This window comes from Martes martes, assembly GCF_963455335.1.
Source record: "Martes martes genome assembly, chromosome: 3".
Classification (NCBI taxonomy): domain Eukaryota; kingdom Metazoa; phylum Chordata; class Mammalia; order Carnivora; family Mustelidae; genus Martes; species Martes martes.
In genome coordinates, this window is record NC_137890.1 from 5,437,400 (window position 1) to 5,581,578 (window position 144,179).

The following is a 144,179-nucleotide window of genomic DNA, read 5'->3' on the forward strand; positions in this document are numbered from 1 at the left end:
TAATAGATCTGTCCTCCTATTCCTTTATTTTCCTATTGCTGTTGTCACTATCTTGGTGCTCAGTTTATAATTTTTTGTAAGGCAAATGCTTACTACTCTTTTTTAAAGGATTTCCTGGTAACTCACAACCATACGATATTCTCTACAAAATTTTAAATTATTTAGCTAGTTCCAACACATCCCTAAGAGAACTTCGGGCTCTGATGGGAACTGCGCCAATTCTGTGATTTAACTGGGAGAGAACGGGCATCATTTTGATACTGACTTGTCCTCCAAACACGTGGCACGCATTTTTCATTTACTCAGGTCTTGCTTCCGCCTTTCAGCAAAGGTTGAGGGATTTCACCGCGAGGAGCTTGTAACTTGTTAATGTTTATTCCAAGTACTTCATATTCTTGGTGGCCATCGTGGATAAAGTCTTTTTTTACTACTTCATTTTTAATAGGCTGTTACTTGATCGAAAGGGGAATTGCCAAGTTTCTTCGTCCCTCTCGAGTTAGGCCTCTCACTGCACCGCTTTAAAACGGAGGCGCCGAGTTTCCAGGCTTCCTGTCCTCTCTGGCTAGCAGGGTCTCCTCCCCCTCCGGGGCCCGGCAGGCCGGTGCGCCTCGCAGGAACCGGGAGTCCCCGGCGAGGACTGGGCGGTCTCCCCGGGGATGTGCCCCGCGCGGCACCACGGACACGCAGCCCCGCGGCACCTGCCAGTGGCGCGACCCCGGCCACGCACTTCTTCCCCCGCGGGACCTCCGCGTCCCCACCCCTAAAACGAGAATGGAGCACGGTCAATAACCGCCGAGCCTTTAGGGCAAGCCCGGGCCCGCGGAGCCCCGGCCGCCGGAGCGTCGGCCTCCCCTCCTCCGCGCCGACGTCATCTCTGTGAGCCCCACGACCGCGGCCCGGGCACGCTTGTCTTCACGGCGCCCACGAGGAAGCCGAGCGCACCGAAGCCAGGCAGCCGCTCAGGGTCGCTCTGACACAATCTGGGGCTACTGAGACACATCCAGCTCCTAGAAAATAACGCAGTCAGTCAGCTTCCGCTGAAGCACGACTTCGTTCCCACCAAAACGTGACGGGCTCATTCTCACGGCGTCGGCATCTCACCGGAAAGCAGAAGTGCTCCAAAACTAAGGTGCGGGACTCCCGCGCCCGACCGCCCGGCTGGCGAGGGCTGGCGGAAGGAGCCGAGTGCGCTCGGAAGCGCTCGCTTGGCCTTCGGCGACCATCGTCAGGGGGCGGGGCTCGCGTAGCGGCGCGTTCCGCGCGGGGCATTGTGGGAAGGGCGGCCGGTGCTGCCGCGGCTGCCATCTTTGCAACTCCTGGCGTTGCGGCCTTGTCGTTGGAGGCGGCCTTCGTGGCGGCCGTCGACCTAAGCGAGCGATATAAAGTGAGCTGGCTGACAGCTTTCCTTCCCCCGGTCTCGACAGCACGGCCAGCCGGGGTCCGGAGGCGGAAGCGAGGGCAGTGGGACGCGTGCGGGGCCCGAGGCCAGCGGTTAGTCACAGCGTCGCCCGGAAGGATGGGCCGGTCTCGGAGCCGGAGCTCGTCCCGCTCCAAACACACGAAGAGCAGCAAACACAACAAGAAGCGGAGCCGCTCGCGGTCGCGGTCCCGGGACAAGGAGCGCGTGCGGAAGCGCTCCAAATCCCGGGAGAGTAAACGAAACCGGCGGCGGGAGTCGCGGTCCCGCTCGCGCTCCACCAACACGGCCGTGTCCCGGCGCGAGCGGGACCGGGAGCGCGCCTCGTCCCCGCCCGACCGCATCGACATCTTTGGGCGCACGGTGAGCAAGCGCAGCAGCCTGGACGAAAAGCAGAAGCGGGAGGAGGAGGAGAAGAAAGCGGAGTTCGAGCGGCAGCGAAAAATGTGAGCGCCCGCGGGGGGAGGGGCGGGGAGGCCGGGGGGGCGGGAGCTGGCGGCGCCGGCTGGCTGGGCCGGCGGGGTCGAGGGGTCGTAGGAACCCGCCCGGGAGGGTGCAGCCCGGCCGAGTGGAAAGCCGGGGGCAGCTCAGACCCACGAGTCGGCTGGCAAGGAAAACAGTGGGGCTGGCGCAGGAAAGGCTTGGAGCGGGGAACGCGATTTTGGCGCGAGAGAGGAGCCGAGTGCCGGAAGTAGGGGGTGGAGCTGAGAGTTCGGTGGGAGAGCGGCCCGGGCCAGTGAGGGCGAGGGATGCGCGAGCCTGAAGCAAGACGCGCGTGCGGAGCGGCTGCGGGCCCGCTGGTGGAGAGCCGAAAGGAGTGAACCCTCGGGAAGCAGATCGCCGCTGGCCCGAGCTCTCTTGTACCGAAGCTTCAGTTTGGGACGGGGCTTCCTCGGGAATAAGACACTAGGTGGTCCCGCAGGACACCCCCAAATGCCTTTTCTGTTAGTGCATTCCTTTTGTTAAAGATGGTCGCGGTTGCGTTTCTTTTTTTTTCGAACCTGCTCGGTTTTTGTTATTTTGTGAGCCGTAAAAACAATGCACACCCTTGAAACATACGTACGATGAGTTTTGACGCTTGAATTCACCTGCTTAACCACCATCCCAATCAAAACTCACTCCCTTCTTTATACTTCTTATTTATATTGCTTTATAATTCTTTGTGGCAAACTTAAGTGCAATCCTGCTGTTCGTTTTCCTTTTTAGTATACTTTTGTTTAAAAGGCACTTGAGTATTTGCTTTTACTTTCACATTGCTCACATATAGAACCTAATTTAGGGAAAATCAGCGTCACGGTAAGGTTCCCAGCTTGAAATACTGTTTGGGTAAAAGTGTTTTTGAAAGAGTCATCTCTCAGGTATTTTTAGATCCAAGAGTAGGTGCAGATAATTCCAAACTGATCTTTTGGTTTTAAAATGTGGGGTTTTGTTTTGGTTTAAGACCATGGTCCTGTGATTCTCTAGGTATTCATTTCCCAAAGTTAGTTTGCAGATTCTCTCTCTTTAACCAACCGTCTTCCTCAGTTCTTGAATTCATGTGTAGAAAGTGCACATGAGGCAGGAAACTTAACTGAATTTAGATCTTCCTGGGACGGATACATGTGTACTGAATTGTCTAGGGATTTAAAAAAATTTTTTTAAGATTTTATTTATTTATTTGACAGGGATCACAAGTAGAGAGGCAGGCAGAGAAAGAGGAGGAAGCAGGTTCCCTGCTAAGCAGAGAGTCTGATGTGGGGCTGGATCCCAGGACCCTGGGATAATGACCTGAGCCGAAGGCAGAGGCTTTAACCCACTGAGCCACCCAGGCGCCCCTAGGGATTTTAAATTTTTATGTGTTTGGGTTTGTTTTATGTAAATTTTCCAGCAGAGTGTTTCTTTCTTTCTTTCCTTTTTAAATTTTATTTATTTATTTGTCAGAAAGAGAGAGAGAAAGCACACAGGCAGGTAGAGAGGCTGGCAGAGGTGGAGAGAGAGGCAGGCTCCCCGCAGAGCAAGGCGCCCGATTCGGGACTCGATCCTAGGACCCCGGGATCATGACTTGATCCGAAGGCAGCGGCTTAACCCACTGAGCCACCCATGGGTCCCCAGCAGAGTGTTTCTGAGAAGCAAAGTTAAGAGGCATAGGACTGGAGCACTAACAATATTACAGAGGAAGCAGTACCAGGAGAGTTATTTTGCTGCATACCTTTATTTTCTCTTTATGTAGAACTGTTGACATATGTATCTGTATATGAAAACCAAATACAAGTAATTGTTTCACAACCTTGATTATATAGAATCCAGGTTTTTTGGTCTGGAACAAGATCCTTCGCTGTAAAAATGCAGCTCTCAGATGTCAGCAGATGAACATTTGAAAGATTACTGAAGACATCTCTGAGATAATTTTTCCATTTGAAAACAGATGTCCAAAGAGAAATGATTTGCCATTCACTAGAAAGCTAAGACTGGGAAAAATGAAAGAAACCTGGTATGCAAAGAATAATTAGAAGTGTTTAGCAAGCTACACATGAATAGTAGAGACAAAATACAAGGATTACATGAGAAAATTGGGCAGCTGTATAGTTCCAAGTTGACAGAAGCAACAAACTGCCATTAGCATTTATGAACGGAGGAGGGGGCAGAGCTAGCAGACATCTATACACCGAATTCCTCTGTGCCATGCAGTAGGTACTCCTTAAATTTGGTGTGATGTCTTGGAAATAACAGAGGGAACAATGGAAAGACCTAGGTTTTGGAGCCATGAAAATGGGCATAAGTAGTTGTAGGTCTACAAGTCTCTGAGATTAGCTCATTATTCAGCTAATAATTTATTGAGCATTTAATAAGTGCCAGATACTATCCTAGGTGTTGTTAATACAAAGATAATCGATCCCTGTCCAACAAGCTTTAAAGACTTAGAAGTAGCTACATTATAATACAGTGTGGTAAATTCATTGATCATCATGTGATCATAAAAAGAAAGATGGTGGATAGGTAGGCACCTTCTAAGGAATGTGGGTGGTAGATAAAGAGAAAATAAGAGACTGTCAGGCAAGGCACAGGAAGGTTCCTGTGGACCAAAGTGGAGTCCCCTCCATCGGTGGCAGAGTAAAGGAAGGGAGAGAGCGGAATGGCCCTAAAGAGAGGTTAAACAGTGAACATTGAGTGGAACAAGAAGGTGTGTAAGTACTAAAATCATGGAGTGACTGGGGAGGTACATAGTGGCTGGGAATTAGGAGAAGTGTCTTGTGTGCCTTATTAAGGAGCTTGGATTTCATCCTAGAAACATGAAAAGTTTTCAGGAGGTGAACAGAGTGGGCTTCCCCCCCCCCAAAACTGCACGAAATGCTGTAGGATCGATAACTAGATGCAGTAGAGCCACATAGGTGTAGTGAGGTGGTGGTTATTGGAATGGAAAAGAGGGACAGATTTAAGAAACATTTAGTGCAGATAAAACTCGATTGGAGCATAAGGGAAATAAAACATGAATGTTGGCTCTCATGTTTGTATTGTGGCTGTTGCACCTCAGCTACCAAATGTTTAAGTAACTGTTTGTTGTGGCAGACGGTTAAAATGTCAGAAATCCGGTGGATGGAAGACAAGAAAGAATCAAGGGGAGCTTCCATTTGTCACTTCCACTGTAGGCACTTACATTTGGATATGGTGAAGTTATCTCAGGTTGATATGGGAGACTGAGGCCTGCGAGAAATGTTGGGGAGGAGATAAAATGACCCAGGAAGAGCATGGAGGCAGAAGAGCAGCTGGTTCACAGGACTGAAAGACCCTTAGGGAATGTTTGTTGGAGGAAGACAAGTGCATCGTGGAAGCAGAGAAGGGATGTCAGGAGAATGCATGGTGTCCGAGTACTTGAAGCAATGCAGTGTGAGATGAGAGACCGCGAGACAGCAAAATTAGATTACTCTGTTGGGCTTAACCAATTAGAAAGTTTGTGGTAATACTGCAAACCAAATTGCTTTGCTCTTTATAGTCGTGAGGCCTTGAATAAATCATCTGTGAACTTGATTTCTTTTTCCCGAAATGGAGATACAGGTCTTGCTTATTATGAAGATCAGAAAAATAGTGCAGTTGCAGTATCTAGACATACTTGGCGTGCAGTGGATATCAGTAAATAATGTTGGGTCATATAATTTATGTACATGCAACCAAATTGAGCCTGGTAAATTTAGGATGTTATCTTATGAGTTACATTAATACTGTGAAAGGTAGACCTTAAGCATTAAACCTTTTTTTTTTTTCTCATTTTTGAATAGCTGATTCACGTGTTTCAAAATTGAGTTCAAAAGTTCTACCTCTCTTCTGTGTACCAGCCATTTCTTATGTAATCTTTTGAGATGCTTTATGAATGTTGTATTTACTGTGCATGTTGAAAAACATGGGTAGCTGTAAATGACTTGGAGCAAATCAGTAAATGTTAATGGTATAATAATTTACTGTAGCCTGTGATAATCTATGTTTGATTATGCTTAATGTTCAACTGCATGACAGATAAAGAGCCTTCTAAATTAAAGTATCTAAACTGAACTGGGATCTATACGAGTGATTCTCAGAATACTTGAAGAGCTCATCTTGAGAGCAAAGAGCAGCTTTTATGCGTAAATTCAGTATGTGGAACTGTGCGTTTCGGGGAAGTTAGGGCTTTAAGACAAAGTATTAGGGCATAAGATCTAGTTGATGTTGATAAAAATTTTTTATGAATTTTTTAAATAACCAGTTTGGTAGTTACATCTTTCTGTATGCTCTTGCCTTTCACTTTTGTCCTGGAGAAACAGTGTAGGGTAGTGTGGTGCCTAAGATGATTAGCTTTTAGAGTCCACCTAGGTTGGGAGTCATCTCAGCAAAATGCTGTGAGCTGGAGCCCAGCTAATAAATTGTTCTATGCCTGAGGAACCATCAGAGATGTAATCAATGATATGGTGTATAAAGCTGTTGGCACAGTATTTGGTACCATGTCAATACCAGATTACTGCTGTTTGCTGATGTTATGGAGCACTTCCTAGAAGTAAGCTCCTAGGGTTGAGTTTGTGTTGAAAAATATTTCTGTGTATATTATATTTAAAATAATAATATGGCCAGTTGCTGTATACAAAGTCATACTCCTTACTATATTGCCTGGCCCTTGCTGTTTTAATAGTTGACATTTTAAATTGATTGTGACTGGTGTGTTTAAATTTCTGAAAGCATGGAGAAAATGGGGGCCTGATGTTTTATATACTAGTTCCATCAAAAACAGAAGCTTCATCAGTGGCACAAATTCTTAGGGAATATATTCAGCAGAGGAGCCTGAGGAAAAGATTAGGGACCCTAACCATCAAGAAAAGTGACAGTTCCTATGGGGAAAGTTTGCAGGAGTGGATAGACAATGACATTAAATGATACTCTTTTATGAAGTGCTCATGACCAAGTGTTTTTTTTCCAAGAAAGTTTCAGTATCTCTTATGAGAGTTAGTCTCATAGCTACTTTATCATTGATTATGATAATAAATTTTTCATCAGTAAAGACAGGCTCATTTTTAATTCAGTTGTACATTTTTTTTAAAGATTTTATTTATTTATTTGACAGAGATCACAAGTAGGCAGAGAGGCAGGCAGAGAGAGAGGGGGAAGCAGGCTTCCTGCTGAGCAGAGAGCCCGACCTGGGGCTCAGTCACAGGACCCTGGGATCATGACCTGAGCTGAAGGCAGAGGCTTTAACCCACTGAGCCACCCAGGTGTCCCTGTACATGTTTTTTTGTTTTTGTTTTTGTTTTTTTACTTAAGTGAGGGGAGAGGATAATTGAAGCAATACTTTTCAGGGCAGAAACTGAAAAATTCCTGTACAGATTTTTTTTCTGATTACTGAAATAGTAATTTTAACTGTACTGAGAATAACAGCAACAACAGAAAATCCCATACTTGGTAAACTTGCAGGGGAGCAGTTCTGCTGTGGTGCCCTGACCTTGCCTGTCTCCACATGGAACCCAGCAGAAAGGCTTAATTACAGTCATGGTGGTATGTCCTGTGGTTCCTCTAGGAACAAAGGGAGATAAGCAGCCTTGTGAGAAACTCCACTAGGCCATTTCTCATCCTCCCAGTTTCATTCGAGGTTGGGACTTTCCACTTGCCCTCCCCTCAGGCTATAAAACTACTGTGCTGTCCTTAGATTGACTCCTTAGCAGCAGAGCTCCCCACTGCCTGTGCCTCTGTTGCGGTCATCTGGCCCCTCGGGTTTGGTGTCCATGAGTGGGACCAGAGAGAGAGCTCACACCCTACTCATCTGGCTTTTGCAGTAAGTAATAAACTGAATTAATTTATTTAGGCTTATTTTTTCCTTACTCACCAACTCTGGAAATGTGGCCCCATTAGCCATTGTGCTACTGCTGTTACCTAGGGACTGCTTGAAAAAACCCTGAATATGTATCAGGTGTCTTCCATCTTTACCAAATTCCCAAGTTGTTTGGCAACTTTTCTGATGATAAGCTAACCTAAAGCCTTCTCCCATTCTTCGCTCTCCTTTTACTTTATATTGAAAGTTTTAGTTGAAACTGTTTTACATTGTCCTTAAGAGTTGAATTGTACCATTTTGACATTTTAAAATAAAATTTCTTCTTAGACTTCTTTACATTTACTAATACCATAAGAACCAACTAGCAAAAAAAGTATGTTTATGGGAGTGCTATATACATCTAAAACTTTGTATTATGTAAACTTACCGATATATGCAAAAGTAGAGAGAATATTATAACCCCATTGTACCCATCATTCCTGTTCAGCAGTTATCAGGTTTACTTATTTCGGCTCATATTTCTCTCTTTGGATGAAGGAGAGAAGCAGAATCTTTATATTTGAAATGTAGTTTAATTTCTTCTGAAATCACTGCCTATTTTCCTTTAGATATTTCTGGCATTTTAGTGTTGGGAGTAGCTAGCTTTCTCTTTTATTGAGCTGCTATAGATAAAGGCTCCTTGAAACTACCTTTAACTGTATTTTTTTAGAAGTTCAAAAGGAAAAGGAGCATAGTTACATAGTAGTAGGCTTTCGTATCTTTTTAGATAAAAATCACCAGTAATTTAGTGTTGGGAGGAAATATTTAAAAAACAAGCAACAGAGTCTTCAGAATGGGTATTGCATATATCTAGAACTTAAAATTGTGTTCTTTCAAGTAGTACTATCTCCTTGACAGAAAAACAGATTATAAATGCAGGAACTGAAATGAATCAGAATGTTAGAGATATACTGGTATTAGTACAGTATCACTGAGAATAAGTTAACAGAAATTGAGAATGAAAGCACTTGAGTCAAATTGGCATCAACCCCCCAAAATAGAGTTTAGTTGAAGTGGATTTGGGTGTTTAAAGGTCACTTAGACGCTATAAAGTCTTTACTAAACATGTAAATTGAATGACTGGCTCATACATATTTATGAGTCATCAAAAGATACAAAGGTTACAGTTTGTATTTAATTTTGTGGGTTGTGAGAAAGTTGAAGCATTACTAATAACAGATTGCCTTCTTGGGATTTAGATATACTTCCAGAGCCTCTGAATTTATTAATTTAACACAAATTATTGTCTCAACTAGTGCAGTTTAATAGAAAATACAATGTGAGCTACATCTGTAACTAAAAAATTTCCAGTAGCCACATTAAAAAGAAACCAGTGAAATTAATTTTAATATATTCTGTTTTTAAGATGTTATTTTAACATGTAACCAAATAAAAATAACTATTAGATTTCTTATACATTTTCTTCATCCTGATCTTCAGTTCAGACTAGGCACATGTGACCAAGAAGCTATCGTATTGGCTATCAGTGGTATAAAATGTGTATGGTTTACACTGTAGTACCTTGGTAAATGTCAGTATTTTCAGTGCAGAATTTCGTTTTGAGTAATTAAGTTGTTTTTATAATCTCTAAGTGTGATTAAAATAATTAAAACAGTATCATGCTTCATTGAACTTTTTATTAGAACTGGCAATATATTTTCATCCACTTTCCCATCTCTTGAAGAGCTTTTAATTGAAAATCAATTAACCAAAGAAAGAAAAGGTACAGTAAAAGGTGTTAGGTTCAGAACCTGAATTAAGTTGGTCTGTATTTTCAGTAAAAGTTACACTACATTGCCTTAGCAGTCTGAATCTTTTTCGTTCTGTATTTATTTTGATTTTGCTAGTGGGAATGGGGGAGAGGAGTGAACTTTGTCTGAATTGCTTGCTACATAATACTTTCTTTGATTTCTGTAGCTCAACCCTTAGACTGAGTGCATTGGCAAATGAGCAAGTCTGTACACTTCACAACAGCTTGTCTTTTCATTATGAAGTTGATACCCAAAAAGTAGATTTCTTGTTTCAGATTTACTGTAAGTTCCTAAATTAAAACTAATGAACTAAGCTCCTTTTGTATACATACCAGTCATTTTGTACTTAGAAAGTGATAGAAAACAGAAATACTTCATATTTATTTGAATTTCTGTATCCCTTAATTTTGGTATCTCATATTTCCTTGAATGTTGCATAAAATGAATTATAAAATTATAAAGTTAGGCTGTGTGTTTGACAGATTTAGATCTTGTTTTGTTTTGTTAGGTTTACTTATATTATCTAAGTCATTGTTTTCTCCTTTGTTTGCTAGTCGGCAGCAGGAAATAGAAGAAAAACTCATCGAGGAAGAAACAGCACGAAGAGTGGAAGAATTAGTGGCAAAAAGGGTAGAGGAAGAATTGGAGAAAAGGAAGGATGAAATTGAGCGAGAAGTTCTCCGAAGGGTGGAGGAAGCCAAGCGCATCATGGAAAAGCAGTTGCTCGAAGAACTCGAGCGACAGAGACAAGCTGAGCTTGCAGCCCAAAAAGCCAGAGAGGTAACGCTCGGTCGTTTGGAAAGTAGAGACAGTCCATGGCAAAACTTTCAGTGTTGGGTGTGCCTCCTGCTCAGTCCAGAAAGAGATGGAATACAGACTAATTCCTTTCTCATCTAAACTTAACATTGCTGCGAAAGTTAATTTTTTAGCCTTATTCAGAAGTGCTGACTGATATTTAAAAGTTATTTTCATAAAACGTATTCAAGGATACTTTTTGATTTAATGGAACTGGCTTACATATTTGAGAAGTGTTTGAAACTTTTGCCATGGCTGCAGGACTTACATTCTTTTTTGGGAGGGTGGAGGGAGACAGGGAGCGGTAAAGGGAAAGGGTAAAACCCACCTGTGGGTGTGTGTTCTTCTTCTCTGTGTATCGTTCTTACTGCCCAGACTGCGAGAGGCTGTTTGCCTTCAGTCAGATTACAGAGAGCAGGGCCTGACATTGAGTGACAGCACCTGCTTTTGGTACATAGGTTTCCTTGCTCTTCTTTTTGTCCTTTTATCCCTCACCCCCTACCCCAAATCCTGCTTCAACACAGTGGACTAATTCTAGCACTCTGATCATAAGGCCCTCCATTTTCCTAATGTGTTTCAAAGAATCTTTTTAGGAAAAATGTCCAGATTATTCATCCACTTTTTTAGTATCTACTAACAACTCCTTTTTTTCTCTAGAGAGTTATGAAGGAACAGGTTGTCCTTGTCTGGAGTCAAGCTAAACACATGATTTGTTTTATCAGCAGCTGGAGCAGAAGTTGAAAATGTCTTTCTGTGAGACAGTAATTTGCTACTGAAGCTTTATGGCTTATTTGCACTGATTACTCCAGGTTCCTAAAACTTGTTGAAAGTCACTGAAACACTTAAGGCAAATTACTTCACGGCCCTGAGTGTCCCTTGACGTAGTTTGCATAATGAATATGAATTCCATTGGTGTATGCCATAGAAAATCCTGTAGTTACATTTCCTTGAACTTAAATGTTTGACTCAAAATACGTGTCTCATATCATTGTTAATCTTGGCCTTATTGTGGACAAGCTGGCATCATATTAAACCTCTCTTATTTTCCAGTAAGCTTAGCGTTTCAAATGCATTTTCCCTTGTGCTGTCTTTAAGTAGATACATGTGTCTGTATTTGGTAGCTATCACAGACTGTGCAATTGAATGTATGAAATTTTATTTATATCAGTGCTTTTGATAATGAAGATAATTTTGGAGTAATGGTGCTGTCTTGTAGCGAGTTATTAATCATAGGAAGATTTTTTTCTCTTCATTTGCTTTTTGTTTCATATTAACAATTTTTTTTTACACGGACACAACCCTCTGACAGTCTTTCCAAATATTAAAATCATTTGAATATGTATGCTGTGATCTGAACACTGCCCAAACCATCAAGCAATCTTCATATAGTTTGCATTATAAAATCTCATTAAATTCTCCAATAAAAAATAAATTACAGAATTTTATTTCCGGACCATGCACCCCCTGGATTCCTGAATTTCAGTTCAGACTGTAGATGACAAGATAAGCTGCCTTTAGAAATTGTCAACATCTGAATGTTAAGTCCATTTTCCCCATGGAAGAGCCCTTAGTTCCATGAAGTATGGATTACCATTTGTATTTTTCACTAACAGTAAATGTATTTTTCTTATTAATTGTTTGCCTTAGGAATGATGAATTACATTTTTTGTTCCTTCTTACCATAAACATCTGCATTCCTCAGCTCAGCCTTCCTTGTATGTTGTTTCTTTATAAATGGTTGAGCTGCTGATGCAGGTATTGCCAAGCTAACAGTACAAATCATTTTAAAGAGGAAGCTGGCGCGTATGGCAGCCGAGGAGCACACTCTGCAGGACACTGGACAAGACAGTAAATATTCAACTTTTAATGCTGATTAAAGGAGTATAGGTAAAGAATACGTAGGTATACATAATTGGTGAGACAAATATTCACTTTATTTATATTTTATATATTATTTTTTTAATTTGGTAAATACTATCCAGTTTTGTAGTTGTCCTTGTTGATTTGTGTGATATTAAAGTATTAGTAGTAATTGCCAGGAAACTGTCATTAGGGAGGGTTTAGTCGGTTGCTGTTTGGACTGGGAGGGATGATTTAAATTTCGTGCTAGCAACAAATTTTAGTGGCTGCACAGTTTATCATTTGTCAGACAGAAGGTAGCTATATAGCTACCCTCTAAGTCAGATCAAAAAAGTTCAGAGGAAGATTAGTAAATATTTATCAGTAAAAATAAACATTTTGTTTTTCTAACATCTTAACATGTCCTCCCCTTTAGGAGGAAGAACGTGCAAAACGTGAGGAGCTAGAGCGAATACTGGAAGAGAATAATCGAAAAATTGCAGAAGCACAAGCCAAACTGGTATGTATGAAGCATACATGAAAAGTATTTTATATTTGCTTTATTTTTTCAGATTTTATGGGATGATTTTGTGCTCTATGACCGACATATTTCTTGGAGTTTTCAGGGCCCTTTTCAGGGATTTGAGGCAAGAGCAGGAATGGTTGACTAGATTTTAGTAAGTGTCTTCCAGAGGAATCTTATGGGCTATCCAGAAATTCTACATATATGGAGAAAATTCTAAAGTTTGCAGTGGTTTAAGACCGGTTTTCTGGGAGATTTGGACTAACCCCACTCCAAAGGTTTTCTTTTACATTTACGCCTAAACAGTAACAACAAAGGTTTTGGAAGTATTTAAACTAAAATGCAGCATTTCACTTCACATTAGCTACCCTGTTTACTAGGTAAAGTAGGTAGCATATGCTTGGTAGTAAGTGTATCAGACTAATAAGCTCTTTTCCTATTCCAAGTTAAAATTTAGCAAGGAATATGGAGACTGAAGTAATTATAATCTGAGAATATAAAAGGTGATTCAGAGCAATTTAAACATTTTAATAAAGAAGCCAATATAAGAATATTGAGGTAGTTTTTTAAAAAATAGAAAAAGAACTAATCTGTTTTTTCCTTTTAGTTCTGTTTTTTAATGCTTTCTGAGTTTTTGGTTTGTTTCTTTGTTTTTAGCACAGGCTAGCATTTAAAGTGGAGTGAAAAAGTAGAACAAAAATTTTGATGTCATAGGGTTTTCCATTTAAGAGTATATACTTTGAAGCAGTCTCTGTATGATAAAATAAGCTAGAATTAAAGGACTATGGATATAAGGAAGCCAAAAAACAAAAGGAGAATAGGCTTTGGAAGGAAAAACTTTCTTTTCCCCTTGAAGGTAGCATATAGGAATTCTGTTTCATGGTAAGAATATGTCAGAGATGGAAGGAATTTACTTAGGGTGAATAGGGGATGAGTGCTATTTAGTGCCCAGGACTAGAGACATGGCCCAGGAGGTAGTCTTGGTTCTAGACATCTTACAGAAGTTTTATCTAGTTAGAAGTGTGTTGAGACTAATACAGTTGTAAGAAGACATTTGCTGCCAAGTCATACTGTTGACTTGGGGGGGAAAGCAAGTTGTAAGCACCAAGTGAATGATTTAGAAAAAAGAAATTCTAGTGACTGTTCATAAAGGCACAGAAAAAGATCTGAGTTGGGCTAAGTAACTAATTGACAGTAAATCCCAAGGAGAGTAGGAGTGAAGGAGGAGGACCATAAGTAATGTGTCCTATAGTTGATACGGTAACTTTTTACATAAACTTAAATCTACGGGGCAATTAATTCTAAAGCATGAGGTTTTAAAAGATAGCATACCCCAGAGAAAAGCCAGTACTGGAAATACCCAAAGCAACTTAGCATGATGACACTACGGATTCTTAGCTAATACTGCTGTCCTGGCTGTTACAAAGGCTGGCATGAAAATACCTCTTAAGGTAGAAAATACCTCTTAAGGTAGAAAAAGCCCTGTGAATGATGATGCACTATGAATGGATGAGGAGTAATTATAAGATATATCACTACATGATCATCAGTTAGTATGTGATAATACCTTTTTTAGTAATTCTGTATGAGAAGAAAATCTCAGTGTAGGTAGGAAGGAAGATGGAAAGTAGGAACCTTAATTTGAGTTTGGAAGGTTGAACTTTGAAAGGTAAATACAGAGTGGTTTTTAAGGTACGGATATTTCCAGAAAGGAGGAACAGTATAGTTGGTATTTAACATGGTGAATCAGAATTGCCAAGCAGGTGGAATAGAATTCCTCTTAGAATGTGATAAAAAATTCGTTAGCATGGTGAGTTCAGTTTTTGGGTCTCCTGGAATGCCAGTGACCTACAGAGCAGAGCTCCTCAACTTGTTAGGTCCTGCCAAGATCCCTTCTGATCCTGGACTGACTGTCTGGTGCTTAGGGGAACTTGATTGGGCTCTTTTATTCCTTTTGGCAGCTTTCTTTGTTTACTGACATGGACCTTAAAAATATGACTTCTGTGTATCATTACTGGGAAAAGATTAGCAAGCTTACTCTAGAGCAGTGCTTCTTCACAAGTGGTAGTAATTGGCCAATTTTTGTTCTTGTCTTTTAATCCTAATTTGTTTCAGACCTCTACTTTGCGAAATATAATTAAGATGAGTTACTAGAAAAATGAGGTCAAGTGGCTATAAAAGCTTCTAAAACACTTACTTCTGGCTTCTACATATCTTGTTATAGATCCATTACAGTTTGCAGACTGTTGCTGATTCATGAGCCATACTTATAGACTAGCAGTGTTCTAGAATATTTGAGTTTGATAGAATAGGTTATATAGTGACATTATTTTGACTGCATGTTATCAGTAGACTTTAGTGAAGAGATGTCTTGGAGAAACGAAGTTTGAATTTGTGAATATTTGGTAAGGATTTGGACAGAACTCATTTATTTCCTATATTTAATAAAGTTGAAGTTTAAGAAATTATTGTCCACATTGGAGAAAATTAATTTTTACTTGGTTCTGTTGGCAGTGAGTCATAGGCTTGCAGGGAAAGTGGAGCATCCTTTGTGTTGGAAAAGACGAGGAAATGTTGCTGCATAAAGATGCCAGGCACATATGGAGATTTCTTTAATTTTTGTTCATTCCTTATCCTCTCGATTTTGAGCAAGTTCATTTTTATCTTTTTACATATTTATTAGGAAATATTACATGGACTATATTGAATGTCCCATTAGATGAGTAGATATTTAAGAAAGGAAGGAGAGTATGCTAGTGTTGTAGATAGCATGGGACTTGTCCTGGTTATGTCAGTACTGGTCCTTTATCTTGTTGCGCCAGCAGTTCTGTTTGCTTTATGACATCATAAATTTGCTAGAAATGTGGACCGCTTCATTGTATGATGAGAAGAATGTGATGCATTCTTTCTTCTAGAGGGCAAGGGAGGAAGAGGCAGTAGCCAAGCTTAACTATTCACATAATCTATATTGAGAAGTTACTATGTCTAAAAAGCAATTTTGAAATAAAAATGGACAATACCTTAAGTTCTCTTGAAGTATTTAATGTATTAATGGTGGAGACAGGGACAATCCCAAGAAAAGTTTAAAATAATAAAGTATTTGGTAGTGGGATGTGTGGTAATTGGCGTAATTGCCCCGGGGTGGCCTGGGAACCATCCTGGAAAAAACACCCATGAGCCCAGCCTCAGTGGCCAGTGAGGAATTGAATTTACAGTGGGGGCAGGAGTGTGAGGAAATGAAGCCTGGCAGAGGCCTTTTCAGGATTTTGTAGAATTAAAGGCGAGAGTGTGTGGGCTCTCTGAGGATGGTGGGCTAGGCACAGTAATAGCTATGGTAGTAAACCAGCTTTCTATGTAGTAAGAAGTTTGTGGGATAAATAATGGTAGACGCTGTCTGAAAGCAGATTAAAGACAGGTCGGAAGAGATAGTACCCTGGGGGAGATTTCTTAAACATCATAACCATGAAAGAATAATGCAACAATTTCTTACAAGTCAGTAAAGAAGCCTGACTCCCTAATAGAAAAAGTGAAAGATATACATGAGAATTTATACAAGTAGAATGAAGAGTGCTATAATCAATTCTTGAAAATATATCCCAGTATCCCAGCTTCTGTAGGAAAACTAAGAAGGGACTCCCCTCCCCACACACACACACATCCTTTCTTTTTTCTGTAGTAGTAAATACCAATAGAAAAGACTTTTTTTTCCCTCATTAGCACCAAATGTTGGCAAGAATAAGGTATAAAGAGACCTTTTATGTGGTGATGGAGGGAGTGTATAATGGCCCATAATCATTTTAGAAAATAGCATTGGATCAGTAAATATCAGTAACCTTAAATCTGTTTCTGAGAATTTATCTTGTGAAAACTGCATCAGATACAAATAAGGTAATACAGAAAAAAATTCTCACCATGTTATTTAGAATAGTGAAAATTTTGCAGGTTTTTAGGTGAAGTATATAACCTGTGCTTACAGTTGGTTTTTCTGTAGTCTTAAAGTATTTGGTAATACAGGGCAAATAGCTAAAAACAAAACTTATGTATACATTATCTTGCTAATTTGAAAAGTATACTTGCACAGTTTAGTAGATGGAAAAATATGCCAAAATGCTAAGTATAGTTATCTCTAATTTGGAGACTTATATGTAACTGTATACTTTTCTCCAGTTCCTATATTTTATACAACCAACATACATCACTTTCATGATCACATAAAAAAAATTATGAAAGAAAGTAAATATAAACCACTCTTTGATGGACTTATAAGTAGGTCCTTGTGACAAATGTTCACATTGATTGCAGTAATGACTGTAATAAGGACTGCATTGGCTTAGCCACGTGGGCTCTCTTGTATGTGAAATTTTTTTTTTTTTAACTTTATTTATTTGAGAAAGAGCATGAGTGGGGAGGAGATAGAGAAGCAGGATCCTTGTGAGCAGGGATCCCAGTGTAGGACTGAATCTCAGGACCCTGGGATCATGACCTAAGCTGAAGGCTGACGTTTAACCTACTGAGCCACCCAGGTGCCCCCCGTATGTAAAATTTGTATGAGGTGCTCCAGACCAAGGGTAGTTTTTGTGCACATTCCAAATTGTTTGTCAGGATGCTTGATTTTATTGGTTCAGTAGGAGGCAAAAGAATATTACTCAACAGACACGTTTTAGTCATAACATCAAACAAGAATTAATTCACATGTGGTTTGGCTTGACAGGATTTGGCCTTTTGGCAGATTGGTTTCTAGTTCTGGCTTAGTATTGGCAGTACACAACTCTCTTCAAATATTTGAAAGGCTCTTGTTAATACAATGGAGAATTTTAACTTTTTAAAGAAATGTTAAAAATGTTTAAAGAAATGTTAAAAATTTTTTTGCTCCTCTTTTCCGTACAGATTTTTTGTGATGTGTCTGGGAAAAGCCCAGGTATTATTCTGAAATGTGTAAGAATCTTACCCAGAAAGGGAAACAAACTAATAAAAGTGATAGGAGTTGCTTGGAATTAAATGTCATTTCAGGAGGCTTTATCAGTAGAAAAATGGCCCTCAGATTATTAACTGGTGAAGGAAGATGGTAGTAAAATGGAACCTGGTTAATTTGCATGTAAATACTTGAACTATAATAAGAGACTGACAATTTCTAATACAATTATAAAAATTATTACATTATGCTGATATGGTAAAATTAATTTTAACTGGGAAACTTTTGATTTTTTTTTTTTTTAAGATTTATTTATTTATTTGAGGGAGAGAGAGAGTGTGAGTGCACAGGCTGGAAGGACAGAGGGAGAGAGAATCCCAACCAGACTCCATGTTGAGCACAGAGCCTAATGGGGCTCAATTTCATGACCCTGAGAGCATGACTTGAGCTGAAACCAAGAGTTGGACACTTAACTGACTGAGCTACCCACATGCCCTCGAAGTTTTAAAATATATGCAAATCATAAGTCTACAGTGTATTTTTGCTCCTTAATAATGAAAGTAGTTTTCTCCTTACCCACTTGCCAAATAGGGGATTTACCATGTTCATCATTCCTTTGAGAAATGAAAAAATAGGACCATGTGTGGAAGTTGATTATATGTGAAATGTGTTCCACAAATTTAAGGGAGATCTCACTTTGCAATTTAGAAATTTCTTTGGAAAATACCCCCCCACCAACAAAAAAAACCTATGTATTATATGTCCTGATCCCTGAAATCTGTGAATGTTACCTAATGTGGCCCCAAAAAAGGGTCTTTGCAGTTACGATTAAGTTAAAGATCATGAGTTAATCCCACATTATCCACCATGCTCTAAGTGCCGTTGCATGTATCGTTACAAGAAGAAGGCAGTAGGAGATTTTTTTACCACGCAGTGCATACAAAGGAGAAGGCTAAAGACAGAGCAGAGAGAGATTTGAAGATTCTGGCCTTGAGGATTGGAGTGATGTGGTCAGAAGACAAGGAATCCAGGCAGCAACCAGGAGCTGGAAGAAGCAAGCGGCAGACTTTCCCCTCAAGCCTCCTGAGAGAGCATAGCCCTGTTGACACTTCAGTTTTTGGACCAGTGAGACAGATTTTGAATTTCTGGCCTCCAGAATAATTTTATATTGTTTTGAGCTATATAGTTTGTGGGAGTTCGTTGCCTAAAAATCTGGAAGTGGTTTCGAAGTTGGACAGAGGTTGGAAGAGTTCTGAGGCATATGATAGAAAATACCTAGACTGCTTTAAAAAAAGACTGTTGGTAGGGGCACCTGGGTGGCTCAGTGGGTTAAGGCCTCTGCCTTCAGCTCGGGTCATGATTCCAGGGTCCTGGGATCGAGCCCCGCATCGGGCTCTCTGCTCGGCGGGGAGCCTGCTTCCTCCTCTCTCTCTGCCTGCCTCTCTGCCTACTTGTAATCTCTGTCTGTCAAATAAATAAATAAAATCTTTAAAAAAAAAAAAAGACTGTTGGTAGAAATACGGGCTTCAAAGGTGCTTCTGGTAAGGGCTTAGACAACAAATGAAGATGTTACTGGAAGCTAGAAGGAAAAGGAGGTCCTTCTAGTGGTAGAAAACCCAGGTGAACTGTGCCCTACAGCTGTGTGGAAGGTGGAGCTTGTAAGGGTTGAACTTGGATATTTAACTGAAGGTATTTCTAAGTAAATATATATATACTTACATATATACTCTAAGTATACTCTCTAAGTAAAGTGTTGCATACAGCCTGCTTTCCTCTGGTAGTTTATAGTAAAATTCAAGGAGATAAATAGATAAATACAAATAGATAAATAGATAAATAAACTGATAACTAAAAAGGAATGAGCACTTGATGTTTGGAGGAAATTTCAGCCTATCTAGATTCCAAAAGATGCTAAAGTTGGTTATTACTGTTAGAAAAACTCTGGAAAGAAGACCAAGATTATGACTGGACAACCATTTGCAAGGGCTGAAGAGATTATGCATGTGACTCATAGGTTTCCTCAGCCACTTTAGCAAATGCCAGGAGTAAATGAGATTTTATCCAGGAAAGATCTGTTGAGGAGCCTCTTGTCTAATGGCCTGCCAGATGTGGGAGACCCACAATGTTTTCAAGGTTGCTGTATCAGCAGAAACACTGCCAACTTGGACTGAGAAGGACAGAGGAGGACACAATGATGAAAAGACTCTTAAGACTCCCAGTAGACTTCCATATAGGAAGAGTGACATGAGCACAGAACAGAGAGATGTGAAGATGCTGGTCTTGAAGATTGGAGCAATACATGTGCAGGCCAGGAAGTCCTGGCAGCCATCAGAAGTTCGAAGAGGCAAGGAGCACATTCCCTCCGAGAACCTGCAGAAGGAAGGTGGCCCTGTCAACACCCTGAGTTTGTTCCAGTAATAATGATTTGGGACTTATTTGCCTCTGGAATAAATTTCTGTTCTCTTAAGGTATCCAGTTTGTGCAGCTTTGTTACAGTGGCTACAGGAAACTAATATAATCGGAAAGAGAATGGGCCTTTGTTACTACAGTGAGCATATAGAAGTTAAGAGCACAGTATTTAGGATAGTTAATATTGATGTATTTACACATTGTAAGAAACAGGCAAATATGGCATGGCATCAAATGTAAATGTCAATCAGATATTTTAATTTGGGCACCTGGGTGGCTCAGTGGGTTAAACCTCTGCCTTCCGCTCATGTCATGATCTCAGGGTCCTGGGATCGAGCCCCACAAGGGGCTCTTTGCTCAGCAGGGAGCCTGCTTCCCCCCCTTCTCTCTGCTTGCCTCTCTGCCTACTTGCGATCTCTGACTGTCAAATAAATAAAATCTTTTTTAAAAAAATAAGTATTTTAATTTGAGGGTGGTGGCTCAGTCGGTTAAGCCTCTGTCTCTAACTCAGATCATGATTCTGGGTTCATGGAACCGAACCCTGCGTCAGGCTTCCTTGCTCAGTGGGGAGTCTGCTTTTCCCTGTACCCCTACTGCTCCCCCTGCTTGTGTGCCTGTGCTCTCTCTTTCTTTCTCTCCTCAAATAAATAAAATCTTTTGAAAAATATTTTAATTTGAAGTGAAATGGGGGAGTTATGGAAGGATGTGTAGTCAGTGAGAGGCACGTTTCCAGTTGATAAGATAAAAAGCTCATTTAAGGTTACCTTAATGTATTTTGGGCAACAATTTTTTTAAAACTTCTGGACGTGAATGTATTGGCATCGTATAGGGTGGCTTGAAGGACAGTGTCAACCAGAAACCCACTGAAAAACCCATCAGAAGATGGGGCTTGGATTGGTAAGGTGGCTGTAGGAACTAAAGAGAGAATGAACTTGGTGAGTGATACAGTGAGAGGAGGAGGAAGGAGGAAGTGGAGGAAAAAGGAAGGGAAGAAAATCTGGCATAGGAACCAGAGAAGATGTCATCTTGCTGACAGCCAAGTGTCAGCAAGCACTTTAGAAACTTCCACAAAAGGGAAAGAACGACCAAGACAAACAGAAGAACTGACTTGAAAGAGAATTGGGGGTATAGAAGATTAAAAGAGCCACATCTGGATGAGATCATTTTTTGTGAAATTTTAGGACATGATAAAATCCTGAAGGTTTGAGATTGCTCTTTTGGCAGTTTTCCAGAGCAGTCTCTCCAGACCTCTGGAGGACAGGGCTGCTTGTACCGAGGATCCCAGGTCAGTCTCAGTTGTCCGTTCCTTGTCCGTTCCTTCTTGAAGCCGTTGTCTCCACTTCAGGTAATACTGAATCTCAGGAGATGTTATACTGGGTTGAAGTTCCAAAAATATATTTAAGATTGTAAATATATTTAATAACTGGGCAATTAAATTGAGAAGGAAAGGGGCTAGGTAGAGTGGCTGGTGTTAGGAATTCTCTTTAGATGGTAGCTAATATCTTATAATGACAGTATATACTGTAAGAGTTAACTGTCAGAATAACCAAGTCGCCATGAGCAGGGATTGCCTTTTTTAATCCTTTTGTGTGTTACCTTTTTTAACCTTGTATATTAATAACTTTAAAACATTTTACTGATCCGTAGTTTGCTAAGGGTCAGAATTAATTATGTCAAATTTCTTTTTAATATTTTTTCATTGCTTACCTGAAGTGGGATATACATTACACTTGTTATAGAGGGGAGGATGAATCAAAGAATTATAAATGGCAGAGTGGAATAGGATATGTGTCTGGGAAGGTTAAAATGTAGAAATCCACTACCATTTCTGTGTAGTGGCAGGATTTCCTAATTGTAATACTTTTCATTCTTTCCTATCGTTTTTGTAATCGCTTCTGATAACAAATACTTCCCTCTTTGTATTTTTAAAACTTTATAAAATTTCATATGTATTTTGAATAGAGGTTAGATTTCCGCATCCTTATTTACTGAGAGAAACTGCTGCTGAGGATCACCTTGATGCATAGTATTCTAGAACGTGTGAGAAGGAGAAGGCTTAGGAAAGAGTAATTTTTTTAAAGATTTAATTTATTTTTTTGAGAGACAGATGGTGAGAGAGAGAACACAAGTGGGGAGGAAAGGGAGAAGCAGGCTCCTCGCTGAGCAGGGACCCTAATGCAGGGCTTAGTGCCAGGACCCTGGAATCATTACCCCTTAGTCAAAGGCAAACAGACACTTAACCAACTGAGACACCCAGGTGCCCCAGAAATGAGTAATTTTAATAAAGGCACTGGACCCTCTGGGTAAAGGGGGAGTGGGGCAAAAGGTACTGGGAGAGTAAATAGATCCTTCTACTAGAATGATATATTTTGCTCTCATATATTTCATCTCAACAGTCACTCTTTGGAATGAGGTGCAAGGTTGAAAGCCACCGTTGTGAGGGTTCTGGACTTAATGGCAGAGGAAGGCCTACCCTAATTTCATGGCTCTAGTATGGTGGATGTTAGCTTTTTCTTGGGCCTCCGTGATGTCCATTATGAAATCCTTGTAGCAGAGTTTAGTATTGTTTGTCTGTATGAATGCACATACACATTAACCCCCCCATTGGAATAGTGCTTTCTTTTGCATACATTTGAAACAACAGAAGGCTAGAGAAGGAGTAGTGGATATTCTGACAAGTGGAGTCATCAGGAAAGAAATGGCATGTCAGGTTGCAGAGGGAGGCTAGGGTTTAGAAAAATACTTAGCAGAGAAGGTGTAGGTTCAGACCTCACAGATGGATTTTCATCATTTGAGAAGCACTATATTAAAATAGGCTTTGGGTTTTGCTTAGGTAGTCTGTCTTTGCTGTGGTGTAATTGAATAGCATTTATGCTTCGTTTAAAGCTATAATGGAACAAAATACAAATATTTATACATAAAGACAGGATATTCACCTGCTTTCTTCATTTTTAAAAATCATTTCATTATCAGGTACTTAAAATAGGCACTATATGCTTAACACTAAAGGAGAACCAGAGAAATTGTGGCACCCCCCCCCACACTTTTATCTCCTATATTTGTAGACCTCAATGAAATTGAAACTTCCTTTTTCTTTACCCAACCTAAAGTTAATTTCAGTGTAGAACTAGTATTTCCTATCTATTAAGGAAATGACTTTGCTTTAAAAATCTTGTTTGTTTTTAATTTAGGTAATGGGATCACATCATTCAAATTTATTTTTCAGAAAAATAAATGGTTATATCTTTCCCCCATCCACCTACTTTTCATTACCATGTCTAAAGGGTATATTCAGTTATGTTTTTTGTCTTTTTTTTTTAGAGTTTAAAATGCATATTTTGGCAGATATAAATACATGTATTTTTATTCTCCCCTTTTTGTAGAGAAATAGTATACTATATATAGACTGTTTGGGACTTTGTTTTTCTTAACAGTGTAACTTGGGGATTTTTCCATTTCAGTATGTAGTGATTCCTATTTTTTGTTGTGTTTGTTTTAACTACACAGTATTCTATTGTATAGATTTTCCATAGTTTAAAAGTCCCATGTTGGGGAATATTTGGGTGTTTCCAGTCTTTTGCAAGCTACGTCGCTTTAAAAAAACGTTGTTCAATTTCGCATGTATGCAAGTGTTATTTATAGGATCTATTCCGGGAAATTCATTTGCTGGGTAAAAGCATTATGGAGATAGAGCTTTGGTAAGTAGTGCCGATGTACTCTTCATGAGATAGCATTATGTATCTTTGGAATTTGTCAGTATGATAGGGTGAAACATACTGTGTAATTTTAGATTTCTCTTAAGGGTTAGGTTGTGATGTTCAAATCCTTCTCAAGGTTCTAACCTGCTTTTCTAAGGGCTGAGTTAGAAGAGTAGGGAAGAGTGAATCTCAGTGTTAATATTCATAAGGGTTTCCCAGGCACATGGACACACAGTTAAGATTCTTTACCTTGATTTAATTGTACTTGCCAAACTTTTACCCAGATGTTTGATGATTTGTTACAAGTGGATAAAGGAATTGGCATATGAATTCCTAAAGATGATCAAAGGCAGTTAATTCTTTTCTCTTGTAATTATCAGTGGAAGTCTAAGCACCAGAGTGGTGGTTTGAAGTGGGTGTACAGGTAAGGCTTCGGTAGGTGGGAGGAACGGCATGAGCAGAGGAGAGGCGGAAGCAAGATAGAAACGAAGCATCATTTGAGAAAGAACAGTGTATATACAGTGAGAGCAGGATTATAGAAAGTCTTAAATAGTCTGCTCATTTGGGAAGTTAGGCCATTTTCTGCACGTGGTGGGAGTCACTGGAAGCTTGAGGGCTGTAGGAACAAAACGGCGTTCCGAAACGGGGAGACTGGTAGCATATTCTGTAGGGTGGATGAGGAGACTGGGAACAAAGAAATCCCGTGAAGTCTCTGAAGGAGGTGGGGCCCCCGCGCTGGTGCGGTGGCCGTGCATATGGGGCTCCAGGTGAGACGTCGCAGTGGAAAAGAGAGCATGAAGGAAGTAATAACCGACTGGTTGGCTGTTTGCTTGTGTCAGGGAGGAGGGAGGAGACAGCTACAGAATATGGGTGGCGGTAGGGAAGGTCATAGAAAGGGCTAATTTAGTCTATGGTTAGGTTTGGGGAATCTGAATCTTGGACATGTTGAACTTTGAAGGTTCCCAGAGGTCTCCCTGGTGTGTGTCCAGTAGCTACACCTACTAGCCAGCTGTAGCTTAGGGACAAGATCTGAGAGATGGAAGATCTATTTCACCTGTCTGTTGGGTTTTCCATCTTGCCTGCTGACCACATTGCCAGTTTTTTAAAACTTGATCTTTATATTTGACCTTTACTTAATTACAGTGGATTTGCCTTACTGTCTGTCTACCTTTTTGTCTACATCCCCACCATCTTAAAGTAAAACAAACCTATTTGTGTTACGTTGGTATTTAAAAGTCAGGTTTTTGTTTTGTTTTTAAACATTTTGTGTTGCATACCATAGTCCGTCACCTTTCCTGTCCTCTGCCATAAAGCCTGTAATGCAGTCACATTGAATGTTACTATTTCTGAACAAAAAGCCTATCAGTGGAGACAAACACAAGTGAACAGGTAGAGAGCCTTAATGTTTTGAATCACCAATGTTTCATATTAACGTGGGAGGGGAGAAAACTTTTGAAAGACCTAAGTTCAAATGAACAGAAGAATAAATAAAGAGGTCATTAGCATTGTAGTTCTGACCCTCTAGAAAATAATTTTAGTGGAGATGGAAGCAGTGACTTTAAAATCTGACTTTGGGAATAGGAAAGCATTCAGAGGATGCAGTGAATGTTTTTTAAATTGAAGGTGATTTTCCTGAGGTTTAAAACCCCAGATTAGAGCAGGTTTTCTCAACCTTAGGCCTATGAACATTTAGGGTTAGATAATTCCTTGTTGTGGGTGGGGGGTGACTTGTGCATTGCCAGATATTTAATAGCATGCCTGTCCTCTGCCCACTAGATACCAGGAGCCACCCCGCCACCCCCCTCACACATACCCCCCCATTCCGTTTGTGACAGCCAGAATCACCAGCACATGTTGCCTAATGTTCCTTGAGATGGGAGGGGTAAAACGGCACCCGGGTGAGAAGTAAGGCTGTGGGTGTGGGGTTTGGCGGGGGCAGCAGGAGGGAGAAGAAGAATTGCCTGAACTTTTTTTTTTTTTTTTTTTTGGTGAAGACGGGAAATGTGTATACAATACAGCACAGGAGGAGAGTTGGTTGCGGAAGACTAAAGGAGTTGAAGCCCTGCAGAAGTTAATTATGCCAGTGTCCACTTGAAAGGGAAAAGCATTTTGTAGTCACCTAGGTGAAAAGGGTCTTGAAGTTTTTTCTCTCCAGAGAAAGAGGTCTTTAGTATTTCTTGGTTGTATATTGATAATGTAATGTAGCCCCAGTAGAGATTTTTCTCTTAAAACTTTTTTATGTCTTTCTAATGATAAATCTGTAGTAATTGATAGATAACCTGCTCTTTGGGTAAATCGATGCCTTTGTTCATAATTGAAAATCTCTTCATCTGATGCACTGAAAGTGTAGTAGGACAAAATCTGTGCTGATTTTAAAACATGATTTTGAAATTGCCATTTTCAAAATACGTAAGTGCTTTTTTTCCGATTTTTTTTTTTTTTTTTTTTTTTTTTTTTTTTTTTTTTTTTTTTTTAAAATTTATTTATTTGTCAGAGAGAGAGACCGAGAGAGAGAGTGAGCACTGGCAGACAGAGGCAGAGGGAGAAGCAGGCTCCCCGCCGAGCAAGGAGCCCGATGTGGGACTCGATCCCAGGACGCTGGGATCATGACCTGAGCCGAAGGCAGCTGCTTAACCAACTGAGCCACCCAGGCGTCCCTTTTTTTCCGATTTTTGAAACCATTTTTCATAACAATCGGAAAATGTAGGCAGTATTAACAAGGAATTCTTTTCTAATTCCTCATTGTTTTTTCCTTGATCACTTTTTGTGTGACCTTAGGAGGGTTTTATTCAGTATAGTGTTGTTTGTAAGCAGTCACATGGTCTCCCAGTATTACTACTAGAAGACAAATTCACAGAAAGTTCTAATGTTTACTTTTTACTTTCAGGCTGAAGAGCAGTTGAGAATTGTTGAAGAACAAAGAAAGATTCATGAGGAAAGGATGAAACTAGAACAAGAACGACAACGTCAACAAAAAGAAGAACAAAAAATTATCCTGGGCAAGGGGAAGTCCAGGCCCAAACTGTCCTTCTCACTAAAAACCCAGGATTAAATTGCAAACTGAACTTTTTACAAAGAAAAATGGAAAAACTTTGTATGGTAGCTTCATGTTGAAGTGGTTTTTTTTGTTTTGTTTTTGGTTTTTTGTTTTTGTTTTGTTTTTTTTTTTTTAATTTGGAAAATCTGGAAAAGTTAGCTTGTTCTAATAGGGGCTATGCTCTGCATTCCTTTTTATCCCCCCTTAACTTCCATTAAGTCAGATCCTTATCAGATCATTGTTGTCTTCTAGAAAGTGATCTATTTTTCATCTGTTTGGATTCTGTATTAGTGGTCTGAAGAAGAGCAGATCACTTTGTAAACTGGATGGTCTGATAAGGTTTTTACTGACCCATTGACTTCAGAGTTATACTCTGTCTATTACATCATAATGCTGGTTTTGCTGACTTTTTGTTTTTTTATATATTTATAAAAAAAGAAAAAGTTGGAAATTGCATTGGACGCTCCCAGGGTGTTACTGGACCTCTGTGGTGTATTGTTAAACCAGTGTCCTTGTGATACTGTTGCTCTTGATGTTCCTGATACAGGTAAGGAAACAGTTGGTCAGCTCTGGTACAAAATATATATACAGTTCAGTATTGTCTCTGTTCAGTTTGCTTTTATTTCATGGACAAAATCAAACCAGCATTCCCCATTGTGTAAATAAATGATTTTGCTGAATAAAGTAAAGTCTTAAATTCATATGTTGAAGCAATTTTTTTTAAAGTTCTGTTAAGTCTTAAAGAGGGTGGTTTACTTTTTGATGGTCAACAGTTTAGAAATCCTAGAACTGTGCTCTATTTCCTCATTTATACTTTTAACGTAGGATTTATATGTACATTAAATATACTCCTGAACTAGTATTTAATGGCTATTTTTACAAATACCTAATTTATGCTGCTATGGCAATTAAGACATCAGTATTACCTGTAAGAAAGACTAAGCACCCAGAAGATTTAAATTCTCAATCCTGTGCCTCTGTTTTAGGATAGAAGTATTACTACCACGAATTATACTTAATAAAAAACTAGAAAAATGCTTCTAAAAATTTATAGAATCTTAGATTATTTTCAAAGTGGGCCATCAGAAAGAACTTAGCTTTGTACTCTCACAAAAGGCTAAGGTAGTCAAATCCTCTTCATTGTAGGGTACCTGCACGTTTATTTTCAGGACAAACACATTTAAACTTCTTACAAGTTTTTGTTTTGTTTCTGCATGTGATACCTTATGGATGACTCTTATACACTAGACTCTGCCTCATTTATCTTTACATATGTTTGTTTTAAGTCTACTGGTATTAAAACATTTATTGAAGAGAGAGAGAGACCTGAGATGCATAAACATGTCATCAAAGTAGAGAGAATGTTCTCCAGTATTTTTAAGACCATTTGATCACTCTTTCCAAGTGAAACAAAAGTTAATGAGATGACTAACGGTAGATTATTTTGTGTGTGCATGCTAAGAAGAATGCTATTGCCTTAGTTTGAGCTCTTCAGCGAGTCTAATTGTGGTAAGGAACAATACTATCAGTTTAAATATCTTTAAAGGTAGAATTTTCAGTAGGCATGAACTGTAGTGAGAACTGCCTTATAAACACAATACCTATTACTCTAAAACAATCACTTTATTTACCTAAAGAATATAGGTTGCTAATGAATCTTTTTTTTAACCTTTAAATATAGGTTAGCTCTATTTCATGATTTTTTTTTTCTAATGTAAATTTTTTTTGGTGCAGATCCATTGTTCTTAGGCTGTGTATTCAAGTTTTTGGGAAATGTTTATTAAAAATTGTTTTGCTCTACAAGTGTTATAAACATTGTATCTAAGAGAGTAGCCTGGACTTAATATCTGAAATCAGCTTATGCGTGCCTTTGAATTTTTAAAGAATCTCTTAACTGCCACATATGGTGTGAAATCGCAGTAAGTTGCTTAGTGACATCGCAGTATCTGCTTGCTGTTGGAGACTCGCATCAGATAATGAAATTGTTCCTGTGCCAGGCTACAGGAAAGAGGATGTAATTGTTAATAAAATACACCCAATCTTTTCTGTGCTGCAACAATGTGTAGTAATTTGTTTTCTTCATTTGTTTCCACTGCCTTTGTGTACATATTATAAAAGTTCAAATTCTCTCCCAATTTATTAGCAGTTCAGATGTTCCCTAATTTATTAAATATGCTTTATTCACAAATTGTTTTTTAGGTTATTCTTAATGCATTATAGAATTAACTAATGGCTTTTGTTTATTTTTATTACAGTATTTAAAATATGTAGTTACTGGATTTTTATTGTGGAGTTTGCAGAATTATCAATTGTATAAACAAAACCTTTAAATTAGCTTGGTGTGAGGACTCTTTAATGCTTGCAAAGAGGGGAAGGGGTAATGATTTACTCTCCAGTTTCCCTTATGAAGATGTAGCAAAGTAGGCTCTGTCTTCAGTTAACTACCCAGTCTTGTAGTTGTGCGTAGGCTGTCTACAGCTATTTTGTATGGCCACCAGTATTTTAAAATTTTTCAGTGATGTTGCACCTCTTTTTAATTTTCCAGAGTAAAATAAGCAGAGTGCTGGCTTGTTGAACTCCATATATCATTTCGAATACCTCATCTTATATCCAGCACCCTCCGTTTGTCACTTAACTAAAATTTCTCCAAAGCTGTTACTGTTAACTAGAGCTTCTGATTTCAGGTATCTTAATTTTCTGCTCTTTTACACCCAGAACCATCCCATCTGTTTTGGATTACTGGCCATGAGAATTTCTGAAGACAGGATATCTTAATATTTGAGACTTAACCACTCTCTCCAGGAGTCTTAGGAACACTCAAATGTTATTAATTAGTGAAAGGAGCACTAAAGGGAGAAGGGCCTCAATCTAAGGGTCTCGGATGGGTGTTGAAGCCCAAGCAGTAGGTCTGCTTTCTCATTGGTTAAGTTGGCCACTTAGCCTTGATGCCTTTATCATCTTTGTTATTCCTGCTTTTTTGTTTACTCCTCTGGTTCGGTTCTGTTTTGTTTTTAAACATTCAGTTGTCTGTAATTACAGGGTTGCTACTGGTTCAGTAATCTGGGAGATTTGCATGTGCTAATGCACTGCCAGTACCTTTTGAAGCAGAATTGTCGATGGTTTTCAGATGGTGGGATCACATTGTCTGATCTATGATATATTGTATATCTGTTGTTACTAGAGTAACTGGTAAGCAGAAGATTGTTCTTTTCCAAAGCATGCAGTGGTTGGATCAGAGGATGTTTGAATAGTTGTATTTTACATATATCTTTAGACATACTACTCTGAAGCCAGTAAGTTAAAGAGTAAAATTTTCAGTGGTCCAGCAGTTTCACTCTCGCTCAGGAAATTCCTAATGGGGGGTGGCTCACGGAGTGTGTGGTGTTTTGAAGAGTGTCAGTACAGCTGGTGATTTCTAAACCTGGTTTACGGGCATTAGAATAAAATAGGCTTATTATTTTGTATACGTTTGGGTGATTGTTTTCTTCCTCATATTCCAGGCTTATGGAAATGTATGGGTTGAAAAACAACAAGTAGCAAGGAATTTAAACAGGAATACATAATTGCAGCCTCTTCTAAGTGCTGTTGAATACCTTACTGTATGTAAGATACCTTGAATATCTTACTGTATGTATCTTATGATTGCTGTCAGTGATACCCTTATATGATATCCCTTATATGTCGGCGGTATCCCTTATATGTTTAAAGCAGAATTTAACTTGTTATTATAATACTGTGTCTATATTGTCAGTCCAGAAAGTGGACTATACCTATATATATACCTAGAAAGTGGACTATACCTATATATATACCTAGTATATATATAGGTATAGTCCAGAAAGTGGACTATACCTATATATATACTATACCTATACCTCTCTATACAGAGAGGTTATGGAGAACTAGTAGTAATGAATGGTAAAACCAAAACAGCACAGCTGTTAACCTGTTTATCTCTAAACTACCTAGACCAGTTTGGAAGGGTGACAGGAGTTTGGCCCGTTCTCTAAAACCTGTTAGTTTGCAAATAAGGAAATGAGATTTCATGCCAAGTGCTCAAGTTAGTTGGAGCCATAACTGTACTCTTTCCACGTATGCCGTTTTTGCATTAATAATATAAAAGCAATGATCGATTATAACGTGGAGATTTAAATGACTACTGTAGTGGAAAATGGTGGTATTTTAGTTCCATAAGGAATATATTGTTAGAGTCGATAAGGTCAGTTGTCACCGAACTTCCCAAAGGGAAAAATGGTCTTTTGACCGAGAGTTCAGTGTAGTAATTAATACTGTCCCTACCAAACTTACAAATACAAGTAGATGCTAATTTAAGATGTTTCAGTGTGTAAGCTAAATTGTAGAAGTAGGTGGTGCCAGAGTGTACAGCGAAGTTTACTGAGAAAAGATTTACTTTACTTTTGTTTTGAAAGGTCTTCCCTTTGAGGAATTTGAGCAGTACGTTTGCAGAAGAGTTCTAAAAATTTCAGTGACTTAATGAAATAAAGTGCATGCAATGCCAGGAAACATTAGCTACATAGGAAGTTCATGGCTTGGACAACATTTACTCAACATGTATATCAAATTCCAGTAATTTTTCTGTAATGTTACATTTAGATTGTTCTTTGTTTTTACAGAAGTTATGTTAAAGATGTCTTTTGAAGTACATCTAAGAATTAATGGATTACTGTATAAGAAACAACCATAAAGACCAAAGCATGCGTAGGAATTCAAAGGGCGACAGGAATGACTTTAGTAAGGTGCACTTAGTAGGGCAAAATTCGTTGCCATCTGAATTTTTTCAACTGAAATAGCCTAGCTTTACATTTGCTACTTCACTATATATTCAAACATTTTTATCAGCTTTTATTGACTATATGAAATTCCCCAAATTTTTACTAACTTTCAGAAATTTCCTTAACTTTAGAAACAATTGAAGTAACTAAGTAGCTGAGATAAAACTTCATTTTTTTTTTTTTTTTTAATGTGTGCATGAAGCTGTGCTGGTAAAATTACGGATTTTCAGAAATTAGCACGTTTCTCCTGACTATTCAGTCATAAAATGAAGTCCGAATACAAATATGTATTAAACCGATGTAATAGGTTCTTTCTGGTTTGGCATGCATTAAAATTTCAATTTTGTTTTGTACATGCTGATGTAACAGTTTTTGCCTGGCCTATGTACAGTAGTAGACACAAATGGCTTGAGGAGATGCTTTTAATTACAGTTGCTCCTTGAACAATCTGGGTTTGAACTGTGTGGTTCCACTTACACACAGATTATTTTTTCAATAAATATAATACAGTACTGCAAGTGTATTTGCTTTAGATTTTCTTAACATTTTCTTGAGCTTTAAGAATACAGAATATACATGTAACAACAAAATATGTGTTGATTGCTTTTGCATTATTGGTAAGAGTTCTGTAACAGGCTAGTTAAGTTTTGGGGGAGTCCAAAGTTAAACGGATTTTTGACTGGGGTGGTGGGAGTTCTTACTCTTTCCCTAGCTCATTCATGGGTTAACAGAATTGAACTTGACCATCTCAACAGTAGTGGAACATTTATAATCTTCAAGTTGTTACTGTTCATTTTTTACCTAGTCTTTACAGATAAATGAATCCTTATTTGCTGAAAGTAAATTCATGAATATTCACATTCAATTATACAATAGAAATCTTGGTGTGGGATTGTATTTTTTGGTCAGATAGACAGTTTGTTTAAAAGAGAGGCCGTTTTTACATGTACATTTACATTTTCCCCAAGGTGGAATACTTTTTGGGTGTGTGAATATCTGATTTACTAAAAATGGAAGCCGGGGTTATTTTCAGACAATGCAAATTTCCTTTATTTCCTCTAGTTTACTTGGAGAGAGGATGTAGGAGCTAAGAGGTCACAACTTAAACTTCACAAAACAAGTTTGCCAACTTAGTACTGAAACAAGGTACTGAGATACTCCATTTTAGTTCTTGTCGGACATTATTAATACCTTTACATTACATTTCAAACGAGTTCCTTAAATGTTTAGGCTTACTAAAAACCACTCCTTTTTTACTCTTGTGAGAAAGTTATAAATAATACTACCTGCCCCTTCCTGGTGTTTTAGTCCTCATGGGAATCTGGCCATGACTTCAAATCGGTTTGCAATCTTTGAGCCTTTCTTAAGAATTTTCTCAAGTTGGGGGCTTTTTAAGATAGCAATTCGGGGAAATTAAGTTGTTTTCTTCTCAAAGATTTACCTGGAATAATATGAATAATGTATTCAGTACTCCCGTGCCTTAGTATTTTCCAGCGTGCTAGCAAACTAGTCCTAACAAAATGTCAACACTCCGGTTGAAATGTACATTAGCTTATGTTTAATATTTCCAAAAAGGAATACTAAGTTGTAAAAATCTGGAAACGTTACAAAGAAGAGTGAGAGAAACACTGGTATCTAAATGAGATGTTTTACAATGTATATTCTTTAATTTAGCTTAGTAGATATTTTAGCTAAAGAAATACAATTTGTAGGAATACCGTCTGCTTCGCTGCGTTCGAAACATTAAATCCTGGAGTAGACAGGATTTTTTTTAAGCATGTTGTGGGTATACGGTATTTTTTTTTTTTCCCGCAAAACTGTGAGTTGTACATTAGGACTCTGCCATACTGCCGCCGAATTCTCCCTGCTGCTGGTGAGTTTGGGAGCTTCTGCTTTGGACTTTTCTGCGCGGTTGTGTTCCTGGGTTCTGGTTCCGGGTGGGCGGGCCTTGGCGCGCTCGCGCGCGGGGAGGTCAGGCCGGCCGCTAGTGGGCGCTGTGGGTCCGTGGAAGCCGTCGAAGCGGTGGCGCTTGGCCAAGGCGTTCTTTTGGGCGAGCACTTGCCGAGAACCAGAGTGAAGAATTCCTGCCACCTCTCCACTTGGGCGCTATTTGTCACCGTCACCCCTAAACTCCCGGTCACCTTGGGATGGCGTGAGTGTGTCCCAGAGACTAATTAAGGAGAAGGTCCCGCAGCGGGCGCGGGTGTGCCAGCGACGCTCGCGGGGAACGCCTGGGGGGGGCTGCCTTCCCGGGGAGCGAGGAGCGGAGGGTGCGGGGCCGGGACGGCTGCGCCCCATTGTCGGCAGCCACGTCGCCGGGAGTCGTCTCGCATCTTTCGGCTCCGTTGACTTTGGTCCGGCCCCAGCTGAGGTTAGGAACCGAAATCAGGTGTGGGACTCATCGCCCCGAGGCCTACGAGGGGCAGCGAAGGGATGCGCGTGCAGGGGTGTGAGCCGGGCTTGCAGCGGGGACGCTCCGCTGAGAGGAGGAGGACCCGCGGGAAACCCACCGCCTTCCGCTCCGCGGGCAAAGTTTCGCCCTCGACGTCCCTCTGCTGAAGTTAGAACACTTGCCGGGCAATGCCGGCGCGTGCTGGGCGCGGGCACAGGTGGCCCCCGGCTCTTCCCGCTCCCCTCTCGGACGTCCCTAACAGTGTCCGCGCCCCGCCGCTGCAGGGGCGCCGGTGCACGCGCTGGCCACCCCCTCCCCTCTGGGGCTGTCCAGGCTGAGCTCCCTTTGCGCCACCGCCCGGGGCCGGGGGCGGGGCTCACCTGTCAGCCGGCGCCCCGCCTCGCGGCGCCCAATGTCGGGCGGGGGCGGATGACGGACGGGCCGGCCGCCCAACCGGAGCGCGGCTGCTGGGCGGCGGGCCAATAGGCTGCGCGGTGCGGGGCGGGGCCCCGCGTTTATAGTGCTCTGACAGCGGGCCGGTCGCGCTGACTCTCCTCGGCGGGGACGGCGACGCCGGCCGGAGCTAGGAGCTGCGCGCAGAGAGGGTCCCGGCGCCCTCCCCGCACACAAAGGCCCGTGCGCGTCCGGCGCCCGTGGCGGGGACCGAGCCCCTCCTGCCTGCTCCGCGGGCCGGGAGCTGCGAAGATAGAGGAGGCTCCCGCGCGCCTGGAGGCGCCCCTCGCCGCTCCGCGCCCCGCGCCCCGGGACATGGAACCGCGCCGACGCGGCGCCCGCGCGCTCGGGCCGCTGCCCGCCCCCCTGGATCTATAGTGCGAGGCGGTCCGCTCGGAGCGCAGCGTCCGCCGCCCGCGCGACTCGTCTTTCTGCCTTTGTGTCGCGGCCGCGCGCCCTCCCTGCAGCCCGCGCCCGGCACCCTGGAGCCGCACGGGAGCCTGCCGTCAGAGCTGCGTCCGGCGCGGCGCCCCGGAGCCCCGAGCCCGCCGCGCCGCCGCGCCCTGCGCGTGCGCTCCCGCCCCGCGCCCTAAGGGCTCCGAGAGGAGCGCCCCCGACTTCGGCGACGGCTGGAGCCGCTCGGCGCGCCCCGGAGCTGCCTGCGGTCTCCCCCTTGTCTGCCCGGAGGATTGGGGCTCCGGCCCGCGCCCAGTCCCTCCGTCGTCCGGAGTGTGCGGAGCTGGGAGCGGCTTGGCCATGGCCGCCAGGAGGGACTCCGTGTGGAAGTACTGCTGGGGAGTTTTGATGGTTTTATGCAGAACTGCGATTTCCAGGTCGATAGTTTTAGAGCCCATCTATTGGAATTCCTCGAACTCCAAGTAAGTGGCGTCCGCGATCCCTCTCGGTCCCCGCCTGGGGTCCGCCGCGTCGCGCCGTCCGGGCGGGAGGAAGGGCTGGGCCGCGGCGCCTCGGATTCTGTTTCTGGAACCCCGGTTCTCCCCCACCCCAAGTTCCCTGTCCCCAACCTTCGCCACATTTTACTTGATGGAACTCTTCCCTCGGTTTCCAGCCGGAGCGCCGGTTCTAAGGGGCGCTCACCCCGCTTTCCTTTCCCCATGAGCTCCCGGACGCTAAAAAAAACCCCTGGCGGCTCGGGTGTCACGTTCGGGAAAGTGTCCGATGGCGATACCTGACCCCTACTTCTTTTCGAGGACGGAGAACATGGCCACAAACAGGGCTGGCCGGCGCGCAGGCGCTGGCGGGCCGCGGAGGGAGGCAGGGATGCTGCGCTCTCGAGGAGCGCCGGAGAGCGGTCCGATCCCTGCCGGCCTGCCGGGGCTCTGAGCCCGGGGCAGAGGAGCGCACCCCGGGGAAGGGAGCCTGCGGTCCCCGGCCGCCCGCAGCTCCCCGGAGCCCGCGCGCCTCCGCGCCGCCTGCCCGAGTGTGCGCGGGGAGCTCGCCAGCTTCGCCAGAGAACTCGGGCGGCGAGCCCTCTCTCCTCCCAGCGGGGGTGACGGGCCTTAGGTTTCTCCCGGAGAGATCTTTGCACGTCGTCTCCCCCTTTCGTTCCTAAACCTGTGGCCCCGAACTCTGCGGTCCTGATAGCTGACTTGATTTTAAGGACGCTTTCTTCAAAAGCTTAAGTCCCTGCCCAGTCAATACAGCTCCTGGAGCCTGGGCAGGAACGGGATCCTTGAATCTGACTTGTTTTTACCAAACAGTGTAGCCAGGAGAAAGCCAGGCCTTGTGGAGATTAACTTTCAGCGTGAGCTACCAAAATAGCATGCACTGAGAATTTAGAAAAGGCGACTCATCCCTAGGCATGTATGGCCATGACGCCTCATTACTTGCCTATGCATTCAGTTTTGCATCTTAGCTCCTTCTTGGAATACATTTCTAGTCAGATCCAAAAATATTTTACAGAATCATGGAATTTTAGCCTTGGGAAACTTGGGGAAAGTGTGGAGACCTTGGCTGGCTCCTGGAGTAAACGTTTGAGATCAGAAGGAAAACCAGTGGCCTAACTGAAGGCAAGCAAGTTGGCCATGGATTTAGGAGTACAGAGACGGGGAATTGATTTACGGATCACATTTTAATTAAAGAATGATATCCATTCTTTTAAAAGTGGCAAATTACAAATTCACCAACATGTTTTACCAAGAATTTCCCATGATAAGGGCGAGAAACGTCACAGCCGTAAATCGGATTAAACACATTCTTGCATGATGCCGGATGGCACTTTCCAGCACGGCTCGTATTTAAAAGTTACTTAATGCAGCTTTCTTCCGTGCAGCCCGGTCTTGTATGGACCACTCTATTTCCTCGATGTAAGATTTGTGTTTGCCGAGAAAGTAGTTGCAGGGACAACCTTACACGGTGGGTCGGGAATGGTGGGGCACAGGTGGTGCGGGAAAACCCCGGGCTTGGACCTGCGTGAGGCCGCGGGCGGACGGGCTTGGAGGGCCGGCTGGGCGGGCCGGGAAAAGGCCAGCCAGTGCTCACTTTGCGCCTACAGAGGTCACTCTTCCACGCGCAATGCTCGCGGCGCCAGCCCTCACTTCTCCCCCCCGGGCTGTCTGCTCCGCTCCACTTCACACTTTCGCCGACGGATTGTTTGGGGAGGCTGATTCCCGCCTCCGCCTCGCCCCCCGCCCCGGTTTAATATTTACGTTTGAATTTTGTTTGAAGACATTCCCATTAATCCATCCATTGGCCAACTCTGCATGTGCAACTCTGTGTTAACCGCTATGACTTGGTGTGTGATCAGGAGGAAGGTTAGAAAGAGCTACTTGGAAGAAAAGGTACAGCAGTAACTGTTCCCGCCACAGACATTAACATCCTCTTTTCCTAATTATTTGCGGTGGGGGAAGGTGACTGCTGTTTTACTCTCGGTCCTGATGATAAGGGTTCCTCGGTTTTTCTCTGCTGCCCCCGCAGACTTGGAGACCTGCTGGAGGCCTGCATTTTGGAGAAGCCTGCCTGCACAGATGAGGTTTCTGTTGCCATGATTGCTCCCGTTCTCAAGAGTAGAATTTCTTTTAAAATTCTCATGATAACGGCGTGCCTGGAGGACTGGATAATTTGTCCCTGGAAAAGGTCTACTTAAAAAGTATGCAGCTGAATGCTAGCTTGAGAGATCAGAAAGATTTCTTCCTGGAGGAGTGATATGAAAGAGCCTTTTCTAAGTTGGAGAATGAATAAAAACCCCTAGTGCCAAGGGCTTGTTTTCTTGGGGGGAAGTTGCATATTTATTTCCAGGGAAAAGTTTCAGTCCATGAATATGATGTGGCAGGAAGGTGATCAGAGCAACTGAGGTTTCACACCAGTTCATACGAACTGTGGAACAATTCATCTGTAATGAAGCCGCCATCAGTAATTAGATTTGTTTCATTCGGAGGTCAGCTTTTTTAGCAGGTGGTCGACGTAGGGAGCAGGAGCAGCTGTTTGGACGCAGGGTCCAGAAAATCCTTTGTAAATTCTCCGTCTCCATAACTACTTTAATCACACTGTCTGATGCTCCCATCCCTGAGAGTCTATGCAGCCATCAAAAGAAGTTCTGTGTCTGAAACGTTAGCAACTACCCTGCCAGGTGGATTACTTCCACTGCAGCCACGGGCTCCGGCAGTGTGGCCTCAGTTGTGATCCGTTAGGTTGTTGAACCCTTCCCCCCCCCCCCTTTCAACTCGGCAGAGAATAGCAAAGCCTGGCTTTCATTTCCAATTAACTAACGTAGAATGATCTTTCCAGGCACAATGAATAGTTGCCTCTTCTAAAAAAATACCCACTTTCGAGTGAGCAAGGCTGTGTTGGTATGGTGCTCTGTAATGAATTACACTGACTTTGTCGGAAATTTCAGCCGAGCAGTAATTCCTTCTGTCTAGGGGTACTGTTCCCTTTGCACCATATACTAGTTAGTTAACAAAGCATTTTGCTTTTCCCAGGTCATTTTCTCCCCGCCTAATACTGAATTCCTGATATTGATTGACTTGATACAAAAGAATGGCTGGATAAAATCCAGATAACCGATAATACGTGGGCCCCACCACAGTCAGGCTCTGAATAAATACGGACCTGTCAGAGATTGATAAAATAAACTACAATGGATAGTGCTGTTTGAACAGTCCATTCAATACCATATATAAGCCAGCCTGCCTTCCATTGTGTCTGAAATTCTTATTTTTGTAGGTAAACAAATGCACATTCAACACTGATTGAATAGCCCCTTGAACTATGCTCCACAGTTTGCGTTTGGGTTAATCTTGTCGGTTTTAATATGGAGAGAAAAAAGCACAAAGCACCAGGGGTGGAATTGTTAGTCCTTTCCCATCCACATTCCTCACATTTTGTCAGGATGATAAACTAGAGGTAATGGACTGTCGTTCCACAGGACAACCGAGCCAGGGAGAACACAAAGACGGAGCCGAAGTGATAGCTCACAACATGCTTGGTCGCCTTCTTTTCAGGCGAGAAGAGAATTTATTTGGGAATCGTGTGTCTAGGGACTGCACTTTTTAACCTCGGCAATTAGAGCTTCAAACCTCAGAAACGGGGGCTGGAGGTTAAGATGATTTGTTAAGCACTTGGTTCTCAATCTTTCACAAAGCCTAGCTGTTGACACTTGTCCTACGGATGTAAAGAAATGCAAATGACTGCAAATTTCCTGAACGTTTCTGACTCTCCCCGGCCCAAGGAAAAGGACAGGTGAATTAACCATCCTCCCCGGACCAGCTAAAAACTGCCGACTGGAGTGGCCTCTCCAGATGGAGTTAGCCGCGGCACAGTCAGTATATTTGGATTACTTATTGTAAAACCTCTTGTCTGTAAATTTACTGAGGGGAAATCCTTTGGTTGGTGGATCAGTGCGATAATTATCCTCAGAGGGACTTTGCAGTTGGACCAACTAAACCCATGGTACCTTGCCTTCCTCTGAAGTGCTCTGGGTAGCTCCCAAGAGGTTGAGTGTGACATCTACCTTAGTGTGATGTTTCCCAGAGCGCCTGGCTAATGGGAGACGGTCTGAGATCCCAGCATGACTGCAGTGATGCGTCATAGGAATGGGAGTGTCAGGGAAAGGAAATACGGACTAGACCCTCAGCAAAAAGGACATTTTTTTCTTTCTTTCTTCTTTTTTTTTAGAAAGGTGATTTTACGAAAACTTGATTCTTAAACTGTTCCATCCCAAAGTAGACAAAAAGCAGCACTCTTGTAAGGAAAATAATGATGAAAATGGTACTCCAGTCTGCCTAGCCTCTGCTTTCCTTAGCTGCTGACATAAAGAGCCTGTTTTTCAGGTCACTTATCATTCATCTACATAGATTTGCTTATGAGCTCAGCCTTTGTGTAGCGGAGTAGAGCTTTAAATAGGAGTGTTCAACTGTTTAAAATATTTTGATTAAAATATGCAGAACCCATAGAACTATAAGCTTCTAGTCAGGAATTAGCTCTTTCAGGGAAGAGCTCTCCCCCCCACCACCTTTTTTTTTTTTTTAAAGGGGTGGGATTAGAGTGGGGCTGGGAGAGGGATGTAAGAAAAGCAAAGAAGGAAGGATGGCAAATGGGACAGTGTTCGAACAGCTTGGAAAAACTCCTGTGGCTTCATTGTCTCTGTAAAGCCAAAGAATACAAAGACATAAGCAACTCAGCCCTTCTCCCATGATGGAAAATGTAAACCGTTGACATGGCCCCCTGTTTAACTTGTTTAATTCTTGTTTTAAATTCAGTGCTACGCTAGCCGTGTGAACTCTGCAGATTTCTTTAGTAATCCATTTTGTAGTTCCGAATCAAAAACAAAGTGAAAGGGTCTGACACAATTTGCTTTTATTTTTAGGCAAATCAACCCTGGTCATAGTTAATAAGGGGATTACAACCCAGACTAGGTCTTTACAGATGTAATGTAAATCAAGGGCAGAGTATAAAGAAACTGATCCCTTTTGATTGAAGTACGGTAAAAAGGCATAGAGAAACTAGCAGCAGTAATCTGATTGTATGGCAATAAAACCACCATTTTCTGTCTTTCAGATAAAAATAATGTGGTAAATCCATGCAGTTCATAAGATGGAAAGGCAGATAAAGGGGGAAGCCATGGCAACATATAGATTAGTTTGATGTTGGAAATGACACGTCTCTGAAAAGGGTGTAGAAGCGAAGGCCCTTGCTCTAGGCTGTTGGCTATTATGTGAGAACCACACAGACTTGGAAACTCGGATTAGAAAGTATGAAAGCCCTACTTGTGGCCCGGGACGGTGAAAGCAGGAAAGAAAAGCTGCTCAGTTCTTGCTCATTGGTGGTGGATAATATGGCGAAGGTAGATTTCATTGGCTGCCTTTTTTAGAGGTTGAGATATGGGGCTGATTAAAACTTTAGATCACTGCAGTTGTTAAGGCCTGCAAGATTTTCCTTTTTAACTCCTGGCCTGACAGGGGTAACCGTTCTGTAGGATTAGCTGCACTTGGCGGTCCTCGCCTTAATCTGTTTGGGCTTCAGGCAGGGCCATGCTGGGCAGGAACAGAGACCAGAGGGGAAGGTAGGGCTGGAGCTCCCCGCAAAGAGAGACCTTTGGACTTCAGCCCTGTTTCAGACCCAGCACCGTCTCACACCGTGTGGGAGAGAAGCAAAGGTAAACAGTACCCATTGTCCGTCCCCCTCTGCCAGAGAGCCCTTCTCTGAGTTTTGTCCTTCCTGCCCTGGAAAAGAACATATAATAAAATAAATAAAAGGGAAGGGTATTTTGTTTTCATTCCAATCAACAGTAATCCAATATGACTAAACCAATGGGCTCTATCGAGATGATATTTTACTCGTTAATGTGAGTCTTAACCTTGGAGTTGAATGGGATGGGCGCCCTTCGTGTAAAGACAGGATTAGAAAATGTTAGCACTGCTCGCTTCCAAGTAAAAAACCAAAAAAAGCATCACCACGCCGTGGAATCTTACTGCCTTCTGTCTTGAACAAGCTTGTGAATCAACTGGACTTTTGTTTTTGCCTTCCGCACTTTCCCTTTTAGTCATGACACAAAACGAGCCATTGAAACCATGATTGGGTTCCATGCAGAGTGACATCCGCAATTGGGTCAAGCCAGAAAGGAAATATTTGCTTTACTGCCTCCTATTTGGCGTCGTAGAAAAGTCTCAGCATTTCTTTGGGAGAGTCTGAAAACTTAAGACGCGGACAATACTGAAAGCTACAAATACCCCCAGTGTCTTTCTTGATGGAGTGGATCGGGGAGTTCCCCAGGCTGCTCTCTGAACAGCAACATGGGGCCTCTCTTGACTGACTAGTTCTGTGTCTGAGATCTTCATCAAATCCCCAGTATTCACTTTCAGACCCGTTGCTTTGGTTTGGTTCCTCATTCTCAGCTGATTTGACCCTCTATTTGGGGTGGGCTTTTATCACCTTCGTCGCCTGCTTTTCTGGCCATTACTATGTAGCTTTCATAGATCCAAAACATTGAAAAATGATTGCCCATACACTTGCCATACCCCGTGCCTGCGACTGTACCCCTAATTCAGTAATCTCTATGGAAGGACCCGTTGCACTTGTCTAGATTCACCAAGGAGAAGGGACACCCCCTAATTGACAAGCTGGTCACATCCAAGCACCTTGCATTCTGCATTTGACAATGATTGCTAATGGCCCATTCAGCTAAAGTATTTGCTTGTTAACAGGGAACAGAACATGATAAATGTCCAGCAAGCTTGGGGCCTCCTTCAGCTTTTCAAATGCAGACTGGTGCATATTTATGGCAGGCAAATGACAAAAGAAGAAGCTGAATTGCCCTGGCCTCCAGCTTTCTCCTAGGAACAGGGTTAAAGTGATTAGAGAAAGATGCAGGGGAGCCCAGCCTCCAGTTTACCGACCATCCCGCAGCGTTCAGCTTCCCGGTCTACCTGCAGAATAAGAGTGCGGAGGTGCGGGACATGAGGATGGTTGGATCAGGTGCACCAGGGGAAACAGGAGGGGATCGGAGATCAAGTGTTTTCCGTGCACACTGGATGCCAGGTGAACCTGTTTCTCGTGCTCCCGCAGAGAATCAGCAGCGGCTCTTTATGTCCCTTTTCCTGTATAAATTCAAACGTGTAATTCTAGTTGAAAGTATTTTGTGACTGGTGGGAGCATACTTGCTGATTAAAAAAAACAAAACAAAACAAAACAAACAAACAAACAAAACCCGAAAGCAAAACATAGTAGGAGAACACTCCATTAAAGAAAAACAATTGTTTCTGCCTTTTGTAATTCCCTACTCAGAATACGCAGAAGAAAAAAAGGGCTGTAGTGAAGTATTTATAGTCTGCTGTTTTGTTCCTCTAAAAGCATGGATAGGTAAAGGTTCCAACCACGCAGTGGCGGGCAGACTTGCAGGATGCTCGGAATGAAGGACTGGTGATCAACTTTGCTTTGAAAACTTTTTTTTCCCCCTCAGTCCTATAGATTCTTCATGTTTCCTGTATAAAACAATTACCTGATCCAGTGTGTTATCTCAGTTTAAATTCAGCTGTCTCCTTTAATTACAGTCCTTGTGTATGGGTCTCCCAGTACTTGCTGGGCAAGTCCTTCTGGCCCCCAAGGCATTCCCTGTACTTTTCATGTACTGATTCCTCCCAGATCACACCAGGATATGATGAGTGCTGCATTCAGCTTTGGAACCAATAGAATCTCGATGTGTTTGTATTGGAGGAATCAGATTGTGGTTGGTCCTAAGGCTTTGGCTAGTTTGGGGCATGTGTGGGGGGTGGGTGTGTGTGTCTGTCTGTGTGTCTGTCTGTCTCTGGTCCAACACCTACTGTCCGCTCTAAGGGTCCCTAACCTCTGCCCTATCAGAGGGTCTCAAATGCACCTTTCCCTTTGCAGCATCTTTTCAGCCTCCCAGGTTCCAGCCGAGGACCAGGGCCCAGCATGACAAAATGTTCCCGAGTCTTGGTCCTTGGTCTTCCTGCGAGTTGAGCTGGCTCACTGTGGCCTGAAAACATCTGCCTTGAACCAGAACTGTCGTGTGAGCGGGGCCAGGCCAGTCATGTTCAGGGCCAGGCTCAGAATGGGCCTGCCAAAGAAGGTAGAAAAGGCCAATTTTCACGTAACTACTAGAACTCAATTCGGGGTACATTTTAGATGCAAATAAGCTCCTGGAAGCCCTGAGTCCCCCATTGTCTATGGGAAAATGGATCTTCATTATAATGGACTGTCTAATAAAGTTTACAAATTACCTTAGATGAGTGCCTTCTTGATGACATAGATCAAACCTAATTTCTTTAAATCTTTTCTCTGTAATCCCACAGCACTTTAGTTAAATACCTAGGGTATAGAAAGAACATTATACACTGCACCATCGCGATTCGTATGCAAGCCTTAATCCACGTCGTTGCCCTCCCTGTCCCTACAAGGCAGGGACAAGAGCTGTTGCATTTTGGCAACCTCTGCCTACTAGCTAGTGGTGACCTACAGTAAGAATCAGCGCAGTGAACACAGTCTAGATGTGGATTTATGGCTGCCTACGGTGTATTAACATGTCACCTCTTACTAGAGATCCCCCACCCCCTGCCAGAGCAGTGGCTGTAGAATTTGAGGGCGCAGAATCACCTGGAGGGCTTGTTAAAACAGGGTTTTGCTAGGCCCCACCCCCGAGTTCCAGATTCCTGAGGTCTGGGTGGGACTTGAAATTGACATTGCTAAGGAGCGCTCAGCTGATGCTCTGCCACACAGAGACCACACCTTGAGAACCATTGCTCTAAATTAACTCCCCCCCTCCCCCATTGGAAACAGCTCAACATTAGCTCATCACCCACTAAGGCTGTTTTTGGAATCCCTGAAGGAATCTGTGGTCCTTGCCTTGCTGCGTTCTGCCCCATTCTTGCCTTGTTGGAGGCCACAAGAGATCCTCTAGGTCACTGAGAGCTGATAAAGCATGGATTTGTTCATCCAGCATTTGTTAACTGTGAGGCCCGTTACGAGGCTCAGAAGGCTCAGATAATAGAAAGACGAGCCTCCACCCTCAAGTGACTTAAGTCCTAGGCTGGGGACAGGGAAGGCCCAGGCCCGGTGGAAGTGTGGTCACAGTAGGTCCCTGAAAAACACAGTAATAACCCAGTAGTAACATTTCAGCTAAGAGCAGTGTGTGTGTACAGAGTGTACATCTGTAGGCATCCGCATTATTTCATACATCTGAGCACAGCGCAAAGACCCCACAAATGAGGCAGATAGACCCTGGGGAATAGCTAACCCAGTGATCTCAGCTACCTTTCTGATTATGAGAATTAGCAGTACCAAGGGGTTTTTAAGATGCACACGATGATAATGGAAAGGTCAGACAATTCGGTTTAGCAAAGACGACCGCGTTTAGTGAAGAGCACCTGCTTTGGAACCTGGCTGTTTGAGCCTGATCCCAGTGTAGCTGGTTTTTTTTTCACTGTGTAACCAGGGGGAGTACCCTCTATGTCTCAGTTATCCCATCTCTAAAATGGAGGCAATAGTCTAATAGCGCTGAATAAAAGAGTAATAAAGTTGTGATTAGGATTAAAAGAGCTTGGCTCTGTGCTTGACACAATGAAGCAATAAATGTCACCTATTGTTAATAAAATTAATTGAATATTTGTGTGCCTGGCTATGGTTCATTTTGCCTACCATGTACAAAGGCAAAATAAATAAAAATGACATGTTAATGAAGATTACAACATAGCAGGTTCACCTTTTAGAGTTTGTCGCATTGTACTTTGTCCACCTGCCATGCTTCTACTCCTCTTTAAGACTCCTCTGCTTTTATTTTCCCTCTACTGCAAATTCCATGCTCTCCCCTCTGCTCCCTACCCCTGATGCTACCTGTTATGTAACATTTATAACATCAGAGAAAACAGCTTATCCCCCATGGACTGAGGAGAGCCTGGGCTGAATCCACTTTGTGTGGCCTAGTACCGGATACAGGAGGAGATTGTGTTATTGAACAGAAACATGACCGCAGTGTGTGGGGGATGGGCAGAGTAGCATCATTTGTGTTAATGTTACATGTTACTTCTTTTTGTTGTTGTTGTTGTTGTTGTTGTTGTTGTTACATGTTACTTCTTACTTAGAAACTAACTCACCTGCTGGACACAGTTTATTTAACAACACTTAGAGAGCATTTACTGAATGCCAGATGCTACTCTAACAGTTCAAGAAATACTGACTCATTCAGTCTTCATAGTAACCATCTCAGAGAGGTACTTTTGTGAATCCTGTAATATCAATGGGGAAACCAAGGCACATTAATTAACTTGCCCAAAGTCCTATAGTTAATAAGTGGTACGGTCTGCATTGGAACCTGATTACTCTGGTTCTGGAACCCGTCCTCTTAATTCTCTGCCTCTCTCTCTTAAGCTATGGCATAGACTAACTGGAAATCGAATAACTAAATTAAGCATACACACATTCATGGAACACCATGCATACAAGGTGGGTTACAAAGAAAAAAGTTTGAGGTATAATTCGTCCCTTGTCAGTCGTTATTTATAACCTTTCCAATGATGGATATGCAATTCTCGATGGGTCCTTTGAATCTTTGATAACAAGGTTCTACCCAATGGGAACTAGACAGTTATAAAAGTATATAATATTCATGCATTTAGTGAGTATTCTTCTTTTGACCATTCACATTTTCCTTTTAAATGTTTAAATATTTGATGGTTTCTCTGGGAGAAAAAGAGGTCAGATTTTAGAAGAGAGTTGCATTTGGTTAGGTGCTGAGCGTGTGTCAAGCTAAGGAGATAGTATGACATCTTTTTTAGAGTCTAGTCACAATTAAATGCCATTTTATTTTGGATTTTGGGATCTGTGCCAGCTTCCAGCTTGTCAGAGCTGAGAAGACTCAAATCAAGTCCAGGCCTATTTCTACAGCAAACTGGGCTTCTGGCTTCTTGCCTGTGGATTCATTCAGTATATCCCATCTGGCTTTTGATGTTCTGCAAGTTTGGAGCAGTTTGTTTGAGGAAGCCGGGCAGCCTGAGGTCCTCTGGCCTCCAGAATGCGCCTCTCCGCTTGCCTCTTCCCCGGGACCGAGTATCCACTTCCCTGTTGACCAAGCAGCGAGCTGCAAGTCTCAGCCAGGTCTTCCTTCCGTTTCATTTAGTAGCTGCCTGTTTGAGTAACTGAGGAGTATTTCATTTCTGCGCATGTTTGTGTCCTGGTGAGGCTCTATCCAGGCTGCTTGTGGTGACCGAGCGGGAACTATATGTAACTGTCCTCAGGTACAGGGCGCCCCACGCACTTTTCTTAGACACTTTGGGGGATCTGTGTGGAAGTCTCCAGCAAGTCAGGCTTGAGTCTTTGTGATGTCAGCAGGGCAGACCTGACTGTTGTCATGCCCACTTTATTTCTTTCCCTCTCCTCTCCCCTATTCCCTTGGCTGTCCCAAAGCCACGAGAGGTGCAGGAAAATGTTTCTTGTCATAGGCCCAGAGCAGACTTGTCCCTGACCCTGCTCCCAAGCCTGGGAAGAAGGAAGTGTGCGGGAGGCAGGCATTTGGGTGGTGGTTGTAAAATGATTGCACAGCCTTGTAACTTAGGTTGGCAGGCTTGTGCTCCGTTGGCAGGGAGAGTCTGTTCTTACATCAAGAGGAGAACTAAAAGTTCTGTCTCTTCTTCAACCATCCTTATCAAAGTGTTCATTCTGTAATGACACCAACACCCATGGAGCACCCGTTCTGTGCAAGGCACGGGATGGAGGGCTTAGAGTCCAGCAGGGAATACAGCAGGCTCGGTCCCAGGGTCCCAGTCCCACTTGAGGAGCAGGAACTGGACCCCTTTAGTGTGTCTCTTTCTCTCGGTGTTGCTTTCCTCACCAAAGGGGAGAGGTTTTGTTCACCCATAAAACACGGGTGGATTGTTTTTCTAAATGGGCGAAATTCTTTGGCATTAAAAAAAAAAGGGTGATGATAGGAACAAAAGGAATGGGAAGGCTCACTAGAAAAAGAGACGCCCAAACTAGATGGCGACATTGCTGTGCGTGGAGATCTCCACTCCACTCCTTTCCAGCCAGCCCCTCCCTTGGTGAGTTACATGTACCTTTCCGCTCTGTGATGTCCCGCTCAGGCGCATGAGCAAATGGATCTGCAGGCGTCCACCTGAATCAGCAAGGGGACAGCCCGCTGGAAGCGCCCCTTCAGTTTCTTCCTATATGAAAGCCACTTTTCTCTCGGTGCCTCACCTGTAAATAACAAGAGTTCCACCTTCCTTTACAGACTCTTGCTAAAAGCTCGGTTTGGACAAGACCGTACAGGTGCAAACAAATCACAGTTGGGAAAGAAGCTTGCAGCGTCTCTTGCCTCCGCGGGTTATGAAATCCCTGTTTCGATAATGGGGCTGGTGTGGATGAGCCAGCACGACAGACAGAGCCGGCCGGACTGACTCACTTCCCTCTTGCTTCCCGCTGGGCCTCCCGGCACCCCTGCCTCACGCTTTCAGCTCCCCAGTTTGGCCTTATCTGGCTACAAACTTCACTCTTGGGGAAAGTTTTGAGGGGGGGAGGGGGTGCCTAGATCAGTTTCATAAATAAAAACCTCTGTGTTTTGTTTTGAGGTGGGTGGCTGCTTTTCGTTTTTAATTCCACAGCCGAGATGGACTGGACTCTCGGAACCCATGCAAAGAAAATGGTGCTGTCTCTGTGTCACACACCATAAGTGTCTGACTTATGGATGCAGATCTCTTCTCTTTTTTAATTAAGTTTTTAATTTTAATTCTAGTATAGTTCACTTAGTGTCGTCATTGGTTTCGGGTGTACGACATAGCGACTCAGTGGTTCTGTACCAGGCTCGGTGCTCGTCCTGACCCGGGCATGGAGACACCTGTCGCAACCTCAGCTTGGCTCTAGGCTCTCCTGTGAACTGGAAGTTTTTATTTCAGTGGAACAGATAAAACTTAAATAACTTGTGTTATTTTCCTCAATGAAAATTTAAACTACGGGATATTACCTTTGAGTGTTTTAAAATAAAACTTTCTTTAGCCACCACTGTTTGAGGATTATGTCACAAATAAAACACAAGATTAACATCAAAAGGAGTCCGTTTTCATTCAATTGTGCAGCATCGTAGGCTGTGAAACTTAATATTATCTTGACTCGTACAGTAATTGCAGAATAACACGGAAATGGATTAAGTTTAAATACGAGTGTGCACCCCAGCAACACACAGACTGTCAGACGCAAGGCGAGGTCATCGGCCAGAGGGAGGCTTCTGGCTCTGCAGATTAGGATCCTACTAATAAAACTATCCTCTAGACTGAAGTTTACTACGTTTTCCAAGTGTGTGCCCAGACGAAGAGTCACAAACATGGTCGCGCCTCACCTTGAAAAGTTGCTGAACTGGTTTGCGCACCCATCGGCTCACAGTGCATTTTGCATTTCTGTGCTTCTCATCTTTCTGGAAAAGCTTTTGCTTGTCATTGGCGTGAAGCTTGAAACGCACCGCCCCACCCACCCCTTAGCTCTCGGATTTATAACACTTTAATGGTCCCAGATTGTATAGCCTGCTTTTATGCCCCTTTTCTTTGCCTTGAATAAATCAGGTTCATGTTGCTGATGATATTTGTTTGAGGAAAGTGTGGAAAAAAGGGGCACCTGTGAAAATCAGCGATTGTTCCAGCACCCATACACCTTCGAATTAAAGCAGAAAATGTCAATTAAAGCCTCCAATTACTACCTTATTTCTTGGAGGTTTAAAGCCACTGAGAAGGTAGTGGTACACTGGCTTCAAGTTCTAAGGTAATTACTTGCTACTCCAAGCAGTGGTATCTGGTGACCTAATTCTGCATGAAGCTGACACCCTGTAGCTTTGCCCCATTCTCTCTGGTTTCAGAGAAGGTTTGTGCAGAATCTTGTTCTGATGGGAAAGTGCAAAAGGGGGCAGTAAAGTGCTATCCACACGAAGGAAACTTTCTCCAAATATTTCTCAGGGTTGATATTGCCTATGTCTATTGTGGGCCCTGCTTTTTATTTGTTCCCTTTGGAACAAACTCTTCTGTCTGGGATGCTGAGAGAGGGGTGATCTTATTAAGCTGTGGCAGCAATGTAGCATTCCACAGAAGCGATACAAGAGGAGATTCCTGCCTGGTCATGAAATTCACATAAGTCCTGCTTAAGTCCAGCTTCTGGGCTTATTTCTATTCCTTGGGGCACAGGGTGTTTCTGAAAGGAATCTTGGGGCTTCTGTGTTAATGCTCTTCTTGCCCCATAGAGACGTGGAAGTCCCCAAGTGCACGGTGTGGTTCTGGGTCATGGGTCTGGGCTTACCCAGAGCAACCTGCGTCTTTTGTCAGGAGGTGACCAGAAAGCCCAAGCAGCTGCCACGTGCTCCTCCTTCAGAATTTTGGACTAATTTACAAATGGACTGCTCCTTTTCTCTGCAGCCTTTGAGATTTAATTAAAATGAAATGGAAGCATTTTGTGGGAGAGTACATGTTTTCCAAAATATAGTCAACTCCAAGTGTACTTAGTATAGAGCTCTGGCTTGCAAAGAAACCTATCCTGTGAAAGGGCAATGATTTTTGGTGCCAACTGCTAGGGTGAACCTCCTCCTAGAGTTGGCATTCAGATCCCCTGAAACGTTAGCCAACTTCCGGAATTTTCCAGTGCAGTGATTAAGCCTAAACTGTATCCATCTCGTAGTTTTCATTTATTTGGATCAACTGGTTGTACGTTAATTACTAGGGTTTGGTGGACTCCTGAGCTGATTTGTTACATAGGCCACAGTTCCAACCATAATAACTTTTTTTAGTTACTTTCTAAGGAAATGCATCAAGAAAGTTAAAATGTCTACAAGTTTTAAATGCTGATTTTTAAAATCAGAATTAGGAAAGATGGCTCAAGAACATGATATCGTTTGTTGTTTGAAACCATACACTGAAAATAATGTTCCATGTGATCGCAAAAGCATTTAATGTTTATGGTACAAAATTCTGAAAAACACAGAAAGCTAGAAATCGCCCTGGGTCCATCACCATCCAGTATCTGAAAGCAGTCCCAGGTAACGGCCCCAAGTTAGATCATCTGTGTATGTTTTCTGTGTTGTCAGCCAAACAAGTAGAATCATACCACACGTTGTGTCTCTGTGCTTGTTTTCAATTGAAATTAGCCACGTACTTAAAATAATCACTTACTCCAATGGAACTTTGAGAAGAAAGGAAAAATTAAAATCCCCATGAAAAAAGTAGCATCTGTGCTGTTTACAAATCTTATTTTGCTCAGCAGCGTTCTCCAGAAGTGCGATAATCCCGTGCGGGTCCCCTGTCCCCCAAGGTTACATAGCGGCTGGATTTGCGCTGGTTTTATTACTGAGCCCCGGGGCCCTGTTCTCAGGTGGATGATGCCTGCCATCAGCAAGCAGAAATACCAGATACTGAAAGAGATTTTATGGAACTAGTAAATGGAAATGGCTCTGGATCTCAACTGACACTTTTTTAACATAGGAGCACTGTCATCGTGTCTGGTTAAAGGGGGTTTGCCTGCGCTGGTTGTTTGTTTAGACATAGACATGGGTCATTCCTGTCTGTGTCTTCTTCTCATCTCTTTTATTCTCTGTCAGCTTGGTACTTTGCGTTCGGTGCCACTTACCGAGTTGCTCTCGTGTAGCTGGTGGTCTGGCATATCTTCCCATCATTTACCTCCATATAGTCCTTCCCTCAGGGGAACCAGGCCTCCTGTTTTTCGTATATATTTTCACAGACTCTGTCAGCATCAAGGGAGCCCCTCAGCGAGTCAGCCTTTCTTCTAGGTTCATTTTGGACAACTTTGAAGAAAAGCATAAAAAGTCATTCAGTGTTTGTCCTGAGGGGTAGGTGTCCCCATCAGGGACAAAGGCAAGAGCGGGTAGGGGAGAAGATGGCAAGTTGTGGAGCGGTTGGGAGGGCGGCTGTGAGCTCCCCCTGCACAGTGATCCCTAGGCTAATCTCAGCCACTGGCTTCCCGGGGACCCTGGTCCTCCATCTGGCCCGGGTGAGAAGTAGACGGGACACCCACTGCCCGCATGTGATTTCACAAGCTCCCGCAAGACCTGGTAACACAGTGCTGGTCAACAAAGGAATCCAGACTCCGGTGGCACGCGTGACGTTCCGGTCTGTCGTAGAAAACTGCGTGCTGTGACCTGAGCTCCCAAGCAGCTGGTTTGTACTTTAAATGCATCGTGTAGGGGTTTTTATTTTTGTTGTTGTTGTTTTTTAAAACATGGATTCCTAATGTGGATTAAAACATTACAGAGTATCATGTCACATAAGGACTGTATTATAAATAGTTTCTACAATAATGAATATGAAGTTGAAATGTCTAATTTAGATTCTTAGAGATCTAATTTAGATTACTAAATATTAATGTCTAATTTAGGTTATTAGATTGATTCAGAGCATTCCCCGTGGGAAGGGTTAGAGTCTGGTGTGGTGAATAACTTAAAAAAAAAACCAAACTTGGATTACATTTGATAGGTAATCAGAAGATAAAAACATTCTGGTATCAGATCATTTCATTTCAGGCAGGTTAACTGTTTATTCCATATTGTCTCTGTATTTGCTTCAGAGTGCTCACACCCAGTGTCCTGCTTGAAAGTGACTCGTTGGGGAAAACATAGGAGTTGCCTGTTTGTATTCAGCAGGCCCCCTCTACTGCCATTCTGGGGGGCCCTGCAGTGAGCAGCACAGACCCAGCACCGGCTTCCCGGAAGCAGCCCTCAGCCAAGGTCTCCCGATGGAGAGGAGGGTGTGGCTTCTCTCCCAAGACGGCAGCAGGGTGACTGCTCTGCCCTTTGGTAGCCCAGCTCAGAAAGGAAAGTGGCCTGGCTCTGTTTTCTGTCCTCTATAGGACATGAAGCACTGCAGGCCTTCTTTGGGCTTTGTTTGGGGATTCTACAGCAGCAGACTTTATGAAATGATGCCCATCACTACTCTTTGTTTGGGTAGAGTTTCACAAAAACAACCTCACCTGTGTGGCATGGCTTGTAATTCTATGCTCCTTTTGGTTAGAAGACAAATGTTATTTCATCACAAAGAAAGAAATCTGTATTTGACCTCCACCGTGGATAGCCAGGTTAGAAATCTGAAATTAGCCAGTGGTCACCACCGTAATTCTCCCTCTGTGTTGTTTTGTGTCATCTTGTTTTGAATACTTCCTAGGTCGAAACAGGATTAAGTGAATTACTAACGATTACAAAATATTCAGGGCATAGTTACACTGTGTAGTCTGACTTATTAAGATCTCTCGGCAATCTTGAGGTAATAAAATCCCAATAGAAAGGACCTGGCTTCAAAAACAGGGTTTTGTCTATGTTTTAAGCCTATGGTTACTGACTTGCTTTTAACATATGGGACACAATCGTTTTCCACTCGAAAGTGGAGTTATTAAGAAGTTCACCCCGTTTCATTTTCACTTGCATTTTGGATCCTCAAAAGTTGTCAGAAGACCATCCGTAGCACTATCATGAAAACACAGACCCGACATAGTTGGCCGGTTTCTTCCCCACCTATGGGTTCTCAGCCTCCTGGGGCAAGGTTGGGTTACCAGATGGCCGCCTTTGTGAGCCGTGGTCTCAAGTGACTACTTCTGGAGCAGCCTCCACAGCAGGCACATGCTTGGCGTGGGGTTAGACTCCACGGGATGATTGCCAGCCTGCATGGCCATTCACTTTCTCTTCGTGTTCCTTAACTTCGTGGCTTATCTATGCAAAGCTCAATTTAGAAAAAAAATTGCATTTCACAAAACCAGATTTATGCTCTAATGTGATGCAGTGAGAACTGAAAAGTGTGCAAAGAAGGGGGCTTTTCCTGTCGTGTCTCCTGTTTGGCACAGCAGGGCTTCATCTGTTTTGCATGTTACGTACGTGTGCAGTGATTCAATCAAGAGAATGTGGTGCAAGGGGCCTCTGTCGATGCTTAGCTGAGAATAAGTTCTCAAAAGCAGCTGTGTATCCGTTATGAGTGGTTCTGGAGGGGCTAACTGCACTGCATTTTAGATGGGAGGGGACTGTAGAAGACTGCCACACTCCCAGATCCTTCCAGAGAGGGTGGGTCAGAGGCTCTGTCTGCACTGCTCCTTGCCCTTCAGAAATACCCATCGTGCCCGGAATGACGTCCTCGAAATTCCATCTCTGCCCTCAGCACACCCCTGTCCTCCCAGCATTAGCTGGGCCTATCTGCAGAATTCTTCCATGCCTAAATCTGCAAAGTCTATGGTGTATAATTTGACTTAAATTTGTGTATATCTTCCTTTCCATTTGTTCTTTCATATTTTTTCAATGAATGCATTATTTATGAGCATTTACTATAGGTCAGCCCTTCGACATTCAACGTTGAACCAGACTCATGGGCTCTGCCTGCCCTCAGGGAGCTGGGCTACGCGCTCCTGACCACGAGCACCTTCCGCTTCTGTCACGCGGAGCGTCGAACACAAGACAGATTGCTTTCATTGTTACACTTGCTTGACTCTCTTTTTGCTCTCATGTTGCCTTAGAAACAAGGGTCCTGGGGAGCAAAGGGGTTTGGGGGGACTTGACTGTGCACAGTGGTAACGTAGGCAAGAAATTCTTGATTCAGACTCTCAACTCAGCCACACTCTTCGCCAAAAACTGTAATTTCATCAATCGAATGACTGGTGCGCTAACCAGTTTAAATATGTGTTTGTATATTTTTATATACATTATGTTCTGTGTAAATCGTATGTAAACCAGGTTATATGTAGATACACATATCTACATCTCTATATATGTATCTTGTGTATCTGTGTATACATATGCTTAAGTAAACCTTTAAAGCACTCAAGTGCTGGGTCTTTTTTTAAGGAATCTGAAACAGTTATTTTTTCAGGGAAAAGGATCAAACCCTTGCCTTGCTCTTTGCCAAAATGTATTCTGAAAAGTAAACAGACACTTTGTGGAGCATTTGGAATAGTGGGTTTCATCGAGATTTATTTCTTATGAGCATATCAAATATGCTTATTGAAATTCGAGATTTCTCCTCTCCCCTTTCATTTTGCCAAGCCATCGGATGACTTACCCTCCCCATCCATCACTCCCCCATCACTGACAGCTACCACTCTTTACATGATTTGTGCCTTCTGAAAATACAGTCTAAAACATGGTGGTCCCCCTAGCCAGACTGGCCCATAGGTCGGAGGTTCTTGACCTCAGCCCCGTCAGCAGAAGCTGTAACTCAGATTTGGTGAGTGAAGAGACAGCCATTAGCAGTTACTTACATGGCTGGGTGGAAATCTCCCGTGATCCTTTGGTTAAGTATGAAAAAAAAAAAAAAAAGAAAGAAAGAAAGAAAGGAAAAAAAAAAAAACCCTCTCATGAAGGGAACAGGTTCGAGGGAGCATTCTGAATAAAGAGCGAGCTTGGTGAGCCAGACGTCAGACACACGGGGTGTGATGTGGGAGAGTTCTGAGATGCGCAGCCATCACATGCGGCTGGGAGGTCTGATGCATTTCCTTAAGGAAACTGACTGGATGCACAAGAAAATGGGTCCTTCTGGCTGCCAAGGATCCTGATCTCTAAAGCCTGGGCAAGCCCCTGGAGAAGTGGCTCCGGGGTAAAAGTGGATGGGTGTGAAGGCAGAGCTTTGAGAGAAGGCAGACACAGGCCTGCAGACCTCGGCTGGGGTGTGGGGACTCTTTTAACAGCGTCTGCTGCGTGCTGCTCGCTCTGTGCCGGCTCCCAGAGGAGCAGATTGAGAATCAAAAATGTGCGGTGTGGGGAGCGCCCCCCGCAGGGATCGGCCTCTGGTTCTCGGATGTAGTGAAGATTTCCTGACAATGTCAAGGAATAAGACACGAGGAAAACGTTGTGTTCGGAAGGTGAGCCGTGTAATGGTCACCACGCTTCCTTCATACCGACCTCCAGGCAACCTGCCCCCACTTCTTAACCCAAAGGACACGTAGAATCACTGTGAGGGGCAGAAGTAAAGACAACAGAACTTCATCCACGAACATTCTGGTTCGGCCCTTCAGTCCCTCTCCCAGAACCCAGAGTTGTGTTTTACCTGCAAGAAAGACCGAACGGCCTACAGAGAAGACATGGGCACTCGGGAGGTGGGGGCTGGGAGTCGACTTTTCAAAGCATCTCCCCAGAAAACTGTATAAATGGCCAAGAAAGTCACAGAGAGCCTCTCATTAGTGGTGGTCCTCATTTGTCAAAAGTTTTAGAACTAGGCTTCAAGGGTGCACACTTGGTTGTTTGGAATTTGTCATTCTTATAAAAAAAATGTTTATTTTGAGAAAGACTTTGTTAAATGTGTCTTGTTCACTTTTCTTTCCTTCCCTTCTTTCTGTCTGTCAATGAAATGTCTTGTGTCCTTGCTAAAGGAGCTTGGGGGGGAAAGGTGGGAACCACACTTTTCTTTGGGATTATAAATGACACATTCCCAGAGAAGGTGACAAACCACCATGCAGCATGAATTTTTCCTGCCATAAAGAGTATTGGTTTTTAACATAAATCTATACTATAATTTGTTATGTTCTGTGGTGGTTCATAACAACCTCCTGCACTTTTCAGAAAATTAATACCGTTCATTAGCATAAATCATAACCCGTTTCCTCAGTCTGGGCTTGAAATTGGAGGTGCCCTATCATCCAGGAGCTCCCTTGCTCTCTCTCTCCGTGAATGATGACCCATTAATTGTCATGGCTGGTGGGCTTCCCCGGTAAAATAAAGGATTGGATTGGAAGGATTCAGATGTGATGCTTTGTTCTTGGGCTTTAATATTTTAATGAGCCCGCAGGCTTGGCTGCTTACCGAGGGAGGGACTAGATGGGGTTTCTGAGTGTGTTGTTAGTGTTAGCACTTGTGGATGGATGTTCATTAGAAAGCTCTTGTTTCAGTTACTCAGAGAAACTCCCCATTAGGAAAGATCTTTCAGCAGCATGGCAAGCAAGAAGGAGAAGGGAGAGGAGGGAAGCTTTTAGCTTTAAGCATTAAGGGGATATTGTATCCGTCGTCTTAGTTCTAAAGATTTGCTTCTAAGAATTAATTGGAGCAAATACATCTCAAGGCAGGAAAAAAGGTTTGTGGAGCAGGGACAGTGGTTGCTGTCCTGGCACTGCGAGGGCTTCTCATCTTGCAGCTGAATCAATAGGACAGGGAGTTACTTCTGGTTATCTTTTATGGGTTTGTAAGACATTTCTTTTGTTCGGTGTAATAAAAAACCCATTGTCTGATCAGTGACTGACTAATTACGATAAGTAATTTGAAACATTCTTGATGAAACTTGTCTGTTAATTAACATCAACAGCAAATGGAAACTAACAGGACAACAAAGTATGAGCGCACCCACTCTTCTTTGGAATTGACGCCATCTTTCTCTGGTGCGTCCAATAAACCAAAGCTGCCGAGGGCTAGAAAAATAACAAACAGGTGTGAAGGTCTGACTCACCACCTAGGAAAAGTTATTGTGAAGTTATACAAAGGAGTACTGAAATATTACAAGCGAGGGGGTGGTAGAAAGGAGTGTCAGGAGGTTGACCGATCCTGTTGTATAGAGTAAGGAGAGAGTGGGTCTTTTTCTTTTCTTTTCTCTTTTCTTCTCTTCTTTTCTTTTCTTTTCCTTCCCTTTTCTTTCTTCCCTTTTTTCTTTCTTTCTCTCTTTCTTTCTTTCCTTCTTAGAGCTTCATTCCTAAATACACTCATCCCCTGCTGATCTGAACTAAGTTACTTTTGGCAAATACAAATGTGGATTTATAAAATTGTACTTTGGAATTATTGACATTGGCTAAATTGTAATTATCGTTAATATTGTTAATTTTATCAACTCATGGCTTTTTTTTTATGCTTTTTTAGATTTCTACCTGGACAAGGACTGGTACTATATCCACAGATAGGAGACAAATTGGATATTATTTGCCCCAAAGTGGACTCTAAAACTGTTGGCCAGTATGAATATTATAAAGTTTATATGGTTGATAAAGACCAGGCAGACCGATGCACTATTAAGAAGGAAAATACCCCTCTTCTCAACTGTGCCAGACCAGACCAAGATGTAAAATTCACTATCAAGTTTCAAGAGTTCAGCCCTAACCTCTGGGGTCTAGAATTTCAGAAGAACAGAGATTATTACATTATATGTAAGTATAATTTTATTCATTTATCTTATAGAAATTAAAATAAGCTAAATAAGTCTGTATCAATTTTTTAAATTATTACTGTGGCAAATAACTTGGTGAGAATCTTTGCTGAAAATTGTCCATTTTTTTTTAAGAAACCTTAATTGAATGAGGACCCTGTACCAATATTATTCGATAATATAATACCCAAAGAGGAGAAAACCTCCTAGAGTTTTTATAGTATTGAAATAAATGGATATTTATGAATATACTCAGCATCTCTACTGACAAAACATTTTTAAGGACCACTGGTGAGATCTCATAGGTAAATCTTATGCGATGACTTTTCTCTTCACCCATCCATCTGTCCATCCGTCCATCTGTTCACTCACGCATTTAGTAATTTAGTTTTTACTCTGTGACAGAAGCTGTGTGTAAGTGCTAGGGAGTGAACAGTGATCAAGGTGGTGTGATGGTGCCCTTTCCTTGGGGAGCCCATAGATTCAAAGGATAGGGGGTTAGAGGCAAAACAGAATTACACACTGATGTGTTAAAACCAGATTTAGAAGTATAAGACTTGGGTTTGTTCAGTGAATTACCTTTTCCTTCAATCTGCGTAATAATATGACACATTGTGGCAGGAAACAGGTACTAGATATCCTTCGGGTCATACCTGAGCTGCTGCTCCCTTCGTGACACTGTGAGGGCAAAGGGGACAGGCATCCGAGCACATGCCTGCTAGGAGCAAGCGATGTGTGGGCACAAAGAGAGGGTTGTTCCAGGCCCAGGGTTTTGTCAGAGTGCAGTCTACGGGATTATTATCACTCAAGCCATGAAATCGTTTTTCTTTTTCTTTGGTGTAAAACTAGGCCCATAACTGGGCGGGAGTGTGCACGTGCTTGTTACCCCGGCTTCGGTTCATCAGGGGTGCAGAGCTCTGTCCTGGGATCCCATCCCATCTCTCGGTGATCCGGTGGAAACGGCTTTCTCAGCCTTCTGGCCGCTCTTGAGAATGCAAAGTCAGGAATTCACTGGCTACTTAGTACTCAATAATACCCTGTTTTTTACTACATGAGTTATTAAGACAAAGATGGTCATAGCTGCCTAATTATCTCGTCCTTGCTGCCAGCCTGAAACACCAGGGCCTGAAAACCTGTTTGGAAGCCAACGTGACACAGAGAGCGTGGCTTAGCAAGAGTCAGTGCCACAGAGAAAGGGAAAGTGGGGAATCACAGATTTAAGGGAATAATTATCATAAAATGAAAATAAAAGCATTCTGAGGCATGAATCAAGGAGGCGGGATGGTAAAGTGTGCAAAATAGCAGAGAAATCTTTGAACATTGAAGATAGTTATTGGGTAAAACCCATGAAGATACCGGAAGCCTAGTGGCTTGCTTATTTATTTATTTTAAGGACCTTTTAAGCAAGACTGTCTGCCAAGGACACTGATGTGTAGTGCAGGGACCTGATGAATTCCCAAGGAAGGCTGTGACCCCCTGGGCAGGTGGGAGAGAGCTCACATGTGCCTCGGGGCGGGCGGTGCTCTAGAGCCCCCCGACGCCTGCGGTTCCCAACATCAATCCCAAGAACTGTGTGTCCCGCCCAGGTGCGCGAGCCAGCTCTTCCCTGCAGATACGCCACCAGACCCAGATTCCGTCCTCTTATTTTCATTTATGACTTCATAAAGATGGCTTCGTACAATGTGCATCCCCCCAAGTGCAGGCAGGGTGCTGGGACGCTTCTGAGGTGGGGTGCATCACTTTTGTGTGTAACAGAGCGAGCACAGCGTAACTACGAGGCATCATTACGTGACAGGTGTGCATTTAGAGGCACGACTTAATTTACAGTTCCAATATTAATCTATACGGTAGAGGCATCTCTTCCTCGTCTTTCTGTAAAAACTCATCATGAGTTTAAGCGGCAGGTAGCCGAGCTCCCCTGGCCTCCAGAACTTGCCTCAGAGGGACGGTTTACCAGGTAAAACCTCACGGTAGCCTGGGATAAGAGAATCTTTCTTAAAATAGAGTGTGAAACAGCGAGAGGCTGTTGGAAGGCTGCCGGCCAAATGAGTGTCCGGGGCTGAAGGCTGGCCAACAACCGGGGAGACACTTCCCAGACCCCTTAGCGATCCCGTCCCGTCACAGACATAGGAAGACACTGCAGGTACCTGGGAAAAGCCGGAAGCTCATTCCTCATGCCCGGCCCCGGCCAGCAGAGCTCACGCACTGACAGACAGCTTTCCCTGAAAAGGAGATGACAGACGAGCAGGGCACGTTTTACAATTCCTTAAAAAGTTAATGCTGACTTTCCATTGCTTCTGCGAGAATTCCAAGATTTTTAGAAGTCTCTGATTTCCACATCGCACACTCACTCACCATACACCCCGGAGTCACTCTTGACTTAAACGAGGACTACTCAAGACGGCGTAATGGAGAGCCCTCAGACTCACAAATGTATCTCGAACACCTCAGGCCCTCAGTTCGCTTTGAGACCGTTAATAATGTGCGTTTGGGAGATGCGGCAATACACCTTGTATCCCAACTCCAAATCTTCGTTGTCTAAGCACCTTCATCACTACGAGCATGTGTGTTAACATCATAATCACTGTGAGCTGGTTCCTTGTCACGGGCAGGAACCAGAGAAGTGACGGTGTGGAGTCACGCTACCCTCCAAGGGGAACAGTCCAGTTTGCCAGTAGTCAGCCCGGGTGCTGGATAACACCCCAGGGAAACTGATTCCAGGAGCAATGGGCCAGCAGCCTGGGGAGCTGGGGTCGAGTCCCTTGCCTGCACTTAAGGAGAAAGTCACCTTACCTCTTGAATTTTGATTTCTTTTCTAGAAAGTTCTTTTGTCGTTTTTCTTATGGCCAGTGATGGAGGCCTGTAGTTCCAAACCATTCTGTGGTTGGATATATACATCCCGTGTGGGATCTCTTGTTAGTGTGTCTCTTCTCCAGTTGAAATGGATGGAATCTGCTGTAAATTCAAAGACCTTTACTTTGATTTACAGCATTACCAGATTTTTAGAATATAGTCATCGGGCTTTGGAGTTTTGGAAGTAAATATTAATTTTTAATTGCGAGTATATTTTTAAACCTACCAAGTATCCACTAAATTCCCTTAGGAAGTGACATGACAAAATGATACGCTTCCTCATTAGCTCTTCTCATAGATGATTACTTGCTTTGACATGTAGCAAAATGATATATGTGGGTTTTCTTAATATTTAGAATTGACTTTTTCAAGTGACCTATTTCAGTAATTAGCCTTAGGCCTGATTTGCATCATCAAACTCCTAATCTTAAATGATCCAGAAATAGGGATGTTAGTGCCATTTGGTCTGAAAAAGCCCCCCTCCCCCGTTCTTTATGACATTCACTTTCTCCATTGCCTTAAAAGCATAGTAAGCATTTATATAACCTACAGTTATTTTTGTCTTTAAAATTTCAAAAAGTTTATGAAATAACTATCTGTTCTTAAGTGCCCGTTTTCAAGGGAAGCTCTATAAACACTCCAGTTCATGGAGGGGAGCACTCCTAACTGTGTTCTCAGCCTTCATCTGTGTTTGTGTCAGTGGGTTTTCTGGTAGACACTCCTGTGCGTGGCTTACGGTTTCTTTTAGAGATGAGAACACTGGGCCGAATGAGTCAGCAGTTTTGGTCAGTCCGCCCTTTGCAACATTCAACCTTATGAAGGTTCTGTAGGTCACTTGTGCGACCTCAGCATGGAACCTTGCAAAATACCAACAAAGACGTTGTCTTCACTCTACCGAGATCGTGTGAGTCAGAGATGGATGAAAAATGAGTGCCGTTGTGTCAGTACTTTTTAAGTGAACAGTGGCCACAGCTGAGCTGTGTGACAGAGAAGGCCACAGGCACCAGGCCCCTCCCAATTTAGCCGTCTGTAAGTTCTATGGCATTTTACCTCAAACCCATAGCCGAGACTTGGACTTGTGGAATAAGTCTGAACGCTATTTCTAACAATTGTTGGATTAAAGATTGTTCTTTAACGTATGCCCTGCCGCACCGGCAGTGGGCCTTCCCAAGCTGCCCCTCCCTTTCCTTGCCGTGGGAAGGCCGAACGAGCTTGACTGAGTTATGATTTCCTAGGTCATTGGTTTAGTTCCCCCAAGCAATTTTCTAAAAATCAGAGCATATGAAATTGGAAGCCGCCGCAGTCAGCTTCGCTTTGCTGTTTCTTAGGCATAAAGTTCACTTCTGAGCAAAATTGCAAAATAAATTAAAATGCTTGCATACAAATAGAACAAAACGCTTTTCTTCAAGAATCAAAACAGAGGAATAGCAGATTTCATTTCCTGCATTTTCGTTAAATATATATGTGTATATGTATATTTTTTTAAGTTTATATTCATTTACTTGGGTTTGTTTTCCTGTCATGTTTCCAATTTGCTTATTTCAGGAAGTAGGTCTGACAACTGACAGAAAACATATGGGATGTACCGTAACCTCTCCCCAGCAAGACAGTTGTGGGAGCTTTCGAATAACCTTTCACGTGTAGATTTCTCTTCAGATATATAAGAATGTGTGGCCTGTGTAATGATTATGGGTTCTCTGTCATGAGTTAATTTATATGATAAATGTAGCAAAAGCTTCATTTCCATTAAGTTTAATGATAGGACAGTATCAGCTTGTTACTTATGTCCCTGACGTTGGGGTGAGGATTTATGTTTTAGACCTTGTATAGAATTGCCAAATTCCGGCATTTAAACACCTTTCTATTTCTAACCTACAACTGTCCTCTTTGTAATGGAATGTCCTTCAGACTCTTGGGTGCCTGGACCATTGTCTGCACACACCAGTTTGGGTGACAGACAAGCGTGGTGGGTGGGAGTCCGGAGTCCGACAGACCTGGTTCTTGAGCGCCCTTCAGCAAGTAACTTCCCCGGCCTCGGCCTCGAGCTCTTCATCTGTAAACTGGACAAGCTGTCGGGACCGGCCTCAGCAGATCCACCTAAGTTTAAGTGGGTGTTACATGTCAAGTGCTCATTTCCAAGGTTGGTCCTAATGGGTACAACCACGGAGTCCCCTTGGAGCAAAGCGTGTGAGGTCAGAAGACCAAGGGCAAAGCGATGCCTTCCTGCAAGCTAGCGGGCGGGGAAGATGTACCCACAAAGTGTAATTTATTTGCAAACCATCCATAAAATGAAACTCCAGAGAGTTTACAAGTTTCAGTAAGGCTGCATAACTTAATTATAAGATCTCTGCTCTTTGTCTTAGAGTGTTATAAAAGTTCTTTTGTCCCTGGGCTTCCTCGATCAAGAAACATAAATTTATATACCTTTTTGTTGGTGGAATTGCCCGAGCTTGTTAGCAGATCCTCTGTAAGACCCAAAAGAGACAGACCGGGAGGAGTGTTCTGTACATATAATCATTTCCCTGCTTGTCCTTTCACCAGCCTTGCCAGAGCTTTTTCATAGTTCCCCAGCACACAAAGGAAACACTGTATTTTTATTGATAATTTCAGCAACATCCTAATGTAGTATATTTTCCCAGAGGAAAAAAATTATGTTAGGGTCGCCTTGTCACGGAGGCTAGCTGGGAAAGAACATTTCATTAGTCTGATAAGTGGAAGTGTGTTTCTATTATTTTTTAACATAACGTGAAATCCTCCTCTGATGGTACTGTGGGCTCTCTCCGAGTGTAGCAGGAAGCCTCCTGGTTGATTTTTTCCTATGAATAAAGCTTACATTCTTTCCACGGAAGTTACAGTCTCAGTTTCTGCCCAACTGACTCTGTTCATACCCAACGGTGTCACCTGGGCAGTAGTGAGAGGCCTGTGGACGCTCTTCCTTATTTCCAAAAGTCACTAAGGAAAGAAGAAGACTGATTTTGTAAAGCGATGAGAAGACGAGGGAGGGGAAAGACTGAAAACCCTATGTGCAAAACAAGAGCAAAGCGAGACCAGATGAGAAACGAGGATTACTTGGAAAAAAAAGAATTCTTTATGAATTGCCCAGAGTAAAACTGCCTTTACGGTTTCATAAGATACATGCTAATATCTCCAGTGCCTGTATTTATAGTTTTTTTAAAGTTCACTTAGCCTTATAAATAATGGAATAATACTAGAGAATGAGCGAGAGATAGTTTCTTTCTTAATAGCCTTTAATATTCACCTTGAAGATGAGAACTGAAAGCAAAATAAAGCACTTAAAAAAAAATAGCCAAGAGGCACAGACAGACATAAAAAGATCACTTTGAGAAAACTTATTTGTGTAGTTCTTAAGAGTCACACATTTGTTCCTAAAATTCTGAGATCCCAGGCTAGGTGTTTGATGACTTCAAAAGGGAAGTGTTATGGCCTCACATACTCTGTGTCCCTTGGCAGTCTCAGAAACAGGTGGTAGAGAAATTTTTATCACTGTGAGAAAACAAGAACGTAGAAAGTCTGAGTAGTTCCTAAATGGCGCGTACGGTTTGCCCTGCCATGAAACGCAAAGGTCAAGGCTCCAGCCAGGACTGTGGGAACCCCGAGACCAGCATCTTCAGCCTGTGACGGTGCCCCTGGGTCACCGGGTGTGCACATGCCTACCTCGTGAGATGAAAGGTCGCGTACATACGTGTTCCGTCCCGTGCGTGGCTTAGTGGAGGGAGTGTGCGTAACGCTCACACACATACGTAGTGACGTAAAGACTCTCGTGGGTACACACAGCACGTACGGAGCAGTACGAAGAGGCTCACACGGTTCAGACTAGTGATCGCTGTGCTTGTCCAAACGTGTCGGGCCTGCACACTGTTTTCTAGCGGGCGGCCTGGAACCGACTTTGGGTGTAGTCCCTGGAGCTGAGCGCAGGAGATCCTGCGGGAGCAGGAGGAAGGGAGTTGGGGTCCACGGGGAAAGGGGGTTGTAACAGCAGCGCGCCAGGTCTTCCACGTTTCCTCTTCGCTTTTAGATCTTTTCACCAAGGCCGTGTCTCCATAAGACTGTTCCTGTGCGTTCTTAAAAAGTGACCAAGTCCTTCAGGCGCCTCAGTGGAACGTTGCTAAATAGCAAAATTATAAGCATTGTAAATTTCTCAAATATACAAACTGAGGCAATGAGACTTCCGATTTCCTTAGTCAAATACAAGTGCTACGTTCGGGATGGATGGGTGGACGGACGGACAGACGCACGGATGGGCAGCACTTCGGGCACGAGCGTATTGGATGATGTTACAGGGGAACCAGGCTGTGTGTTACTAACAAGGTTCTGCTTTGAAAAGGGCTTTTTGCACGACTGAAGTAGCCCAGTTTCATTGTTCCTGGTGTTCAACCAGGAGATGAAGGTATTCTTTTATTGAAGCAAACATGTGGAAAATTGCTCTGGATTCCTAGAGTATAGAATGTGTCCCCTGAATGGAATCGGGTTCATGTGTAGGGCACATTCAGACCAGGCATTTATTGGGGTTACCCCTGGTCTCTGGATGGTCAAAGCGAATAACGTCACGTCCATCCAAACTCTCGTGCCATGGAGAGTGGCGCGCTTTCTCCTCTGCAGTGTTACCTTCGAAACTGTCAGCAAACATTAATTCAGTCACTAGTGAAGTCTTACCACCCAGAGATGAACCCTGCCCCAGATGGGTATTTTCCACTTCAGTGCTGCAGACGCCCAATTACTAGGCCATTAATATCATTGCAGGCGATTAGTGACAGTAGAATGAGCAAGAAGTTGCGGGATGGGTGCCCTCCCCGCCAGGCACTTTTTACTCCGACCCCCTTTGCTATCTAGACATTTCCGTATCTCCACACAGATATTTTCATGATGAAGACTGTTAAAAAGCCGGGAGTGGGCCGTGGCTTGTGGGCTAGAAACCATTCACGCAAACACTTGCCTCTTCATGATTCAGGATGTCTCCGTGACACTCTGTCACCGCCTGTTGACCAGGAAGTCTCCATTTTACAAATCTGAAGGCTTAAGTAAGGCGAATGTAGACATTAGGGGATGATGTTTTATCTTTTGGACTCCTACATCGTTCTTGCCGTATTTCTTTTCTTTCTTTTTAGCGTGAGTTTGGTCATTCTATCGAAGTGGTCATCTGGCCACCTGTTTCTTAAAATGTAATTCTTTTCAGTAGATTTTGGCCCGTATTAAGATCGACTCTCATGCACTGTTGACTATCACATAGTCAGGATGTTAATTTTGTCTGAATTGCTCTAACAATAAGATTAATTCCCTTAAAGCATATACTAGATGAAAAAAATTTTTTTTAAATGAGATCTTATTGAATTTTTTTTTTCCTATTAAAGATTCCACCTGCATAAATCATCCTCACTTTTAACCATAAAATCCTAGAAAGGGATGTTTTCCCTCAGCAGAATTCCTTAGAAATAGAGACTCTAAGGCATTGCAAGCAATATTTTCAGGGGAAATAGAGTAAACCACTCCATAATCAGTGTCATGTGGTTCGCATGCCTCTAGTGAAAGAAAAGAGGGACTGGTCATTTATTGCCAGGACTGTTTGATCTTTCTCAGAAAAATGTCACTGCACTGCTGGAGCTTGGTCTTTCATCGACCCATATCCCCTGTGTGTCCCCACGCGTGCTCACACACGCACACCCACGTGCACGCGCACTGTCACTGCTTCTCACCCCATCCTTTGCAGTCCCGTTGTAGTAATCAGTGACTCTTCAGGACTATGTCATCAAAGGTAACTGTGGCTCTGAGCATCTTTAATGATGGTCACGACCTGCATCTTTGTATACAGTTCTTGATGGTTCAAAGATTTTATGAGTAAGCAGTGATAGAATTTTTTATGCTCTAGATGTGGTGACTGTCACTTTGTATTTTTACTATTCTCTCAATAGGTTGGCCTCCCTCAATGTCCCAAGTCTTATGTGATCTACGAAATGGGAGATACAGTGAATATACTGGGCATTCCATAGAGTAGCCCGTTGTCTTCTCCTCCTTCCCCCCAAAATTAATATAAAGTGGCAAAGTAATATATGTCATTAAATCTTTTAGTAAACGCACAAAGACAGCTGACTAAACTGTTTCAAGGTTGTTACTCCTCCTCTTATTTTCTGAGCTGTCAGCAGAATATCCTATCATTGCTCACGATGAAACTTTGCAAATGAGGAAATGAAATTACACTATCTTACTCAAGAGCATCCATTTATATTTGATACCTGGTATCTTTACTCACGTTTTAATGCTAGAATGCAACAGGGAAGGGCTGAATTGTGACTCCATTTTTAAATTCATTTTTCCAAATCATTCTGTCTAGCAGAGAAACTAATTAATTGTGTTGTGTGGAAGTCACTGGGGCTAAGCCAGTTATTAATTCTTAATGCATGATTTACTGCTTTAAAATTTCAAAACACAGCCATAGTGATGTGGTTTTAATTCAAGTGATTCTTCTTATCATACTGGAACAATGTTTCCTTGGCTGAGAAACCCACACATCCTACCTCACTAGTCCCTTATACAGTGTTTAAACTGTGACCTGTTCCCCACACACTAAAATCAGTTCATCCAATGCCAGCAAGGGCTATCTCGTCGAGGAGAGATTAAAACAAAACAAAAAACCTTTTTGTGGATCTATATTTCACTTTGAAAATACCTTCCTTTGTATTTTTCTTTTTTCAAAGAGAGGCCATTTTAAGAAGCATTTCTATAGCAAAGATAAGGCAAATTTGATATTATGGAATGAAATGCCCTGTACTTTGAAATAATGCTGATTTTTTTTTTAAACATCTTCCCAAACAAAAATAACGGAGCCCTTGGATGACACATTCCTCATCTCTTACACTATAAATCCACAAAGAAAAACACAAAAAAGGAGTTAGAAGAAGGGAATTTTTCCTCCTTTTGGCACATGATACAGCAGTTTCTGTCTCAGAAGTTTTTATTAATTACAGAAAAAGGTGTTTATTTTTGGCATTCAGTGAACATTATGATCTCCATGTTTGGAATCTTTCTCCTCAGTCAGTATCTGAAAGGATACTCCCCATACTCGAGGCATGAAAATCTGCCCTGAGATTTAGAGATCGAGTCCCTGTTTTCGTAGTCCCCACTGGGAATATGAGTTGGTGTCCAGGGGTTAAGGACCTAGGTCTCAAGTTTCCTGGGTTATATGTTCACAGTAACTGATTGCATTTTTATCAGGCTCCCTGTTTTCCAACTTGCAGATCTCATTCCATCTTTCTTCGTTTTTTGTTTTTTGTTTTTTGTTTTTTCTTTCTTTAGACACTCTGGGTTCCTAGCCCTGGTGCAAGGCAGGAACCTAGTTTGTGTGCTGTGTTTATTTGAATCTCATGGCTTCCCCTTGCATGTCTCTTGATTCTGCTTCTTTCAGTTCTCAGTTTGTCAGGTGACAGGCTTCTGGTTCTTCTGAGTCGGGGTTGAGCTGAAGGAGAGACCGATGTGCATGGAAAGACCGGCCCGAAGAAATCAAAATTAGGAGGGCCGGCGTATCATGACGTGGTAGAAGAGAGTAGTGTAGGGAAGATGACACTGATAGAGAGTTGTCAGAAAATGCTGTTTGTTTCATAATCAAAAAAGAGTAAATATGTCCCGTGTAGCTTTAGATAATTATGGTTTTTATTCTAAACAGTCAACTGAACTCTGGCTACTGACCCGATATGCTTATTACCTGTCTCTCTTGGGTTGACTGCTTTGATGAAGTGGATAAAAATATTTGCCTTTGAGTGTCTGTCGGTCACCTGTGCCATCTCGGCCCCCCCCACCCCCCGCTGTGCCCCATCCCAACAAGCTACATTTTAAAATAGTTGGAAATACCTTCCAGAGTAGGAGTGTAGGAGTGTGTTTTTCATCCTCTCCAGCATAACCAAGAATTTTCCTTCATAGCTTCGGAGTGAAGCTGTATATTATCCTGGAGAATTCTTTTGTGCTGCCCTCATTCCTGACCTCTTTGCGAAAGAGGCCCATGTACCCGCACAAACCCAGCAGCAAATCCTCCATCTGATTAGCACAGCGTTCCCGATGTGATAGACCGAAAACAGCCCCCCGGGGGGCAGGGCGGTAACAAACAGACGAAGCCATGTTCAAATGCACTATTACTTCCTCTCTGTGGGCACAGTCTAGGAAACACAGCCAGAAAAGATTCTTGCCCCTTTAGTCTGTTTTATTCACTGGTTCTCTTTTCCCTACTCTGATAACCGGCGTAGGATTGCCCGGGAGTCAGAACTGCAGCAAAGTGGGAGTCCGTGTGCACGTTCACGGGGAACCACAGATGGTGGCCGGTGCAGTTTTCAGAAGTAAAGAACGTCTCAGGCAGTGTGAACTCAGGGTCCTTTTTTGCTGAGCAATGATCTCCACCCACTGAAAATCAGGCCTCAGGGGAGCAATCTAGTGATTTCAGTATACTTACGGCATGCAATTAGATCCCCGAAGCTGAGGCTTTTAAAAGCAGGCCATAAAATGCCCATGCATCTTTATTAAACCTATTTTCTAACTGGATGGAGAAACTTTTCTAGTAATTTTTAATTTTATAAAGTCTCTCTTTTTTTTGTTTTTTTTCTCTAGGCCATGGGGGAAAAATGTCTGGGCACTAAAAGCTTAGGTATATCAGTGGTTTTTTTTTTTTTTTCTGTCTCTAAATGATTAAATGCAATTTCATCCATTTAGTAATACTGTAATTGTGGTGGCATTAGCTAATACCGGCAGAGAGACGCAAAGAAAAACTAAGTATAATGAGGTAACAATTTATTTTTACTCTTTCTCTAAGTTAAAAATTCCTAATACATTCAAATCAACAGTAAAAATACTGCAACATTGTCTCCTGAAATGCAAGTAGATTTTTCTCCCCAAGCATGAGCAATTTCTTGTTTTTCAAGCAGGCTGCCACTATGCCTGTTTGTAAAGCTTCTGGTGCCTGGATGTTGTGGCAGAAATCAGAAATCAATTGTGGCTTTATTTCAAAGCTCGCTGCCCAAAGGAGGTACAGTCAGGATGAGACACCTGTCAGGGTCCTTGGTCACGGCAGTGACAGGGGGACCACAACACTGAGAACCACACTCCCTACACTCCCTGATGAGGTGGTATGGTAGGAAGAGTGAGGTTAATTTTCATTATGGTAGCAAAAATAAAATAAGTTCAAGTCCCTCTAAGTTATTTTAAGTATGTTCAGAAGTTTACTTTCTGAAGTTTCAGTTAGGTGCTGACATCTGAAAACCGGGCTTTTTGTGACCACTCGGGTCATTCCTAACAGAGGGCAGGGCAAAAATCTTTCCATGACAGAACATCTCACTGTATAACAGAGTTTATCCCCTTCTTAAACAACCAGGTATTGGGGATGGTATGTTAACATTAGTAATGAATTTTTCAATATCTTCCAGTAAACTTTGCTGCTCCCAAGTTGACTCAAAGGGGAAGGAAGCAGAGTCTGGAATGCACATCACAACGTTTTACCTCCTGGCCCACCCTCCCCCTTCACCCCCACACCTCCAAAACAGCAGCGGCCTCTGGTGTCCTGGAACCCCAAGAACCATGCAAAGGCACAAGCTTCCATTTCCCTCTGTGCGACTCAGGCCAGAAGGCTTTCTTCCCAGCCCCCTCCCCACCCCTGCCCCCAAAGAATAAAAAAGTTTCAACTGTTAAAGATGCAAAGCAGGTTCGTTCTCCTGCTGCACAGTTTCTCTCCTCCCGTCTTAGAGTCTGTAGATGCTAAATTATAGATCGCAATTTAATTTGAATACTTGAGTTCTTTATGTGGGGGGTTATTTGGACAGCATTTAGGGTAAACCAAAAGGAGTGATGAAAGCACTGATATTCAGAAAGGGCGTTGACTACAAATTAAAATCAGAAGAAAAAAAAAATCACCCAGTGATGCGCTCCTCTGTGCTTGTTTCCAAAGTAACAAAGGAGAAGCAGTCAGCACTTTTGCATTCTGTTCCCAGGTGAAGCTTCTTTACCTTGTCTTACTTAGCCTTTCTGGTTCTGGTATTCATTCCTTTTTTTTTTTTTTTTTTCCTCTTATATGTGAATCTCTGACCTTATTACCTCAAGGTTAAAATAAACAAACCTCCATAGCCTTCCCCTTTCCTGTGCATGACCCTTCAGGTCTTATTTTTAACATATTTGTTAAGCTGTGAGCTGGAAAAAGTCATTTCACTGCATTTGGGTGCACTTTTGCATGTGGGCACATTTATGTGCATATGACTTAGAAAACATGGAGATTCCATTTGAATTAAGTAAACTAAACTTTTGAAGCCATCGGCCAAATAAAGACCTCAGCTTTCTGCGTTTTTCTACATGAGAACATTTCCTCATTTTTGAGAAAGATCAACTGAGAAAACTTGAACTAAGTGAAGAATCTAGCACTCCCCAAAAGGGTGCTTGGTCATAGATAGCCGCACTGTTTTATGCCTTTAGGAGGCAAAGACACTTCAAAATTTAGGAACCTGCCTAGAGGAGGGAAAAGGGAAAGCGGATGGAGAAATGGGGAGAAAAAAAGATTTTATTAGATTCACAGAGGCATATAAAGTTTCTTTATAGGTATTTGTTTTAACTCTTCTGCCAGATATTTTCTCAACAATCTACAAGAAGGTATTGTCTATTTTTTACCCCCCAAATTATGATGGCAGTGTTGCCCGTTTTCCCAGGAGAAACTCAGTGCCAGCATCAGCAGACGAGGGAGGTATGATTGTAAGACTGTAAACTTTAAGGAAAGACTCAGATAAGCAAAGAGATATTTATACACACAAGAAGCAGCCATTGTTTTTAAGGGAAACAGTGAAAGTAAAAGTCGGTAACTCAAGAACACAAAGACAAAAGTAGGTCTTATTTTGCAGCTAATACAATTATCTGTAGCGTGCATATTTCTGTGCGTGCATGTAGCCCTTGTTTGCCATTTGGAAAACAACCCATTAAAAGAATGTCTTTGGATTTATTTTTACCAGAAATGCTGTCCCTGTTTCCATGCCTTGAGAAGTACAGTGTTAGTAGACAAGCCTTTGATAATCCAAGTAGAGAATGACTTACAGTGCAGAAATGTATATGAAACACTTCTGTTCCTTGTCCCTTGAACTTTGGAGGAATGAGAATGTCTAGCACCTTCTTCTCTCTTCTGGAACTTGACCTGTAACTTAGATCCTCTTCCTCAGCAAAGTCCCTGGCAGGCTGTCTTTTCGAAGCTTTAGTTACAATGCTAATCAGAGGACACACCATCCGAAGAAGACAGAACAGCAGTGTTTTTCAGTAGACCATAGGCTGTTTTTTTTTAAAGTACTGAAAATGGTCAAATGCTCTATCCTTCCTCCTCCTCCTCCCTCTTGCAGTGGGAAGCAAATCGAGCCGGTCAGCAGGAGGCCAGTGGCTGCGGGACGTCCTTCCCACACACCCCAGGGTTGTTGCCCCAGGGCCCTGACCGAGCAGAGGACATGTGTGGTCCCCTCTGTCGGTCAAGTTGTCCTCTAGCAAGTAGCTAGGTTGAAGGGTTTCCCCAAGGTCCGTCTCGGGAATAAGAACACACTTGCTATTACTGGTCCGGTACAGAATGACAGAGAGAAACTTCAGAATTTGAAAGGCCTGAATCTTAGCCTCCTCCTTCATCTTGAATAAGGCTGGGAAAGAAGGAAAGCGGGTGTGGGAGTCTCCTCTTTTAGTGTTTACCGAACTTGGACGCTTGGCAAACAGGGAGCATCAAGCTAATTGTTCTTGAAGCAGGAAGTCTGTAGTCGAGGAAGCAGGTGTTGTGGGATGATTACCACATTTTAAAGTGACTGTATTAACTCTCGTGCTCTTTTGACTTTGACCCTGAAATAGTAGCTTTTTGGAAGATGCTATCCCTTTTATGTATGGACTACTACTAAATCAGTTGGTTCTGAAGGAAGGAGGAAGCGCTTAAGTAAACTTGAAACCAGATGGCACGTGTGCCCCAGTGCTGACAGTCTCCATTTTTCTTTCTTTTCTTTTCTTTTTTTTTTATGTTTGGCTTTCAGCATCCCATACTTTCAGAAAACTTGTGACTAAGAGTGAATTCTTATTTTTCAAATTGTTTTCAGACATTTCATGTTCATGTAAACTTGGCTTATTGATTTCCTGATTTTTTCTTTATTTTTTTGTTTTGTCCATTTTATTTTTAATCAGCTACATCAAATGGGTCTTTGGAGGGCCTGGATAACCAGGAGGGAGGGGTGTGCCAGACAAGAGCCATGAAGATCCTCATGAAAGTTGGACAAGGTAAAGACCATCTGCTGCTTCACGAAGCCACTGTAATCTGGTTCGGCCCCCAGCGAGTGTGGCGCCAATGCCGTTACTGCCCGCCTTCACTCCCTCGTAGCTTAGTTTTGAAAGCAAACCTTTCTCTGTACCTTGAGCCACTGACAGATTGCCTCAAGTCAATGTAACACACTTCTTTTATTGGAGCTTCCTCTAAAAGTTAAGGTCGGCCAGCTACGATGTCCATTGCCATCTAACGTATATACTTATATATCTTATATATACACTCTTTTTTCTTCTTAAAACCGAAACACCTCTTTGATCCAAAAATTAAGATACCCAGAGCGAAAACTAAGTTTCTGCCATTTTGCCCCTTTCTGCCTCTTGACTACAGAAGACTTTAGCTCCTGAGCCTTTTCACATACAGATAACCTATGGTGCAGAATTATTCTTCTAATTAGAAATTGGTATAGTAGTCAATCAACTTGCTCGTTTAAATTGAAATGTCATCTGCAATGCTCTGTCTGCCAAATGCAAGAATCCCTATAGTTTGCACAGATGGCCTCAGAATCCAAACCTCTGAAATAACTAGTACAACCGTTTTGTTTTAAAAGGAAAATTATATTCTCGTATGTCACAGCACTTTGCATAAAGAATCTTACGTTCGTTGCTATTTATGCCTCTTGAGATATATATCCAGAAGCTCCTAGAGCTAGATCGCATCAGATGCCTGGGCTGTAAGTAATCTATTCTTTCTCATATAGATGCAAGTTCCGCTGGGTCCACCAGGCATAATGATCCAACACGACGCCCAGAACTAGAAGCCGGTACAAATGGAAGAAGTTCAACGACAAGTCCCTTTGTCAAACCAAATCCAGGTATAGCAGCATGAGGGGGTGTGGATAGGTCTGTGTGTCCCCGGTGCCTCCGGGCCCAAGAGGTAGAACAGAGTCTGAGCACTTGGACACCAGTGGGGTGAACTCGGAGTTCCCAGAGTCAGTCATCTTTGCTCTCGGTTAGTTGTTATTAATTACGCAGTCAGAACAAAAGAACTCATTCCCTCGAAAAGTTCACATTCAGAAGAGCAGAATTCATCAGATGTAGGCACCAATTATGAGCACTACTCATTCAGACCAAAGTTATTTTTATTGGTCACACTTAATTGTGCTGGTTGCAACACTACCTTAGAGTCGGTGTTAATGTATATATAATTAATGTACTAATCCCTCATCTAATTATATCTAATCCACAAAGAGCCCGATTGATCTGCTTCTACATTTTAGGTGGCACCATCTTAAAATATTGAATAATGCCGTGTTTTTCAGGTGGTTATATGGCTGGAATTTTTTTTTGCGTTTTCGGTGTAAAATAAAATACCGAACGGATCCCTGGCCACAGTTTAGAATACCAGGGGAAGTTGGCTGTCATTGAACTTCATTTTCTTCGCAGTCCTTGGACAGCTAGCTATGTGTTTGTCTGCACGCTGATGACATTTGTATGTAGCCGTGGCTGGACAGACGTCAGCCGTCCCGCATCCGGGATGCACGCGCCTGGTTGGTAGTTGTGTGAATCCGGCATCTGCGGCCATGTCCCCCCTCTTTCTAAGCCTCAAGGAGGGAAGTTGTTATTTCTAACTTTCAATGACAAGATGTGTCAAATTCTTGTGACAAACTGATAAATGGATCATATAATGATGCCAGGCGATTTTTTTCGTGCTTAACATTTGGGTTGGCAGCCTGTTCCGTGTGAGAGTTTCTGCCGCCTTCCAAATATATTTTAGGTGTAAATCAAATAATACAAACGAGTTAGGAGTTGAACGTCTTCCCAGGCCCCAGCAGTCCCCGGGCGCTCCCCGGCCGCGGTGCCAGTGGGCAGGGCTCGTCTCCAGAATGCGGGCAGCGTGAGGTTCCCACGAAGCCGGCGCTGGGGAGCAAGGCGAAGAGCAGGGCGCGCGGGGGCAGGAATCACTTGCCCGGACAAGGGGCCGCCTCCTGCACGTGTCCCTGCCATGGCTCGCCCCTGGCGCGGGTGACTGGGAGCAGCCGGCAAGGCCGGACCTGGGTCGCCCGTGCAGATGCCGGAGCCGCGTGGCCGTGGCCGCTGGGGCGGGGCTCGGCGACGGCGAGGGGCGCGAGGGGCACGGTCTGGGGGGGGGGTCTGGGGGGGGGGGCGGGCGGCCCCCCGCACGGCTGGTGTGGCTTCGCAACCCGCCGGCCGCGCTCGGCCCGGCAGTAACCCTTCTGCTCCGTGTCCCTCTCTCCCGGCCGGTCAGGTTCTAGCACAGACGGCAGCAGCGCCGGACATTCCGGGAACAATATCCTCGGTTCCGAAGTGGCCTTATTCGCGGGGATTGCTTCAGGATGCATCATCTTCATCGTCATCATCATCACGCTGGTGGTCCTCCTGCTCAAGTACCGGCGGAGACACCGGAAACACTCGCCGCAGCACACGGCCACGCTGTCGCTCAGCACGCTGGCCACCCCGAAGCGCGGCGGCGGCAACAACGGCTCGGAGCCCAGTGACATTATCATCCCGCTGCGGACTGCGGACAGTGTGTTCTGCCCCCACTACGAGAAGGTCAGCGGGGACTACGGGCACCCCGTGTACATAGTCCAGGAGATGCCTCCCCAGAGCCCCGCGAACATTTACTACAAGGTCTGAGACTCGGCGGTGCCTTGGCTTTCCCGGAGGAAACGTCCTGGCCTGCGGCCGCCCGTGGAGGGTTTGATGACCCCCTGCGCGTCGTCTGGACTGGAGCGCAGCGGGGGAGAGGGAACGCCGCTTCTCGGGAGAGCCCTGTTGAGTCGGACAGCTTCTCTAGTGTGAGCGCCCGGGCCGCGGTGGAGACAGATGCTCGCCGGCCGCGGGGAGCCGGGGGCGCAGAGGGGGCCCCGCTGGGACTGCGGCGCTCGCCTCCCACCCCTCCACCTCCAAGCCATGCGCTGCCGGCACTCGGGCCTGCGGGGAGCCGGGGGAGACCGAGCCTCCCGTGCAGGGCAGGAGTCCCGGGCCGCCGCGCCCGGACATGCAGTCCTCTGCCTCCGGCGCTCCTGCTGCGGAGCGTCCGGACTTGACACACAGACCTCGGGCTGGGGGAGGCTTCCGAGAGGTCCAGCTCCCAGTCCTCACCATGGCACCCCGTCCCCCCAGCGCCCCTGCCCGATCTCCGGGGCTCTGCCGTGCTTCCCGGGAGAGCCCCTCTCCTCTGCACTCTGTGGCCCTGCTGGAACACTCACGTCTGGGGCCTCCCGCTCCGCGCACCTGCGGCCGCCGCTACCGTGGAATGGGTAATACACTTCCAGAAGTTGCGTTTGCTAATAAGGCGTCCCAGGCGGGGCTGTCGGCGTGGAGTTCGCGGAAGGGGGCGGCCGGGGAAAGGGCCGTCTGCAGATGCGGTGCCAGGCGGCCGCCTCCGGAGCGGAGTCCGCTAGGGGAGAGCCCCGTGAGGTAGCACAGCACTTTGGTTTGGCTGAGATTTTGAGAGGCAAGTAGGAGACACAACACCACTCACAGTGGAGGAGGGTGCCTTTGAAGGAATCCGCCCTGATCGCATGGCAACTGCAGGAAAACCAGAGTCCTCTTCGCTGGGGAGAACAAAGGGGCATTGTTGGGGGAGGAACAGGCCAGGAGGGAAGGGAGCCGTGGGCCGCTGATGACGGATTCGGGCAGGACTGTTGTGGTGCCGGCAGTAAGATGTACAGCTTGGAAGCTGTAGGAGAGTCGGTCTGCTTTGGATGAGGTCTAGAGCGGACTCAGCTGCTATCCTGATCCCATTCTATTAAACACAGGGAAAGCATTTAGGAGAATAGCAGAGCCAAATCTGACCTAGACGTTGAAAAGCCAAAGGTCAAACAGGCTGTAATTCCATCATCATGGGTGTTATTGAGGAGTTCTCTTATGTAAAAGGTAGGTCAGATTCCCCGCCCCCTCCCCCCAGTGCCCCTCCCCCACCCCCTCCGCCACGGAGCCTCCCCACACGCTGGTTTTTGGCGGTGCTGTCCTGTCTGCCGCGTGGGCCGGGCGAGGGTACCGAGGAGGCCACAGCCAGGCTGCTCTGAGTCTGGGCGAAGCACACGGGGAACCCCTTGGGGTCCTTAAGCGGGAAATCGGTGATGACGTCGAGGGGGAGAAGGAAGATAGCACGTATTTATAATAGGTATATAGAACACAAGGGGTAGAAAATGAAAGATTTTTACTAATATATATTTAAGATTGCACACAAATCATGCCAGAGGATGTGAAATTCACTCGTGGCCATTGCGTGGTCCCAACGCCCAGTGCTTAAAAAAGAAAAAAATCGGACAGCTACTTCTGGGAAGAAACAGCATCACTCCCCAAACAACAATAACAAGAGTAAATACAAAAATAACCCAGTCCTCTGAAGGCATCTCACGGAACCTAGACTAGGAAATGCAGGCCCCGAACACCAGGAAATGGACATGACCGAACCATATCTTGAACAGTGGCAAGATGTCCGGGCATTTCTTCCCTGTGTCGTGTTTCCCCTTGCCTTGGGGCTCAAGCTCGAGTGTTCTCTGAAACCCACCGGGTCACGTGGAGGGGCTGTGGCAGCAAGTTCAGCTCCAGCGCCCGCCCCCCTCCCTCCTCCCCCCTCCCCAGTCCCCTGATCCCCTCCCTTCTGGCAAACAAAACGAGTAAACAGGAAACCTACTTTTTATGTGCTATGCAAAATAGGCATCTTTAACATAGTCCGGTTACCATGGTAACACTTTGCTTTCTGAATTGGGAGAAAAAAAAAATGTAGCAACAGCATTTTAAGGTTCTCAAACCTCCAGTGAATACCGCAAAAACGAGTTGTCACGGAAATTATTCCTTCTCTATTTCCTGAACCTGAAAATGATGTTGGTCCAAAGTGCGTGTGTGTATGTTTGAGTGGGTGAGTGGTTTACGTGTGTACATATATGTATAATATATATCTGCAATATATATTATATATATCTCTATCAGAGTTCTGTGCAGGGTTGCCATGGCGACCAGCCACAGTCCATATGTGATTCTTTCCATCACCCTACCCTCTCCTTTACGTGCATCCATACAAGAGTTTCTTGTAAGCCATCAAAAATTAACCTTGAGGCTGGGGGAGAGGGGCAAGAAGGGGAAAAATGGGAAATAGTCTGATTTTAATGAAATCAAATGTGTGTCTCATCGGTTGGCTACATTTTGGTTATACGCTAAACTGTGAAATCAGAGGAATTGATGAAGAGTTAACCTGCAACCAGTTGAAAAGTGTTCTGTGCGTCTGTTTTGTGTCTGGTGCAGAATATGACAATCTACCAACTGTCCCTTTATTTGAAGTTGGTTCAGCTTTGGAAAAGTTACTGTAAATGCCTTGCTTGTATTATCATCCCTAGTCACCTGACTTTGGAATTTGCACCATAATGTTTAAGTGAAGATGCTGTAAATAGGTTCAGATTTTGCTGTATATGGATTTGGGGTGTTACAGTAGCCTTATTCACCTTTTTAATAAAAATACACATGAAAACAAGACAGAAATGGCTTTTCTTACCCAGATTGTGTACATAGAGCAATGTTGGTTTTTTATAAAGTCTAAGCAAGATGTTTTGTATAAAATCTGAATTTTGCAATGTATTTAGCTACAGCTTGTTAAACGGCAGTGTCATTCTCCCCTTTGCACTGTAATGAGGAAAAAATGGTATAAAAGGTTGCCAAATTGCTGCATATTTGTGCCGTAATTATGTACCATGGATATTTATTTAAAATTTCGTTGTCCAATTTGTAAGTAACACAGTATTATGCTTGAGTTATAAATATTTTTTTCTTTCTTCGTTTTATTTTACTAGCCTGTCCTAGGTTTTCAGTCTGCTTTACTTCCACATTGCAGTCAGCCCCCAGAAACGAAACCCGTGAGGTCACATTCCACGTCTGTTTCAAACTGAATTTGTTCTTAAAAAAATAAAATATTTTTTTCCTATGGAAAAAGTGCCTTCAAAGTCTTTTCCTTTCCCTCTTTTTTCTTTTCTTCTTTCTTTTTCACTTGTTATTTTAATTTGCTTTTCTACTCCGTTTTCTTTATAATTACAGTTACCCCGGGCCTTCTGCCCATGGGCGTTTGTGTGCCCATTTTTCAAATCAGGACATGCACGTAGTGTGATTATTAATCTCACAAAGGGCCACGAGCCCGTTGGTTTCCCCATAAAACTCAAACTCTCGTTTCACAAATAATATTTTATCGTAAGTTTTCATCAAGTCCGAAGCATCCCCACGAGAAACTGTCCCTAGTTCCACCGGGATGACAGCGGCTGAGCCGTGACCGCATTCAGGTGAGAGAGGAAGGGGAGGGAGGTGCACTTTGTTATCTCAGCGCCAAATTCCAGATTGATCTAGTTCCCATTCAAGCAGAGCGGTTTGCCATAGACCGCTTCGTTGTTCTTCATGGAAAAGTCCCAGGGGGAAGGAAAGAAAGATGTTCTCAGTCAACTTTAACGCCGGTGAAATCATGTTTTGTGATAACTCGGTGCAAGAGAGAGTGGTGACTTGAACCGCATTTTCAATGCTGGTCTCTTGGGGAAGGTGCCCTGGGCAGGTGAGGACGTCCTCCTGCTCTGGCCGAGACCATCTTCAGACGTGCCCCTCTCAGGGAGATCTTCCTCACCTGCAGGTGCCTGCAGGGTAGAACCACAGTCCAGGTGGAAACAGCTGTTGGTTACTAAAAAGTGCTCAGATCTCTGGCTGCATTACCTTGGGCTAATCCTTACCTTAGGAAGGGACTACTAAAGGTATTTGGGGGGAGGGGATGAGAAAGGCCCCCATCCCTGGAGCCAGATACTCCAGGCCAGACTGACTTGCCGGAGATCACAGCCTCAGCCAAGTGAAGAATTTGTAGGTTTCAAAAGCCCCCCCCCCCCCCACGGCAAGTCCCAGGAGGTTCCCACGAAAGGCTGGTTTTGGAAGCAGGGATCTGGGTGGCACCTTCCTGGCAGACTTGTCCTAAAGAAAGTTTTGTGGAATAAATGCTTTTCGTCAAAAAAAAAAAAAAAAAAAAAGAGAGAGAGAGAGAGAAATTGTCCAGGAGCCACAGCTTCAGGTGATGCTGTCTACTCCATCTTTTCAGTCCACGGCGCCTGACCGCCCTGTCGCTGCAAATCCAAGCTCCTGGACCCAGTTTACAGCCAAGTGACTAAGCGGGATGCTCCACCCTCCATACCCAGGTCGCTCATGGGCGGTCTGGACTGAAACAAAAGAACAGCCAAGTGTTGCATTTTCAGCTGACACTGTGGCCTTTATTGCAAAATAATGACCAAAGACACCGTGTCATTGTTCCCACCTAGTGTTTGAAACTAAGTTCTCCAAATTGGGCCGGCCCAACTCCACAAAGAAATAAAATGCACCCCAGTCATTACCCTTTTCTAACGGTTGAGAAGGAAACACGGAAACTTCTCGAAGAGGAGGTTACACTCAGAGGCTTCTTACTTCTCTGTCCGAAGGGTCAGCCCGCTCCTGCAGGGAGAGTCACTGCCTGGGTCACGTGCTCTCCCCACCGTCTGCTGTCCACTCCCCTGTAATGTCACTTTCCTTGTTGGTAAGAGTTGTCCTTTCAAACACTGGGAGAAAGGGTCCCAGTAGAGAGGGAAAAAAAAATACATATACATATCAGTACTGGCTATCCTGCACCTTGCGGTTGGTCTAGGGACCCGACCCGGAGACGGATCGATCAAAGGCAAAAACCACCCAGAGGAGGAAAAGTCACTTCCCTAACGGGTGTACAAAAGGGTGATTGGCTTGGGTAGTAAATGGGTCTTCAGGAGACTCAAAGGAAACACGGGTACTGTCCAAAAGACTCCAACCTGCGTGTCCTGCTGCTTTTGTGTTTCCAGTCTATCTGGGATGATTTGCGGTCTTTACACCCTAGATGTGCTTGAAGGCAACTTTTCCATGTTGTAATGGAAGAGTCTTGCCTATTCCCGGTTTTCTAGGTAAGAGTCTTGCCTGTTCTCGGTTTCATTGATCAGCGACGGGGGAGAGGTTAAAATAATGAATTTATTTGTAATAAAACGTAGCATACCAGGTTGATGAATCAATTTTTTAGTTATTAAACTCTGCCCCAGAAGCTAAAGAGGCATTCATCTCAAGATGTTTATGCTGTGATACGATGATTAACGAAGTCTCTTCCAACCCGTTCTCCACATGAAGTTAACTATGTTTTTAAAAACAACCAACACCCTCATTAAAAAAAAAAAAAAAAAAAGCCCCTATATATATAAGGACACAGCATGAGAGAAATCATGCCAACCCAGTTTATGACCAGTCGTGGACGCCGCCGAATGTGTTGATAGCAGGGAAGGTGAGACCTCGCTCGCAGCTCTCTTTCTGCTGCCCATGGCTCTGCGGTCTTTCCGCACATCCCATCACGTTCTGTGCAGCCTCACCTGCAGAGGGAGAGGGCAGGACTCCCACACACTGAAGGTCGCTTTTAACTTTAGCTGGATTTGAAGTGAAGGTGCCAACTGAAAGGCAGTACAGAGGTGCCTTGATGTAAGCTCTTTATCCCGGGTTCCCCTGGGGGCCGAGCTCTGAAGGGTTACGGGGCTTGCACACTCACACCCCGCCACCTTTGGGCCGCACTTGACCATCTCCCCACCGCCTGCAACAAGATCGCATGTGGGGCTCCGGGCCCTGCTGCCCCCCACCCCTTCCCGGCGTGGAAAGAAAATTCAAAAAGATCCGATAACTAGCAGTGTATATATACTGGTCGAACGGGGAGCCGCGCTGTTGTGGTTTCAGCCTTTTATTCATAATCGCCGAGCAGATCTTTTTTTCTTTCTTTACAGATATTTTCGGGTCACTGCAAGCTGTCGCCCAGCTTCTATTGAAATACTTCGGGGGAAGCCACCAGGGGCCAGGCAGTGGGTACGGTGTGGGGGGGTGGTCTCTCGCACCCGCTAAGGGAGCCTGCCTTCCCTTCATCTTCCTCCCAGGCTCGAGACTCACTTGCTTGGTATTTGATTCTTTTCACGCTGGTACCTGGAACACATCCCTGTTATGTGTACCTCCTTTATCGTTTACACTTCTGCTTCTGTTGTCGGGGGCAAGGAATTGTATGACTGGAGAAATGTCCTTTAGTTGATAATAGAGCTATTATTCCCCAAGTGCCATTCATACTTAAGAAAATGACTAGAGGTATGTGTGTGTGTGTGTGTGGTTTTTAAAGCCATGGTGACTCTATCTTAAAAAGTCCAAGAACAGTAGGGGAGATAAATGTCATCAAAGAAATTTGCTTAAAATCAACTGAGATCTTAAGCCAGACCCAACAAGATCGTCCTTCAGGTGGAGCATTTGTGTTTGGTGGCTTCGTTAACACAACCTACAACAAGACCCACAAAAGTGGTAGACATTCATGTCTACTTCTAAGCTCCAGCAAGTGGAGAAGCTAAAGCGAAGTGAAACAAAACAAAATGCTACAGGAGGAGGTCCTGGCTTCTTACATTTGTCACTTAGGTCCCTAAGTACCTGGTCTCTCGGTTCTTTATCGCCTGGCGAATCCGCGTGTCACTTGAGATGCTGAGCGTGACGTGAGAGTCTCCCTAACCATTACTCCCAGGGTCTATGTTGTACACGTGTAGTGCAGCTCGGATTCCTCTGTATCCTTGTGATGATGTGGAGAAAGCCTACAGCCCGAGGCAGCGGGGACACCTCTGTCTGGACTCCTGGCACCCGGGAGGTCCCCAGACCAACCACACCGCTGCCCCTCCAAGGCCAACCGTCAGAATGTGGGGACTTCCTAGGCTTTGACTCACTGACACGTGCCCGGTTTTGAAGTGCAGCTTATAAAAGCACAAGTCAGAAAGTACTATCTGGCTCTTCATCGGGGAGCGCGCACGGGTTAGCAGAGCGTGAGGACGGCGCAGGGGCGGGAAGACCACGGCGTCCAGCAGCCTCAGCGGGGGCCCTTCGTTCAGACCGGGCCAGCGACTCCAACCGGGAACCCACGCCGGCAGACTCGGGCTTATCTCCAAGCCTCGAAGCTTCTGCCCAGGGAGTACACACACGGTTGTATCCCACGTGCATCTAGTTAGCACCGCGTGTGTGACGGGCTGTGTGCTGAGAATGGGGCTTGGCGACGTGCAAGACAAAATCCCTCCTTATGGGGAGGCTCCGAGTCGGGTCAGCAGCGCCGCTCCTGCACGGAGAACAGTGACACATCTCCCATGTGTGTAGGAGAGGAAGGAAGAACGATTCTAGCGACTATATGTTTTATTCCGTATAAATAAAACTGTATGTTTTATTCTGCCTAAAAAAGTGGAGTCTGTTAGCGGACTTCTTTCCATCCACCTGCCTCTTCTGTTCCTGCGGGTTAAATTTCTTTCCTTTTAAATCTTTCATTGCATATATGCCAACGGGCTGCTTAGGAAGCTAAATTTAGTATAACTGCTCTTCCAAACATCTTAGGAGTTTGCCTTAAGTGCCTGCCTCTGGCCTTAAAGGGCAAATCAAAACATTTCCCATTGGTTTCCAGCCCCCATTACAATGCGTATGTGTATTTGAAAGGCCGTTTCTTGGCTATAATTGGTAGGTTTCTTGTAGCCAGTTCTGAGGAGAGATTGCAGAGAGCTTTATGTCTGCTAACAGCAGTTAGCACTGAGCTCAAAAACAGCCAGAAAAAAAAAAAATGCAGTCTGACCATCTGGGCTGGTTGCCAGAGTGACCCACAAGTTACGTGCAACGTAAGCGCTTCAGACAACCAGACGCAGGGTTGTTCTTGCAGAAACCCGGGTGTCTGCCTTTCAAGTGTCCTGCTCGTGAAGGGGAGAGGAAAGATAAGAAGCTCCTCCTACCAACCCCCTTAAATATTTTAGATAAAAATAATGACTGTGTTAATCTCACTCCAACGTCACCGAATTTATTCCTCCCCTCCTTCTGGCCAAGGGTCAAGAAAAGACTAGAACACACCATTTTCCAGGAGCGTGTGTGTCCGTGGTTCATACCGTATATAGCAGTCACGGGTAGGTCTATTCGAAATGTCTCCCAGACGAGGTCGAAACACTGGTCCCCATTGCCAAAGAGGAAGCGATGATGCCCTGTGGCAGACAATGACAGTGGCGAGCACACCTTGGTGGTTCCTTCTCTCCCGCTCCCTCGCCGCGCCGAGGGCTCTGGGTTTTGGTTGCAGGGAATTCCGAGTGTGGGAAACCGATCATAGACTGTGCAAAAAGCAGCGAGCAGGGCTCATAAAGCTTTGTGTGTGGTGAGCACTCACCGGAACGGCAGTGGACCTCACCTCCCGAAGAACGACGCGCAGGGACATACCTCCTCCCTGAGTCACCGCCACCTCCAGGACTCACGAGAGAAGGGCTTCGAGTCAGATAGCTTTCATCCCCCTGTGCATTGTTTTTTAAGAGTCTCGCTGATGCCGACTTTAACAGCAGATTTTGCAAAAGTGCTTCAAATAAGGCAACAGCATTTTTCAAGCAACATCACCAGCCAAGCAGGTACTGTGATTATGACGGTCATTAAGCAGTTTAAAGAGTCTGGTTCTGCTTAATAAGGTCGCCCGGCTTTTTATGGGCCTGCACAGAAATCCTTTTGGAGAACTTGTTCCACAGCAGACCATCGTCACCACTGTTTTCTGTGATGTGTCTTGATTTCAGATTTTGATGTCTGATTTCTGACATTTTAATACGGCTACTTCTGGACTCCATCTACAGCAACCCTAAGGTAGAAAGACCGGAGATCTGTGAGCCTCTCTGCTCTTAAGTGGTATGCTTTTTGTCACTTTGTTCCACTTTATTTTCCTTAGCTTTTGACTCGGGGAATTTAGAGATAGAGAGCAAGCTGAAAGACCAGAACAACAAGCTGGCATACATCCACCATGTAAATGCGACGGTTAGCCTCTTGTACCTATGTCCGTGCTCTGTGTACACACAGCGCACACACACACACACTCCCTCACACACACAATTCTTTAGCTAAGCATTGGGAAGTAGTCACAGACTTCCTGACCCACATCTTAGCACCTAAGAAAAAAGAATCCCCTTCATGTAACCATAATACCATGATCAAGCTTGATGAAAAAATAACAAGGATTTCATGATATAATCAGTCAGTCTGTTAAATTGATCTCTTCAGCTTTCTTATTTTGGACAAAAATAGTACTGTACCTACATCTGGTAAAAATGATTTTTCCTTAAAATAACAAAGTAAAAATTAAAAAAATATATATGTGTGTGTGTGTGCATATATACATATATATTTCCAGATATATATTTCTATATATGTGTTTCCTTTCCCAGCCCTTCCTCCATCCCTCAAAACAACCATCATAAACAGGTTCTAGTTTATCCGTTCAGAAAAATAATTCCTGCATATAAATTTAAAAAATTTATACATTTATAAAATTTATACATTTATACAAAAATAAATATACATTTAAAAAATCTCTATAGAGATTACAAGGTACACATTATTCTACATGATGCTTCTTAAATAAATAATGCATCTTGGAGATCTTTTTTCATTGGTACATTCAGACCCCCCCTTTTTAACAACTATATAATATGCCACAGTTCTTTTAAATCATCGCCCACCAGCAAAATTTGGTTTTTAAGCTCCTACACACAATACACCTCAAGGCAGAGACAGCAGAACTCATCAGATAATTTGCATACTCTCCTATTTTTCTCAGCCTCACTTGCAATTAGGTCCAGAGGGTGCAGCTCAAAGACGGCGGGAGCTCGGTCAGCCTGGGTCCCAAATGGAAGTGCAGCAGAGCTCCCTGCTGATCTGCGCGGCTTTCCCTGCTCTTTGCGGGAGAGCTCGAATTTCCATGTTGAGACAGAAGATGGGGAGGGTGGTCTGCTATCACAGCATGTGCCTACCCACCGCGATTTATACGTGCTTAACATCTTATGGTATTTTCCCAAGTGTATGCTTCCATAAGCTGAATTCCTAGCGGTGGTGTCGCTGTATAAAAGGGAATGCACATCTGGAGTTCTGATAGATACTGCTGGATTACCTTTGATTTTCTCTAAAATTTTTTTTTCTAGTTTAAATGATAACTTCCACTCCACTCCACTGCCTCTTTTCTCCAGTTTGTTTGCGTTTTTACTCTGTGATGTCCTTTAAAACCTGCACGAGGGAGATGGGATGAGGACACATCAGTGTTCCTTAGTGTATTTGAAATTAACACGGGGCCAGTGTGTGCGGGACCCAGTGTGTGCGGGTGCATCCAGACCTGTGGTCTTGAGCTGAGATCACAATGCAGGCTTCTATTTCGCTTCCTGTAGAGTAGATGCCTTGCTCTAAAGCAAACTTGTATTACTAAGTATCCAGGACATAATGTAACTTTCAACTGGTAAGATTTAGGAAAGAAATTCCCTCATGAATTGCTTTGTTACTTCTTTGTTTTTGCTTCGCGCATGTGGACAGGGATCCAGAACCAGTCAGAGGTTGCGTTAATGGTTCTACGGAAACATTGCAAGACAGGGGCGTTATAGACTGAGCGACTCTCTCAAATGACTCCTCATTTGCCTAAAATATGCTGGAAGCTTAGACGGAGAAACAGAAAGCACCAAAGGTAAAGCTTCTGTTGAAGGAGCATTCGCAGCCTAGTACTTTAACCTTGGTTTTCAAGAGGAACATCTTCTTTTTTAGAAAAATTTTGTTTATTAAGAGAAATAAAATTTGGGGAAAATAGAGAGTTGTTCTAAGCAATACGACTCTCCACTAAAGCAGTTCCAGAAAAACTGATTTTCCATTTTAAGACAGCACTTCCTGTACCCCAAGCCAGAGGTCCAGATTCCATGACGACTGTTGAGTGAGCCCAAGAATCCTTTTTTTCCCAACAAGCATGCAGGATTGCTGGCGAATACACGGCTGATAACAGCTTGATATTTGCTCTGTCGCGGGCTCCGTGTGTTCAGCGAGAAGGCGTAAACGCTCTAGCGTAATTCCAGCCGCCGGATGCAGAGGAGCAATGGATATGAGGAGATATGCATGTAGTATATTTTTTCTCGGACAATAATTAAAAACTCCTTAGAGCTAGAACTCAAATTTAGAGCTGGAACCCTAGATCAGGCTGTGTGTGTGGTTGTCCACTGTTCTTGCGTGAGGCTCAAAGGTCTCCATCCCTGGACAGACACCTGCTCTCTCAGCTTCCTCAATGCCCGTCCGGGCCTCACTTGTCTGCGCATATGAAGAATGGTTAAGAAACAGAGACGCAGTCAACACATCAGGGACTTTATGCCAAGGGGCTAGCAAATGGATGAGCCCCAAGGAGAAGGGTTTGGTTGTTTTGGATGGATTTCATGCCCCTTGGCTTCGTCCTCCCTCCCCACCATCCAGACCTCGAGCCCTGGGGTCTCCCCCAGGAACTGGGCTTGCATTCCTCCCGGCTGAACCCCTTTCTCCCAGCGCCACACTGCAGAGTCGGCTTTGGCTTGAACTACACCCACCGGGGTCTACCTGGTTAGTATCTCAGCTTCTCTCTGCCACATTTCAACTGTCCACTCTGATGAACAGATTCTAGAGGCTGGAAGGCTTTGCTCAGGAAACACATGGTTTATTTAAACTCGTGCCTTCTGAAGACTATGCTCATTTTTCTTGTTTTTTTCCCAATAAAATGTCAGCTTCGAGCAAGTCAACAGAGAACTATTTTTCTGGCAATAAAAGCTTCTCTGTAACATTCAACCTGCGCCTTCCCTGTCCAGATGAGGCTGGCTTGGGCTTCAGCTCCCCGGACCAGTGAGCACAAGACAAACAGGATCTGTTTTTCTTTTCTTCATTCCTCCTTTTCACACCCTGCACACTTCCATTTTTTTTTCTTATACGCATTGAGGAACTGGGCGAGGCTGTTAATGGGTTCAGCGCACACCATCCACAGCCAACAGTGAGAACCAAGAAGAGAGAAAATGGTCTGTCTCTTCTCTTCTCCCTCAGGCTCCTCCCCTTTCTCTTTTGCCAGTTTCCACCGGCAGGGAAATAGCTCCCAGGGCTCGTGTTCTGAGGCCGTGAGCCACGGGAGGCTTACACGGAGCGTTATCAAAACACATTAGAAAAAGATCAAATTGCAAGGAAGAGCAGGCTCGGCCCGGCCGGGGCCGTCCCCCCCCCTGAGCTGAGAATCCGGTGGAATGCAGCTCCGAGCAACGTCGCTCACCCCAGCTTTGCGGCTTCCTGGGCCAAATCCGCCAGCCACGGCCCTCCGGCTCAATCCAAACCGCGCAGGGTTTGCAACGTAAAGAGGGTCTTGCAAAAAAAATGCCATGCCATCACACCATGGCTGGCTTTTTTTCTTTCTTTTAAAATAGAATTTTATTTATCTTTTTTTTTTTTTTTTCAGTGCTCCAGAATTCATTGTACACCACGGCTTTTTTGCAAGAGCTGAACCCCGCGAGTGCGCATTGGGAAGGGGCGGCGGCGGGAATCCGCTCCTGCAGCTTCTTCCTGAAGGTTCTTGAGGAGACCACTTAACCTCCTGAGACCTCGGTCTCTTCATCAATGAAAAGAGGTCTATTAACACCCACCTTGAAGAGCTGTTGTGAAGATTAGTGGAAAGAGCACGCGTAAATAGTCCTGGAAGATAATAGGCGCTCGGTAATGATCTGTGCGCAGGGCTTCCGTACTTCACGTGGCTGATCTGAAGTCTTGGCTTTGTGATAGATTTTGCTTTGACCACACGTGATCCTCGTTGCTGATTTTTTTTTTTTTTTCAGCCCATACCTCTTAATGGACATTATACAGCATAGGCACACATACAGCATCTTTAGATGTGTCTCAACGAAGGGGAAAACCATTAGCATTTTTTTCCAGAATAATGTAAGAAGAAATTCTGTTTTCCCCTCATGGTTATACCTCTATTATTTAAGCCAACATATGCTTTATATTAAAGTGCTACTGAGTCAGACCCGAAGTGAGACCTTGTCTTCCTTGGTTTGTACCCTGAGTCGAACTATCACAATAAAAAGGTGCACATCGAGCACTGAGCATCTCAGTGCTAACGCTCCAGCTCCTCCACCAGCATTCCACGCTGGGGGCTGCGGCCGGAGCACAGAAGGTTTCTGCACACAAGGGGGAGGGAGGTGTTGACAAACAGCCACTGAGTTCCGGCATCAGTGGCTTTGTGGCAGGTTTGCTTCCGGACACAACCACAGGAGTGGAGTCCTCCCAGGTTCCCGAGGATCCGGCCATCTTCACAGCGTATGTAGTGAGGGTGCAAATTCCACTCGAACTAAATGCTGTCAGCTGGCCTGTGTCCGGTTCCAAATTCCTATTTTGAGTCCTAATCCCCAGCACCTCCGGGTGCACCGTACTTGGAAACAGGGTCCTTATAGAGGCGATCGAGTTAAAGGGAAGCCACTGGGTGGGGGGTGCCTGAGCTGATAGGACTGGTCCTCCTAAGAAGAGGGAATCTGGACACAGACATGCACAAGGGAAGACGACGTGAAGACACAGGGAGAGGACGGGCATCTGCAGGTCAGGGACAGAGGCCAGGAACAGAACCTTCCCTCCCAGCGCTCGGAAACGAACCAACCCTGCCAACACCTTGACCTCAGACTTGAGCCTCCGGAGCTGTGAGAAAATACGGATCTCTTGTTTAGCCACCCTGTGTCTGGTATTTCGTTACATCAGCTCCCGCCAGCGAGTACACCAAAAACCCGCTGTAATTAGTTATTGGTCTGAAAGAAATTCCTGGACGCCTCGTCACCTGCTTTCCACAACATACGAAGCTGTGAACTTTTGCCGGAATGAGGAAGAAAGATGCTTCAGTGGAAAACCAGACATGGTCTCGGGCAGGGGCGGGCACATGTCTTCTGTGAAGGGCCAGACAGTAACCGTTCCGGCTTGCTGGCCGTGAGCTTCCCGCTGTGCCCCGCGATCCCGCTGTCGTCGTGGGAAGGTGGCTGTGGACCAGTCAGGGAGCAAAGAGGGAGAGACTGGGTCCCAATAAACTTTCCAGAAGCAGGTGGGAGCCTGCATTTGCAGCCGCCTGGAGTAGAACACACCGTTCAGCTTAACCCATTCACGCCTTTCTGTGCCTTTGACTGGTTTCCGACTCTATAAGCCTTGGATGACTGATGACAATGCAGCGTCGTCTGAAGACAGGGCGATCAGTTCTCCCTGGCAGGAGTGCAGTGGACTTTCCTCCTCGGCCGTGGAAGAGGCTGGTTTTGCCTTCCTCGGCACATTCATTCATTCCATATTCCTGATGTAAGATTGTGTCTGTCCTTTGTTTTCTCTTGTAAGCCGTTTGTTGCCTCTTACCAGTTCCCTTATTAATGCGTTAAGTGTAATCTTTAACGTGTGCCCATTTTCATATTGGTTTCAGAGTGAGGATTTGACCTATTTTTAGACAATGGTTGCTTTAACCCTGGGTGAAGGGATTATGTCATCCGGGCAGATGAAAACTTTGGCTCTATTGTCCTACAAAAATTCAGGGAAGTCCAAGTGTATGAAGCAGTGAGTAAAAAAGTTTTTTTTTTCCTATTGTTTGTTTCGTGTTTGTTTTAGAAAGGGGGAGAGAGAAGGAGGAAGGAGAGGCAGAGGGAGAGGGAGGGAGAGAATCTTAAGCAGGCTGTACGCTCAGCACGGAGCCCGACTGGGCTCAGGATCTCAGGAACCTGAGATCACCACCTGAGCTGAAATCAAGAGTCAGAAGCTTAAGTGATGGAACCACCCAGGAGCCCCAATAATCAAGTTCTGATGTAGTGGGCTGTTTCTTTGTCCTGGGTTGATGGGGACACGGGCAGTCAAACAAAGTGACAAGAGACTGGAACTCAATGATCTTGGCCCGCATTGCAGATGAAACCTTCATTTTTGGTGACCTTGGCAACGCCCGCAATCTCTGCTGTCCTGAGTTTTCTCACCATAAAGTAGGCGTGATGGTAGTTCCTACCTCGGGAAGTGTTCCAGGAATCATACGAGCAATTCACATGAAAGCTTCGATACAGTTGCAGCACTTTCTAAGAGCACGAGAAACCATGTGCTGGCTAAGTAAACGCAGGCTGGTATTATTATAAAGACAAGAATGAAGACACAGAGAGTTTGAGGGGGTATGCAACAAAGCTAGAAAAAGCTTTGCCCTACTCTGAATTTGTCTGGGTGGCAGCATCTCGTCCCTGGAGAGGACAGTGAGCAGGAAAGTGGCGTCCTGGCCAAAAGCCTCACACTTTCATATCTCCCAACCTGATAAGAGCCGGGAATTTCCTTGCAAATTTTCTGCCAATGATTCATACTTGCAATTTTTATGGTAACTTGGAAACAAAAACACACAGTCACAAAGCCGTTGCCACCAAGGGCTGGGGATGGGGACAGGCCATGCTTCTGCCACACCCGGTACACCAGGAGGAACTGCTGAGTCCAGAAGGCATGTGAGGGTCAGATTGCGACAGCGGCCTAAAGCGATAGGGCTTACGAAGTCAGAAGTTTCGTCTTCTTCGGGGTTGCTTTGGATTTCTTAGCTCGGATCTCTGCTGATTACGAATGCACCCGGTCTGAAAGCACGCTGGGTAGTTCTTAGGTACTTTGTATGCATGTCTTTGCAGCGATTATTAATTTTGTTTCTTTTATTTTTTAAAGATTGTATTTATTTCTTTGAAAGAGTGAGTGAGAGAGAGAGGACAGGCAGGGGGGAGGAGCTGAGGGAGAGAGAGAAGCAGACTCTCCGCTGAGCAGGGAGCCCCACGTGGGGCTTGATCCTGGGTCTTGGCGATCATGACCTGAGGCACCCAGATGCTCCTAATTTTATTTTTTAAACGGTTCTGTTCAAATTGTGTCTCAAAATGTCTGCACATACCAAAATCAAGCTCCACAAATTGCACAATGACCTGCAAGTCTGCGGACGTCTAAGTCAGAAGCCTGAGGGATACAGGATGAGGATGGCTCAGCCCATCACCATGACTGCAGACCTCTGGGTCGGTGTCCTTGGGTGCCCAAGGGAGGCTGCAGTCGGGCCTCCGCGAGGGCTGCTGTTCCTGCGACATCCCCCCGGAAGTTACCCCTACAGAGGCTCCCACACAGCTGCCATTCCCCCCTCCCACCAGGTTAGCAAAGGTGATGCTGGACACAGTGCGATCAGGAGGAGCCAGCCATCCGAGGGAGGAGGGCGAGAGGACGCCCGGTTGCCACGGCTGCCTCGAGATTGCCATCGGAAGCGACTCACAGTGTGTGTGCAGCTTCGTCTCTCGGGGGCTGTGTTTAACTCACGCCATGAAGATAATATGCTCCTTTTGCTCTCACCATGACAGAAGCAGACAGAGAGCTGTTGCTGTGCTCCAGAGACGGGGGGACGTGGTACCTTAGCCCGGACTGGGATCGGGAAGCAGCTGGGCATTCCCAGCCAGGCTCCAGTTAACTCAGCAAGAGCACCAGCCCTGGAGACGCCGTCTTTTGACGGTAGCCCAGTTCCACACTATGCCATCACCTAGCACGCCCCCATGGCACTCCCACACCGTACAACCGAATCGAAAGTTTCATGAAACAACAATTGCCATTATTGTATGCTTAAAAAAAAATCTAACTCATTACGTTATTTCACACTTTCCTCCAACTTCCTGTGGGTCAAAGCCCACAATTTGAAAATCACTGATAGAGGAGTTGTAGGACTCTCCCGAGGAGCTGAGAGTAATATGGGCATTAAGTTAAGGTCTTGAAGGAGTTAATGAAGTGAGCACTATTCCTGCATCCGCATGGCTACCCTTCTTTACATCTTGCCTCAGGATGAGTGCTACTTTCTAACAGTCTGTGCCTCAGTGTTCTTATCTGTAAAGTGAGGGAAGTAAGAGGCCCGTCTTGCAGGGTCATCGTGATGGTTAGATGGACTAATAACACACATAAAACAATACCCTCTACCGTAAGACAGTTAGCTTCTATCGCTGTTGCTGCTGTTGTGTTTACGTAAAGCAGATGTAGTGACCTGGGAAAGATACAGTTTCTATTTATTTACTTTTATTGGGACATAACTGACAGGTAACATTATATTAGTTTTGGCTATGTAAGGTAATGACTCTATATTTGCATATACAGCAAAACCTACAGTATTCAAAATAATTATTTAATTTCTTAAAAACCATAGCTGAGAATGAAAGTTTTTGCTTCCTTTGACTTCTTGTTTTAGGGCAGGCATGAAAAACTGCAACTATAATGCATAAGAGAAAATGAGCAGCCCCCACAGGGTTTGTCTTAATAATCTTTGCTGCTTACTTACCACTGACACCATTTCCAAATAATCTATTATTAGCACAACAGGCCCAGGGAAAGAATATTGACAAGCTTTTCTCTATTTTAGAGAAACCACCATCTCTGTTATGAAGATCTCCCCCAAAGTCTCAATCAACACTTTTGTTGGGACAGCTAGAGGCTCGATTCTGAGATTGTACTTTGTCTCTCACACATGGGGTGGGATCTAGGCCAGTGCCTGAACTCCTTCCAAGACATCCTAGGTGCATTTTTTTTTTTTTTCCAACTGAAGATCTTTTGTTGGTCTTGCTCATGAGTGGCCATGACAGGGGGAGAGGAGAGGGGAACCAGCTGGCGAGAGGAGGGGCCCTCTGCACGATAGACAGCAGACAGTACCATCTGCTGGCAACGTGGGAAGATGGGGAAACAGAGGGGCCTGGACACTGGCCTGCCCCACGCTTATGCCTATGAGGAGCTGAGGAGTTGCTTGGGAAAGGATCTCTGGAGAACCAGAAGGAGACTGGGCTCCCCAGTTTGATTCAGGCTCTGCTTGCCAAGATGCCAAGGGAGGTATGATTCAGAACATAACACTGCCCCAGAGAGCCCCCTGGCCCAGCTCTCCCATGATCTCATCAGAGTCCTTCCTGGCCAAGGGACTACAATCAAAGCAATGTACAAAATAGAAGAATTTTACCAACATCTCTGCTGTCTGGTGAGAGCACAAGATCTCACTGCAGTTCAGGAAAGATCGAAGTAAGCCAACCACCAGCCAGGTATCATGTCTGGCTTGCCTCCGAAGGCCCAGCCTTGGCAATGCCGGGCCAGCCACCAGACGCCGGCAGCAGAGCCTTCCATGCTGGGGACCCTCTCAGGCAGTGGCCACAGTGGTCCCACCGTGGGCAAGGCTGTCACAAGGTGGGGACCTTGGTGGATACTGGGTCACTTAGCAACAGGAGGACGTGTCTTACAGTTGGCAAGAGCAGAAGAAGGAAAATGGTGATGGTCTGCTAGTCATCCCCAGGAATTTGTGCAGTGCACATCAGACCCTCCTGGAGAACTCCTACACTCACTAAGGGGCATTTAAAGAAGCTTGAAAGGAAGGTAGGCTTGTTAGAGAAACCCTGAGTCATGAGCATACCTGGGAGCCCTTTCATCCTCGATGATCGATCCCAGCAACACGAGTCCTCTTTCTAGTCACCTACGGCTGGAGTTTGACACCCAGGCTGGTTTTATAGATATTATTTAGGGATCTGTGAACTTAAACAGAAAACAAAACCAAACAAAACTATACCTTTATACCATCTATTCTCTCTTACATGTGAAATAAAATAAACACAAAACAAGCTCATAGAGGATAGATTGGTGGTTGCCAGAGGCCAGGGATGCAGCAGGAGAAATGGGGGAAAGGGATCAATAAAAAACAAAAAATAACTCCCGATGCGAACAGAAGCATTTTCTTTTTTTTTCCTTTCCTTTCCTTTTTTTTTTTTTTTTTTTTTTTTTAAGGATTTTTGTTTATTTGGCAGAGAGAGAGAGAGCCCAACTAGGCAGAGCAGCTGGCAGAGGGAGAGGGAAGCTGGCTCCCCACTGAGCAGGGAGCCCGATATGGGGCTCCATCCCAGGACCCTGAGATCATGCCCCGAGCCAAAGGCAGAGACTTAACCCACTGAGCCACCCAGGTTCTCCCGAACAGAAGCATTTTCATCGACTACACATCTCCCTTCCCAGGATGCTCTATTCGAGCACCCCTCTCTGCCGAGTTGGCTCAGCTTGGTCAGCAGGTGATTTCTAGAGAGGTGGCTAAGTCAGGGAGCAGGAGCTGTGGTGGCCAGGAGTCAGGCCCCAGAAGATGAGTCAAAGCAGAGAAGGAAACTCGAGAATAAGAAGAGGGGACAAGGGGCAGAAATCCATTAGGGTCTGGGAAACCGGAAGTCAGGATGAGACCCAGAGCCAAGCACCAGGAGCCTGTAAAGAGAAGCGAGTGTCCCCACCTGGTCAGTCCCAGGGCTTTGGCTCAGTGACTCAGCCCGGGCGGGGCCGCCCTCCCAGAGGAAACCCGCCTGACTGCAGACTGCCGGCCCCACCCCTGCAGCCCAAAGCCAGACCTCACCTCTGTGATGGGCACTCGGCTTTGTGAGGGAGAAGCCAGGTGCCTGTTCTCAAGAAGGTGGCCTCACAGCCGGGGGGGGGGGAGCACGAGTTCTGTGCCCAGGAGAGGTAGTGATAGAGGGGTTCCTTTTTTTTAAATTTATTTAAAAAAAATTTTATTTCTGTATATGAGAGAGAGACAGAGATTGAGAGAGAGACAGAGAACAGGAGCTGGAGGGAAGGGTAGAGGGGGAGGGAGAAGCAGACTCCCCACTGAGCAGCGGAGCCCCAAACAACACTTGATCCCAGGACCCCAGGATCATGGCCCCAGCCGAAGGCAGACGCCGAACCGACTGGGCCACCCAGGCGTCCTGAAAGAGGAGTTCTTGACCAATTTTTTTTTTTTAAAGATTTTATTTATTTATTTGACAGACAGAGACCACAAGCAGGCAGAGAGGCAGGCAGAGAGAGAAGGGGAAGCAGGCTCCCTGCTGAGCAGAGAGCCCAATGCGGGGCTCGATCCCAGGACCCTGAGATCATGACCTGAGCCGAAGGCAGAGGCTTAACCCACCAAGCCACCCAGGCGTCCCCTTGACCAATTTTTGAGCCAAGGACTCCTTCAGCAACCTGGTGAAGCCCAGGGGCCCTGACAAGGAGCAGTATTTTATTTTTTTTTAATTTTTTAATTTTTTATTATTATTTTTTAAATATTTTATTTATTTATTTTGACAGGCAGAGATCACAAGTAGGCAGAGAGACAGGCAGAGAGAGAGGGGGAAGCAGGCTCCCCGCCGAGCAGAGAGCCCAATGCAGGGCTCAATCCCAGGACCCTGAGATCATGACCTGAGCCGAAAGCAGAGGCTTTAACCCACTGAGCCACCCAGGCGCCCCAAGAAGCGGTATTTTAAAGCCTACAACACAAAATGCAGAGAGCCCCAAAATATCAAGTCACTGGGATGCACACCTGCAAATGACAGATACTGTCAAAATATACAGGGAGTAAATATCTTGCATTTGAAAATAAAATACGTAGGGCACCAAAGAAACCAATTATAGTGAAATTAAGTTATCAAAGGAAACCAAATATCCTGAAATCCGGTTCTGAAAATATTAGAACCAGCGCAAGGTAGAAGCATGAGTGCCTTCCCGTCAGCAGCACTTACGCCGCACGTTCTCAGGGAGAGAGGACGGGGAGATTCCCTGCTTCCCCGAGAGCCAACGATGCTCCCGGCGAGCCTTCCCTGACTTGGGAGAGTCAAACATCCCAGCTCCCAAATGAAAAACTTTGAGGAGGGAAGTTACCACGTGGCAATATTAAAAGTGGCTTGAAGCGATGGTTCTGGGTACGAGGAGGGGCTTTGCCGTCGAACTCGCTGCTGGAATCCTAGCTCGGTCACCCACTCCCTGTGCCCGGAGAGGGAAACTCTCCCACCTGCACTGGCCTCCATTTCTGCTGCTGTCGGAAGAGACCCCTGAGGGGCTTCCGAGGAGAGCCTGAGACCTCCTGCGAGGTGCCTGGCACGTGGCTGAGCACTTGCTCTGGACCCTCTCTGTCTGACCGCTTTCTTGCTTGCAGTTCAGGGAACTGAGTCCACTGGCTCCAGGGAGCAAGAAGGTGAGGGAGTTAGAATTCGCTTAGGAACTCCTAGCAGGCTTCTCTGCAGAAGTGGCCTTAGCCGGACTGTGTTAGGGTGGTCACGGTGAGGACGTCAGCAAGGGTCGGTGGCCTTTAGGAAGCAGAGAGAGAGAGCGTTTGAGGAAGGGACAGGGTTCCAACTGGGGAAGGACCCCAAGTAACTACTGGAGAGGGGTAGGGGCCCTCAGGACCCCAAATCCTGGGAGGGCGCTGAAATATTTGGGGACAGAGCACCACGGAGCAGGGCAGAGGAGAAACTGCGGGGGTCACTGGCACGACTGGAAGGAAGAGAAGTTGGATTTTTCAAAGAACATATTTCCTCTGGAAATAGGGAAAAGGATGCTTGCAAAGACACTGCACTGACCATTTCTTCTTCAATTCCCTTTAACATATTCAAAGCGAAACTGTTTTCATTCAACTTTCCTCAAAACAATTCATAAAATGTTAAAAAGTTGGGCACAAACAGAGAGAATGAATCGGATAGAGGCCCCTGCCCCACAGAGCTTTTTGCTTTCTGATATTGGTGCGGCTGAGCCGTCTGCAGTCACCCCCGGCATTGACAGAGGGCGGGGTTCTTAGCTGGTCATGTGTTTTCACTGCTGTTGAAATCAGGAAGATTTTCTTGGGATCTACAGGCACCATCTAGTAACTCTGGAGGTTGGGTCTAAAAAGCTCTTTTCAAACCCGCACTTCTATGGCACAAAGACAGTACGGTAGAGGGAAGACCGGCTTCCCATAAAGAGCAGGAAGCACAGGACATCCTCATACAGGAACAGGAAACCAGACACAAGCCTTATGCCTCTTAAAACATTAACTTGGAATGGATCAGAGACATTGTGGAAAAGGCAAAAGTATAAACTGCTCGGACATAACAGGTGGGTGGCTTTGGGTTTGTCGGGGCCGTTTTAGATACAAAACCAAAGGCACGATTCATAAAAGAAATAATTGACAAGCTGGACATCATTTAAAAAAAAAAAAAGTTCTGCTTTGTGCAAGACACTGGCAAGAGCACGAAAAGACAAGGCACAGGCTGGGGGAAAACATTTGCAAAAGGCGTATCTCATATCGGCCCGTTATCCACTACCTGGGAAATCCCTGCACCTTTCCCTCAAATTTGCTCTGAAGCCACAACTACTTTTATAAAAAATAAAGTTTAGGGGCACCTGGGTGGCTCAGTCAGTGAAACGTCTGCCTTTGGCTCAGGTTGTGATCCCAGAGTCCCGTGATTGAGCCCCGCATCGGGCTCCCTGCTCCGCGGAGACCCTGCCTCTCCGTCGGCCCTTCCCCACAGTACCCGGCTCATGCTCACTTGCACTCTCTCTCTCCCAAATAAATAAAGTCTTTAAAACTAAGTACAGTTATATAAAGATCAAACAGCAAAATAGAAGTTACGGTTTGTCCTACAATATTCTCCTTGAAATTTCTTTTATTTCTGGCAGTGTATTTAAAATTCTCAAAATCATCCAGGCTCAAAACTGTAACAACAACAACAACAACAAAACAGCACAAGGAAGCAATCACAGATCCAAAATATGGGACTTTTGGGGGCACCTGGGTGGCTCAGTGGGTTAAGCCTCTGCCTTCGGCTCAGGTCATGATCTCGGGGTCCTGGAATCGAGTCCCACATTGGGCTCTCTGCTCAGCAGGGAGACTGCTTCCTCCTCTCTCTCTCTCTCTCTGCTTGCCTCTCTGCCTACTTGTGATCTCTCTCTGTCAAATAAATAAAATCTGTAAAAAAAAATACGGGACTTTTAAAGGCAAAAGAATGGGATTTCCACATAAGTCAAGAATTTGAAGAAAGCAAGCAAACGAAGAAACAGGGCAGATACCCCAGATGGCATGTGATTTACTAGTCACCACAGCCAAATATAAGGCATTGACCTTGTTTGGAGCTTGATTTGAACAACCCAACTGTAAAAGGACATTTTGGGGACAGCTGGTGAAAGTTGTTTGTGGATGAGGTGGCGGTAGATGGGGCAAGAGGCATGTGTACTCTGGGGGTCCTCACGGCATTGTCGTCCCGTAAAGGCATCAGTGTGCTTGTCGGACTCAAAGTACAGTGATGTGTGCTTCCGGATTTCCTATAAAATACTTGAGCAAAGAAAAAAATGAAAAAAAGGTACAGAGAAGGCGAAAAGGACAGAACCTTGATCATTATGAAATTTCCATGATGAGTTGGGGGGTGGTTCACGGCACAGTTCTATTTGTGAATGTGTGTAAAAAGTTACATAACACAAATTTTAAAAATTCTTCTTTGATTGTTCCTTTTGTTCAAATATGTCCTATGTCCTATGAACTCTGCTGCCCTAAAACTTGCCCAGTAGTCCTCACCGTTCCGCGTTCGGTTCTGTCTTCCGGACCTGTCTGGGCTCCCCTGCCCCGCCCCCGTCCCGCTTCTCTGCCTGACCGCCCAGGGAGGCCCGGCTACGCGCTGGCCACTCTCCTCTTCAAAAGAATAAAAACAAACCTAAAAGCCAGTCAATCCGAGACTTATCTTCTGCATGTTGAGGGTTTCTGAAAGAAAAAAGGAAGGACGTATTTGTATGTAGACTCTGGAGGGACACTCCGGAGCCCCGCGTGTGGAGTGCTCGCCCCTGAGCTTAGAAACCCTGCGGCTCTTGAACTTCTGGCTTCTCCCTCTCAATTCTTCGGTCCGTCCGCAAAAGGAAGAGCTGAGTACTCGTGCGTAGCTTCGATCAGGGCACGATCGGGGCGGCCCTCGTCCATCCCAGCCTCTTCTTCACCCCCATTACGGGGGGAGCCCCTCCGCTCTCCTCAGGGCTGTCTCTGCGGGGCAGCGGGCCAAAGGCGTCTCCTTGAGAGGCGAGGGCTGGGTTTCCAAAGTCCTGTTTGTGCCGAGTCAGAAACACGAGTCGCTCCGCATCCTGGGCTGGGACCGGGTTCTGTGCCGAGGCGGGATCCGTAATCACCATCAGAGGGGTCTCTCCTCGGCCAAATCCTCTCGTGTTTTGGCTCTTCCCTAACCATGGCCGGTGCCAAGGGCTGGACTGTTGCCGGCAGGTGGCTTTAAGTGAAGGGCTCTGCGCCTTTCATGTGCCGGCGCCGAGAAAGCCCTGGGCCCGGATTAGATTTCCAGAAGCACCTGTGAATTCTGCCCACACACCTGCAAGGAGAAGGTATTTTCTCTATGGGATGAGTGAGGATTACTTGCAACCTCCGCTGTGCATTGATACAAAGTGACAAAAGTCCTTCCCGGTTTCCTAAAGAAAGGGGAGCTTTAAGTGTGTCTCGTCAGGTCTCCCAGGCAACAAGGAAAAAGAAAATTGAGGAGAATCATGACGGCATTGTTAGGGTCATTATTCTTTTTAATAATGCCTAAGTGCTTTTTAGTCTAAAATATATTTGGCCTCGGATCCCAAACTATCGAGGTGTCCATATGATCATTTCAGAAACAGACATCCAGGGAACGTGCAGCCAGACCACATTTAAGATCAAGATCGGGATACAGGAGAAAGAATTTGCAACTTTCCTAGAAAAGTCAGATCTGAACTTGCTTCTTACATTCTTGCCACATCCCATCTGTCCCGGAGGCAGGAGTTTGGGGGATGGCTGGCCTTGTCGGAGCCCTGCGCCCCTGCTCCCCAGTCCCCTGCTCTCATTCACGTATGCTAACTTCTCCTACTAACTGCTGTGTCTTTTCACAGATCTGGCCGTGTCGCCCCTTGGAGGTGGCTGACGGGTGGCCTCTGCGCCGACCGACGTGCTGGCCAGAGCCGAGTGATAATTGAAAGCCCGCAGCATCACCCAGGACTCGGAGGTGCCTTCTCTGGATGGCTGATTCTTCTGAGGATATCAGCCCGATCGGAGAATCGGGGCCATGTGAACCCCCATCTTCACGGTGGCAAGGGGGGGCTCGCATCTGAGGTTGGCATGTGCCCGAGGCCACTGAAAATCCGCATTTTCTCCCGTATTCCAGTTCTGACGGGTTCCCGGGTGGAGGAAGGCGCTTGGATGGTAACCTGTCTCTTTCTGCTGACTCATTCCCGGAGGAAGCTGGTTTGTCTACTTGGACAATTCAGGGAAAGTTAAAAGAAGATGTTCTCCGTACATCACTCGTTGGCTCCCAACGCTTGTTTGGCTTCTAAAAGAACAGATCTGAAAGGCTCCAAAAGGGAAAGGTTTAAGGTAGCCCCCACACCCGCAGAGGGGAGATGCCAGCCCGGCAAAGGGCAGGTCAGAGGGGTCACTGGTGATAATGGAATTTCAAAACCATTGTAAAGGAGCTGTCAGGCCTGGACACGCTGAGAGGGGGATGAGCGCAAGCTCCCAGCAATCTGAGGTCCAGAAGTAATGAAATGATGAGTCTATTTCACACAATGGACCTGTCAAGAAAAATAGTGTCGCTTCAGAGGAAGACTTGGAAGCTCTCCTTAGTGGCCTTCAAAGTATCAATTTTCAGGTGCTAAGTGGTAATTAAAGTTAGCAAGTTATAGTAGCATTCAGTGAAATTAGATCATGTCAAAGCCCACAGAAGGGGTCAGGATGAGTGTCTATTCCCAGGGATAGAACATTTCAGCCTAGTTGATATTTACAACACTCGAGAACACTTTTAGGTTGACAGGGGGAATTCACCTTTTTAGTTCGTCCAAATGCTCTGCTCTTGCAGGTGGAAATTTTCCTTAGAGGGAAGGGTCTGCTTTGTTTAATGCTCAGGGAAGTGGTTCGTTGTTTCAAAAAATAATTTCTTCATTTCTTCTTTCATTTCTTCTTAGCAGTTGCAGAAAAACTCTTCTCCAAATGGACTAATAGGCTTCTTTCATTTGATGATTAAGGCACATAAATTACATTAATTCGTAGTTATTTTTTTTGTTGTTGTTCCTTGTTTTTGCCAAGGTTTCCACAAAGCTCAGAACTATTAAAAGTGTCTTCGGGATAACTACAGGTCAGCCTTAGTTTTTTGGATACAATAATCCCCGAGCCTCTTCCTTTGTTAATTTTTATTCTATTTTTCTTGTTTTGATTGTTTTACCATGTCTGCATTTCCTCTGAATATTTGTTTCAGAAAATAATTGAAAATCGGTGAGCCAAAATAATAAATTAAGTAAATCAGTGAAGTAGTCATAAAGTAATACAAATTAAACTTTGGCAGCAGAGTGGGTGCGACCTCTTGCCCGTGAGACCCTGTTGATGGGAGCTGGGTCCCAGGGGCCAGGCTGGGATGGGTGTTGACGGGAAGGTTGGTTGTTTTATCAGAGTTGGAGGAGAGAGACGAAAGCCAGAGACACAGGAGAGCTGAGGTCACCAAAGAGGAGAAGGCGGATCATGCATCAAATTGGAATGACAAGGGAAGGATAAACAGAGATTAGAGGCTGAGGGAGCAGAGGGAGAGCGGTAGCAGAGGGGGTCGGAGAAATGGACCCAGCATCCAGGTGCTGGCAGAGGGACACTGGACGGTTTGGGAACTAAATAGCATTAAGCATCCAATTGGGTGTTTCTTTTATGCAGACGGAGAGCAGATGGCATCTGTGTGGGACCCCTACGCTGGCGGGTCAGAAAGGGCCCCCCAGGACTGACGGGAACATCAGCGAGGACATGCAGAGGCTGCCTGTCTGTCCTCGCATCTGTGAGTCTGGCTGGTGAATGCAGCGGGGACAGACTCCTGCAGCTGTTGGCTCCCCCCCCCCAGCCCTGGGACCCCGAGAATGCCATGCTCAGAGTCGCCAGAAAGAGGAATTTTCATAGAAACCCTCTGAGTTATTATAACATGTTGCCTCATATTTATGAAATAAAAAAGGAAGAAAAACACTGAAAATGTATCTGTGGGTTGCAGATGGCCCCCAGGCCACCTGTTTGCATCTGGAAATTCCAAGCTGTGTTGGAGAGCTGTAAGAACACAGGTCCCACTCTGGTCTCTGCCACTTGCTCTCTGACCTTGTGCAAGGACCATGGGCTCCCACGGCCACCCGGAAATCCTCTCCATCTGTACCTGTCCCCTGATTTTTATCAGAGCCACCAGATGCTTTTCCACGTGTTTGTACCCACTTTGCTCGTGTGTATTTGAGGTCCGGGAAGATGGGCACCGTGGTTTACCTTCCCTTGTGTCTCCTTTCACCCCTCACTGGAACTAATACGGAGTTGGAGTGTAGCAAGCACCTGTTGCTTAGCGGATATGTGTTTGAATTTCCAGAGTGTACAGAGCTCCGAAAACCACTGATGGGTTTGGTTGGGTAGGTAGATGACTCGGTACTTTCAGAGAGAAATTGGTGATTGCTGTTAAAGTTTCAGGTACTGATATTCGACTATGAAGTGTCTGCCCCAGACCCATTCAGGCTGATGATCAGAATGAGAAAGGAACAAAGGGGTCCCCCACAGCACTGCGGACGGACGGCACACCTGTCATGTATTCGTCTCATGGAATTAAGAGGCATGTGCAATGGTTGAAATGACAGAACTCGATTTGGTCCATTCATGCAATGAGATTGAAATGGGTAAATAATCACTGAAATGAATAAGATGGCTGTGTATCGCCATGCATAGATCTCAAACACCTCCCGCTGAACCCCGGTCAGCAAGGTGTAGAATTCTACAGCACAGTGCAATATTACATATATGTACACTTGGAAAGCAACACCATCTAATTTGTGCAAGCGTGTGTGTGTGCATGTGAGTGTGTATAACACGTATGGGAAGTACACACATCAGATCCCCATAGCGACCGCCTTTGAGGACATTGTGAATGGCACTCGGGATGCAGAAGGGAAGGCACAGTTCTCATTATCCAAGTGTTTTATTACGTTCTCTAAAAAAAAACTAAAACCAGCAAATGTTGGCATTTATTGAATCTGGGTAGTGATGGTACCGGTGTTTGCTTTGTTCTTTTGTGTACCTTCCCGAGGTGTGTTTTTTTTTTTTTTTTTTTAATGTAAAAGACAAGTTAGTATAGTTGCAGAAATTCCACGTTTTTGTAATAGTGTCTTTCCTTTGTGTTGCCTCTTCCACCTGAAATTTTTTCAAAGTAGACAGCTATGTTTTCTTCCCGAATTTTAGCTTTTCATCTTGGTGTCATTAGAGAGTTTGCTCACATTGATTCACTGGAACCTATGATTTGCCTTTTTCCCATTGCTGGAAACCTTAGGACTTCAGCCCACGGTCAGGGCCGGCCAATGCTCAGCGTTCCCTCACCTCGACCCTCAGAGTTACCTGTACTTTATTCCCAAATTACACAGTGTTTACCCCCAAATCCACAGCCACTTTTTGGAGACTGGAGTGAAAGCCATCAAGAGTTGTTAGCTATATTTATCCAGGGCCCCAGGTGAAGAAATGATTTCATTCCTGTTCTACCCATCACTCTTCCCACTGTGTAAATTAAGCCACATTCCCAACCTCCCCACCAAGTACACTGTGCTGGGAGATTCTGGGATCCGTGCCAAGAGAGCACCCCCTTGCTTTAGACACTGGCACCTTCTCAGCAAGGGTTCCCAGGCAGCCGCAGGGAGGCAGCAGGCTAAGAACCAAGGCTTAAGAGCAACTCGCCACTTTAATGAAAATCTTCGTTTTTTCCCCCTCGGTTGAGGTTAGGGAACAACAGGCCGTCTGATAAATCTCTGGGTTTTTCTTTCAACTCTTGGCTGCTCTTAGTTTGGCAACACAAAATGAGCGTGCCAACGGATGACCCACTTTCCGTAGCTAGTAGGTGACTTTCAGCAACGCCGCACCCGTTAAAGTCGGCCTCTAACCCTCTTGGCTTCGAGGTCGCTATTGAAACTGCGGCAGGTTCCTAGTCACTTAAGACTCACAGCAAGGAGGCCAGAAGTAAAAAGGAGCCTAACAAAGATGCTTCCTTCACATATTGGTTAGCTCTGGGGGACAAAGAGTTCGAAATGTGAGCTGTTGGCTGATGCGGAACCATTTTCCGTGATGGGTTCCTTTCCCATCAACCGGCCAAGCTGCCTCCATCAGCCGGATCTCGCACAGCCCCGTCTGCGTCGGAGAATCAGAAACTCCCCGCGAGTGTCCGAGGCTCTCGAAGTAGCCGGGGCTGTGTCCTTACCAGTCAGGATTGCGTCATCGACCCCGTGGTACCATGTGTCCTGTTCAGGCATGTGACTTGAGCTGAGATGTCCCCCCAGAATCTCAGGGTTCGATATCCAACTGTGAACCCGTCTTTGTCTAACCACACACGATCGTTTTAGCTCCGAAAGAGGGTTTCCATCCCTGTGTCCTTCAGGCCAAGGCGGTGCATCTCTGCCTGCTTTGGAAACAGGCTCGGCTGCCTCACCCCCAGCCGGCCACCCATGGTCCCCACTGGTCACCCTAGCAAGTCAGTGAAAACCCCAACCTGTCCACAGCGAGCATTCGTCCCCAGGTCCCCACTGCCCAGCGGCTCAGGTGCGTGATCGCGAACGTGTCATGAAAATCCCTCTGGTCTTCTCCTTCCCATAATCTGCTCTTTCCTTGTTTCCCTCCAAACAAATCCCCATTCTGAGTCCTCCATGGCTCTAATCCAATGGTTGGTGCCATTTCCCATTTCAGGTGACATTCTTAGGGCCACTTAACAAGGTGGCCCCACCCCCTTCTTCTCAAAACACTTTCTACCTCGATTTTCACAAAATCCCACTTTCTTGCTTTTCTTTCTGTTTCCATTTTAGTTCGATCCCATCCCCTGGTTCATGATGCTTGCCTCCAACATCGAATGTGGGAGGGCTCATCTCACATTCTTTCCCGATTTGTACTCCCTGCCTCTAGAAGGTCTGATGCTCTTCTCTTGCTTTAAGAGAAGTTAGGTATCTTCACTGAAGCTCTGCCTGTGAGCTAGCTCCTGGCACATCCAGTCCTCTATCTGACCTCTCTACTCAAGGGACAGTCTTACACATCAAGGTGGCTGGACTATAGTATCTAGTTATTTAGTCAGATACTTATATAGGCATCACTGTAAAGGATTTTGTAGACGTCATGCTACAATCAGTTGACTTTAAGTAAAGCCAACGTTGTGGGTGGGCCTTGTCTGATCAGTTGAGGTCCAGAAGAAAAGAAACTGAGGATTCCAGGAGAGCAAGAATTCTGCTCAAATTAGTACCATAGAAATCCTACCTGAATTTTTAGCCCACCAACCTGCCCTATGGATTGAATTCCTTGAAAGAAATGTACCCGTCTATGTATCTCTCCATTCATTCACGTAGCCATCTACCTCCTTCTATTCGGTTCTCTGGAGAATCCTGAGAGACAAAAGGCTACCTCAGAGTCAGCCTAGCTCAGACCCTCACAGCCTGGCTCACCCCCTGCCCTGTGTCCGGTGCCATTGCCCCTCCCCCAGCAGGAGCTCTTCTTTATCCCCACCCCCCCCCACCTCTGCCCTGTCCCGGTTTGCCTGGGACAGTCACTTAGGTGTGCTCGTCCTCCACCCTCAAAATGGTCTCTGTTTGGACGATAAATTACACACTCCACTCCACCAGCAAGTTCTGTGATTTGCCCCTAAATTAAGTCCCACATCCACCTACCTCTCCTCACCTTCTCTCGACTCTCGTCTGTGGAATTATCATCTCCCGCCAGGCTCCTAAGAGAGGCTCCTGATCGCTTTCCCTTCCTCTGTCTTGCTCGCTGACAATCTGACCCACTCAGCGGCTTGCCAGGATGACCTCCACAGACTCAGAGCGGGCAAGTCTGCCCCCGCCTTAAAATCCTCCGGCGGTCTCCCATCACACTTCGAAAAACAAAATCCAGAATCCCGACCCCGAAAGCCTCTCCTGGTCTTCATCTGACCACCTGTCGGACCTCGGCTCCTGCCGCTCTCCCTGCGGTCACTAAGTCCAGCCGCCCTGGGTTTCTCCATCCAGCCAAGCTCAGTCCCGGGCCAGGGCTGTGTCCTTGCTCTGACCTCTGCCTAGAGCTCTCTTCATCCCCGTCTTCCGTGGGTGCTTCCTTCTTGCCTTCCGGGGCTGTTTGAGGCACCTCCGCCTTAGAAGTGCCCCATTCCCTGACTCCGGACACCTGCTTCCTGCCTCAGCTGGTAGGAGCAGAAGCCTCGGCTCTCTCTCCGGGCCCTCCCTGCATCTGGGGATGGTCCCATGATGCGGTTGTGGTCAGGAGACGTGAGGAAGGCTTGGAGAGGTCCCCTGGAAGGCAGACACCACCCGCACTGTTTCTGTGGCCTTCCTCTGCCTGGAGCGTTGGCAGCCTGTCGTCTGTCAGTCCATCCTGACATGGGCATCAACCGCGTGAATGAATGAATTGGATTGGTGACAAAACGTTATTCTCTCATGTATTAATTGGCTTGCACTCTCCCTGCACAGGGAAAACAGGTAAAAACCAAACAAAATAAACCCCAAATTTAAAAGCTTACTGGTGCTTGTGGTCGCTCCTTCAAAAGCAGTAAGCTGTTTCAACTTAGAAATAGTGATACGCTATCTCCGCCCCGCACCCCTGTTCCGTAGATGGATCCCGTATGCACGCGTCTTCAGCATCAGATCGCACGATTCTCGAGCTTCATTGTCACCTCAGCACCCCCCAGGAGCTCACCAGCCCAGAGCCTCAGGGCCAGCCTGGCCACGATCCCCCACTTGGCTCGGGAGTGACAGTGTGGCGACCGCTGGGTGATTCCTGCTCCTGACCCTCACTGGGCTGGCTTAGGCCCGCTTTGCCCCTAGAAGGGGGTCTAGGCTGCTATTTACAGATCACTGTAATGCTCTCACTCTTTGAGACTCTTCTCTCTTTTTAAAAAAGTGCTAACTTCTGGGGCGCCTGGGTGGCTCAGTGGGTTAAGCCTCTGCCTTCGGCTCAGGTCATGATCTCAGGGTCCTGGGATCGAGCCCCGCATCGGGCTCTCTGCTCAGCAGGGAGCCTGCTTCCCCCTCTCTCTCTGCCTGCCCCTCCGCCTACTTGTGACCTCTCTCTGCCAAATAAATAAAATCCTTTAAAAAAAAAAAAGTGCTAACTTCTGTTTAGAATTTTTGTAAAGGAACAGAAAATGTTTTCTTCCTAAATTTTCCTGTTAATTAGGGGTGAAAAGCCAGCTAACGTGGAAAGTTCCCACGTCCAGGACCCTCCAGGAGAGCCAGGACAAGGTCATATATGACTGGGATCGATGAGGTCTGCATGATTGTCAGACGAAGCCAAGAGGGAGGTGGGGTCAGACACATCCACTGACTTATTCCTTCTGGGTTCTCAACTTCTAAAAACAATGCCACCGAACACTGTAAACAATGCATACCTCTGTCTTCACGCGAGCCTATGGACCCCAGGACCATAGAATGAGGCTACCTAAGCCATCTTAGCTCCCCACCTGAACTTGCTGGGGAACCTGGAACTGGTGAGTCTCGCGAGAGAGGAATCAGAGTTCGGCTCTGCTCCGACTCTAGCTGCCGGGAGGGAAGAACTGCGAAAGCAGACGCCGGCCACGGGCAGATTGGACAGTGGACCCCCTCCTGGCATCACGTGCAGAATACCAGGTGGGTGCTGGAAACACCCGTCCAGGCCCCTGCTGCCAAACCTAGCATTTTACCGCAAGGTTTCCCATCGTTGGATGAAAACACCAATTCCCTGAAATTTCTGTCCAAATGAATATTAGAGTATTTCCTCGGCAGCAAGTAGCTGCATTACATAAGACATACTTGTTACCTTTAATAACCTTAATAAAATCAAGACGCAGAGCTCTGTTCCCTGTTCCATTCTTGGCGACAGACTTGTTCAGCGTGAGCACCTCCGGAATAAAGCGACGTCGGGTGCTCGAGGTCATCCTCAGGGAGCCGCTGTTGGTCTCATTCTGCTGGTGGTCGTGGCTGTCACCGTCCTAGTGAGGATGGTCAGAGCTGCTCAGGAAGCGTTGGAAGCACGGGGTGCTTCCAAGAGGGGAAGGCGCATGTGACGGTTTGAATCGTGTCCTCCAGTAAGATATTCCCAGGGTCCTAACCCCGGCCCTGGTGCACGTGTGGCCTTATTTGGAAATAGGATGTTTGTAGGTACAAACACATCGAGAAGAGGTTGTCAGATGGGCCTTCCTCCAAGAAGACAAGTGTCCCGACAAGAAGACAGAATGTCATGTGAAGCGAGGTCACACGGGGAGAGTGCCACGTGACAGGAGAGGCCGAGAAGGGAGCACAGCGGCTGCGCATTTGGGAGCACCAAGGACGGGCAGCAACCTCAGACGCCGGAAGAGGCAAGGAAGGTTGGAATTCCATCCAGAGTCTCGAGGACCGTGGCCCTGCAGACACCTTGATGTTTGGCTTTGGCCCCCAGAGCTGTGAGACGATAGATCTCTGCTGTTTTAAGCTGAGCCCTGTGCGGTGCTTTGCAGCCCCAGGAGACTGACCCAGCATGGTGGGGACGGGAGCGCAGCAGAGCGGCCGTGCCCGTAGCCTTGAACACGGGGAGAGAAGAGGGATGGAACGGTGGAGGCGAGCGGGACGTGATGCTCACTTTGCCTTATTCCGCAGCCTTGCCCAAGGTGAGCGGAGCAGGGAAGCCTCACGGGGAAGTCCGGGACCGGACGCGATCACGTAAGAGATCAGTTCACTCGTTCATCCGTTCATTCAGTCTCCGTGAGAGCCAAGCACGTGGCAGGCGTGCGGTCCTTCCTTTCTCTTTCCTTGACTCTCCCTTGGAAATGCAGGCTGGCGCTGGATGGGAGCAGGGAGGAGGAAGCCACGGAAGGAAGTGGCTTCACGAGACGCTTGCAGATCAAGCGTCAAGGGAGCAAAGGCCTCCACAGTGAACGGAAGCCCACCGAGGAGGGGAGTCGGCCCGCGGGAACCCAGGACTCGGAAAAGTCAGTATTTCAAGGTCTGTGGCTTCAGGGAGAGAGCTTCATGAAACGCTCAGTTGAGAAAAACAGGAGGAAAAACAAATTGTCAGCTGTTCTCAGTCAGATGCTTATTTGCACTTAGGCCCTTAATATAGAAGTTTGAAATGTAAAGATTTTAATTTTCCTGATGCGCTTGTCCTAGACAAACATTTTATCAGACTTGATTTGGTAGTTTTAGGTTCACAGCAAAATTGAGCAAAGGTAGGGACTTCCCAGACGGGTCCCACATCCCCACGCGTAGCCTAGGCCCCTCCGTATGAACGTCCCCTCCAAGGGTGCATTTGTTACAATCCATGAACCGACTTGGACGGTCCTCATCGCCCAGATCCATACTTCACATGAGTGGTCACTCTTGGTTTCAGGCACTCTTTTTTTTTTTTTTTTAATGGTTTATTTATTAGAGAGACAGAGAGAGAGACAGCATAGGGGGAGGGGCAGAGGGAGAGGGAGAAAGAGAATCTTCCAGCAGACGCCCCGCTGAGCACAGGGCCCAGTGGGGGGCCCGATTCCATGACCCTGAGATCAGGATCTGAGCCTAAATGAAGAGTCAGACGCTCAACAGACTGAACCATCCGGCGCTCCGATGTTGTGCGTTCCATGGGTTTGGACAGATGTACAGGGACAGATTTCTAATAGTATGGAGTCAGACAGAATAGTTTCATTTTCCTAAAAACCTGTGTTCTGCTTATTCATTCCTCCTTCTCCCCTGACCCCTGGCAACCACCTGCTCTGTTTACTGCCTCCATTGTTTTGCCTTTGCCAGTATTAGATGTTTTAATAGTTTGAACAAGGTAGCAAGTAAGCAATGCCGATCCCCAAAGCAAAGCGAAACTTTTATGTAACAGTTGGTATTATATGAAACAATATTTATTTAAGCTCTGCTCACAAAAAAATTTTCATAGTGCAGGATAATGATTTCACAATACCACATGAGAAAGAGATTGTGGCTAAATTTTTTAAATGTGCGTGTGTGTGTATTTATGTGTATGGCTAATGAAGATCCGTTTCCTTTTCTAATTATTTTAAATAAACTCGTTTAGAAAGAAAATGTCTGGGATAAAGAAATTCAAAGCTTTCTTAAGGCATCCAAACATCTAGTCTCAAGTTTTTGCGACTTTAATTCGAGACATTTGTACATGCGGTTAATTTAGACCCATTATGTAAATATTACTTAATCTTATTCTTTTCTGGGTTTCTGCTCAATATTGATTTTCAGATACCAGCAAAGATGTTGATTGCTTCCGTAGCTACTTTGTAAAAATTAAACATAAAACTTGAGTACCACAGTAGTTTCACCTACTACAAGAATGTGTAGAAGGAAATACAAATTTACAAAAGAAATCCCACTGACTTCAGTAAAGTCCAAATAGAAGCATTCTTGTTAAAGAGGACTTAATTTGATTATCTTCATAGTAAGATCTCCTTACCAGGGGAAAGCTCACTTGCAAAGAATTATTTTGAATATCTCTTTCTTCTTTATTGAAATCTTTGCCATCAAAAAAGATGCTAGTCTAAATTCTAACATTATTATTCCCTTTCTTGGAAGAACAATTATTATATCTTATACTTAAAGAGAGCCAGTCTGATTATTAGCTATATCCTAAAAATTGTATCTGAAATGGCATGTGCCATTAGTTTGATTTGCACGTAAAATGTGTTTAAAACCCAAGATCTAACCAAGCACTTATTTGGAAGCTTTTTTGGGTACCTTTTGCTGTCCTTAGTTCCTCATGATGACCTCACTGTAACATGGTAACATTATTTCCACTATGCATTTTATGAAGAAGTGAAGGCAAGATCAATGATTTGCTGAGTATAACACAGAATGTTAGAGCAGGCATTTAAGTTTTCGATTTTCATAATACCACCCCAGAACACTGTCCATATGATACTTATACTTTTCAAAACCTGTGCGTAGTTGTACTCCCAGCTTGTTACTATAAATCATTTATCACGGACTTATGAAAGCCCAAAAAAATGGTTATGTTTTTATGTTAGAGAATACATTTTTAAATGCATTTAAATATGATCTGTTTAGGCCAGAGGATGCATTTTACCAAAAATCGCTAAAGCATTCCTTAATTGTTCTGTTTTTCCCTCTCTGATTAATGTGTTTAATGGAACATTACCAAATTAAAATGTTATCATAGGGTTTGGCTAAAAAAAATAAGTAAAATAATAAACAGCAAAGTATTTAGTCATAAGGATATTTTCCAGCTTTTCAGCTGATAAAATAAGTAAGCCTGGAAAGTAGATTAAGAAAATAATCAAAAGTATAAAAATAACAATACACAGAGGAGAAGAATTTGGCATTCCTGGGCCAGCATCGACTCTTCTCTTAGCAAATATCCAGCACAAAAGACAGAGCATTGAGCTGATGCGGGAGGCATCACCGTAGAGTTCACGGCCGCAGTCTGTTGCAACAAACCATTACACCTTGAAAAACAAGTCGGTTGTTTTCTAAAGTGAACCAGCACATCAGGTGAACCCTGCTCAGTGTGCATCCAACACGGGTGCCCCGGCGCCCAGGGCAAGACTCTTTCATTCTTCTTTAATTATCCCAAGTTCAGAAATTTGGGTAGACCACTACTTCCTACGCGACTTTGAAATACTGCTAATGACCATGGAAATTATTAGATGCTACAAAACACTCTTGCACTCGGAAGGGTTTTATAGCCTCGTATCCTGTCTCCTCGCAGCCCTCTGGCATTGGGTGAAACTTCCCTTTTTGTGGCACCGTTGAGAAGACGGAGCAGGAGGGAATTCAATCCCGGGCTTGAGGTCCGTGGTGAGGGGGTGCACGGCAGATCGGTGTCTTGTGGACACGGAGGAGGCCACCAAGCTATCCAGGGGAGACATTCCCTCAGCAGCTGCTGGGGGAGCCCCCCGCTCCCCCACCCCACTCCTGCCCCACAGGGGGCGGGGTCTTCTGAATCTTTCCACCACACCTGATGGCAGGGAGGGCGTGGTGCTGCCAGATGGAGGGTTAGTCACAGAAGGGTGACGAAATGGCCATAGAGAGGATCTCAGAATTCCTCAGGAAACGGGGAGGGGCGCGTGCCTCTCCTTGGTTTCACTGGCAGTTTTGGACAAGAACCTTCCTGTCCGTTTCAGCCGTCGTGCTGACTCTCTTCCAGAACCATCTCTCTGCATAGCCGGAGTATCCGTCACACCAACATTCAGCAATGCAGGTGAGCCCAGTCTTCCGCTCCGGCTTTGGAAAGCAGAGCACCACTTAGAGTTTGAAAGGGGGAAAATGCCTTCCCCCTGCCTTCTAGCGGAGCAGAGGTCGTGGCTTTTGTCTAGTTTGGAGAGCCTCCCCAGGCCAAGCCAGCACCCGGGGCAGGTGGCTGCCGGCCGTGTCACAGACCGCTCCTGGGAGAAAGCATCTGTCCTTCCCCTTCCCTGGGCTGCCCACGGCCGACGTGTGGTGCTTGCGGGGGGAATAAATGAGTAACTCCGTGGGTGAACTCTTCCCTCCGCAGAATTGGGAAGGCCACGCGTTCAAACCTGCTGATGAGCGGATACTAACAACTCACAAGAAACTGCGTTAAAGCCTCTTTCTGGACGTTTCGCTAACTTAGCTATCATGATTCCTGCTCTCGTTCTATTTATTTATTTATTTATTTATCTGAGAGACAGCATGAGCGGGGGAGGAGCAGAGGGAGAGGGAGACTGTGCAATGAGCAGGGAGCCAGACCCGGGGCTCCATCCCAGCCACGACCCGAGCCAAAATCAAGAGTCAGACGCTTGACTGACTGAACCATGCAGGCCCCTGATCCCAACTCCCTTGACAGATTTTTATGGAAAGACTATGAAATAGAGCATTTTTCTAGGTCTTGCAAGGGATAAGGGTTGAGAAGAAGGAATCGACTCTTAAAAATTTATATTCGAGTAAGGAAAAGAGGACACGCATAAAAACCATAAGAAGCAAAATCGCGTCATACAGTGAGACAGCGTGGAGAGCAGACGGAGGCGGCCCACCCACGGGGGTGGCGCGCGGGCTGAACGAGCCGGCATGGGGCCTTTCCCACCTCTGCAGCTGGCACCATCACAGGTCTTCACGGCGACCTGCTCCGGCAGGCGCTGCGGGTCCCCTTTGCCCTCATCCCATAAAGACATGTTTTGCAAAGACAAAGAAGGCGAACGCAGGCTTTAGCTCGAGTGGGAGGCGTGAAGAAAGGCATTGTTCTCCTGGAATCTCCTCCAAATCCTTCCCGGGTTGAGATACTGGGTGCTGAGACCTGAACGGGGGATTTGGCTCCTCTGCGTTCCTTCAGCCAGTGTGGGGGACACGTCAACCTCCCGTGGGTGTCTAGAAGACCCCTCAGGTTCCACATGTCCACAACACCTCAGGGTCTCCCGGGTCCTTTGGCTCAGGAAACGAGCCTGAAGTCTCAGCCTGTCCGCCCCCTCCTTCCCCGAACGCAGCTCAGCCCCACACCCTGTTGGTTTGGGCTTCAAGGAATGTCGCTTACCTGTTTCCTTCTTTCCTCCCCATCACCACAGCCACGGCCCAAGCAGTCACCCTCTGTTGCTGGACACCTGAAACCGTCTCCCTGCACCCATCCTGTCTTCTTTGCTTCTTCACACAGTGGTGGGAGATGATCAAAAGAGCCATCTGATGGTGTCATCCCTGTGCCCAAACCCCTCTGGCTTCCCAGCCCCCTTGCAATGGCCCAGCAGTCCCCAAGTCACCGCCCCTGCTTTCTTCTCAGGACCCACCTCCCTCCCTCCGTCCTTGCTCTCAGCACTGTGACTGGCACGTTACGGGTGTTCCAGACATAGTCTCAGAGTGAGACCCTAATACACGGGGGCAGGGGAATATTATCATAACCCTACGGTCATCTCACATAGTTAGGCTTAAAAGGGCACAGAAAGATGCTTTGGAAACAATTTCTTCCCATGTTCCTTCCATCCCTGTCTCCCTTTTCCTGAGTTCCCAGCAAGATACCAGTAGGGTTGAGTTGGGTTTGGGTTAGTGAGGGTTAGAGATACCGTTGGATTGAACGTTCTCCCTTTTTCTTAAGCAATAACTTCACGGATTGGCATTTTAACCAGTACATTTAACCTTTCGTGGCCTGGTGTGCTAGATGACTAGACACTGTGCCTGTCAGTGAGGGACCCATCCTTTAGTCAGAGAGAGAAAAAACTTGAGTAAAAATGTTTGCAGTGTGGAAAGTCCACAAAAGAGAGGCGTGTGCCAGGCGTCGTAGGACCTCAGTGGGGAAGGGGCTTAGTGTTCTGGGGAAGAACAGAGAAAGCGTGAAGACCAGAGAAGGTGAAGGTTGATCTGGGTCTGAAAGGAGGGAAGTGGGAAGGGGCCGTCCAGGCGGAGGGACCACCTGGGGCACAAGTGCAGACTCCTGCATTCCGCGTGCCCAGAGCAGGGGGCCAGGGAGGGAGGGACCCGGCACCTTGCTAGGGGCTTGGGCTTGGACATTCCCAAGTGCAGTCTGGGGGCAAAGCGCCAGGAGATCCTGCTGCATTTTGTAAAACTACATAAAATATTCATGCGCGAAGCTTAAAACAAACGTATAATTTAGTCTTCAAGCAGATACCATTTTTATAAAAAATTCAAGGAAGGGCGAGTGGTAGCAGGTTCCAAAGGTTTAAGAACTGTTGTGAGAGAAAAGCTTAAAACACATTTTTTCCCCCAGGTGGGGAAAGACTATCATTTTTTTGGATTTCAACAGCCAAACCTGGGAATCTGGCCCTGGGGCCCCAGATTCCTTCCCGGCAGGAGTGAGAGGTTCTGCTCAGACAGAGACGCTCCCAGGCTGATCTCAGGACGCAGAGTCTCTGTCAGGCCGTCCTCTAGAAGGACCCTCTGACTTGGGTTTCCCTTTGCATTGTTCCTTTCAGAGCTCACCAGGATGGGTGGAACACAGCCACCTCCCCTCACAGCGTGAAAGTCAGCCCCGGGGGAATCTCTCGCCTGAGCAGGAGGGAAACATTCTGGAACACGGTGCCTCAAAGAGCCCCTTTCCAGCATAGACACAACTTGAAATGACGCTTGAGTGCTCTCACCTGTTCCCAAAGGACTAGAAGGGATGCATGCTACATAGGAGTTTGGCACACAGGGTAAATGGTGTCTTCTCTACTCATTTTTCTGATGGTTAAAAAATGCATTCTCATTACTAAAACAAATAAAAAAGTAGAGAAATTTGCAATATAAAAAAGTGTGATTTTTCTCAGAACCTCCTCCCCAGAGACGACTATTGCTATGATTAGATATATTTTCCTCAGATTTAAAAAAATAATAATAAATTTAAAAAAAATCTAAACACATACAAGTTATAACAATTTTTTTTTTAAACCAAAAGGGAATCCTTCAACTGGGTTTCGGGTTTTTTAAATCATTTATTTGTTTACTTATTTTTACCTTCTTAAGGAAATCATTTAGACACCTATCCATGTTAGTACGTAAGTCACGTTAAGTTCTTTTAGAAACATCTTTAATCTTGTCTAAGTTCTTTGACCTTTATTTGATTTTTTTTTGTAATGTAGTAAATCAGTAACTGGGGACACCACTAAATCTAATTTTATCCTTCAGATTTTTTTTACATTAAGTCAATATTATATTACATTAAATCCTTCTTAAAAGGAGAAATCATTTACAATGTTCTACATTGCAGAATGACCCCAAATAGAAGGGTGTCTGGTGATAAACCAGTCTGTACTTATTTTTCAGGGAAAAGATACTTTTTGCTGAGAAATGATTTTTATATTTAAGTGTTTTTTTTTCAGATTTTTATATTTGATGGATCTGTTCTTTTTTCTTAGATAATCTCCTTTAAAAAAAAAAAAAAACAACAAAAACGAGTTTGCTGTCCTGGGATGGTCTCTGATGAGCCCTCCTCTCGTGTCCTTGTGGGAGAAATTGTGATAGGATTCCAAGAAGGTAGTGGAAGGAGGGCCAGAGAGTGCCTCTCATTACAGGAACATATTCCAGTCCTGGAAAGTGTCTTTTCTGAGGACAATTAAAGTTCCATGCTCTAGAGTCTGCATGAGATAGCCATTCTGGGGGACATCGGTGTGTAGGTCTACTAGCAAGAGTTTTTTAAACATAAAAACTAAACGAAAAGACAGCAGCAGTAAATAATCAAACGAAAGGCAAATCCAGCAATTTGTATGTTGCTCTGAGACAAGTAGAAGCTGTGGTGAGCTGAGCGAAGAGAAGCCAGTGTTGGATCTTATCCCTCGTGAGTGCCCCCCCGGGGCCCCTGGCTCCCCTCCTCTGTGCTTTAGCATATACTGTTCCCTCTCCCTGACTTCCTTTCCACCTACCCACCCTTCAGGGTCTAGCGTAGATTTGGTCTCCTTTTGTCCACCTTTTCTGAGAGCCCAGGAAGAATGACCACTCTCATGTCTGTGTTCCTGCCGTGCTTTGGGACAACACCTTTTCTCCCATGTGACAGCTTCGTCTCCTCTAGTAGATGGTGGGGGCCTCAAAGACAGCACTATCCCGGGTGCCCCGCCCCATCTGCCTGGTGACAGAGCGCCCCGCCGGGACACTGGGAAGGGTTAGCTCCCTCATGTAACACCAGGATAATAACACCCAGCTCCTACTCCCTCTTGGGCATGGAATCATTTCACAAGGTACTTTGTGTTCTTTGGAATAAATATAAATAAAAGCTGTTATTATAGAACATATTTAAACATGTTTCCTCTTTGAACCATGCAATCAGATGGAGGCGGTGTCTCTCTGCTTCTTTGCTAAGTGCCTTCATCTCTACTTAACCTTATTTTTTAAAAACCGCTTTTTATAGCTCATTCCCAGCAATGTTTTTTTCAGGAGATTCTACGTATTCCCATGTATGTTCAGTATGGCTGTCACTTGGATTTTTGTGTGGTATCTTGAATGAAATTTCTGTGTATTCGTTGTCAGTCTTCTTTCCAGAAAGTTGGCAGTGATACACACACGACTGTTTTTTCCAAGGGGCGTGTTCTGCACGCTTCGTGGCACCGCCTGGACCAGAGGAAGGTGGCAGGATGGTGCTCTCCCTCCAGAAGGGATCACGTGTGATGGGCTCAGTACTGTGGGTCTGAGGTTTGGCTCGAGCATGGGCAACTTTGTGTACTCTTCAGCCATGATAAAACCATCAGCGCTGTCCAACCTCATCTCGAGGGCAGGGAACCACTGTCGTAAGGTTTTGTTTGACTTGTTTCTCTGTGACATTATAATTTCTTCTGTGGAGCGTCATGAATGATAGACCATGTTCTGCAGTGCTGGGGGGAGCACAAGCCCGAAGCAGACAGGTACTGGGGCTGCGTGGACGATGGTTGAACAAGTGGGTTAGAGACCGAGACAGACTTAGGACAGTCTGGACCTCAATTACAGTCATGATCATAACATTTACAGGCTGTCTTTCCTTGGGTAAATGAATCAACTGTAAAATTGATCAACTGTAAAATGGAGATGATACTTCCTATCCCACACGGTTATTCTAAGAGTTAGAGAACAGTGAGTCGAATACCGTGCCTGGGTTCTAGTAAATGCACAAAAGATGGTAGTGGTATCCTGAGTGTGACCCCTGCCTGCTGGGTAGTTGCACCCCTGGAACACTCTTCCCAAGACCGGGGGCTGGACCTAGTGACTCACTTCTCACAAAGAGAAGGTGGCAAAAGTAATGGGATGTCACCTCTGCGGCCATGTTGTACCCTCAGGAGGCTCTGGCTTGGGTATCTTCCATCTTGCGTATGTGGCCCGCTCTCCCTTGAGCTACCTGCCCAGAGGAAGCAACTCCACTCACGGAGTGAGCTTATGGGAACATCCTCCAGTCCCTTCCTGTCATCACCCCAACCACACTGCAACCTGGAGCCATCCGTAACCAGCTGAGCCACATACACTGTGATGTAATTACACGGCAGTTGTTTCAGGAGAAGCAGAGTCTCTGGGGTGATCTGTTACGTAGCAATGACAGACCAACACGACCCCGGAGCTGGGGCTATGGAGGGCCGTGTGGGGGCCCGCACAGCACGCCACAGAGGTGGCCGATGGAGAGTATTATCATAGGCTTCCTGGTTTTCTGAGGAGATGAAGACCTAATTCCTCAGTGCGGCTCTTCACAGCAGCTCACACGTCCCTCTCCTGGGACCCAGAGTCCCAGTCACGCTGCTTCCTTTCCGTGCCCCTGGAACCCTGCGCAGCCTTCTGCCCTGTTTGCTCTCCCGCGTCCTCTCAGACGGGAACTCGGACCTCCGCTCTCCGAGGCCTTCTCCTTCCCCTCTGATGCGAGGTCCGTGGCCTGCTCTCGCTCTCTTGGCACGCCGTGCTGTCTTAATTATAGTTCTGATCACCGCTTCTCAGTTGGCATGTCTGGGACTTGATTCTCTCCACAAACTGTGGGTGTGCTTAAGGGTGGTATGGGGATGGGAGCAGCCTCGTCACGCCAACAACGGAAAGTGCAGTGGTTAAAACTAGCTACATTTAATCTGCACACAAGCACGGAGAGACGGTCATGCATAGTCATGTACGTGGAGCAATTTTTTCCCTTCCTATTTCCCCAAACTCTTGGTGTTTCCTTTGGTCGAGATTCCAAATGGAAGGGCTGGCTGTGAGCTCTGACTCCAGGGTCACAAAGTTGAGGCTGAGTATGAGTCTTGAGCTCGAGACAGATTGGATCAGAGCCAATGGTAGAGTTAGGGCCACACATTATCGTGATTGTGACTGCTCAAACCTCAGATTTATCTGAAAAGCCCTTAACGGAGTCCTAACACATAAGTCAATGCTAGGTTCCATGTTTTGTCCTAAGTATACCATGGAAAATGCGCTTTTTTGAGTCTCATTGTACAAATCCAGTAACCTGAGCCCAGCATTCGTTCTTTTTCTCACTTTTTTGTCCAAATGTGTTTTAATGACAAAGGGCTAGGGCTGCTTGAATGAAGATCCCCGCAACTCCTTTAAGAACCCCAACTCCAGCAGAATTAATTAGGGGCCGTATTTTCTAGAATGGGACCCGAGACTGCTCAAGTCAGTTTTCCAAGGTGGAAAAGGGAAACGGAGAGCAGATTCTGTTAGAGAAGGGGACTTAGAACTAGGGCAAGTGTCTGGAAAATTTCTAATGAGATCTGTTTATGAAGTTGACGTTGACCAAGTCAACAGAAGCATTCCAAAATCACTCACTTAATGTTTGGCAACAAAGCCTCGAAGAGAGGCGGTGAACTAGGTTTGAGCTTCTGGTTGCGGTGGGTATGGGCAAGGAGGGACAAGGCTTTGGGGACTAAGTCTTGTTCGTCCTTGAGTACTCCCCGTAGTAGGTGGTCAATAAATGTTGTTGAACGTTGGAACACAAGATCCTCACTTCTGGGTCCTGGTGAAATCTCCATAGTCACTTCCCACTAATTTATAATGTAGATCACACACTTACCAAATCTACTTTAGAATATCATTTGCAATTTATATCCTGTGAAAGTATGACATCAGATTTCACGGTCTTCTCCTGTTCCTGTGTGTTCCTTCGTTGCTGTAGTAACTGAGTTGCCATGGATTACGCTGCAGGAGTTGTAAGGGTCAGCGAAGACCAGAGCCCTGTCATTCTTCATTCAAAGGCAATTGTCCCTGAAAAATGTGACTTGCTTCAATATTTAAGACCCGGGCACTGATATTAAACTGGAATGATCCTCCGGTTAAAAACCAATAATTAACCTTGTCTTCAACTCCAGATCGCACTTTAATGGCAATTTCATAAAGTGGACATTCCTCTGTCTTTCATTCTTGAAGTCCTGGGTAGGTTTTAAATAATGCATCTCCTGGAAAAGTACACGGATAATCGTTGCGACATACTTTATGTCATTATCTAAACCCTCGAGACCTCGCTACCCGGCTCTTCTCTCTGAGGTAATTGCACACATCTTGGGAATATATGAGATGATGTTAACATTCAGGGCACCGTCCCTTTGAAAGGATTCACAACCCACAATGAAACACTGTCTTGAGGCCTTTCTGCAAAATTTCTTCTTAGACAAGTATAGTGCACTCCATTTCTAAAGAATAACTCTCCAGCACCCCCAAATCACAATCCCCGATGTCGCGGATTTATAACATATATCCTGATAGCTCTTGTAATTTCAAAATGGGATTTCACAACTTGATTGTGTTATAATAAAACCTATCAGATGATAAATGAAGACCATCTTTGAGTCACACGAGAAACCAGTACACTCTCACTACTTCTCACTCTTTTCCTCACCAAGAGCTTCATGGACTGCGGGGTAAAACATCCTTAGGCAGTTGCTTCTGTTTTTTTAATGCCACCCATGTCAGATTCGGTACTCACATGAGAAACGTGTAAAATGCTGTTCTCTTTTAACACAGGGATTTGACATTTCTCAAAATTTCGGGTTCTTTGGACAAGCCACTTCAGAACGTGGTCAAATAATGTGATCTATTTTTTTTTTTAGAAGCAAAACCAACAAGGGAATATATATGTGTGTCTCATTCATATATGGACATGCCAGTAGGATTATTTCTGCAGGCATATTTAGAACTTCTGTCACTTTAAAAAAGTGATTTGATTATACAATTTCTGATTATTTAAAAGAAACCTCCAGTTGTTGCTAATAACCAACAAGTTTTACAAAAGCTCTAAAAAGTAGTGTTCCGAGTCTTCCTACATCTATTTTTTAAAAGGGTACAAGTGATTTCTCTGTCTTTTTTGGTTCAAGCGTAGGTGATGTCACACTCAGTAGAATGGGAGACACGTTATTGACGTCAGGAAAGGAAATGATTTTGGGTTTTTCAGTTATTAAATACATTGATTGCATGACAGAAAATTAGTGTCTTCAGGGAAAAAGAAATTTCATTCTTTCTATGGAATACAGAGAAACTCCAGGTAAGACACTTGATTTACTCGAGTGTCTAATTATAACCACGATCGAGAGCGTTGCAAATGAGTTTTGCTGCCATTTGTCTAGCTTGGAGCCTGCTTCCGTATTTTAGCGAGAGTACAGAACCCAGAAAGACTTTGGAAAGCAGAGCTCAGATTCCCTATAAAAAGCTGATTCCCTCCTCCCCCCGACCTCTGCTATCCACCCCTCTTCCCTTCTGCCACAGTTTCCACGAAGCCAAGCAGATAGGCTGTGTTCTGTTTAATAACCCGAAGAGCTGACTCATTATTCTGAATTGTCAGAATCGTTTTTGCTTTGCATTCACATGGTTTCAGAGGATGAAAACAATTGGCAATTTTAAATGCCTCTGCTGATATCACTTCCCCTACTCTTGAGATACCTCGCTTTGATAGATCTAGTTCTTAGGGATGGGGGACAGAGAGGTTGTCGTGTTTCTCCTGGATCATCGCATAGTTACACGAAACATATATTCATACTGTGTGTGCATTCTTTAAAAATTAGCTCCAACAAATGTGGTCCTCGCAACCCCAACCCTCCTTCTCCTCTGTTGTCCTGCTGGTGTCTCCTGTTGTATACAAGACCTACCCTTTGATGTCCACGGGAGATCTGGGGCAGCAGAAAGAGGTTATTTAGAGGCATAAAAAGGAATAAGAAAATCAAATTGAAGGTTCGCCTCAATTAGCTGAGAACAAAATCATAGAGGGTACCCACGGTTGCTTCATTATGCAGACATACTCACCAAACGCACGTTTGTACTTATTTTAATTATGGACATTATTATTTTATAATTGTCCTTTTTTCCCCCTTTAGGTACAAATCAGCCCTCCGTTCGGCATAATCTTGTTTTTAATATGTTAGTGAAGAAGAAGGAAAATAAAATCAAACATGTAGTTATACGAAATTAGCAATTCCTTAAAATCTCACTTTGTTTATGGGAAATTATTTGACTCTAATCCACGTCCAAGTGCTTAGGTTTGAGCAAGCACTTAGTAAGAGGCTCCTCATGAAATATTACTCTTTTAAAACATGCATGCTTTTATCTTTCAACTGCCTCTCATTCCCTAACTAGCCTTTCTTTCTTTTTTTTTTTCTTTCTCTCTTTTTTTTTTTTCTACTAGGCTGCCGCCCGAGTGGCACTTCCTGAATGACATTTCAATAGAACTTTCCAAATACAGTGTAACAAAGAGATCAAGGCCCGCTGGGAAGATAGAGCAGATTTCTTTTTTTTTTTTTAAAGAAATGAATAGTTTTAATTATGTCTTTTCTGCCTACCCGGTAGAACCTCCCGGCCTCCACCCCCACGTCAAATCCCAAGTCAGCAAACAGAAAAACACTCAGACCCACTTCTTCCCACCTTTTCACCGACAAGTTTTAAAATGATTTAGGCCTCCAAGCAGGTGCACTGTGGCCTGCTTGGACACAGTCTGGGTCCCCTGTCCTCTGCCAGCTCTTTGCTGAGAGAGAGAGAGAGAGAGAGAGAGAGAGAGATAAGCAGACCTCCTACTGTTCAATTATGATCTTGTTTTCAGTCATGCCCCCAGGATCCATAGCAATCTCGACAACAGCTTGAAAAATGGACTAGTTTTAAAAGAAGAGCCGGCTTTTACGGCTCCAGATGACTGTAAACCTTCGATTATTCAGGCTGCGGAAAGGGTCAACTCTTCATTTGAGTTCGTCTTTTCAGCATCTCGCAAGTATCCAGAAGCAGTTATGTTAGCCTCAATTACACTTCTTTCAACTGTGAGCATAATTGCAAGAGGAAGTCAATTGCCTCGTAGGTACACACCGCTTTCACGTCGCCGAGGAGACAACGGGAAAAATCTGAAATTGAGGCATTTCGAATGTTCACACTTGTTTTGTTGGCTTGTCTCAGCAAAGGCATTTTTGATGAAGATTGGCAAGCCATGGTGGGTTGCTTGAAATATTGGCTTTCAAAAATTTTAAAAACCGACGCATGCATGTGTACAAGTATCAGCCACTAGAAAAACAACAATCCTCTGAAAGCAGTCTTTTGACAGTCCACGAACTTTGAGTGGAGATAAATATTTTATGAAAACAAACAATCATAGTATTCAGTTAAAATTTCGTGGGCAAAACTCCAAAGTCTCCCTTATTTGAGCGTCCCTCCCAAGATTATAACAGCTCCCTCTTTTTAAGTCGATATTTGTTAGTACACATGTAGGGCCGTGGTGTCACGGAGTAGAAGCCCTGTTCGCTTCAGAATATTCCTGCAGTTCTATGTCCAAGACCCTCCTGCTGTTCCAACCATTTAGATCCTTTGACCAAGCAAAACTCTGTTACTTGGAGTGAGGCAGTTGAGCCTTCTGGGTCTCATTTTCTTTTAGCTCAGAAATCCCGTTAATCTGAGCTTGCCTTCAAAGGTACACTTTATAGAAAGACCCAAGAATTTAGGTACCCCTTGAACCTGTTCATAACAGCTTTTACTTAAAGCACAATTGTATGAATTTAATTCATATTAGGTTTCATGGTAGATGGAAGGAACATGGCATGAATTTAATAGATAGCTATTAGGATTGTAAATGGACCACCACCCTGAATTCTTGTAGCGCAAGGGGGAAGAAAGAAATGTAGGGTGAAGTCAGCAGAGTTTACTTGGGATGCTGTTTGCCTCTCTGCATCCTCTTTATGACTTTAACGTCTGCTTCACTGCACAGCAGCTTTCTTCCCCTTTGATTCCGAACACATACCTACGTGTGCACGCATGTACGCCTGCAGATGCACCTGTGTGCACACACACACTCTCCCCCCAGTTCCAACCAGTTCTATGCAGTCCTGTGGCCTCTTGCTATTTTCTTGTATCTTAACTGGCTCTTAAGTGCAAGTAAGAGAAGCTGGCTCTTTCTAGCTGTATAAAAAAGATTTAATTAAAGGAATATTGAGTAGATCACAGACGTCTTGGGAGGGCTGCAAAACCAGATTCAAGGCCAAACCCCATGGAATCCTGCCCTAAACCACAACCATTAGAAGCAACTAATGAGAAACCACCTCTGTTGGTCTGCTACGCGTACCATCACCTCCCCTTGCTCCCAGCACCAGGAACTCCATTCCAAGATTCTGGTGAAGTTGCTGTGGCTGGTGTCTGTTGCGGAGTCTGTGGGGGTCTATTCGACCGGAGAAACTTAGACAACATGGCTGTGTTCTCATGTTGTGTTCTTGAGCTTCAGGAGATGGGAGACAATCTAGTGTCCTGCGCTCTATTTTGGGATGCAGGATTCTCAATTTTGAAACTCTCCCACTCATGTCTAGGGTTTCAAGAAGGTCCTGGGCCTAACAGAAATTCAAACAACGATCCCTCATTCTTAACGATCCATCCACCCACCCACCCACCTGCTCACCCATCCATCTACCCACCCATCCACTCATCCCTCCATCTATCCATCCGTCTGCCCATTTACACATCCATCCACCCATCTACCCATCCATCCATCCATCCATCCATCCATTCGTTACTTTAACAAACATTTATTGAGCACTTGCTGTGTGACAGGGAAAATACTAGGAGCTCTGAGTGCAAACATATAAGGCATAGTTACAACTCTAAAGCTCTCCTCATTGAATGAGGAAGGGAGATGGGTAAGCAGATGTTGTGTGTCCTCTGGCCTAAATAAAGCACAGGCTGGTTGGATGGGAGGTGCATGTCTGTCCCTCCAGCCTTCACTTCAGCCTGAAGTGAGCTTGGGGCCCTGTGATGAGTTCTAGCCCCAGGACACTGAGCTATGGGCTGTGGTACCAGGATTCTTCCTCCCTCCCTTTCTTCCTCTTTGTGGAAGATGGCGACCAGACCCATATTGGGCCCTTTGTGTAAGCCATCAAAGTCTTTGGGGTGTTTTAGTTGTCACAGCTAGCATTAGCTATCCTAAATAAAATAGATGCCATGTGGTAAATCAGGAAAGCTAGGGTTATCCAGGAGAAGGGGGACTTGAAAATATCCCCTCAAAATAATTCAGTGTAGCTAGAGTCAGACAGATGAGTCTGGAGAGGAAATCAGAGGCCAGGTCTCAGAGGACTTAAGCCTGTCTTGCTAAGAATTTTTTTTTTTTTTTTTCCCCTTGAGGCTCTGGGGAGACACTGAAGAATTTTAATACCTTTTCCACCTTTCCACCTGGGAAACAACTTACCAATATCCTCTGCAGAGCTCAGCTCATCTGATACACTGAATCTGCTTTAGCTAATAAAAGAGGATCGATCTTTCAGCCTTCCTGACTTTACCAGCTCAAATATGCAATGCTTTAATAAGACGCACTTAGCCCTTGAGTATCAGGCTTGCTTCGGAGGGAGAGCGACTTGTGTGAAATCTACGGCACTCTTCAGATCATAAGTAGTGTCTCATTTATGAGTCAGCCTATGCACCAGCTTTGAGGAGGCCAAAGGTAAGACACAGATAGATTTATAGAGCTTTTAAAATGAGGCCGAAGAAGCTAGACCAATTCGCAGTGGCATTCACCTTGGCTTTAAAGCATTTTATGAGGACTGTATGTTTTTCACATACAACACATGACCTATTGAAAATGAATTTTCATCCTTGGGGGAAAAGATATCAATAGGAAACTTATATTTTATGATACAAAAAAGGCATAAATCCTAAATATTTTGAGTGAATGTTTGAGGAAAAGATACAATTTGAGATACTTTATTTTACCATTTATCAGCAAAAAAATCATAGAATATTAACATTATTTTAATATGTATATTTTATTAAAAATCAACACCTTCTTGAGATCATAGCTTCTCCCTGAGGTTTTGAATCATTCCTTTGTCACATCTTCCTCAAACAAGTTAAAAGTCATACACACTAAAAGCAAGTTTGAGGTCCTAGGAATTCTATAGTCAGCTCTGTTGAAGACTATCACTAACTCCATGAAAGGGCTATGTTTATATTCTATCTCTATTCTCATTGACTTTATATAGTTGGGGATGAATTTAGGTGTCTATTGGGCAACCATTGCTAGGTTATGCTTGGGAACAAATGACCCCAGAATCTGGGAACAAAGACTTGCTTCTTACTCTTGTTGCTGGTTGACTCAGATTCTGCGTGTCATCTTCCTTTCAAGCCCAGACTGAGGGATCGGCCACCCTCTGGGGCGTATATGCTGTTCATTGGCTCACACAAGGCAGATGACCAAGCTGGCATCTCATGGAGGGAGGAATGTGCCTATCAAGAAGGGCAACAAAAAACTGGTGAACATAATCTTCCACAACGTATAAAAGCATTTTTTAAACATGCACGAAAATAATAGCTTTCTTTCTTTTTTTTTTTTTCTCCTCTAGCATTAGTTCACTTAGTATCATTTCTCTACTTCTGTTACTAATTTAGGAAATTGAACTCAATCTACACAGATACACCAAATAGTGTTTACCTTTAACACTTGAGAGATGATGCCAACGAGGTGCTAAGATTGGTTAGCAATCTAAGTATCTTCCCGGCAAAGATTTGGGAGGGTAGTGATTATCATCAGGAGTGAGTTCATTTGTATCATCGACTAGATAGATGCAGACCAGTGAAGACCAGTGAAAGGGTTGAGTGCAGTCTCTAGTCATTGTCCCAGGAGTCAAACTTGGAAAAAAAAAAAATCCATGCGTAGAGCTTAGCAGCACACTCAGCAAGTATTCTTACAACTAAAGTGATTGTTTCCCTCTAGTCCTTTATCCAATAAATATTTATTGTCTCCTTTGCTTCATACACTGTGACTATGGCTGGCGTTGAAGGTACAGGTATGAAAGGCATCATCTTAGTCCTTGGGGCATTTTCAGTTTAATGAAGAAGAGGAGTAAGCAGGGCAGATGGCCTGGTGGACAGATGAGGGAGGGGAGTGGACACACAAGAATTCTGCTTAACGAAGTGTCAAGAAAAATAGGGGCAACGTATCCAGGAAGAGAGGCCAAAATGTTTATAAACCGAAGAAAATACATTAATAAGGCAATTCAAGATGTCACCGTCTTTCTTGCACTCCAAAGCATAGGGAGTGGGGTGTTATTGTTGTGTAGGTGCAGAGTTTCTGTGTAGGGAGACGGAAGGTTCCGGAGACGGGGGGTGGTGATTGGTTGCACAACGTGGTCAATGTACTTCATGCCACTGAGTGTACACTTAGAAATGGTGGAAATGGCAAAGTTTTCTGTCATATATATTTTAGTACATTAAGACAACTTTTTAAAAAACAGGGTGGGGTATTTGCCGTGGTAAATGTAGACACCCCCTGAAACAGACCCAATGTGAAAAACTACCAGAATGTTTACTGTTCTCAAGGAACAGTAAATGTTCCTTGAGATGGACTGAAAGGAATTTGAGGGGCTTAATGATCAATGTTTACATTGTTAAAAGAGGGGAGATTTCTGGGTGACTGCAGAGGGGCTGCAGTAGAACCTGGGCCAGAGAAGTTGGGGAGGGATCTGAGGTAAGTCGGAGAGCAAGCCAGCCCCCTGTTAGCAAGTGGAGGCTGAGTCACCCGGATGGTCCAGTTGGTGTCAACACGCTTGTCTCTAGGCGGATATGGTGGCGCCTCTCTTGGCTTCTGGGTCTTCTCATCCTTACCCCCAGTGGAAGAGTCTTCTAATGTGATAGAGGGAAGACAGAAGTTAAGTCCAGGTCAGAGTCCAATCTGCATGTAAGGTGAAAGTAACTAATGCCCCAACTTATTTCTGAAAATCCCTTGTGGTGATTCCGTATCTGTGACTTACATACTTTCAATAAACATGAGAGTCTGGGATGGAAAAGGAGCAGTGTTTCTAGGGTTGAGCAAGGGGTGACATCGTCATCGTCATCCAGTCAGTCTCAGTGAGTAGAATGGTCAGCATCAAGTTGTATCATTTTGTATGAAATTGTATTATTATCTCATTGAGTTGTTACATTACACATATGTTAATTGAATGCTTTAAAGATGAAACTTCCATACAATGTGTCAGAGTTTTGTTGTTGGAGTCAAGCAATATTAAGAGAGAAAGTTTTGAGGGGAGGATGAGTAGCTCTTCTATTCTGAAGAATCAGAAAGATCTAAACTCTTCTTCAGCATTATTGCCGTCTGCTGATCTCAGTACCTGCCGTTATCTTCCCAAATGGTGTCCGCTCCTTGGCTTTAACCACATGCTTTGAGGGGTAGAGAGGGTGAAGGAAGAGGCAAGAAGGTCCATCAGGAGAAAAAAGAAGCACCCGGGAAGCAAACCAAGGCTCACTGTGTGACCCTACAGAAAACTAAACACACATTTCCCGTAGCATCTTCTTTATGGATGTTTTCCTCTTCAGCTAGTAGTAAGACTTTGTCATTGTTGTCGTTTTTGAAATGGGCTTTTCATGCATTTTTTTAAATATTTAAGATATAAACACTAGCTTAGACATGGTCATTCAATTTTCTTTTGTAGTTTCTGTAGCTTAGAATCAAGAGTGTGGAAAACTCATGGTAAGTTGTCCTTGACTTGGCTCCTGATGAGATGGATTTTGAGGGTGCAGGAATTTTGAGGGTGCAGGAATTTTGAGTGCTGGTAAAAATTTAATTGAAAGGGTTGGACAAATGTGGTCCAGGATGGGTTGTTTGAAAAGTGTACTAATTAAGTCATCCTAATGCCTTATAATTGATTATACTTTTCAGGTCCTGAGGGCTTCCAATTATGTTTTATATCCAGACAGGGACTCATGAGAAATTAGGGAGGGGCTTAGGATCAGAGGGCACACGGAGCCTTCCCAGGAGCGAGGCAGTGGGAGGTTGTAGTAGAGGAAAGAATTTCTGAGCTTAAGATCTCAGAGGTGGAGCAGTTTCAGGTAATGATGAGGTCCGAGGTGTGGCCGTGAATGTGGGTGCTAAAGGAGGGGATACTTGAAGGTCACTGGAAGTCATTGAAATGTGAAGCTGGGGATTTGCAAGGGTATCAGAATAAATGGCTCCAGTGGGGTAGAGAAGGGGGTGGCGGACCAAACCCTCAAGGCACGTGGCTGAGGCAAGGATAGTCAGTGGTGACAGCCACATGGGGAGGGAAGGGCTACCTGAGTGCTGTTGACTCCAAGAGGCCAGTTGTGGAAGAGAATAGCCCAGGGGTTAAGAGGTGACAGTGGTTGATTTGCCTTATTTTGGAAAACCATGAAAAGAGGAACTCAGAATTCCATTCAGGTTAGTAAGAGGACAGGTATCAGGAGCAAAGGATTGTATTGTTCCAGACGTTGTTGACAATAAAATGAAGATTCCCAAGGGAAAGATGCTGAGGTGATGATAAACAAACAAGTTAAAACAGCTGCAAACAGAGGGGAGGCGGAAGGAAATTGGTCTCCATCGAGTAAGGCACCTGAGTCTGGGCGTCTTGCAGTGGGTTGATTCAAAGTTCTAACCACTTCATTCCACAACCTGGGTTCTTCCCATTTTTCCTCTTGCCATAGTTACAGTTTGGCTTCTTCTCGGGTGAGTTCTACTTACACAGTGGAGAGGAAAATTGTGATCCAAGTGCCCAAATGCTCCAGGAATTTAGGGAAGCCACACCCAGAAGGGGAAGACTGGTGTCCCTTCTTGGTTGTCTGTATCAACAAGGAAACATTTATCCAGAACCTTCAGATTTCTGATGTCATCACTGACTACACGTGCACTGCCTGCTCCTAAACCAGTCACTGGCAGGGACTATGAGGAAGCCACCGCCGGCGTTGGGGTTTCCCGTGAATAGACTACAGGGTGTATGAAAAAAACGGAAGTGGTGCGAACAAAGAGGGATTGTTGAGTAGGCCATGAACGACATTAGACCACCTCCACTCCTCACGCATATATTATTAAAAACCAATTGCACTGACATATGTTATCAACTGTATACATAAATCTATAATTGTAATCTCTTCCAATCTGGTGTGTGCTCCTACGGTTTCACCAAATTTCCCCTCGCTGAAGTCACTAGCGATTTCCGTGTTGCTAACACTACTGGATCCCTCCCTGTATGAATCTTCCTTGACTACGTTGCATTGATTTGCATGTGAACCTCTGAGCGAGTCTTCTCTTGGCTTCTGACGCATTATGGCCTTCTGCTCTTCTTCCTCCTTCTCTGGTTACTCCGTGTATTTTTACTTTGCTTGTTCTACACCAGTGGTTCTCAACTGGGGCTTATTTTGGCCCCAGGGGACATTTAACAACACCTGGAGAGCTTCAGTTGTCACAACTGAGGGAGTGTTGGTAACATCTAGTGGGTAGAGGCCAGAGATGTTGCTAAACATCCTGCAATGCACAGGGGAGCCCCCCACCACAGAGAACTATGTGACCCCAAATGTCAGCAGAGCCAAGGTTGAGAAACCCTGCCCTGCAGTGAACTTCCTGTGGTAGAGCTCTGCAGGGGTCAGTTTTGGGCCTTCTTGTCTTCTCTTTCCACCTTCTCTCCTTAGAGTCTCATCTTTCCCCATAGTTTGAAAAACCATTTATGTGCCAGCAAATCCCAGTCTTATGTGTTCTGACTACATCTCTCTTGAGTTCCAAATCTAGATGTTTACCTGCCTACCTGGAAGTCATGCCGGCATACCTCACAGGTATCTCAAACTCAGTCTTCCCAAAACATATTTGGCCCTTCATCTTAAATGCACTCCTCTTCCTCTCACTTCATTTCAGGAGAACGAACACCATCCCCACAGCCGTGCAGAGTGGAGGCCCCTGAGCCATTCCTGAAGCTACCGTCTCTACCACCCGTCAGCCTGTGTCTCTAGTCCATCCCTGAGTCCTGTTGGTTCCATTTCCAAAACACATCTCAACTCAGACCCTTTCCTGCCATCTCACTGTACTCCCCTTCCCCCTGTCCCAGCCCTGTCTCCTCTTACCTGGACTCCTGGAATTGCTTTCTCACTGTTCTCCAGGCATCCATCTGGCTCCTAACCCATTCTCTGCCCAGGAGCTCGGTGGATCTGTAAGAAATGTGAATTGGCCCGTGATGCACCCACCACACCTGGAATGAAAACCCTAAAATCCCCAACACAGTCTGCACCATCCTTCTCTAGTTCCATTTCTTGACCCCACTATATTTGTGTAGGGCTGTTGTAACAAAGTGTCACAAACCACGTGACTTGTACCACAGAAATTTGTTGTCTCGTAGTTCTAGAGGCTGGAATTCTGAGGTTGAGTTGTGGGCAGGGTTGGTTGTATGAGGCTGGGAGGGAGAATCTTCTCTAGGCTCCTCTCCTTGGCTTGTAGATGGATGTCTATTTGTTCCCCCTTTATGCGTGTCTATCCCTACATTCCCTCTTTCTATAGGAACACCAGTCATATTGGATTAGAGATCATCCTTACGACCTCATTTTAAGTTGACCACATCTGCAAAGACTCTGTTTCCAAATGAGGTCACATTTACAGGTTGCAGGGAATAGGACTCCAGTATATGGATTTGGAGGGGACACAATTAATCCATCACACCCTTCCTTGCTCATTCAGGACTTTGATATGGGGAAGCTGGGGGGACTGGTTGGGTTTCTCCTCAGGCAAGTGACTCTGCAGCTCACGCCGGTGCAGGATTCACTAATTGTCCATCAGAAAATAACAATCGATTCTGTGCCATGAACAGTGAAGGCAGCTTTTTATGAACCCACAAAGGTTATGCCTTTGAATGTCAAGGTTCTTTTAAATAAAGATTCATGAAACTTGCACGCTTATGTTCAATGAGGCCAAAACATATATAGACTAAGTGCACGTGAATTTTCTTTGCTTTTTCTTGGCATTATATCCATTCGTTTTGTTAATACAAATTATTTTACAGTGGTCAGAAGAATTTCTCTCTCTCTCTCTCTCTCTTCCCACCTCTATCTACCTACCTGCCGAAAATATATGTATATCATATACGAAAATGAATATATTACTACTAATTTAAGTGACCAAGTGATTTAGCATAGACTATTTTTGGTATGTAAAGTCTATGGAAGGTTGTTTCTTTCTGGGTGGGGCAAAAGGGGCATGTTGGCTTATAACCATGTCCAGCTCACAGATAGCCGTGTCTCCATTTGGACTGAGAAAGTCAAGGAGAAAGAGTTGTACCATTCTTTCAATAGCTTCCACTGATCCATTAAACTTAAAATAGATTAATCTCTAGAGACAGTCAACTTCCCGGACCAGCAATTACAGTGAAAGATGGCAAGCCCAAGACATCCATTTAATGGAAACCTACAGCCCGATATAGCTCCCTCCATAATTCTGCTTCTCATCCTGGGCAGGCCAGCATCCCCTTCTCTGCTGCCAAGTGTTCCATGCAACTTGTTCTTGCCTTCAAAAGGAGAGAAGAGTGAATTTATGAACTTCGCAAGTGGCTCCTCTGAAAATGAGGCAAACTTGGGATACTTTGAAAGATATTAAATCATCTTAAAAAAAAAAAAAGAGAGAACCCAGGAAAATAAAATCATGTTTAGAAGACACTTAACAAGTTTGATTGACCCATGGATGGCTAGTTTGAAGGGATAGCACCATGGCTGAGACCAAATAGGTCCAATTTACTTGAGGAATCAAAGCAAAGAAACACATTTTTTTTTTATTTTTATAGTCTGTGTCATGAGAAATTTATTCTGAAGCAAACTCTATCAGATTTGTCAAGAGGAGTTAAGCTCAGATTCATACTTCAGTGCTAGACGTCAGAGAAACTTTTGTATACCGCACAGAGAATGGTGAGTATAGCAGATTTTCATTCACTCACTCTTGAAAACTCATTGAGAGAGGTGCCTGGGTGACTCAGTTGTTAAGCATCTGCCTTCGGCTCAGGTCATGGTCCCAGGGCCCTGGGATCGAGCCTTGCGTTGGGCTCTCTGCTCAGCAGGAAGCCTGCTTCTCCCTCTCCCACTCCCCCTGCTTGTGTTCCCTCTCTCGCTGTCTCTCTCTGTCAAATAAATATATAAAATCTTTTTAAAAAACCCAACTCATTGAGAGTTGCTTATAGAGTGAGATATACAATGTGCTTTTAAAGATTCAGGGAAGGTTGGAACTGAAGTGGTAATTCAGAAATAATCAGATCCTATCCCCATTCCTGAAGGAATTGAGATCTAGAGAGATGTTTATTTCTCGGTCAGGCTGTGCTAAAGTAGTTACGAAGGCGTACTCTTTCTGCCGCTGGAAACATTCCACGAAGTGTCTAATCTAGGTAGTAGCAACGTCTCAAGGAATCTGGCCGCTCTTCAAAGCCTTTCGGAATCCTGTGCATGTTCCCTGGGCTGCTGCTGGGTGCTAAGCCCTCTGCAACTTGTCAGTTTGTTACTTTGCAGGACGGTGAGCAAGACCCATCCTGTCAGGCTCGTGTTCTCAAGCGTGTGTGTGTGTGTGTGTGTGTGTGTGTGTGTGGATTGAACGCTCTGCTTGCTATAAAAGGGCATGTGGGTTTGGGCTCAGAGCATTATTTTTGACTATTTATAGAGACTCTTTGAAAGTTTGAAATATTCTAGAGTTATGTATACGTATGTGACTATTACAATTAAAGGCAGTAGGTGATGATAAAGAATTGAACTTTAAGTAACAATAAAAAAAGCCTGACAGTCAAATCTAAGATTAAATACAATGCTTACCTTTCTTCTCAGTGTATGATTCTCTTTCCTCTTCCAAGTCCTCATTTACGTGTCAAGATCTATATCGTTAGCCAATCATGTATATTTACTATTCAACATATATTTTGCTAGAGCGACTGAGCATTATTTACAACTTTCCCCAACCTATTTGACTGCTTCTTACCAGTGTCTGCCCTGCAACTGCTTCCTCACTCCTCTTGTTGGTGAATCAGAGTCTGTCTAGATGCGGCGGCTGTAGAGCAGTGAGGGTCTTTAATGGCCATATTGACCATTGAATGACCATTCAGTGACCATGACCGCAAATGACCACGAAGGGTCATATGGAATGAATGCGATTACCCCCACCCCCACCCGCACCCCGCCGTGCACTGGAACATTCATCAAGGTGCTTGTGTCTACACTTCCATTGCACCTTCACGTCGTCTCTTCGAAGACCAACGAAAAGAGAGATTTCGAAGTTGTGAATCGGGAATATCATCACGGTTGGCAGGATGTGGCAAATAACACGTATAATTTTTTGCGCGCTTGCTCGGTGCCACAGGGAGGGACCCGTCTTCTTAATGTATTTGCTCAGTTGGTCTTCACAACTTTGCCCTTGATACCATCCTTATCCCCATTTCCACTTGAGGGAACTGAGGCAGGGAGCAGGAGAACACCTTGGTCAAGGTGGCTAATAAATGGCAGTGTTGGCAAGCGGCTGCAGGAAGCGTGAGTCCAGGGCCTGGACTCTAAATCACTAAGGGCATGGACGATGTGCTATGCTTACCATGAATTTTTTTTTTTTAAAGATTTTATTTATTTATTTGTCAGAGAGAGTGAGCACAGGCAGACAGAGAGGCAGACAGAGACAGAGGGAGAAGCAGGCTCCCTGCTGAGCAAGGAGCCCGATGTGGGACTCGATCCCAGGACGCTGGGATCATGACCTGAGCCGAAGGCAGCCGCTTAACCAACTGAGCCACCCAGGCATCCCTTACCATGAATTTTTAAAGAAAATTATACTTCAATAAAATTATTACTATTTTCTTAAACAAGCCATTTCAGTTCTATTATACCTAGATGGAATATGTGAGCCAATAAAACAAACAGAACAAAACAAAAATGAAAACCAAACCAAAACAAAAACAAATTCCAGTGTAATATTCTGTTCCTGAGCCTCTAGACTGCGTACAGGGTTATTAACACCACAGGTTTGTGATGTTGCTCTGGGCATTCTCCTGCTCAGGACATTTCAAGAGCCATCTCCTCATTCCTGGGGGGAACTGATAAGCTCTAGAACAATAAGCTGTAAGGCGACTACTAGCGCTTGAAAATAATAGGGTTTTGGGGGCGCTTGGTTGTTTCAGTTGGTTGAACTTCTGACTCATGATTCTGGCTCAGCTCATGATCTCAGGGTCTCGAGATTGAGCCTCGCACTGGGCTCCTCGCTGGGCCTGGAGCCTCTGCCTCTCCATGCACAAATAAATAACATAAAATATACTTTTTTTTCCTCCTCAAATCAAGAGTCAAACCTATCGCCATGCAGACCATGGCCCAACGACTCATCTGTTACTCCCAAGGCAGGTGTAGGTAGGACATCAGTGTCTTCTCCTGTTGCAAATGTGAGACTTCACGAGTTATTGAGTGGGAACTAAGGAGGGACCGTTTCGCCTGGGGTAGGGAGGTAAGATTATTTCCATTAGACAGGTTGGTTTCCAAAGAACATTCCAGCATCAGACTCCTCCACTGGTGACTTCTTCATGTGGTACTTCCAGCATGCTCCTGGCAGTGACCGGGGGTCCTGGGCAACACGGGGCGCTCACCTGATACCCACCAGCGTGGGGCATAATCCCGGGCACCCTGCACAGTAAGTGGGTTTAGGTATTTGTCAGTTGTCTGGCTGTCACGATAAGCTACAAAAAGAGAGACACGAATCATGATTCTTCTAAAAACAACCACTAAATATTTGTTATTACCAATCAATCAATGAATAGGATTTTCTCACTGCTTCCTTTACTCCATGAGAACAAGGAAGGGGTTTAGGCATTTTCATTTATTCTTTCAAACCCACATATGTGTCTTGAGTAGGGTAAAGGAGGCCTTGCTTGGGTGGGCTAGTGGGCACAAGGTCTGCTGGTCTCAGAGGCCCACACGCTTTCTCAAAGGCACCTGCTGCATGCCGGGGCCTCGTGCAGTGTCTACCGCTTTTGTTCAACTTTTAGAGAATTCGAGATATTGGCGAAGCACTGGGCTTGGGGCCTGGGAGGGGATGTAAAACAAGAAATGAGGCACAATCCTTGCGGCAGAGAATGTGTACACAAAACGGTCAAGACTTTGCACGGGTCTTAGATGGGAGAAGGCTCGTTATCCGAGCGGCCAGTGGTCAAGTTGGCAACGTGAAAGAAATTCACGGTTACTGCACAACGTTTGCTGTACCGGTCTGCTCGGCAGCCGTAACGCAGCACCACACACTGGGTGGCTTAACCAACAGAAATTTGTTTTTTTCAGCTGGGGAGGCTGAAAGTTGGCTGGCTTTGTTTCTTCCCTGGCTTCTCTCCTTGGCTTGTAGATGGTTGTTTTCTCACTGTGTCTTCACGTGGCTCTCCCTCCGTGTGTGTCTATGCCCTCCCTTCTTCTTTTGAGGACACCAGTCAGATTCAACTCCTCTGACCTCTTTTTACCTTAATTACCTCGTTAAAGACGAGATCTCCAAATATAGTCACATTCTGAGCTATTGGGAGTTAAGCTTTCAACCTATGAATTTTCAGGGGACACAATTCATCCTATAACCTATGCCAAATACTTTATATATATCATTACCTCATTTACTCCTTATAAAACCCTCCCAAGGGAAATGACATCATTGTTTTTTGCAGACAAACAAATCAGGGAGGTAAAAGACATAGGTACCAAGATCCAGGGCATTCTAATGGGGTCTGCCCTTCCGTGCCGACTAGATGACCTTCGCTAAGTTGTTTTCACTCTGGGCCTTATAACAAGAAGTGGATGAGTTTTGGTAAGAGTCAGCCTGCTCCTTGTCTGTAGTGAGACAAAGAAAGTTATAGTCTCAATTCATCAAGAGCTCCATAATGTTTTATATTCCTGGATGAGTATTTGAACACTTTATGCACCTGAAATATTTCACTGGACAAACAGTGAGACCCTTTTGGAAGATCTGTTATCAGTAAACAGCCCTCTTGAAATTCAGTAACTTATCAATAGAAGGACCCCTCCCCCGTCATGCTGATCACCATGAGGTCCCCTCTGCCTTATCCATGTCACCAAATCCTTCCTGGCTGAGTAAAGGCAACTAATTCTTGGAGGAACTGTCTGGTTGACCTCCTATGCAAGAGAAAACCCGAGATTTTGGTGAATTAACAGTCTGGGCACCGATGACCTTCAGTTTCTAACGTTTTGTCTTTCTCCACTCCTTTTATTTTTTTAATGATTAAGTTACTTTTAACTCCAAGTGTTGACTTATTATGCCACAAAATTCCAATTCTTAGGATGGACATGTGTCTAGCAAATTGCCTGGGCCATTGTCAGTGCTTCGCACATCCGTGGTGCTGGGTCAGCAGCTGGTGTCCTGGGGTAGTCTGGTCACTTCCTGTGCAGAATCCCTGTTTCTCCGAGCTCAGAGTTTTTGTTGTGCTGTTGCTAAGGTTCTGTTATTATTTCTGAAACAATGAGAGTTTTTTAATGCGACTCTCCTTTCTCCTAATAAATATTAGACAGAAAAGAATTGATTAAGATTCCTAACAAGGCACAGTATTAAATGAGTTTTTAAACTTCTGACTCAAATAAGGAACCATGCGACCGATGGTTTCCTGCAAGAAATGGGCAGCTAACTTGTGCATAGGCTGGGATTACTCTCATTTTCTGTCTGCCTTATAAAAAAGGGCTTACTGCATTTATGTGTAAACACCTTTCCTGAAATTAGAACTCTTAGTGAGGACCACTGGGAATTAAAGTTAAATATTCCATATTCGCAAGAAGACTCACCCCCGGCCATGGTCTGCTGAGGCCCATTGGGCTCATTAGCTGCTTTTTGTGTGCAGCAGAGAATGGGGTGTGCGGCGAGGCTTTTAGGCAGTCTTCAGACAGGGCCAGGCCTCCTCTTAGGGGAAAACTACAAGCTCCAGCAAAAATGCCAAGTAGCCAGATGGGGACGTGGCTTTCTAGAACTCATTTCAGGTTCCCTTCCCTCCCCCACTTATTTCTCACTATCAACAAGTAAAAAGGCCAGTCTTCCCTTTGCTGTTGGCCTCACCCTCACCGGTCAATCAGGGTCTCCAGTGACCTCCAAGCCCTAGGGCTAAGTCCAGAGGTCGGAGGTCAGATGGGGTTAGGAATGTCCCCTACAGGGAAGGCTCCAGCTCACCTTTCCTTAGATGGCTCTAGGTCGGCTTTTGTTTGCCTGGAGGCCCGAGGAACCTTTGTGTTTAGCTGGGCAGAGCTTTTCACTGTGTCTTACCCTGTGATCTGAGGGGCAGGCTCCAAGTTTAGAATCTGGTTGTTCCATTCAGTTGCCATTCATGCAGCCTAGCTTGGCCTCTGAGTCCGGGCGCCGCACTGGGTGAGCGCTGGTTAACAGCGAGTCCGACTCGCGGGGTACTTAGGCGTGGCAGGCTCTGTTCTGAGAGGTTTATGGTATCAACCTGTTCATTGAAACCTCCAGCTTTCCAGTTTTCAGGGGCTTCAGTCTTACGGCAACCAGCATTTTAAGTTCAGCTCGGGCGGAGGGCTCTCGGGGGCCCTGCGGCGCTGCGGGGCAGAGGACGTCAGAGCCACCTCCCGGGGCGTTCGGGCTGAGGGGGCCGGGTGAGACGAGCGCGCAGGTGACTCCCTCCCGGGGCGGATCTGAGAGACGTCGAGAGAGAAGCCCGCATCGGGTGCCGTGCGCGGGGGGCTCGAAGCAGGGGGTCCGAAGCAGGGGGTCTACACTGGGATCTACAATGTATCCTGTAAGGATACATTGTGTCCTGTAAGGAGGCGCCTTTGGGGCAGAGCTTCCATCAGCAAAGGCTTCAAAAGGCAGAGAGGGAAGGGGAGCCTGATTTCAGAGGCTGGAAGGGCAGAAGCGATGGGCGGACCCTGGGCGAGAAGGCCGGGGTCAGCTCGGAAGGACCGTGAGCAAGCCGGGCTCTGTGGGCGGGGGCTGGGCTGGCGGTGGACCGGCTCGGGTTGGAAGGATGTAGAAGCCGAGCGGGACGCAGCGGGGTTTGGTGATGGGAGGCCACCGAGGGCTTGTCAGAGGGGCCGCGATAGGTGTAGTGAAGGTGAGGGAGGGTCAGGCGGCGGAGGGATAAAAGCGAGAGCCAAGAACAAGACTGTAGGGGCCCCGTGATCATCCCATGCAGGGGCGAGGAATTCAGAAGTCGGGCCGATGTGATGAAAAATCAAAGAGTTTAAAGGAGCTTCTGGGGGTGGGATCGCTCTGTATGAGGTGAAGGGGGGCAGGGTCAGATATTATTCTAGAATTTGCAAGGGCGGCATAACGGGGCTCTCCTTATAGGAGTTGTGAATTTCGGCGGCGTGTGTGTGTGTGTGTGTGTGTGTGTGTGTGTGTGCGCGCGCGCGCATCTCCTTGCGGGAAGGTCACTGTAGCTGGTCTTGGATGTGTTGAGTGTGAGGTCCTGCTAAGACGTTCAGGTAGTAGAGACGCCAAAAAGCCTAAGTTAGGTCTCTGCCAAGGAAAACCTTACTGAGAAACGGACGCGCAGAGGAAGTAGAGTCACACAACTGCTTCACATTCTTCGTATCAGCTCTATCAGGGGAATAAATTCCCGAAGAGGTGCGGAAGCATCGTCTGGCCTCAATTATTCTCTATAATATGTGGATGTTGAACTGTTTTGTGTCCTTTGCTTTGGAAAAATCAATACGGAAAGTATTAGACACCTATTCATTGTAACACTCTTACTAGCTACGGAAAACACAATGTGCATAGAGACAACAACAACAACAACAACAACAACAACAAATACCACAAAAAACCCAAACCAAAAACTGCCCGTAGACCTACCACCTAAAGGAAAACACTATTAATTCTTCACTCTATTTCTTGCACTGGTTTTGTTTTTGTTTCTGTTTTTAGTTTATTTGTTTGTTTTTGTTTGCCAATGTGGAGGTTTCTCCCACATATTTCTAATCATATTGTAAATGCAATACCATTTATTTATTTTTAAAGATTTATTTATGTTGAGGGAGAGCAAGCAGGCACGTGAGCAGGGCAGGAGGGGCAGAGGGAGAGAATCTTAAACCGATTCCTCGCTGAGCGTGGAGCCCCACACAGGCTGGACGCCATGACCCTGAGATCATGACCTGAGCCCAAACCAAAAGTCGGATGCCCAAACTACTGAGCCACCCAGGTGCCCCACAATTTTTTTAATTAAATCTAATTCTGACCTTGTTTGAAATCAGCTGTTCTAGTCACCTCTTGTGCAATCCTCTTCCACTGACTATTTTTAGGGAATTCAGAAAAAAAATTACAGTAAGAAAGGAAATAAAATCTATAGAATTTTACCTATTCTTTAGGCAGTCATCATCAGAAATTTCATTTGCTGTTTGCTAGTTTTCTAGTTGTTTGTACATCTCTGAAATTAAATAGATGCTACCGGTACCTACACTTATTTGTTTACAAGCGGGTATTTGTCTTCAAATTGTCAGTAAATTTGTAGGACTTACGAAAACGGAGTCCAGGGCCAGAGAGTGATGATGGGATGGTGGTGTAATTCCACATTCATTTTTGGTACACGTTGGAAAATATGCAATTTTCCACCAAGCTTCTATAGAAATCTAGAGTGTAGGGGAAATATTTTGCGGTTTCCTTCACAAAGGTAGGTACAATGAAGAAACAACTTTCTTTTTTAAAGATTTATTTAGTTATTTATTTATTTGACAGAGAGAGACAGATCACAAGTAGGCAGAGAGGGAGGCAGAGAGGGAAGCAGGTTCCCCGCTGAGCAGATGTGGGCTCGATCCCAGAACCCTGAGATCATGACCTGAGCCAAAGGCAGAGGCCTAACCCACTGAGCTACCCAGGTGCTCCAAAAAACAACCTTCATGATTCAAATACTCATAAATATTTTGAAGTTATGAGGGAAAACAAATTCCTTTCTTGCGTCTTTTCTCCCCTCAGCTAAAGAAAACATTTTCAGTTCTCCTTCGTTTGTTTATGTTCTGGGGTGGTCACCCCAAACTGCGGCGTGTCGGCAGGGAGGTGGGGAGGGAGGATCTGTCCACCACACCTGCCAAGGTCAGTCCAGGGACCTTTAGGTCAGGTGGAGCTAATCCCAGGAGAAGGTTAATACTTAATTTTCACTCATCCCTTCAGCCTTTTGTTTGCCTTAAAAAGCATCCTGACGTCCTGGACCCTTTCGGAGGCTTTCCAGGAAGCCACTTCAAAAACAGTTCCGCCCCCCTGCAATGCCAAGAAATGGCATTTTGCCCAAAAGAACTGGAACTGCAAATCTCCAAAGACCTGAATTCATTTGAAAATGTCAAGGGTCAATTCAGAAATGCCGTATATTTTGTATACCTCATCCCGAGCTTCGAGAAGCATACAGTTTGAAAGTTAGACTTGTTTAATTTCAAATGCAAATTCTAGTTTGTAGCAGTGTTTTCTCTGGTCATTTATTGAGACATTCGATTACAGGAAAGCTAGGGGCGGGTGGGGGGGTCCCATATGAATGCTATACACCAAATATGTATTTATAACCACAGGACTTTATACATTTTATACAAATTAAGCTGTTGAGTTATTATAAGTGGTAAGACCATCCTAACAGCTTTTTGTAGTAAATTGGTCTTTGTGGAATCTCTGAATTCTAGGACCCTTTTGTACCACTCAGTGGCACTGATATTTAAGCAATATTCCTCCTCCCCATTTAGGATTAGAGTTGTGTGTGTGGTTTTGTTTGTTTGTTTGTTTGTTTGTTTGTTTTTTTAACAGGATGCAGGGGCACCCAGGTGGTTCAGTTGGTTAAGCACTTGCCTTCGGCTCAGGTCATCATCCCGGGATCCTCGGATCAAGCCCTGCATTGGCTCCCCGCTCAGCGGGGAGTTTTCTTCCTCTCCCTCTGCTGTCTCCCCCCCCCCCCCCGCCCAGTTCTGCTCTCTCACTCACACTCTCTTTCAAATAAATAAATAAAATATATATATATATATTTTAAAAAGCAGGATGTAAAATATTACGATGTCTCATTATAGAGTTGAGGTTTACTTTAAAAATGTGCTTATTGATTTTAGAATCGGATCAAGACAATAAGTGACCAGTGGTCTGTCTGGACTGGTAGAGATCATAAGACTGGAGGGGGGCTTGTTTGCGGAGAAGAGTGTGGGGGCAGAGGGCCGAACAGTTGCCCATCCTGGATGAGAAAGAAGGTATTGCCCAAGGGTGACCTTTTGTAAAGCGTCCTTTTGAACTGCTCTTCAAAACGTAAAAAAGATTTTAAAAGTGTCTACCTAACCAAGTTTTATTTCGATGCTAATTTTGAGTGGGCAAACCAGGACATTTTGATGTGTAATCCTCTTCATATGCATAATATGCATAATAGGTTCAGGCTGGCTCTAGGCTTTGAAAAACGAGCGTCTTTCATGTGCCTGGTTTGTCCACATTAACTGGGAAGGCGCTTCGAGCCTCTGTTTCATTAAAACCAACCAACCAAGAACAAAAGCAAGACACTTAGTTCCTACGAAAATGGAAACACATAGACCATTTTAAGTCAAATCCCAAAGATCTGACAGTGATCTTTCCCACAGAAAGAAACCCAGGGCCAAGATCGCACATTCTTTGACAAGAAACAATAAAGAAATACAACTTCTGATGTTCAGTGAATTTCAGAAATTATTCAGATATTATGAAATTACTGAAAGTGGTGGGAAGAGCTACTTTTTACTGAACAACTTGCCTGCCAGGCTCCTTCTGGGCAGCCTCTCACTCAGTTGCCGTAACAATTGGAGGAGGTAGGATTTATCACTAGGGCTGGAGCTGGAGGGTACAGAACCTGGCCAGGGTTCTCCTGCTGTTTAGGGACGCTGCCCCGAATTGAGCCCCACAGGAGCTCCTCACCACGCTGTGTCTCCTTCTATTTTACGTCTTTTCTCCCTTTCTTCATGCTTTGGAATTTGGCACTACGAGTAATTTAATGACCATCGCACACACCACACAAAGGCTATCTTACCCAAATAAAAAAGAATTTAATCAGAAGTGGTAGAGTTTCTTATGTACTAGATTTTTTTTTTTAAAGATTTTGTTTATCTACTTGACAGAGAGAGAGATCACAAGTAGGCAGAGAGAGAGGGGGAAGCAGCTCCCCTCTGAGCAGAAAGCGGGATGGGGGGCTCTATCCCAGGACCCTGAGATCATGACCTGAGCGGAAGGCAGCCGGTCAACCAACTGAGCCACCCAGGCGCCCCTGCACTAGCTTTTTAAGACACAAAATAGACTTAAAAACTTTGAAACACGATGCTTTTTAAACATAATAAACATTTTCACGTTATCTAACCCTTTCTAGGAATTATAACTAACACCGCCTTAACGTTAGGGACTAGAAAGACTGTATTAGACTGCTGGAAACAAAAAGCTGCTTTATGCCTTGGCTTGAAAGAGACATCAGTGTGAAAGCCTTGTGAGTGACACAAGGCCATCGGATATTTTATATTTAATCAATCACGTATTACCTGCTCTGTAATGGCTGAGCTTTTCAGCTGCAGAGAGGCACTGAAGGAACAGTCTGCCAGTCTCTTTACAAAACCGATCTTATCCTTTTTCTGGATTCAGAAGGTCCGGCGGTCTTAATGATATTCATCTGTTGTCACTTTCGGCTTAAACAGCTAATGACACTTAACATGTTTTATGGATTCTTCTCTCCTCCTGGAGAATGTGGAGATGGGACGAAGGGGGTGTCACGGGGTGGGGGGGTGGTCAGGACTGCAGTGCCTGCACATGGGGTTTTAAGCAATGACACATCTATCCCACCTGGTGAGAACAGCCAGTGGGTTCAAAACTGCTGAAAACCTTCAGTGCTTTTGAAATCGAGAAACAGGTTTATAAAACAACATCCTTGAAATGGCTCAGAAGCACATCACAGCCTTAATGCGGGGAGTGATTTAGAGTAATTAAATGTAGTAGTCATTGGGACTGAAAATGGAAAAGTACCAGAATAAACTGAATGCATACTCTCATTTGGAAAAGAAAATGGACACCTTTGGAGAGAAGGACCCACTCCCTTGAAGAAGAGACAATTAACTCCTTTTCAGTTTTTTTCCCAAAAAGACATTTCATGGTGTAGTATTCTGTGTTGCAAGCACGTTGTCAATTGCTTGATATAAATGACAGATGTTTAAACTTAATGGTACTGCAGAACAAACTTTGTGAAGGCTACAAACCAGATGTTCACAATATTGTCATTTTGAGAGAGAGAGTGAGAGGAAGAGAGAGAGGAGAGAGAGAGAGAGAGAGAGAGAGAAATGTCTTTTCACATTGCCACGGGTGAAAAGAAAGCCTGTCAGAGCAGCTAACGGAAGACACACAGCTAGTGCATGGAAGGTTTTAAATTGCATTTGGTCCTAAAAATGAAAGATAACCCGCTTCACTTTAGGGTTTTCTGGAGGTTCAAAAGATCAAGTCCACTGTGCTTCTGACTTCCACGTTATTTTGAGTAAGTGAAATGTGAGTGCTCCTGCGGTCAGAGCACAGGGGCAGTAGAAAGCTTGGCATTTAGAGCTGTGAGGCCACAGGTGACAGAGAGC

General features: G+C 44.9%; 2 protein-coding genes across 4 annotated transcripts; both read left to right on the plus strand.

Annotated features, from left to right (window-relative positions):
* The first annotated feature begins 908 nt into the window (after positions 1 to 908).
* On the plus strand, positions 909 to 27,386 carry ARGLU1 (arginine and glutamate rich 1). Its single transcript, XM_080798199.1, has 4 exons — positions 909 to 1,863; positions 10,027 to 10,252; positions 12,543 to 12,626; positions 26,536 to 27,386. Exons 1-4 carry the CDS (start codon positions 1,517 to 1,519, stop codon positions 26,698 to 26,700), a joined length of 822 nt encoding a protein of 273 aa, XP_080654325.1. The 5' UTR covers positions 909 to 1,516; the 3' UTR covers positions 26,701 to 27,386.
* Positions 27,387 to 35,079: 7,693 nt separating this feature from the next.
* Positions 35,080 to 79,465, plus strand: EFNB2 (ephrin B2; the record flags this gene model as incomplete). Of its 3 annotated transcripts, XM_080798213.1 has the most annotated exons (5): positions 35,080 to 35,201; positions 57,089 to 57,372; positions 72,396 to 72,488; positions 73,232 to 73,345; positions 74,740 to 79,465. In XM_080798213.1, the coding sequence occupies 5 exons, from the start codon at positions 35,080 to 35,082 to the stop codon at positions 75,126 to 75,128; spliced, it is 1,002 nt and encodes a 333-aa protein (XP_080654339.1). In that variant the 3' UTR covers positions 75,129 to 79,465. The 3 variants fall into 3 exon arrangements, with proteins under 3 accessions (XP_080654339.1, XP_080654341.1, XP_080654340.1); XM_080798215.1 differs by lacking the exon at positions 73,232 to 73,345; XM_080798214.1 differs by lacking the exon at positions 72,396 to 72,488.
* Between the last annotated feature and the right edge of the window lie 64,714 nt (positions 79,466 to 144,179).

What these genes read in the sequence shown, in the direction of transcription:
- ARGLU1 (XM_080798199.1), top strand. Translation starts at nt 1,517, where the DNA reads ATGGGCCGGTCTCGGAGCCGGAGCTCGTCCCGCTCCAAACACACGAAG. An exon ending in TTCGAGCGGCAGCGAAAAAT is followed by an intron (nt 1,864 to 10,026) that starts GTGAGCGCCCGC and finishes TTTGTTTGCTAG; the next exon opens with TCGGCAGCAGGAAATAGAAG. An exon ending in CAGAAGCACAAGCCAAACTG is followed by an intron (nt 12,627 to 26,535) that starts GTATGTATGAAG and finishes TTTTACTTTCAG; the next exon opens with GCTGAAGAGCAGTTGAGAAT.